The following is a 117,359-nucleotide window of genomic DNA, read 5'->3' as shown; positions in this document are numbered from 1 at the left end:
TGTATGATATTTTCATATCATCCACAGATTCAAGCTTGTATGGGATTTCACCCTCATAACCAATGCCAACTCTCTTGTTTCCAGACACAGCATATATCATAGAAGCTAGCTGACTTCTGCCAATACTTCTAGATAAGAATTTCCTGAAACTTAAATCATATTCTTTCAGAATATGATTCAGACTGGGAGTGGATTTTTCTGAATCAGAAGGAGATCCAACATTATTGGATAATTTTAAAACTTTTTCTTTTAATTCAGAATTTTCCAACTCAAGCTTCTTAGTTTCAAATTCAAATTGCTTTTTCAGCTTTTTGTATTTGATACTAAGATGAGCTTTTAATTCAAGAAGCTCTATTAGACTGGAAACTAACTCTTCTCTAGATAGTTCAGAAAATACCTCTTCAGAATCTGATTCTGATGTAGATTTTGATCCATCATCTTTTGTCGTCATCAGCGCAAAGTTTGCCTGCTCTCCTTCAGAGTCTGATCCTGATTCTGATTCAGAATCATCCCATGTTGCCATAAGACCTTTCTTCTTATGAAACTTCTTCTTGGGATTCTCCTTCTGAAGTTTCGGACACTCATTCTTGTAATGTCCAGGCTCATTGCACTCATAGCAGACAGCCTTCTTCTTGTCAGATCTTCTGTCACCAGAAGATTCTCCTCGTTCAAATTTCTTTGAACTTCTGAAGCCTCTGAACTTTCTTTGCTTGCTCTTCCAGAGTTGGTTTACCCTTCTGGAGATCATGGACAGTTCATCTTCTTCTTTAGATTCTGATTCTTCAGGATCTTCTTCTCTAGCCTGAAAAGCGTTAGTGCATTTTTTAACATTAGATTTTAAAGCAATAGACTTACCTTTCTTCTGAGGTTCATTAGCGTCAAGTTCAATCTCATGACTCCTCAGGGCACTGATCAGCTCTTCCAAAGAAACTTCATTCAGATTCTTCGCAATCTTGAATGCAGTCACTATTGGGCCCCATCTTCTGGGCAAACTTCTGATGATCTTCTTTACATGATCAGCCTTGGTGTAGCCTTTGTCGAGAACTCTCAATCCAGCAGTCAGAGTTTGAAATCTTGAAAACATCTTTTCAATGTCTTCATCATCCTCCATCTTGAAGGCTTCATACTTCTGGATTAGTGCAAGAGCTTTGGTCTCCTTGACTTGAGCATTTCCCTCATGAGTCATCTTCAAGGACTCATATATGTCATGGGTCGTTTCCCTGTTATATATCTTCTCATACTCAGCATGAGAGATAGCATTCAGCAAAACAGTCCTGCATTTATGATGATTCTTGAAATCTTTCTTTTGATCATCATTCATTTCGCTTCTCGTGAGCCTTACACTAGTAGCTTTAACAGGATGTTTGTAACCATCCAACAGAAGATCCCATAGATCAGCATCTAGACCAAGAAAGTAACTTTCCAGTTTATCTTTCCAGTATTCAAAGTTTTCACCATCAAATACTGGTGGTCTAGTATAACCATTGTATTGCTCAGCAGAGCCAGATGTAGATGCAGCTGGATTTGTTGGAACTTCACCAGCCATCTTTTACTGAAGCGTTTTTCTCTTCCTGAATCTTTTCTAAACACGGTTAAGTGCTTGCGCCTTAGAACCGGCGCTCTGATGCCAATTGAAGGATAGAAAAACACTTAGAAAGGGGGGGGGGTTTGAATAAGTGTAGTCTAAAAACTTGAACGATAAAAACAATATGCACAGTTATTTTTGTCCTGGTTCGTTGTTAACTAAACTACTCCAGTCCACCCCCACGGAGTGATTTACCTCACCTGAGGATTTAATCCACTAATCGCAACAGATTACAATGGTTTTCCACTTAGCCCACGACTAAGTCTTCTAGAGTATCCTGATCACAACCTGATCACTCTATGAACAAATGCTTAGACACAAGCTAAGACTTTCTTAGAGTATCCTGACCACCACGTGATCACTCTAATTACAACTGCTTAGACACAAGCTAAGACTTCCTAGAGTATCCTGATCAACACTTGATCACTCTAGTTACTTACAAATTAATGTAATCAAATAAGAGTTTTACAATGCTTCTTAAAAGCTATAATCACAACAGTGATATTTCTCTTAACGTTTAAGCTTAATCTCACTAATATATTACAACAGCAATGTAGTGAGCTTTGATGAAGATGAAGTTTCTGAGCTTTGAATTTGAACAGCGTTTCAGCAAGTCTTTCAGAATAATTTCGTTCAGAATTGGTAACCTTGCTTCTCATCAGAACTTCATATTTATAGGCGTTTGAGAAGATGACCGTTGGGCGCATTTAATGCTTTGCGTATTCAGTACAGCATTGCATTTAATGTTTCACGCTTTTGTCAACTACCTCGAGCCTTGTTCACGCTGTGTCTACTGACGTTGCCTTTAATAGCTTCCAACGTTCCTTTTATCAGTCAGCGTAGCCTGCCACTTGTACTTTCTTCTGATCTGATGTTTGTGAATAAAATATTTGAATATCATCAGAGTCAAACAGCTTGGTGCATAGCATCTTCTTGTCTTCTGACCTTGAAGTGCTTCTGAGCGTGATACCATGAGAACTTCAGTGCTTCTGCTTCTGATCTCAAGTTCTTCTGATGCTTTCATAGACCCATGTTCTGATTCTGCCTTGACCATCTTCTGATGTCTTGCCAGACCATGTTCTGATGTTGCATGCTGAACCTTCTGAGACAAAGCTTCTGAGCGCTGATTTGTGCATACTCTTTATATATTTCCTGAAATGGAAATTGCAATGTATTAGAGTACCACATTATCTCACACAAAATTCATATCCTTGTTATCATCAAAACTAAGAATATTGATCAGAACAAATCTTGTTCTAACATCATACCCCAAAATTTGCCCTCCTCTACTCATCTTCAATGGCTCTAGGTTCAAAGGACCATTCAAGTCACTTTCTCCTAATCGAGGGTCTCAAAGCTAGGGTTTGCACTTTATCAAAGGCTTTTGAATTTCTAAGGCCTCAAATGGATCTCAAGATGTCTCATATGTCTCAATGTATCTCCATGACAATTATTAAGCTTTAATCCCAAAGATTTCCCACTCAATGGCTCAGATGATTAATAATCGACTGTGTTGACCTAAAAGTCAACTATAGTCAAAATACAGTCAAACTTCAAGATTTTTTGGTCAACATCAAGTATGTGAGGTCATATCCATCATTTGATCAAAGGTTGATCATGATCCATTAATAAAAACTCAGAGATGAACAAATGCAAAGGTTCAAATTAGAGTTTTTCATAGGAAAAGTCAACTCAACTTTGACTGGCCATAACTTCTACATGGAGTATCAGAAATTCCTCACTCAAAGCCTATTCTGAAGGAAATTTGATTCTCTACAACTTTGTCTCTCACAAGCCAAGGCCAGAAAGGCTTTCTTTTGAGAGATATAGTCCAATACATTGTAGGTCCTCCACAAAAGTCAACAAAAACACCTTTTAGGTCAAAGCTCATAACTTGAGTATGGAAGCTTCAATTGAAGTAAAACCAAAAAGGTCATTTAGAGGACTCTCTAACCTTTCCAAAAAGGCCAAGAACACTTTCATATTTCAAAATGTAAGCAAGATACAAGTTGTACAAGTTAGGCGATTTTGAGGAAATGCATAAGATGCAAAGTGAGCAAGTTTAATTATTTTGACTAATGGGCCTAAATTTTGGATTTCTAACATGATTCTAATCTCATGCAAGGCCCATATGTCCATTCTTGTGATTTCCATTAGTTTTATTCTTTTATTTTGAAATTTATTTATTTAAATTCAATTTAAAATAAATAAATAATGGGAAAACATCTAAGGAATGCTTGCATATATTTTTGAAGGAAATCTTGAACATACAATCAGCATTATTTCTAAATATTTCAAGTGGCTCAAATTTGGTGAAGATTTAAGTTAAAAATAGAAAGATTGGAACTTGATTTTCAATAAAATATTTATCATTCCAATCATTAATCTTTTCTAAGGATTTTGACCTAAAAAAGATCCACTATATATACTAAATAAGCTGAAGGTACCAGGGGGACGGAATTTTGGGAGGAGGCAGCTAGGGTTTCAAGTGCAAAATATCAAAGAGAAGGTGTAATCTATAATCCTTGTTTCAGCCATCATCAATACAAACCAAACGTTTAAATCACTTCCTGAAGATCCATAAGGTAAGAACTGGAGGTTTGCCACGATCCCTTTCACGTAAAACATTCATATATGCTATCTTCAATTATGTTTATTTTCCATGAGTCATACTGTAATTTATATGCGTTGTTGAATGTTTCTAATCACCCGTGTCAGTTCGTATGATCATTTAGAACAGGTTAGGTCCCTAACATGAAGGCTGAGACGTAAGAATTTGAACCTGCCATTGCTAGGGCTTCATGTTTGTGAAGCTTCGAGTCCAAGGTTCCAGGCCGTTTTGGACAAAAAGGACTGTTCCGTTAAACTTGTAGAACTTGTTTTAGTTGACCTTGGTCGCTTTTGTTTCCATCCATGGCTGTTTTCGCAGGTTTTAAAAACTCAGGTTATTAGCTATGAATTATTTTTGCAGAACCGTAGCAGATTCAAAGCTACATTCGTAGCTATTATTTGCAGCGTTTTTTAGTGCAGGGGAAAGGAAGAAGACGACGTGCGTGGCGCCATACCATTCGCGGCTCAAAGGCTTTACATCCTCTCTCCATGCGTGGCGCAGATCTATTCGCTGGTCAAAGTTCTTGATCTTCTCTCTCTCGACGTCATTGGACAAAAGCATGGGCGTGGGACCGGCAGTTGACTGACCCTTCAATTGCTTTGTGTTATCTATATTTTCCTTTATATTCAGTCTTTTGTCAATTAATAAATTTGGCACGGATGGAGAAGCATAAGCGTTTGGAATCAAGAGGACCTGGGTTCGATCCTTGGGTCCATAATATTTATTTTTCTCAATTGTTCCTTCATGATCCAGCGCGTGCAATCTCCGTACGTTCACAATGCACCATCAATCCTCATCATACGATTTCGCCAGTGATTTGATCAAACGCTTGGAGACACGCAGCTGCATACCATACTCCCTCAAAGGCTACCACACACGATCTCAGCCCAGGTTTCCTTCATTTTTTTATATATTATTTATATTTTATTTACATAAGTGTTTAATTATCATAATACATTTTTTAGTATATATAATTTAATTATAATTAGGTTAGAATAAATAAAGATTAGGGTTATAATTATTATTTTTCCGACTATATTCCCGATTATTCGAGTTCTTCGATTAATTTGTTTAATTAGCTTTAACAATCATAAATCACAAAAAACCCTAGAAAAGTTTATCAAAGGGTTTGTCCAATCCCATTAGTTTTTTAGCCAAAATAATATGATTTAATTTATTATTCGCTTCGATTAAATCAATTGATCGCGGTGGGTAATAATCAAATAATTACTTAATTCTTAAATATAAATTAAAATAACATTTATTTTGCTAAATGGTTTTAACCAAATCTATTGGTTACGATGATTAGCATATTTCCCTTTATAAAATTCGTTATTATTTTTAATCAAAGCTATTGATTATGAGGAGTAATGATCAAATTAATTATTTAAAATACACACATTTGCTATTCGTGATAATCGAATCTATCGATTATAGTGGTTAGCAATCCTCCCTTCAATCTGTTAGCCATGGTAATCAAACCTATTGATTATTGCAACTAATGGTAACAAATTAAAATCAGGGTTGTGCGCCAAACATCTAAAACACACTAAACCACGAAACTACAGATCTTCATCTCTTCGATACTGCGATTTTCAAATCTACGATAAGGTAATTCAAAATACCTTCGAACTTCGCATTTCAAAGACTTCGACAAGGTAACTCAAAATACCTTCAAATCATATCAAATCAAATTCAAAGGCGTACAACCCTGTGCCCGAACCACGTAGACTCTGATCCTCCTTAAGGAGGTACGTATGCACTTGGATAACCAAGGCGAGTCCCCCTCCCTAAAATCTCAATTTTTCCCCTATTCAATTCCTTAGCCATTAAATCCTATTCTTTTAGCCATAAAACTTGACCGTTAGATTCAAAGCCAATAGGAAAGGGTTGAGGGTGCCTAACACCTTCCCTCGACCTGATTATAATAACTTACCCCGATCTCTTAACTGCGTAGGGTTTTCTATTCGCCCTTCAGAATTGGTAGCGACTCTAAAAGCTATATTTTTAGGGCAGGTTGCTACAACATGTAAATCACGTCGCAACTAAAAATGCTTTTTCTGACCCAAACGCTGCTACGCCTGCTCTGACTGAATGTGCATTAATCCCTGGTCCAAATTTTGCGACGTGATTTTTACTTCACTAACTAGTGAAGTGAAAATCACGTCACTAAAAGTTGCCACCTTGCCTCCTGCGACGTAAATGATCACGTCGCAAATATTGGTTTGTGATGTGTTTTTTTTGTTTGTGGCGTGATATTCACGTCACTACTGAGACTTTTTTTTGTAGTGGCGGTAATGACTTTGTTAATGTGAAATTCTGTCCAATTTTATGTAGCTTTGAGGACATATTTATCACACTAAAGAAAACATAAAGGATATGTTTGTTACACCAAAGAAAACATAAAGTACATGTGTGTTACATTATGGTAGACTTTAAAATGACAAGTGGAATACTGATGTAACTAAAACACGTTAACTGTAAAAACAATTTATCAGAAAATTGCATAGAATATCATAAGATTCATCGATTAAACATAGAAAGCCATAAATTAACCATAACATCTTTCATTAAATCAAACACCCAAAATATATAAAATAGCGTCAAAATGCATTAAGTAGTCATCCAAAATACATAATCCTAATTCAGCAAAATACATAAACACCATCCAAAATACATAATCCTAATTTAGCAACATAGCATCCTAAATACATAAACACCATACAAAATACATAATCTTAATTCAGCAAAATACACCAAATAACATCCTAATAGTATTTTATCCTTATGGGTAGCTTAGGTGTAGTTCTTCTTGGTCATTGAACTATTGTAGTGCTTCTTCTTGGTGATAGCCTTGTTTGGACTCTTGGGGTTGATTGTGTTTGGGCTTGAGCAATTTAGTTTTGAGTTCTTATTGATGATTTCCATGTTTTGACTCTTGGGATTTATTGTGTTTGGGCTTGTACAATTTGGTTTTGGTTTGTTTGTGATTGCCTTGAATGTACTCTTGGGTTGGTTGTATTTGTGGTCGTGTTGATTGGGTTGGTTGTGTTTGGGATTGTGTTGACGGGGTTGGTTGTGTTTGGCCTGTTCAAATTGTGTGTGAGGTTATCTTGGTGCAGTTAGGCATACATGAGCATCTGTTGTGGTCAAATTTGCCACAAACTGAGTATTTATTTGGCAGCGTTTTCCTACTTACAATTACTGTAACCCTTCTCTTTTCATCAACACCTTTGTTTCTTCTTCTTTTTTGCCTCTCTGGTGCTCTTCTTGAAGGAGGTGGCAATATGTCGGGGTACATGGTCTTTTCCCATAAGTTTTCACCAATGATTTGATAGATGAGTGGTCTATAGTAAGCTTGGTAAGTCTCCTTCATATAGAAGGAAGGACTGTAATATGATGAGTCTTCAACTCTACTTTGAATGCATGTAATTTTATGGTAGCATATAATTCAAATAAGTATCCAACTCCTACAAGAGCACTGCACCTGGTTGAGATTAATTGTGTATTTATCTCTAGTCACATTTATGTGCCTTACTTCATAAATCATCTCACCAGATAACCTTGATAGCAAATAAAATGCAATGAGTTAGTTTCTAATAATAAAATGCAATGGTTTAGTTGATAATAATAAATGAAATAAAGTAGAATTATGAGTTAATTAAATGGAACGGGTATTGAATTACCTAACCATAAAGAACATAGAGGTTTCTTGTTGTCTTTCAAGCACTTTTTAATTCTTGGAAGTACATAACAACTATAATCTCCAGTCTTGATTCTATTAGTTTCCCATCTATCCATGAGGTACCCTCTTATCTCCTCTAACATTGTTACAATTGGCTTTTGTCATGGTCCAAATATTACACTATTAAATGTTTCTAACATATTATTCACCAACACATCACATTTAGTATTATACTTGAACATAGACTTTCTTCAAAATCTAGGAGGAATCTTCAACAAGTATTTGTAGGTCACCTCACTTACTTCAACGTCCTTTAACAACTTTCCAGCAAACCTCTTTCTGAAGTTGTTGTACAAGTGTCTTACACATAATCTATGGTCAACTATAGGTAACACCTTTTTCATTGCAGGTAATAGCCCCTGGACATAGAAATAAAGTTAAATATAAAGTTCATGCCAGTGGCTCAAAAATTGATAAAGAGAAAAATACCTTTTCCTAATATGATATGAAAGTGAATTGTTTGAAACTCCTGGCCCTTAAATCTTGAACTAGAATATCAAGGAACCTATCCCGTGACTCTTTAGTCTCAATTTCAACCACAACCAATGCAATGGTCATCATTTGATCATTAGGTTCTCTACCTACTACTGCAAGAATCTGCCCTCCATAACGACCCTTGAGAAAACATTCATCAAATCCAATAATTGGTCTACTTACTTGAAAACTTCTCTTACAACTATCAAGGCACATATAAAGTTGCTGAAAACTTAACAATAATGGTCTAGTAACATAGTCTTCATGTTGTTGTTCATTTTCCCCAGGTTGTTGTTTAGTTGGTTGGACTTTTAACTTAATTGTGTTGTTTGGATTTGATCTCAGTAACTCATATGTGTTGTCATACAATCTAAGATATTGATGCTTGAATGACCCTTCAACAAAATTAAGTGATGCCTTCCGTGCCCTATAAGTTTTCATCCTACTCATGCCAGTATTGTATTCCTCGTGCACTTTCTCACATATTGCAGTAAGTTTTACAATTGGATTAACTCTAACCGTTGAGTAAAACCTCTTCCCAAGTCACTTAGTGTTAAACATCCTAAAATTAAACTACATATTGCATGTGTGATTGTCATTTAATTTTATTAGTTGCCATGTGTCCTCACTTAGCAATTTGGAACATAATGAAGCTCATCTACACCCTTCCTTTCAATACATTCTAACCTTTGTCTTATCATTCTTTACAAAGCGTAAATATCTACCATTATAAACAACATAATTTGTAATTGCTTCTTTGAACTCCTCTCTTATTGAGAACATAATATCCAATTCTAATTTATAGTCAAAAGACTTCTTAGGCATTATAAATGATAGGTATTTTACCTTTGTACCCTTATCAGAATAATCATCATTCATATCCTCACCAGTTTCTATATCTTCAAAATTATCTAAAACTGACAAACTGTATCTATCATTTTACCTTTATTCCTTTCCACAAATCCAAAATCAAGTGTATCTTCCTCACTTGATGGTTCTTTATCTACATAAATTCCTTCATCCATCCTTTCTTTTTTGGGTCTTCCTTTTTTCTTCTTGGAACTTCATTTTGCCTTCTTTTTCTTTGGTCTACCATACTTACTTTTTTTTGTCTTTATGTGTTTCATCCATTTCTAATTCATCCCTAGGTTAATCACTTTAGCCAACAACAAACCCTCATACTCCTACAAACACCCCGTCAATTCCATCATTTAATACCTCACCATTTGAGTCGTCAAATCGGCACCCTAATGCATTGTCATCACTTTGTTCATTATGGTCAGTTTGGGTTTTTGTTAATATTTGGGCATCTTGGACAGTTTTGGCATTTTGTTAGTATCTCAAGAAGGGACTCAATTTGTTGTTCAGTTGGTTGGATTTCAATTGGTTGGATTTCAACTACTTCTATTACATCAGGTTGGGAAATAGGGTGGACTATGTATAAATATACCTTCCATTAGTCTTGGGCTAATTTAAAATTTCTATTGCACCATTATTTTCTAGCGACTTTAATGTACCAGCAAAATTGTACCACATCTCAAGTACCCCCGAATACCTCATTTCTTTAACAACAACTAAAATTTCAAAATAACTCCATCAATCAACATCACACTTCCAATTTGAAACTTCCATCACATACAATCTGAACACTTGCCTTCAATTCCTAAAATGAGAACCATAAAATTAGGGAAAATAAAACATACCTCAATTGTTCGAGTCCTTCGCTGGTTTGTTATTCTTCGTTATTCAATCGTTTGAATCCTAGATATATATGTGAATCCTTCTTCTCCCTTATTTGTTCATACTTGCATACCGATCCTCCTTCGTTCCTAAGTTCCTTTCCTTCCTTATGCGGTTGTCCTTGTTTAGGATTTTATGTGTCCTTACTCACCACTTCTCAGTTTGGGATGTTATTTCTGCAAAAGGTCTACTATTACTAATTTAATATAAAATTCCATGTCATAAGAGTTACTTACACCTCCCTCACGTTAATGCCACATATTCATTTTTGAAACAAAATTTTTAAAAAAGGTTAATGACGCACATGTTTGGTAACTTAAAGGACCATGTTGTTACGAAAAAAATTTAAAGGACCAATCTATTACAATAAAATAACTTAAAGAATTCTTGGTGTAACTAAACCAAACAAATTTTATAGAAATATAACTTTACACTAACAAGTTCTTACTTGTTTATCAAGTAAGATACCAAAAACAATAAATTATATTTAAAGGATAATTGTATCTTTGAAAGGTTCACAAGTAACTCTGGTACTTTTCTACTGTTGACTGACCGATGGTCTAATTTTTTTCTGGATTATTCTTGATGCTCTTCCTAGTGACCTTTCTTTCCCTTCATGATAAGGTTCCTAGTTGGTGGAGAATTTATTTATTGTTTTGATTTTTGTGTTTGTTGGACTTGTTAGTGCATTTTGTTGTTCTTTGGGATTTCTCTTCTTGTTTTATTTTATGTTTTATTGTTCATAATATTTTTAATTATTTATCCTAAAAAGGAAAATAGACTAGATGAGAAGAGATATTAAATAAAGACTAAATTATTCTCGGGATCCTTTAAGTTATTTAATTGTAATAATTTGGACCTTCAAGTTTTGTTTGTAACAATTTGGTCCTTTTGGGTGATTTTTGCCCACTTTTTCTCTCATTTTAAACATTTAAAAATGTTGATTGTTGTATTTTTGGTTGCATTTCATCGTTTTTATACCACTCAATATAATTGCATCCACAATTAGCACATTTTCTCTGTTAAAAAAGGATAACAGTGTGCACATTTGATAACATAAAGGACCTAGTTATAGCGAAAATAACATGAAGGATCAAACTATTACAATTAAATAAGTTAAAGGACTCTGGAAGTAATTTAACCTTAAATAAATAAGTAGAAAAAACAAAGACAACAAAGGATAGAAATAGAAGGAAAATGAAGAGAGTAACTTTTATTGACGATAGTAATTAAGACAAATGTGATGATAATACAAACGTATTACACCCAAATAACACTTAGGAAAACAATCCACATTATTAATAAATGTGTATAGAAAGAGATGTACTTGGAAACATGACTTGATAAGCTAGGTGGAGCCAATGAGGGATTGTGTTTTGGAAGTCATACATGAAACTTCATCTCCATGACTAACTCCATAATCAACTCCAAGTATGTCACAATATCTTCCAAAAAATAGAATCCTACAATACTCACGTACAGTGATGTACCCAAGTCCACATTCGTCATAAATTTGCTGGGCATGAGTCACCACAAACGTAGTCATCCCATATCCTGGAAACCTCCCTAGCGAAAGATCAAGACTAGAAGGGGTCCATATAATGGCCATAACATCGTGGCTAGATGGTAAATATTGGCCATATAATGGCAGAGGAGGTGTCATCCAAAACCATATAGCGGTCTTGAATGATACAACAGGGTCAGTCGCTACAAGATCTGGGTTATTAAGCAAATCAACACCGATTTCTTTTCCACACTTTCCGTATACTTCATTCCCACGTATCTGGAAAGGACCTCTACCGTAGTAGTCCTTTCCGGAAGCACATGGGAATTCAGAGCTTGGTTCACAATAGTTCTTGGTTGGATTCTTTTGCCTCACAAAACAATATCCCCATTCGACTGGGTATGTCTCGTCTTCTAGATCAACATCAGCAATTGTTTCAAATGAAGTTTGACCAAAGAAAGCAGCAATCTCTCTTTTTTTACTATCTTCCCTATATCCTTCATTGCCGAACTTGGGGAAAGAGATGGCAGCTTCAATAAAAGCTCCATATGTGTAAAATCCTTTCCCTTCACATCTATTGTCGTCTCGATTCTTGAGCATCTCGTTGAAATCTTTTCTAGAGATGAGATACTCTTCTGGAAGAGGAGGACGAGGAGGAGGAGGTGGAGGAGACGGTGGTGGTGGAGGAGGAGATGGAGGTAGAGGTGGTGGAGAAGGGCTGGTTCCGGGACATTGACTCTGGCAACCATCGCCGCAGTAGATTGGGGTTGATCCGCAAAAGCCCCATGCACTGCAACATAATTGATTAGGACACAATGCACCACCAGCTTGTGATCCGCATTGCGCTTTATCCGCTAAGCACCATCTTGATGATCCTATCACAACTAGTATCACTACTACTAATGCTGACAATTGATTGATTGCCAATCTCTTCATATTTGTGAAACTGCATATACAAACTCCCCTCCTCTCAATCTTATAAATAGAGACTGGTGGAATAATATTATAATAATTAAACGTAAAACTAAATAATTGAGAGACAATATTATATTTATTATTAAAAAAATAAACATTAATTAATAAAGCAAGTTGAGGTCAGGTAAGAAAAGATTTTCAAAATCCCAACAGCAGCTAGTGCCCATGCAGAGATAAAGACATATGCATAGTTTATTATCATGCAGCATCGTGATTATATTAATAATACTATTATATAATTATACTCTTATTGATATTGTCCATTTGGTTCGACGAATTGCGTGATTTATCCTGTTTATTAAATATATTAATATTGCTGTTTCCTGTTAAAACAAAAATATTTTGTTTTATATATCTATGCGCCCCATAAAACATGTATGCATTTTGAATACTTGAACCTCCAGAATGACTTGCTCCTCGTGGTTCTCGTGTTTTTTGGTTATATATTTTTTTTAATCTGTTTAACATTTTCTTAATTTAATTTATTTGTTTCAGTTTTAAAATATTAACGTGACTCAGTTACATGGAATCCAAACTGAACTATTAGAGAGAAAAAAAATCAGAGCTGTATATCCGACTAATTTAATTTAAAAATACTAATATATCATGATAAAATGTTATAATTTTATTAGATTATAGTGTAAAATTAGTTTATTCCGATAGTGTATAATATTATTAAGAAATTACAAGTTTAACTACAGTAAAAATAATTAAAAAATTAACTTTTAACAGCTATTTTTAGACTTTTTAGTGCTGTGGTTATGGATTTTCTATGGCTACTGTCGGACTTTTTACATATGCTATTGCTACATTTTTGTTTTTGTATTGAATAGTGTTATAGAATTTTTTTATTGAAGAGAATAGTGTTATAGAATTTTTTTATTGAAGAGAATAGTGTTATAGATTTTTTAATATTCCTGCAAGTTTTTCAAAGTAATTAATAATATCGGGCAATACTTGCGGATATAAGAGAGGAAAGTTTGGCAAAAAATACTTCTCCACTTAGTTCAATTAATAATGAAGCTATCTTTTGTTAAATATGCAGGAATACCTGCGGATATAGAAGCAGATTTACTTGTAGATATTGTTGTCAATTATAGATTGGATTTTCTTACGAATATATCAATGAATACAATTTTTTGATGTAAGAAGACTGATTTTGCATATTAAAGAAGAACCCGCGCGTCAGAACGGTTCAGCAAAATTAACTAAAGTTTAGCGTCCAATGTTTGAATGACTCCTATTATAATTTTTCAAAAAGGGAATTGGTCCGCGAGTCCAACATCCATTTTTTGTGACCTATGGGTTTTTAAACCATTCAAGTTCGTTTCAGGCCCGAAAATAACATTTTACTATTTTGCACAATTTCAACAATTTCTGTTTTATTTGTTTTATTTATTTATTTTTTATTTTGGATTAAAGGTCCATAAGGCTCCTTAGAGTTTCTTTATTTTCTGTATTTAAAGACCTTTAGCGTAACCATAAGGATCATCTTTCTAGTAATCGGTTACAGGATGTTGCAACTCTCTAATTTCGTTAAAAACGACATTTCGGCTAATCACAGTCATACAACTTGTAACCACCAGTGAAGTGATGCCCTACATGTATCATCAATTCTCCTTTTTATCCAGTTTCTTTCTAAGTTGACCCGGAACATGTCGCAGTTTGAGTACATGCATAACATTTTGAGGTTTCCGCTCTAGGCTGCTCCTATCAATATTGTCTGTAGAGAGCTAGTTGACATTCTGGTAGATTTTGAGAGTCCTCTAGTACCGTTGGAGTATCGGAGTCATGAAGTCACATCTCAGTGGAGTTATGTTGAAAGTTACATGACTTAGTTCTATAACGTGTCACACCCTTACTTGACACAAGACGCTCCTGGACGTCCACCTAGGCCTGCTCATAAAGAGGTCCTAGAGAATAAGTAAGGCAGGGATGATCATGTCACTGATATTTTGTAAATTTGTCAGAACATTATACGGATTATACGTGAGGGCATAACGTCTAGGCTATTTGAGAGAGAAGTCGATGAAGCGGTTGTCCTAGCACGTTCCATTCTTACTGAGACACATAATGCTTTAGGTTATAGTAGGCAAAGGAAAAGTTGTGATGTTAGGATTAAGCATACTCAATAGACTATACTTTTGATTGTATTTTATTTATTTTTCATCGACATGGAGAACACTTGTTATATTTGGTTTCTATAATATTCAATTGTATTAAAGCATTACCCAATTCTATAATATTCATTTTTATTAACGGTTGAAACAAATAACGACAATTTTAATCGAATCAAAATTAATTTGGATTGAAAACACCACAATATTAATAAACTGGTTCTAAAAAAAACACACAATAATTCAAAGATGCATCTTCGAATTAACTCGACACATAGTTCGGAGATCTATCTGCGAATTTACTCTAGGGTGAATTCGGAGATCTATCTGCGAATTTACTTTAGAATAAATTCGGAGATGCATTTTCGAACTAAATTTAAGAAAAAAAATATAGTTCTGGTCTAGGCCGAGCAGGCCCAATAAGCACAATTCAGGGCCCAAGCCCAATTGAGCACATACTCTTCTTTAACCGTTGGAGCTTCATCCCCACGTGTTTCACGAAGAGCACATGATCACCCAAAAGTGGGAGATCCAATCAACCTCCTGTCCGAACCCTATGGGTGGTTCAACCAGGACGTGAGTCACTTGTTGACTCTACCCTACAACGTGGCATCCTGGCAGTTTCCTTCGTTTTGGGCCTCTAACGATCCAGTCCAGAATAGGGAAATCTTGACCCCGCGCTGAGGGTTATAAATACCCTTTTTCACTAGAGGGTCAGGTAACTCATTCATTCTAACCTAAATCTCTGTACTTGCTCTCCATACTCGAATTCTTACTTTGACATCGAAGTACCTTGCAAGTACAACCCGTATTCATTTGAAGCTCAATTGTTGCAGATCATTGACGATCCAGTATGATCAGGTACGATCAATAGTATTTGATGCGTTCAAAGTATTTTGAGATTTTTCAAAAGTGTCCAAGTTGTACAAAGAGTGCAATGAAAAGCTATCATATATTAACATAAGCAAGTCTATAAATCTTAATAATCTATTGAATCCCGTACATTAGATAGAAAAGCATATTATCTTCTAGCAACGCCTCATTGAATAGCTTTAGTAGTGACTCAAATGGCATATTGCTCCCTATAAAGTTGTTTTAGAAATTATGTATAATAACATATAGACGTGTGCTATTCCTAACGAAGTGATGATGACATAACTTTGTAACTTTAGTTTAAAAAATGAATGAAAAAATAATTAATTTAAATTATATTGATGTTAGATAATAAATTGATAACTAAAGTTATCAAAGTTACAATTTTCCAAAGTCACTGAAACCTTGTCCATCTACACCGTACATCATAACAAAACAAAGTGATGATGACTAAAAAAACAAAGTTAGATAAATTAATTAAAAAAAATAGTTAATATACTAGTTTTATATTTATACGATGCATATGTAAAAACTAGTGTAAACATAACTTTTTTCTAAAAAAATAACTTCGAGAAATTTTACTAAGCATCTTTTAAGAATCCATAAAATATGTTAGCATACTCTTCATAATCACTTGTTATATGATGATGATGATCACACATTTCTCTGAATACAGGTCATGAAGCATTGCATATGTTTGAGCATATCACTCGTTTCAAGATTGACATTAAAGTCATTCCCTTCCTCTCTAAAATCCCTATCATCATTAGACGAAAGTAGTTCCCTTCCTCTTTAAAATCTGTCTTACTTTCTTCCATAAAACTCCCTTTTCAATAATTTGGTTGAAATCCCCGCCGTAAATGTTGTATCACACACCTGCTTTGGTCTTGTTTTGACATTATTGCACTTATGAAAAGGGCATCTAATTATTACTTTAAGCCTGGGTCCAGAAAATGCAAATTGTCACCTCTAATGTTAAGATGTGACTCAGTATCTTTATTATTAGATTTGTTAATTTTATCCCTATAATCAAATAGTTTAGTTATAGATTTCTCTCGAACCATCTCATTCAACTATAACATATCTTGTATTTGTGTCAAAAAGTTGTGAATAAACTTTATAACAAAGTCCCTCATGTCAGAACTAAGAGGAACATAATAACGAGACCAAGAATAAAATTTGAAATTATTTCTCTTCCCTTTGTCATCCTTACTTACATTATTTCTTACATAGTGATTACAAATTATTTGACTTACAAACAGAATAATCAAGCATTTAAAAAAACAAAAAGCAAAATTTCTAATTCCTATTTATTTACACGTTCTATCGGTTAAAATTGAAAAAATAGCATCTTAAATTCCCTGCACCTTGAAAATATGGCAAACCGACTCCACTGCCTCCATCGAAGAAAGCCTCCAAATTATTTTGAAGAAAAGATATGAAATGTTTCACAAGCTGCAACAGAGAGTACTATGATTTATTTAGTATCTAGTCATATTTGTATAAATCGGAACAGATGGAGATCCCAACCATTCCTACTAACATAAGACATCAACTCAACCAGTAGTCCTACTGACATAAGAGATCAACTCACCGGAACTATCGAGAAGGAGTTTCATTATTTTAGAAGCGAGGGCAGGACGTGGAAAACATAGATAACAGAGCCCCAAGAGCAAACTGTGATTTCTCTATTAACATCCACAGTTAGGTTGGTTAGTTGTAGAAACTCATGATAAATCAAAGGATCCCTGGCCTTCACTGATTGCATAGAGTAGCTTTTTGTACATAATTTCCTGTTTTATATTGGACATCAAAGATTAGTACTAGAGGTCACAATAGCAGAGAAAATGCTTGCAAATGAATCATAATTCAATCAACAATGGTGAGCTGCAACTATGATATTTGGAGACTTTTTACACGTTCTTTTCCAAAACTTTATTTATGCCAAATAAAGAACAAGGAAATGTGTGAAGATATGTTTGTAAAAATCATTTCTTTTCAGGACAATTACAATACCTTGGTAGAATAAGGAGGAAGCTTCAGGTAATTAGCACATGTCATAACACTGGGCAAGTCATCATCTGCTGATTCTGAATGCACATTCCCATTAGATGTAGTATTTACTGCAGTTGACGACAGCTGCGCCCAGTGTAAAAAAATGTCATGAATAGAGGTGACAACAAATATTATCGTAGATAATGATATGCAAAAAGAAAAATATGTATAAGAGGAACAATGGCAAATTATATGCCATCTATATACTAATATAATAGAATAACATTCTATAAAAATGAAAATAGAATAACATTCTATTATATAGAATTAAAAAATGAATAAAAATGAAAATATTTTCATTCTTAGGAAATTGCTTGACTCAAATATGTATAAAAAGTAAAATATTTATCAAAAAAATAGATTTCATAAAATTAAGTCAAGAATAAGCTATAATATAGATATCAGAGTTGTCAAAAACATGTCTATATACCTTCCTCACAATTGTTAGTTTCGGATTTAGAACTGCCAGCCCACCAGGTGGCAGCCTGGGCGCACCAGTAACAAACTGACAGAAGGCCCTCTGTTGTTCTGGAGTGAACTCTCCCATAATTGTAAGTAACTGAAAATAGCATCCAATATGATATGTAAATCAAATACAACTGGCCAAAATTCCCACTAATATACAGCAGTCCTTACAATTAGGAAAATAATCATACATTAATAATGGCAGGGCTTTTAGCAGTGTATCCATGGTCAAACTTTATATGATCAGTAAGTGTCTCTACCTGCAGAAAATTTTCCACAGAAAACTTACAAGCTTGATGGGAAGTTCTAGGATTCTAATTATTGTTAAAAGCCATAATGAAACTTAGACAATACTCACCTCCCACAACTCTCGGCGGCCGCAAAGCAAATTATCCAGTTCTTGGGGATTAAAAATTTGCAAGGATGAAATGTCAAAAACCTGCATTGAACAGCACACATGTGCAAGTGAAAGACCTTTAGTAATAAACCAAATGTCTCATCCTGAGGAAACTCATTTCACAAATAATATCTTCAAGATGTCAATATTAGATATCCAATAACTGAAAACTGCAAATTCATTTTGTGGCAGAAAAATAGGGTTCGTATCTTGGTGGTAGGGAGCAAACATAGAAAACACCAAATCTATATTTAATAATCTCCCTATTCAAGTATGAGATGTTGGTCAAATAAGTACTCACCACTCTAAGATACCACCAAAAATGATCTCTAATGATACAAATTAGTAAAAACACACCTCTTAAAAATCATAATGACATTATATCAACGAATCCATGATCCAATAAAACTCAGAAGCTAAGCAGAAGGATGTGTGCTCCATGTTACCAAATTAAAATTGTTAGGCAAAAGGGCAATGGTAGCATAATAAACTATGGCGGTGCATATACGAGATATTTTCCACTAGAAAAGGGGAGGGAAGGAGAGCCTTATTTAAGAAAAACAACACACTACATGTGCACGGTGTTTAAGCTAAACTGATACTAGCATACAACCTGGTTAAACCCTGCTCTGAATGCTTCCATTTGTCGTGTGATTCCATTCTTGACAGTTGCGTCAACCACCAAGGATACATACTCCTCCAAATTGTTGATATCAACCTGAGAATTTTACAAGAAGTTAAAAGAGATTAAAATATCACAAACCAAAATTTATAGACTTTCTGAGGATTTAACTGCATACTATGTCATCTCCTGGTTTCAATATGTATTCTGGATAACCAGGAAGCGTAAAGTCCAAACAGAGATCTTCAATTTGGGTGCCACGAAAAACAAAGTCAGTGTTAGCATCATTAGAGTTATCACAAATGGATTTCATATGATGCTTGCGTCGAACAATTGCATTCAACTCTTGTAAAGTCTTCCCAAGCTCCGCATCAATGAAAACAATGTCATGCAAATCAAGATCCTAAAACAGAATGAAGGTTAGATATTTACATAGAATAAAAGTCCTTAAAGTTTACAATGCCTATGAAATTGGTCAAGACAAAATATTCAACAATAACATACTTGACCAAGAATAAGCTTATAAAATGCCACCGACAATGGAAGATCCAATAGGCGACCATCTTGAAGAGCTTTAGCCATCACACGGCCTAGCAGCCGAAAATATTCAACCACTTTTGTAAACTGGCTATCCACTGATGCATCAGCATTTGTAGGCCATGGCCGAGGAAACAACCCCATAGGAGCTTGCACTAGTTCCCCATCTCCAGGGACATTAGGCCCATAGCCTTCACAGCTTTTCATTTTCTTTTCATCTCCATCAACCTCCATTTGATGTTTCTCTGAAGAATAAGACCTCCACATTTGCAGTCTAACTTTTTGCAAGTCGTGACTTAGAATTGTATAAAACTCAAGGGTGGGGCCCAGACCAGTGCCGACTTCACCAAAATATTCCACTTCAAGCACAGCTTTTTGGCTAGAATACATCTCCATAACTTTTGCAGCAGAATCCAAAATCCGATTTCGAGATACACGGACCTTTTGGCGTTGCAATCTCCCTACCCTCGTCGCTCTTTCAGTTGTTGATCCTAGACCCTCAGCACCTTGTTGCTGCTGAAGTCGATTGAGTGCACGAGATAACCCAAACGCAGTTGAATAAAAGTACTGCCGTCGAGTCTCAAAAGGAAACAAGAAAGGGCAAGCTTTAGTCAACTGGTTACACCATGAGGGAAGACTGCCACTGCACAGTACAAGCGCATCCTGTATTTGCCTGGCCAATTTTGGAGTAATCTTGCTACTTACAAATTCCTCTGGGGACACCCTAGCACCGGCGGTAACACCTAGCTCGTCAAAATCAAAGATTTTTCCCTCAGCAAATTGATCATTAACCATTTGGGCCCTTAAACGAGGCGCAAGCTGGTTCAAACCTTCCAACACACGCAGTAGTGCCAGAATGTTGTAGGTAGGATTAGATTTCTCTAGATCACAGGGCAATTCTCCCTGCAATATACTGTCGAGAACTGACGTCTGATGCAACTTAGCTTCTGAACTGAAATTAGAGGAAGACCCAGATTTGGCAGCCTTCGAAGTATTTGAACTTGATCCTCCAGTAGGATCTCTGTTTGTCTGGTTTTCAGCCCTCTGATAAGTGATGGTGCAAGTTTCACCCCACGGTCCACTTCCATCACTAGATATCAAATCACTTCTAGCAAACCTATCATCGTCGTCTTCATCTAGCACAAGCTGTCTTTGAACTGCCTGATATACAGTCAGATTTCTATTGAGCTGCTTCCCACCAGCACTAAAAATCAATTTCGGAGGCTCATTTGAACTTCCAAACAGTCGTCCATGTCTATCTCTGCCACCCCTGAAACCTCTTGTATTAGCATATCCAAGTCCTGCCATGGCAGCGGCAAACGACATTGCACCCCTTGAGCTAGATGAATGGCCACTCTTAAAATCAGCAGAGTCAGACTCCCTGGCTGTACCAACTTTGCTGCTAGAAGCTAAAGCTACATTAGTCAAGCTATCATTTGTTGCCGCGGCCAGGGTACTCTCCGCTGGGTCTCCCAATTTCACATCATGTACTTTGTCAGGAGAGCAAACAGGAAGAGAATCATCCCTCAGAACCTGTAAAAAAAAATATTAAAGCTAAGGTTACTTTATGTGGTGGTTATTGAAATATAAAATAAGAACAATAGTGGCATTTGTGTTTGATGATTTCCGATTGCTAACAAAGATGCAGATTAGCTAAATCATAGTACCCAATTATTAACTATATGGTAATTATTTTATGTGAAAAAAATAACCAAATAATAGTAACAGCAATTGAATTTGATAAAATTAGAAAATGGGGATGAATGCACTGACCTTAATGAGATGTCTCAATATTGGTACAAGTATGACTATTAAAATCCACATTTATCTTCGACAAAGTTTATAAAAAACAAAATACTCCCTAAGTTCCCGAAATATTGATGATTCAATTTTTGTTTTTGTTGTTACTTTGTTAGAAGACATCAGAATTAAGAGTATCTTATATCATCTTATTAGAGTAATATAACTATTAGTGTATGACAGGCTATTGTAAGTCACTAAGGCTAGGTAACCTGCTACTGCAGGTTACAGGATTGCTACTAAAAATGCAATCCTCTTTGTAACTATCTTTCAATTAATGAAAACTGAATTCAGTTACAACCGAATCACGAGCAATGCTTAACTGAGTTTCTAACATGGTATCAGAGCCTATCAATCGGACCATGGGCCGCCCACCGTTAATATCCACGCACCAAGCCCAAAAGAGTGATGGGCGTGAGGGAGTGTATTAGGAAGATCCTAAAGTCCCACATTGGTTGGAGATAGAGCATTGAAAGAGTATATATAGAAAGACACTCCTCACCTTACCAACCGGTTTTGTAAGGATGAGTTATGTCAAACTCTAATATGGTATCAGAGTATGATGCCTTAATGAAGAATCAGACTTGGACTCTTGTTCCTCTTCCAGCCCACAGAAAGGCTATTGACAGCAAGTGGGTATTTCGCATCAAGGAAAATCATGATGGTACTGTTAACAAGTTTTAAGACTAGGTTGGTTGCTAAGGGTTTCCATCAAAGACATGGTCTTGATTTTCAGGAAACCTTCTCCCCTGTTGTGAAGCCTATCACCATCAGACTTATCCTCACTATTGCTCTAACTCATAAGTGGACTATTCAGCAGGTTGATGTAAACAATGTCTTCCTCAATGGATCCTTAACTGAGGAAGTGTACATGGAGCAACCCCAAGGCTTTATTACTTCCAGCCCCTCTCATGTTTGTAAACTGAACAAAGCTCTTTATGGGCTTAAGCAAGCTCCCAGGAAATGGTTTGAGAAGCTGCAAACTGGGAGCTCCAAGACCTTGGTTCTTGATATCCTAGTGTATGTTGATGATATCATCATCACTGGGAGCTCCAAGACCTTGGTTCTTGATATCATTCACAAACTAGATCAAGCCTTTTCTCTAAAACACTTGGGAGATCTAGATTACTTTCTTGAATGTTTAGCTGTTGCCACTCCTATGCAGTCCACTTACAAGCTCACAAAAACTGGCTACATTCCTCTGCCTGATCCTTTCCTCTACAGATTTGTTGTTGGGGCATTGCAGTATGCCACTATCACTAGGCCTGACATTGCCTATGCTGTTAACAAGGTGTGCCAGTACATATCCATGTCTCTTGAAGCTCATTGGGTAGCAGTTAGGAGAATACTCAGATACCTAAAAGGAACTCTTCATCATGGCCTGCATCTCTCTCCCTTATCTTCTCTCAGTCCTCGATCTCTGCAGGTATATTGTGATGCTGACTGGGCCTCTAATGTGCAGCCATCTTTTTTGGAGGAAACCTCGTCTCTTGGTGGTCTAAGAAGCAGACTGTGGTAGCCAGATCCAGCACTAAAACTAAATACAGAAGCTTGGCTCAGGCTACTGCAGACCTATTGTGGGTTCAGACTATTCTCAGGGAACTTTTTGTCTCCACCAAACCTCCTGTCACTCTTTGTGACAATCAATCAGCTATCCTTACTCATAATCCTATTATGCACTCTAAAACCAAGCACATGGAGATTGATCTGTTCTTTGTCAGTGAGAAAGTCCTCTCAGCAGCTGGAAGTTCTGCATATTCCTGGATATTATCTTAGAATATCTGAGATAATCCACATGATTAGTTTACAATCTTAAAATCAGAGAAAATTAATTTCCATATTATGCCGGTTACTAACTCTCAGAATGTGTGGGTTAGGCCTAACTCATCCGTACAAAATCGACTTGTAGGGTGAGGATTGCCCCCAATTATGAACACAACACAGGCCATATCTCTAAACAATGTGGGACTAAATCCACCCCTTCAAAGCTAACACAACGAAGGTGTTAGGGGCTACAATGAAGGCAAGCCAAAGAGCCGCAATTAAGGCGACTAGGGGCGGACTGCAATTAAGGCGGAAAGTCCAACACTAACTATTACTATCGAGATTTTATCCCCCGTTTCATTAGTAATTGGAGTTTTGAATTAGTATGCAATAGGTCTTTCTGTATCATAATCATCAACGATAATCATATTTTGAAGTCCGGTTGTCATCTTATCGGTGCGTCAGCCTCCCTCCTCTGTCATGTTCAAATTCTTTCCTTCCACATGTCATATCTTACATTTTCCTATTTAGCTACTGTATACTTCTGCAGAGTGTCCTGCATTTTCTGGTTCCGGCTGCAGACGGAAAAAGTTTCAAACAAGTTTTCTGCAATAACCCGTCATTTAAAATTCCTAACCCCAATCTACTACTTATTGAAAATTTCGGACAAGCCAATACCAAACACGCTCACATGTGGGTCGGAGTACCAATTTCCTGGCTCCTTCCTCAAGTGTCACCTCTTTCTCCTATACTTGAACATGCTCTCATTTGACTCCATTGTGACCCGAGATACGTCTTCCTCTTGTTACAGGCGCTGTTTGGTGCTCGTTTATCTCTGTTTTCACCACTCAACCACGGTAATTAAAATACTGATTTGAATCATAAAATCCCGCGATTTAACGATTATGCTTGCCCTCGGCAATTCTATCTGTATACACATAATTCTATTTTGATGTAATCAGGTGGAATCTCACCCAATTAATCGTTGAATCATAAATCTACTATCTTTGAAATGTTATGTGATTATACTTATGAATGGATTTAATTTATAAGTATTTGAAGTATGATATATACATATACATATGTACATATACATGTGTGTGTGTACGCACACACCATTCATATTGAAAAATATATTTATGGCAAACTTAAGGCCTAGTAACCTTTAGTTTTGAGGGGAGTGTAAGAAGATATGTCAGTATCTTAGAATGTCTTAGATTCTCTCATATAAGTAGTTTTCTACATTAGAGTTCCTTCAAATATTAGATTTACATATTCTAAAGTCTTCTGGTCTAACAATTGAATGAACTGTGTATGCAGTATTTAAGCCACAAATATTTAACCAAGAGGACTAAGGTCTTCATGCCTAAGGCTATTGGTTTAGTGCATTAATAATATGGGTAGCCCAATAATAAACCTAAGATAGGCTCCATCGGATTTAAAGTGGCTTTTGATATGTTAAAACCCTTTTTAATATGGCAAACTATGAATGTAAACAGATTTGGTGTATCAAAAGCCACAGTAAATCCGACAAAAGAAATAAACAAGTCGGAAAAGCATAGATGATATTTACATAAATCTAATAGTTTAAGTGAGATACTCTCAGAAAGAATTTGGGTTGGGCCTAACTCATCCCTACAAAACCGCCTTGTAGGATGGAGGATTGCCTCCACTTATAAACACAACACACGCCATATCTCTAAGCAATGTGGGACTAAATCTACCCCTTCAAAGCCAACACAATGAAGGTGTTAGGGGCTGCAATGAAGGCAAGCCAAAGTGCCGCAATTAAGCCGACTAGGGGCGTACCGCAATTAAGGCGGAAAGTCCAACACACCCCCTCGCGTTTGGGCCTCATTGAGCCCGAAGCGTGGACGATACGGGAAGCCCAACAATGGATCTAGGATAGGCTCCGATACCATCTCAAGAAATGAGGTTACGCCTAACTCATCCCTACAAAACCGGCTTGTAGGGATGAGTTAGGCCCAACCCAAATTCTGAGATTGTATCAGATACTAATATAATAAAAATATTGATAGTAGGCTAAGATCTTAGCAGATGAAGAAGAAGAAACTTACCTCTTCATGGTCATCCTCATCATCATCTGAAATATCATCTTCTGAAATATCATCATCTTCAATCTCAACGGGAGATATATTCAATTCTTCATCCTAGCTCACAAAAGCATCCAAAAATAATGTCAAGGATCCACAAAAGCATCCAAAAATAATGTCAAGGATAGAAAGGACTCAAACAGTCCAAGCCACTACTAATAATGAGATATAACAGGTACCTCATCAATTCAAAGCATCACTTTAATACATGCATGTAAAAGCTATCAACAATTAAACACATCTACTAAACTTGAGCACAAATTTTTCAACATAAATAGAATAAAGTAAATTATCAAAATGCAACTTAACAAAAATTCTCAAAATGTAGTGATTATATAATTTATAAGTAAATTATCAGCTAAGGGATGCATAAGTTAGGTAATTATAAGTCATATTGCATGATCAAACAACAATTTCAGGAAAGAACATAATATTTATGGAAACTCTACTGCAGAAATCCTACTTAATGTGGGCATGCAAGATGAAATATAGCATCTTTTATTTTGAAAGTTAAAACAAATAGTTTAGTAACTGTTCATTGAGGGTGCAAAATTTTCACTATAAATCCAATTTTATTTCAGCATGGTGCCAGGTCAAAATATTACTTCCTAAAATATATGCACAGATATATAAACATAATGAAATACAAGCAAACAGATGTGCAAAATTTATTTACGTCGATGCATAGTAAATATTCAAAAAAACAACTTGTTAATAGCTCCAAGATATTCCATTCAATATAAACAAAAACCAACTTGTTAATAGCTCCAAGATATTCCATTCAACATAAACAAAAACCAGCTCTCTGAAAAGCTGGGAAATGTTTTTTAAATATAATGTGCCATCTGACCCAAGAACACTTTGGGTTTAAAACATAGGTTTTGAACAGGTCTACTCAAACATGTATTGAAATTCACTTTCATAACAAAAAAGGGGGAAACAAGGATCAAACAGATGGCCAGTAGGCTATAGAAGCTCTAAATCCATATCAAGAACAAATCCCAGAAAAGCTTAAAATAATAGGTGAAGAAGACTCGTGAATGCTTTTTACATAGAACAAGAGGAGAAAAGGAGCATGAGCTGAGCATAAGCATAACATAATTCAACAAGAATTAAATAAACTTACTGCCACAAACCAATGCAGACTAGAACAATTTAATTATCATGAATCATTTCAAATATTAGCAGCACACCTCAGATGTTGAGTCAGCATTTGTTGGTTTCATGAAAGCATCTTTGCTGAGATCTGCTCTTCTCCATGCAGCATTCCTTGTTTGGGGTCCTCTTGCTTCTTCCTGTGCAGGCTTTAATACAGCTTTGCCCTTGACCTTAGATGAGTTTGTGCTTTTATTTTGAGATAGTTCCTTTCTAGGAGTATCTCCTATACTAACAGAAGTTCTAGATCTAGTAGAATGACGATGGACAATGGAGGGACTTCGAGTGGAAGGAGATGAAGCACCTGCTCTTGTAGGAGTCGTTCTAGATGCCAAATTCCCAGCAGGTGCGGTAGACTTTTGAGCAGGTTCACCACGCTGGACACGGGGCCACAGAAACTCCTCGATGGCTGCTAAACTTGCTAAGGGATCAATCAATACAATGCTTGATGAATAATCCTTAAGTGACTTTTCACCCTGGGCTCGACAGAGACGCAACTTGTAAGGCTGAGACGACAGAGATATGGGACTCAGAAGAACAGAAAAATGCTCCAAGGAAGACAAAGCATTTTGAAGCTTCTGAACCAAGATAGTCATAGGAGCAGCAACCCTATTGTCAGTGTTAGTAGGTAGTGCAACAGCAACAAATGACTTAAACCTCATAAGTGCTAGTTGCCGAAGCTTGAGCATATTGGTTTCTGAGATTCGATGTTTAGAAGAATACCCACAAGAAAAGTAATTAAGCAAAGCTTCAACAACACCACTTCCAATAAATTCAAAAGTAGACACACCATCTCCTTTGCCAAGCTCTTTTAGCATGTCAGAAATCACCCCAATCAAATAATCTTCCAAATTAGCAGACTTTTTGTCCTGACCAAATCCAGAAGCTTTAGCTTTTCCCTTTACCTTAGTTCTTTGGTCATCAACACCAGTATTCAACTTGATGCAAAGATTTTTCAGGTGCAAAAGATCGTCACTAACACCCACTTCAACAGTCCCCGGAACAGAAGGAAAGTACCTGTCTTTAAAATTTTTAGCAGCTGAGCTAACAGATGAGCGAATGCTGGAGTTAACTGTTGGAGGTTCCACAGAACATGGTGGCACACTCACTTTTACTGGAACTGGACTCTTCAAATCGTCCAGGAGATTTTCATCGGGATTTAAGTTACCACTGCGTAGGTGATAGCGCTTACGGTGAAATGATGCTCCAGGTATGGAATCACCATCCTTCTCCCTGGAAGATACTTGTGTAGTAGTGATATTGATTGACACCGACACCAATTCATATACATTTATTTATTTCTTATGATTCAATAAAATACGAACAGTATTTATTATTTAATATCTAAATTGAGAATCAAAATATATATGTGCATCTAAATAGAGCAATTTGTTTGATTTCAAACAGAGTCTAAAACAAGATATGATAGTCTTTCTCCTTCATCCATCTACTAACAAAAAGCTAACAATGATGTAATCAAATTTAATATTTTCAACCCCCTTATTGATCATCATTGCTTCGGACTCTTGTCCAACAAGAATCTAAGTTGCGTCGAAGCAAAGGGGGGAAATTGGACACTTGTCTGAGTTATCGGGCAAGTCGAATGTTTGTCGTATGGGTGTCGGACAGGGCGACACGTCAAATCTCAGAGGTCTCTGTGCTTCATAGATGTTTAGGTGTCTGTTGGGGTTTGACTACTACAAAATGCCATCAAACTGGACCTGAAATCAACTACTTGGTAAACAAAGTGTGCTAGTTTATGTAGAAACTCGAGTCAGATTAGACAGCTTTCAAATGAATCATGATTCCAGTGGCTATCATAAAATCGCCAATCATAATTATATTTTTGAAGTCTTAAATCCTTTCATTCCATCTTTTTATCTAAACCCCCTTAGTTTCACAAAAACCAAGTACAGTGAATTAGAATTAGAATTACACTATCCAGACTCATCTAGACTCTACTATGTTTAACTGTGAGTTAGACTGTTCTAACTAACATAACAGATTAGTTTATTGATTCTGGTATCCCTTAACTCGCCTCTCTATAGCCTATATAGAAGTTGTGGTTCCCTGTATTGATTAAATTGAATCAGTCATAATAAAATTCCATTATTCATATTCAGCTCAGCTATCTGTTACGGCCCCTGGTCTGGGAACGTGCTGACACAGTCCTAGACGCGGTAGAATCTTTCCTTCGACCTATGGTTAAGGCAAAAGCGGACTCGTCCTATTACAGAGTCTCTTCTTGAATTCACAAGTATTTATGATTTTTATTGCCAACAAGAAAAATCCTAATCAAATTAGGTTAGTAACTACTTTTCCCTAAATTTACTATCATTTAAACTTAAACGATAATAATTCTTTTTAATAGGAAAATTCTGTTCTAACCCCTAACTCTTATCCTAAAAGTACTGAAATTCAAAGTTAAAAATTATGTTATACTACTAACTTATTTAAAGTAAATTAAAAAATAAACCCTAATCATCATAATTAATCCTAATCAGCAGAATTAGAGGTCCAAATCATCACTTTCCCTCTCGGCATTGAGCTTCTCCTCAAGCTCAAATTCAGGATATGTCTCGCGAAACTGATCCCAAGGCTCCCATGTTTCATTTTCTGGAGTATATCCTTCCAACCGGAAACAATTCTCTAATTCCTCTATTTATTCTACTGCAAAGAGCTGCTTTGGGGATAGGTAAGGCCTTAGCATCGAACAGAACACTTGGGGTAAATTGGATTTCTAGTTGAAAATAGCAGAACCATTGCTGAAGTTTCTATTAATATTATATCCCCTTGCCATAAGCATTCCTTGTGAGCACTTCACTTTGCGTTTGAATGCTCGAGCCATATGCATAGCAACTCCGAGATTTTCTGGTTGTTGAAGTTCAATGTCTATTCTTAATTTATCGGTCAATCCAGCAATAAATAAGTCCACTTGTTGTCTAGGCTTAAGATCATGGGTTCTGGCAAGCAAGGATTGAGTTTACATTGATAATCTTCCACAGATCTAGTTTGCTTGAGGATGGCGAGTTCTCCCAATGGATTATTGCTCAAAGGAGGTCCGAATTGTATATGGCAACATTCCTTGAAGCGTTCCCACACCATTTTGGGTTCTTCTTTCATTTGATCGAATCATAGATGTACTTCTCCTATTAAATGAAACCCTGCAAATCCCACCATGTCTCCTTCAGAAATTCTTTGATTTAGAAAAAAACCAATCACTGCGCCTCAGCCACCTCAATGGATCCTCTTGAATTCACAAGTTCTTTTAATAATTTAAGAAATATATTTTATATTTTCTTCTATTTGATGAGAATTACATATGTTGTATTTATAGACTGCATAAGGCAGAATTTGAAAGAGAAATCTGACCTAAGAATCAAGGGAATTAATTTCCCATGAATGTTAATTCTAATTACAGAAAAGATCAGGAAATAATAACTAATTAATTACATTAATCCTAATCCTTAATGAGTTGTACAAACAGAATCATTTGATTTTGTATTGATTATTCCACACTCCCCCTCAATCTGAGTGGTAGATGTCTATCATACCCAGATTGGATCTGATATTCTCGTATATGTTCCTTGGAAGGGCTTTTGTTAGAATGTCTGCAGTTTGATGGCATGGTGGAATATGGTTAACACTTATAATTTCATGATCAACTTTCTCCTTGATGAAGTGTCGGTCTATCTCCACATGCTTTGTTCTATCATGCTGTACCGGGTTCTTAGCAATGCTAATAGCAGCCTTGTTATCACATAATATTTTCATGGGGTGATTGGTAGGAATTTTGATCTCATCTAGCATTCGCTTAAGCCAAATTCCTTCACAAATACCTTGTGACATAGCTCTGAATTCTGCTTCTGCACTACTCCTAGCCACAACAGATTGTTTCTTGCTTCTCCAAGTTACCATATTACCCCATACAAATGTGTAGTAGGCTGTAGTCGATTTCCTGTCAAATAAACATCCCGCCCAATTAGAATCGGTGTAGACTTCAATACCTCTGTTTGAGTTCTTTTGAAAATAAAGTCCTCGGCCTGGCGTACCTTTCAGGTATTGGAGAATTTTGTTCACATTTCTCATGTCATTTTCAGTTGGATTTGACATATAACGACTAGCCATGCTTACAGCAAAACCAATGTCTGGTCTGGTGTGAGTTAGATAGATTATGAAATTCTGGACTCAGACACGCGATGTCTTACAGGATGTCACGACATCATTATCTGAATGTTTTCAAACAAATGAACAAAGAGTAAACAGTAAACAACACAGGAAAATTGTTAACCCAGTTCGGTGCAAACACATCTACATCTGGGGGCTACCAAGCCAGGGAGGAAGTCCACTATAAGTAATATTAATTCAAGGTAATACAACTCAATATTACGCCTTTCACTTAATATCTACCCAATGCAACTTCAATCTAAACAGCTAGACCAGAGCTCCTACTCACTCCCCCTCAATCACAGCAGTGATGAAAAACTAACAGACAAAAAGCAAAAGAAGACACTCTTCAAAACACACCTTGATCTTGCTTAAAAGCTTTGATCAAGAACAATAGTACTCTTGCTTAAAAGCTTTGAGTACTTTTTACAACTCAAAACAAAAACGCCTAGACCAAGACAATCATCATGATGATTGTTTGGCTTACAAGAAAACACAACGAGAAAACTAAAACAAAAGGAACTCTAACAGTTTTTCAACCAAAAAAAACCTGACGGCAACAGCAGCTCCTACACGGATTAAATACCCTTCAGACAATACAGCAAATGGGCCTTTGGATCCACAAAATAGTTTTTGCCCTAATTAAAACAAATCTCCATTATACAAGGAACTGATAATAGTAATCATCCAAGACGTCCTTGAACCAGATCAGAATCCATTATTACCAAATATAGCGCATAAGGTCTTAACAGATCATACAATCATAAGTAGTAATATAAAATAGCAAACAGCTGCGAATGTCATGACATCGGCCTTGACATCAGGTAAAGGCCTGCATTAGGAAGCACATCACAACAACAGAAAGTATGTCATGACACTGTTTTTGACAAGATAGAGCCACAATCAGTTTTACCAAAAATTACAGCCAATCAACAACATCTACAGATTAGTTTTTCGACTAGACTTTGATATCTATCTTTATTAGCTAGTACATCCTCGTCTTCACTCCTTTTTACTTGTTCTATGGGAGTATTGGCAGCTTTGCATCGAAGCATACATGTTTCTTGAAGTAAATCCAAAGTGTACTTCCTTTGAGAAACTGAAATACCATTCTTCGTTCGTGCAATTTCCATCCCTAAAAAATACTTGAGTTGTCCCAAGTCTTTGACTTTAAATTCTTTTGCTAGAATTTTCTTTAACTAGTTGACTTGTGCATCATCATCTCCAGTAATTACGATATCATCAACATAGACAATAAACAAAGCTATCTTCGCATCCAAAGAGTGCTTGACAAACATAGTATGGTCTGTTTGACATTGAACAAAACCATCTTGCTTGACAACTTTTGTTAGCCTATCAAACCATGTCCTTGGTGATTGTTTGAGGCCATATAGAGATTTGCGAAGTCGACACACCATGTTTGAGGTTCCAGGTGATTCAAGTCCCGGAGGAATTTGCATAAATACCTCTTCTTCTAACTCTCCATTTAGAAATGCATTCTTTATGTCTAGTTGGTGTAGGGGCCAATCTAGATTTGCTGCCAGAGATAGTAGAACCCGAACAAAATTGAGCTTCGCAACAGGTGCAAAAGTCTCCTCATAATCCACCCCATATGATTGTGTGAATCCCTTAGCAACCAACCGAGCTTTGTACCTGTTTATACTCCCATCAACATTGTGTTTAATTGAAAATATCCACTTGCATCCTACTGCTTTCTTCCCTTCTGGTATAGCAGTGATCTCCCACCATGTGCCATTTCTTACAAGTGCTTGAACTTCTTCAGTTACAGCTGCTGCCCATTCAGGAGTCTGCAATGCTTCTTGAATATTATTTGGAATTTCTATGTTGTCAACAGCTGCTACAAAGGACCTGTAACTTTGTGATAGTTTTCCATAGGAGATATTTTTCAATAGGGTGTTTAGTGCAAGTTCTAACCCCTTTTCTCATAGCAATAGGAATATCAATATCTGTTGTATCAACATGTTCAGAGTTAGGAAGAATATTACCTGTGGGAAATTCATTTTCTAGAGTCTGGTTTGACTCATGGCCTTGCATTGAAGATATGCTTGACTCTACCTCCTTGCTCCTTCTTTTATAACAAAAACCCTTCCAATTACCTGTTTTTGGATCACAATCCTGTTGAGATGTGGTTGAGATTATAATTGGTCCTGTTTCCGTCATAGCTTCATTTGTCCTTTCACTCGGCTGAATGTTAGAGGTTTGTTCTGGTAATTTTCCAGCTGGTTTAGGCATAGGTTCGGCTGATTGAGTGTTGTCGGTTTGGTCTGGTAAGATTTTGTCATGTTCGGTTAGTTCAAGAGGCAAAAGTTGGTATTCTGAATTTACGATATGCTCCCCCTGAATACCATTTTTGGTGTAATAGGGTTGATTTTCAAAGAAGGTTACATCCATAGTATGGTAAAAAAAATTGGTATGGGGAGAGTAACACCTATATCCCTTTTAGTGAGGGGAGTAACTAAGAAAAATGCATTTGATGGATTTTGGGTCTAATTTGCTTCGGTGAGGGTTGAGGTTATGGACAAAAGTTGAGCATCCAAATATTTTTAATGGAATAGAGGAAAATATTTTGCTGGTTGGAAATAGGTTTTGAAGTGTGGAGAGTGAGGTCTTAAAGTTAAGGATACGGGAGGGCGTTCGATTTATAAGGTGAGTTGCGGAAAGGACAGCTTCTCCCCAAAAGTGTTGTGGGACATTTGTGGCTAACATGATTGATCCAGTCACTTCCAAAAGGTGTCTATTCTTCCTTTCCGCTAATCCATTTTGTTGGGGAGTGTCCACACACGAGCTTTGGTGAACAATTCCAACCTTTTGAAGATAGAAATTTAGAGCAAGGTTGCAATACTCACGACCATTGTCAGTTCTAAGTATCTGAATATTGCTTTGGAATTGTGTTTGTACCATCTTATGATAAATTTCAAATATTCTCCCTACTTCAGATTTTTCCTTCATTAGAAACACCCAGGTAACACGTGTGTGATAATCAATAAAGGTGACAAACCATCTCGAGCCTGTAATGTTGCGGACTCGTGATGGTCCCCATACATCACTATGAATTAATGAAAAAGGTTTGGAGGGTTTATAGGATTGGGGTGGGTAATGGTTTCGGGTATGTTTAGACAATTGGCAAACTTCACACTAAAAATATTCCTTGTTTTTATTGAATAAAGAGGGAAACATTTTTTCCAAGTATATGAAATTTGGGTGGCCTAATCTATAGTGCCACATCATTACAAGATTATCATCACTTGAAACTACAGCTGCAACATGATAATTATTCTTGAGTTTTGCTTCTGATGTTTCCACTTGAAGGAGGTAGAGTCCAGCACACTCTTCAGCATTGCCAATCGTCTTCCCCGACTCCAAATTCTGAAATTCACACAAGTTAGGGACGAATTTAATAACACATTTCAAATCTCTTGTAATCTTGCAAATAGACAGCAAGTTACAATCTAGGTTAGGCACATACAAAACAGAGTCAAGTGTAATATTTGGTGAAATGACAATTGACCCTTTACCCATGACCTTAGAATGTGTACCATCAGTTATTCGAACATTATAGTTATAGGGACATGGAGAATAACTACTAAACAAATTAAAATCACCAGTCATGTGATCTGAAGCCCCTGAGTCAACAATCCATGATTTTGTTTTTTCCTTACTAGTGCTTAGAGCATGTAAGTAATTACCTCTTTGAGCCACTACAGCAGTACCACCTTTTTCTGCAGTTAACATGGTTTGCTGAAGGAGTTTTTGAAGAGCCTGCATTTGTTCTTTGCTAAAAGGAGATGAGTTAGAGTATACCTCAGCTTCTTGATTGTTAAATGTTGTGTTACCTCTGCCCTCCTTGCCTTTGAACAATTTGGTCTCCGAAGGCTTTCCAAGTATGATCCAACATGTTTCCTTTGTGTGGCCTGGTCTCTTGCAGTGATCACACCAGGAGCGGGTTTTCTTTTGTGGTGGCCGAGGTTGATTCCCTCTTGCTGCCATTGCAGATCTCTCGCTGTACGAAACTGAGTGGGTGTTCCCAACATGATTTTCTTCCTGCTTTCTTCCCTTCTCACTTCAGAAAAGGCTTCTCGAATTTTGAGAAGTGGTTTGGTTCCAAGGATCCTTCCACGAACTTCATCTAGGTCCTTGTTAAGCCTTAATAGGAATTTGTAAATCCTATCTTTTTCCACCAGCTCCTTATACTTCTTTTGATCTTCTGTACAACACCATTCATATACGTCGAGTTGCTGCCAGTGTTTGTTAAGTATATTAAAATACTCAGTAACAGAAGATTCTCCCTGTCGAAGGTCATGAAGAATGCTTTTAATCTCAAATATGACAGATGTATTGTCAACATTTGAGTATGTTTCTTTCACTGCATTCCATATCTCTTTTGCAGTGTCATAGAACATGAAATTTTCACCAATTTCATTTGTCATGGTATTGAGCAGCCATGACATTACTTGGCTGTTCTCAAGTTTCCATTTCTGAAAGTTTTTGTCTCCTTTTTCGGGACATTTAGAATCTCCTGTAGTGTAGCCTTCCCTTCCTTTTCTTTCGAGGAAGATCTTGGCTGACCTTACCCATTGGGTATAGTTTTGACCATTTAATTTATGGCCTGTGATGAGGTGAGTGAGTCCTTCGTGTGAACTGGTCGGAAATGATCCAGTCTCCACTTTGAGTGATTCATCAGATTTGGGATCCTCCATCGTTTGGAGGCACTAGGTTAGGGATGGTTCAGATCATGCTCTGATACCATAAAGAACAGAGTTGTCATTCCCGACCGCTATGGCCGCTATAGCGGCGCCCCGGAGCGGTGCGGCCCCCACCCGCGCGAGACACAGGGTGCGGTGGCGGAGATGGTGTAGCGGCCGCTACAGCCGAGATCCCGGGTCGCGGATCGCGGGTCGTTCCCGGGCGGAGCGGCTCCGGCTCCTTGTTTTTTAATTTGACTCATTTTTTTGTTTTCGAGTTTTTTTTGGTGCATTTTAAGTGTTAAACTGAGCTGTGGAGAGAAAAGATGGAGAATAGAAAGAGAAGAGATGAAGAATAGAGATACAAAAGAAGAAAGAAGAAGAATAGAGAGATAGAAAAGAAGAAAGAAGAACAGAGAGAGAAGATGAAACGGTGGAGAAAGAGAGATATATTATATATATCATATTATATTTAATCAATAGGCTAGCTGTAACACAGCTGTATAATAGCTGATCAAGTCAAAAGACTTTTCAAAACCCAATGTATAATAACAGCTGTATATCATATAATATGATTTTTTCTAAAAAAATAAATAATAAAATAATATAAATAATAATTTTTTATATGTATAATTTCTAATATTTTTATATATAAATACTAGTATTACTTATTCATATATATATTTTTATATATATAATTTTTTATATAATTAGCCCGCTATCCTCTATCCCGCTATTCTCGTTATTCCCATTCCCGGAGGTCGGCCGCTCCGCTCCGCTATCCGGGATTAATAACTCTGATAAAGAAATATATTTTATATTTTCTTCTATTTGATGAGAATTACATATGCTGTATTTATAGACTGCATAAGGCAGAATTTGAAAGAGAAATCTAACCTTAGAATCAAGGGAATTAATTTCTCATGAATGCTAATTCTAATTACAGAAAAGAACAGGAAATAATAACTAATTAATTACATTAATCCTAATCCTTAATGAGCTGTACAAACAGAATCAAATATATTGATTATTCCACAATAATAATTATTGATAATCTTAATGCCTTTAAATAGGCATACAATAGAAGAAAAGTCCTAATTAAATTAGGTTAGTAACTACTTTTCCCTAAATTTACTATCATTTAAATTTAAATGATAATAATCCTTTTTAATAGGAAAACTCTGTTCTAACTCCTAAATCTTATGCTAAAAGTATTGAAATTCAAAGTTAAAAATTTTGTTATGCTAACTTATTAAAAGTAAATTAAATAATAAATCCTAATCATCATAATTAATCCTATCTAGCAAAATTAGAAGTCCATATCACTATCCCCCTTTCTGTTATAGATTTTTCCTCTACCATGTCATCTTAACATGAACACAGGATTAGATGATTGACAACATCATTTAAATCAATCACGTTTCACAAACTAAATTTCCTTAGAAACGAAGAAGTATCAAGGATATTTAGTGTCCATTTATGACAAGTATGATAACAAAATTGACCTTACCTTGGCATCATGATACTGAAGGAGGTTTGTCAAAAGAGGAACAGCTTCCATCACAAAATCAGCCGCATCAGAAGGAAGCTTCTTGCACATATTAGCAGCAGTCGACAATGCCACCCTCTGAAGCATATAATTATGTCAGTGTAGATTTAATGAATAAGGTTAGTAAGTGCAAAATGGATTGTTGCAGCTGAAAATAATAACCATCCTCTAGATATAGGGATTTCATTGATGAGCTACCTGAACTCCCGTAGAGAAGAAGTCCAAGTAAGAAAGTACAGCCATCAGAGCACCAGCTCGAAGACAAGCAGTTGGGTGCTCCTGAGAAATCTTCTTTAATGCTTGAAGAGACTGTAAATATCAATAATCACATTGATTAGAGTACAAGACCAAGCAAGTAGAGAAACCATAAGGTCTGCCAAGTAATTAACTTTCAAGGAAGACTAATCATTATCAAACTTATTTACTAGCAAAACAAATGCTCACTCGTTGACAACATAAACCAACACAATAAAATAAAAAACAATTTAAGAACAAAAGTTGATTGATCGGGGAAACAAACAACCTGCTCGGCCAAGTCCATATACTCTATAGTAAGCAATCTGGCACAGAAGATTGGCACCGCACCATAATGGAGAACAGCAGTACAAGACGAGGGAAGCACGTCGCAGAGATGAGTTAATGCCCTGGCAGCAAGAAGCATGACATCAGGATTGCTCTCGTGGTTAAGCAACCCAACGAGCACAGGAACAAAGGAATCAACAGAGAATGAACTGAGGGAATCTTCAGAAGCAATAGAAAGCATTTCACATAGCTGCGTCAATGCCTCAACCTGAGGTCCTTCTTCCCCATCAGCACGCAAACTAGTCAAAATCTTCTTAAACCTTCCATCCTGATACGCCGAAGATCCAGAACCACTCATCGGAATCAGATCATCAAATCCAATACCGAGTTTCCTAAGAAGTCCCTGAAGAGCACTACTAGCAGAGTTCAAATTCTCATGCATGATTCCATCCTCACCATCACTCTCAACATCATCATCGTCACCGCCACCTCCACCTCCGTTAACAATATTTAAACCTACCAATCTCCGGTCCCGATCCCTAACCCTAACATCATGTTCTTTCTCTTTACCTTTATCAGAACTATCCCTATCCCTATCGGAATTATTCCTACCGCGGCGATCACGGCGCGAACCGGAGGAGGATTCGTTAACAGGATGAGGCTCCATGGAAGAATCAGAATTATTGATGGATGAACGAGAGCGACAGCGAGTGTTAACGGAAACAGAAGTAGCGGCGTGAGAGATCGAAGAGAGACGAGTGCGTTTGGTGGAAGCGGAGCGAGTGGTGCGAGCAGTCGTTGTGGATGATGATGAAGGGGCAGTTGAGGAACCCTCCGCCCTCTTCCGGCTACGAGTTTCCATACAAAAACCCAACACCGCCTCAATTTCTATCACCGCTCTCTAGCTTTTTCATTTTCTGTTCTTTCATTCAGTTTTATTTTTTATTTTTATTAACTTAGATAAAGTATATTATTCCTTCGTGAATTGGAATCTCGATGAGAAAGAATTGGATGAACCCTAATGTTTGAGAATCAAATGCACGTCACAGAAATGATAAGCGTACTGTTACTATTACTGCAACGTGACACCATTTCATTTTGTTTTATTTTATTTAACCAGTGAAATACTGTTTGTGCGGCGGGTACATTTATTTTGATATCATATAAATTGTATTTAGATATATATTAAAATTTAAAATTAAGTTTTATTTTTATAATTAAATAATAATTAAAGAGTTAAAAGGTAGTGCACTGACAGTGTAAAACTATTTTACACTGTCATCCAATAGGGAGTCATGAATGTGCTATGTCATTAAAGTTTTTTTTAAATAAAAAATGTTTTAATTGGATGCATGGTGGTGATTGGTTGACAGTGTAAAAATATTTTACACTGTCAATGCATGACATCTTTTCTCATAAATGAAATATAAATTTAATTGTATTAAATAATCAAAAAAATTATAATTTAAAATAATATGTATTGTATTGATAGTGCCTCATATAAAATAAAAAATTTAAATAAAAAGTTTATTTGATATAATTTAAAATTTAATTATATACAAATGTTAATGAAATTAATTGGAATACGGTATCACTGTAAAACAACTTTACACTGTCATCTAATTAAAATGAATCATTTAGACACATAAGTATGAAATTAAAAATAAAAATAAATAAATTATAATTAAATCATTTTAATAACTACTTTTTTTCATAATTCTCTCTTCTCATGTGTGAAAATGGTTCATTTTAATTGGATGACGGTGTAAAGTTATTTTATACTGATAGTGTATTTTAATTAATCTCAATGTTAATTTAAACAGAATTATTTAATGAGATTAATTGAAATACACTGTCAGTGTAAAATAACTTTACACAGTCATTCAATCAGAATGGGAGATTTTGACACATAAGAATGAAATTAAGAATAAAAATAAATAAATTATAATTAAATTATTTTAATAACTACTTCTTCCATAATTATCTCATCTTAGGTGTCAAAATCACTAGTTCTAATTGTATGATGGTGTAAACCGACAATGTATTCCAATTAAACTCTTATTTAATTATAAAATAAAAATGATTATCATGCAAAAAGGACTTAGCGCCCTCTCAATAATAATACTAATAATAATAATAATAATAATAATAATAATAATAATAATAATGCAAAAAAAATGACTTGTGAGATAAAGAAATATAAAAAAGGAAATTTTAATATTTTGAAATAAATATTTTGTCTTTTAAATCAAGGCAAATTATTGATTAAAATAAAATAGGAATAATGATCTGTGTAAAAAAATTATTCGATGCTATATAAAATATATTTATAACAAATGTAAAATTTAAAATAATTTACTTAATTATAATTGAGATGTCCGAAATATTCATGCTTCCGGATCTGTAGCGTTGACCGCACCAAAGTCATTGATTGAATCTGCACTAGATCGAAACTAATCTTTCAACCTGAAACAAATGAACACCGCACAAAAACGGAAAAACAAAATACCCGCACAAAGACGAGAAATCAAAACACACCACAGAAAAATGGAAAATCAAAACAAACGATGACCCACGAAATCACAAAAAAGACAAAAAGAAAAGGTGTGAAAATCACTTATTTAAGTAATAGATAAACAAAAACGATTTGGAGGGGTGATTTTGGATCAAAATTGATCCTAAATCACCCCTCTTTGAGAGAGAGGAAGGAAAAAGAAGAAAAAAGTTCAGCCCTTATTTTAAAATTTGAAAAACTTGTAAACAATTACAAAGCGGTTTCTAGCTTCCACATTCAAGATGAAAAATCTTGAAATAATAGCCACTCTTTTCGATCAAAGTAAAGCGAAAGAGTGGGGGTTTATAACATAGTCAAAAACACTATATTGAGAAAACTTACACATTCAAGATGAAAGATCTTGGACTAGTTGACACTCTTTTGGAGATCAAAGTAATGCAAAAATAGTGGGAGTTATGAACTTAGTCAAATACACTTTGTTGAGAAAGTTCTTGATAAGTTCAAACTGTCACGTTTCAAAAAAGTGAATATTCAATTTGATCTTAGTGTCAAAATGATGATGGAAGAGTTGTGGCTATATTAGAATACGCAAGTGCAATTGATTTTTTAATGTAATGTACTAGACCTGACATATCATTTGCACTTAGTAAATTAGTAGATTTACTAGAATCTAAATAGTGAGTATTGGAAGGCCATCACATGGATTTTCAATCATCTTTTAAAAATCAAAATCTTGACCTCCATCATGGTATGTTTCCTACCATATTAGAAGGATATACCAATATGAGTTGGATATCGAGTGTTGGAGATCATAAATTTATAACTGAGTGGATATTTACACTAGTTGGAGGTGAGATTTCTTGGAAGAGCAAGAAACAAACATGCATCACTCTCTTGACCATGGAGCCATGGTGTGTGGATCTCGCTTCCACTGGTCAAAGAAGTTAAATGGTTGAGGGACCTTCTGTCGGAAGTTCCATTGGCTAAATACAGTGTTTCAAAGGTGTTAACACAATGTGTTAGTCAAGCCAATTTAGCAAGAGAATTCAGATAAGTGTAAAATGGAAATTCTGGGCACTGAGGCCTTAAACATTCGTGAGAAAATTAATTAAAGATGTAATCATTTACTCGCATATATACGATAGATCTCTAATTTGGGAAATTCATTTACTAAGCCACTGACTAGAGACTTAGTAAAAACAACCTCGAGAGGTATGAGGTTGAAACTCCTTAGGTAAGAGTTCCGACTGCAGCGGCAACCCAATCTTACGTTAACAGAACATTAACCTCAAGATTTTCAATGGGTAACAACAAGTCGTTGATTTGGATATTTGTCAAACATTTCGTGATAATGTTGACCTTAAAAATGAGGGTTGGTTTTTCTTTTAAAATCTTAATGAAGTTCAATACAAAGGGCACGTGTCTCATGGAAAAGGACACGATATGAACTTCACCTATGTGAATTTCGAGATGGTGCCGTCTCAAAGTGAGTGTTGGAGTTTCTCTCATGAAAAATTCATGAAACAGGATAGCATATGGCCATAAATAAGTGCTAGGCGAGAAATGTAGGTGAAGAACCCTTAAAGAATGTGTGTAACGTAACGCCGATATAATCATATGGATTAATAGTTTAAAAGCATTGCTACCTAATATTCCGACTAGACTTTGCGTTATCCTTACTAAGATTAAGTTTAAAATCGATAGATACTTAATTGTATTAACATTCTTTGTTTCCTTTTTTTGAAATTGATCTTGTCATTATTAGAACAAGTGGGGGATTGTTGGAAATTATTTAATCACCATGGGTGTGTTCTAAAATGACAAGAAAATATCTATGTGAAGTTTGTATTTTAAATATGAAAATAGACAAGACTTTGTGAAGTGTTGCAGTAGGCAGTTTGAAATTTGAATCAGAATTAGGCAACACTTCATGAAGTGTGGCGGAATGAAAGCATGCAACTCTTGGTAAATGTTGCAGTAGGCCAAACATTGTAACTTTTGGAAAAAGGAATTGTTTCACCAAGGGTCGCTACCTTATGAAACAATACTAAAGTGTGCTATAAAACTTCATTCTGGATTCAGAAATTCACAACAACAAAAATGTACATCTGATAAGCCTATCATCTTCACTAAAATTCCAGACACTCTTCGCTACATCCGAGTTTTTGTCGGTATTACGCAAACTCGATAAAAGGCTGAATTATCCTGGGTATTCCTGCGTTCCAACTCTAAGACATATTAAGAGTGCTTGAAACACTTAAAAGGAAAGTGATTTCGTTCACGATTTAGCCTCGAACCATTTGATTGAAATTGATTTTTCTAACAGTTTGTTCCATATCTCCATGTCAATGATATTCATTCCACCATAGGCTTTGGGACTATACACCTTCTTCCAAGCAATATGAGATTTCCTTGATATATCTTTTCCTCCGGTCCACAAGAAACTCCTACATACAACATTGATATTTTGCAGAACAACTTTAGGGAGGGGTAAACATTGCATCAAGAAGTTAGCAATTACAAATGCTACACTTTGGATAAGTTGAATCCTTCCAGCATATGTAAGGAGTTTAGAGCTTCAATGAGTAACTCCCTGAACTATTTTTTCTATCAACACAAGGTAGTGTTTAGTAGCCAGCTTCTTACTAGTCAAAGGGATTCCCAGATACCTAAAAGATAAGACTCCTTCCCTGAATCCAGTATGACTTCTTATATCTTCTTTGGTGATAGTGTCAACTCCCTCAAAGTATATGAAACACTTATTAGGGTTCATTCTTAAACCAGTAGAGCTGGATAAAGAGTTCACTTGATCCATAAGGAGTTATATTGACTTGATATCACCTCTAGAAAACAACAAAAGGTCATCTGCAAAAATGAGGCGCGTGATCTTTATCTTTTCACACTTAGTGTGGTAATTAAAGTCATGTATTCTATCCCGCTGCAACAACATTCTAGTGAGGTACTTCATCATAAGCATTATTTAAACAACTTTTATATATAAAATAAGATTAATAAAGATATTAAAAGATTATGTTAATTAATTAATTAATAGAAAGTGGGGTGAGTTATTTTATTTAATTAACAAATAAGAGAAAAGTATAAATAAATGACTATAAAATAGAATAAAATTATAAAATTGGTTTCAATAAATATTTGAAACGTAGAGAAAGCATTATTTAAACATGGAGAGATATTTAAGAGACGTGTATTTAATTTAATTAACTAATTGAAAAAAATGATTTTTTAAAGCTTAGTGGTTATTATAATTTAATTAATTAATTAAATAATAAATTAAGACAAAATGATAGTATAAATTATATTTACACCGTCAAATAATAACGGGCTTCCAACAAACCCATTAAAAATAAATTTATAAAAGAATTTTTGTTAATTTATGAGGAAAAATATTGAGCTAAAATATGATTGCATTAGTGTTTCAGGTGAAAAAGAAAAGTTAAAAATGATGAATATATGTTTTCAAAATGTTGTGATTACAAAAATTGTTGTTAGATGAAGAGAAAGTTTGATAAATATGAGAGATAATATTCAGTTCCTTTCTACTTTTACGTAGATATCTTCACGATATTAATATATATGGATGTTAATTTGATGAATATTTTAAATATCATTTAACTAAATTTATATTTACTTTACTTATGTAGTTCTTATCCATTACATTCTTTTTAAAAATTTAAAAATATAATATTGAAATAAGGATGTGACTGACCCATCAGACCAAATGACCTATTAGAAATTGAGTCGGACTCATTTTTGATAGTTGATTGACCCACTTTAATTCATTTATATGTTTTGACTCTTCGGACCGAAATGGACTGGATCGGACCGGTCCATTTGACATTATAGTACCTTCTAAATATTTAATATAATAACTGAAACAAAATAAATTTGTACACTCTAATTCAATCCCATGCCTTTTTGGAGAATTTATCTTGTCACCCCCATTTTATACATGCCACCCCTTAAGTAGGATGTTTTTACCAAATTATCTTTATAAAATACAGGATTTTTTGAAATTTTCGGTACCACACCGGAAATTTCATATAAATACCAAAACTTTTGTTGGATTTACCAATTTACCGTGTTTGATGCTACATACAGGAAATTTAAAATTTTCGGTACCAGATATTTCAAATTTCCGATATGTAGCAGTAGTTAAAATTAAGGGTTAAGTATGTTTTTGGTCCCTATAAATATCTCAGATTTCATTTTTAGTCCCTGTAAAAAATAACATATTTTAGTCTCTATAAAATTTTTATTCATGCACTTTTAGTCCCTGCTATTTTTTAAAATTTAAATTTTTAAATAATTTTTTTCATATGTGTTTAGAATATTATAAATTTTTTTTTACTAAATTATATAATTTTTTAGAATGAGAAGAATTAAATATGTTTTTTTAATTTTCAAAAAAATAATGATAAAAGTAATGCAAATCTCGATTTAGGAAAAAAAATTTTAAATAACCATGTTTAAAAAAAAATTACAAAAAAAACCATGTTTTCAGATTATTTACCAAAATGTCTAGGTTTGGGACACCGAAAAGGTGTATGCGCCAAATGAAATGGCGCATAAGTGTGTTTTTGGGGTGTATGCGCCAAATCAATTGGCTAGCCCTAACTTTCTAAATTTTTGCGCCAAATGGAATGGCTCATTAGGGTTATTTTTTCCCTTTAAGCCAAACCATTTGGCGCCTATGACCAAGGTTTTTTTTAGTTTTTATAATTATCATTTAGAAACACCTATTAGGGAACAACGGGTCTATATAAAAAAATGGAAATAACAGATTTCAATAATTTTAGGGAAACGATACATCGACAACAGCTGATTAAAGAAAACATAACAAAATGCCTAATGGTGCCCATCGCCAAGATAACCATCTGTTCCGCACGAATGTCTTGTTATCGGACGTCTAGCGCGGTCGTTGACGCTGCCGCGAAGCCTAGCACCACCCCTACCCTTTCGTGCTTCTTGCTGTGTCTGTGTAGTTGGGCCTGGAAGTGGGTTGTTCTGCTGGTCGCTGTCTATGAATTCGCCAACGCCACCATAATTTCCCGGAAACCGACTGTCGTAAAGTCGGTTACCCAAGCCCTCAAAAGTGTTAAATGGTGGTGGGGGAGTGGGTTGGGATACGACTTCCGGTACGTAGCACCCAGCAGCACTAGAACTACCTTGATAAAATCCAAATTGGTTCGACGGTGTTGCATAGCCAAAAGGGGTGCCACGATGAGATGATTCCGCATGTGGACCATCGTCGGGACTTAGATGGAGGCTTGACGAATCGGTCTCAATGTTTTGGCCGAACAACCTTGTGGACCCTGTGTACGTTGCAAATCCAAGTGGTTGTGATTGGGTCTGATATTGGCTAGCGGAATGGTGTTGGTTTTCAATTTCCTGGAAAGGTTGAGATTGTGTTTGGAAGAGATTTTGTTGGCGGTAGTTGCGGTTGGAACGGGAAGGAGTCTGGAACAGATTTTGTTGTTGGTGGGTGTATTGATTTTGTTCTTGTTCTCGTTGTTGTAGTTGTTGTCATTGTTGTTGTTGTTGTCATTGTTGTGGTTGTTGTTGTCGTTGTTATTGTCGTTGTTATTGTCGTTGTTATTGTTGTTGTTGTTGTTGTTCCTCTTCAAGTTGTTGTTGTGGTAGGATATAGTTGTGAACACGGGGGTCTATCAAGTAGAACGGATCTGCAATAAATAAATTAGGGGTGGTAACGGTACGGTACCAACTCATGTATTATGCGGACGGTTTCATCTCACGATCACTCACGGGAAAGTCGAGGACATATTGGCGACGATCTTTCCACATCTGGTGCCATTCGGGTGCGAAATCCTTCCAGTTTTGATGATTACACTAATGGTTTACTCGTTTGAGGCGCCACACTCCCAAGTCAACTGGAGGATAAGGTATACCTTGATGCATTCCAAATTGGAGTTTGACCCGGTCATTATGATGCATTTCGATGATGTTGTACCGGATCAGGCAAGTTCTTGCAGTCCAAATAGCTGCATCTGCACCTCTTGGCTCATGGTCGCATTCAAGATACAATCTCCAGATAAACTGCATGCATAAGAGTTATACATTAGTTCGGTCAAATATTTATAAAAAATACACTTATAAAAGAGGAAAAGATTAGAGATAATACATCCTCGGGTCGTAAGTGATCAAACAGCTGGCGGTACATCGTGATATTTGACCGCAGATTTTTCGTGAAGTCTATCTTTTTCACACAAAATCTAAAACGCAAATTAAATGGGTCAGTTAGAGTAAATCATAATCAATTTATTTTGCATGAAAAATATGAATTAAAAAGTTACCTCATTGCATATGGGAAGGTCCAGCTGGTTCTGTTAATCGGGGCCATTATAAGCATTCTCCACCACCCCCAAACTTGCACCAACAGAGCGTATCCATAAAATGTACAAGAATCGTTTTTTGCGTTCTTGCAAAGGGATTGGTACAACGTAGCCAGAACAACAGACCCCCAACTATATAGACTCGCTCTAGTAAAATCCATTAACAAACGTAAATACATAAAATTTACGGTGTTACCGGTACTATCTAGAAACAAAACGTTTCCAAAGAGCAAGATCAGGTAACACCTGGTTTTCTGAAGTATAGTTTCTTGGGAAGAATCATCATCCAAACGAAATGTTGAATAATATTCCTTTAACCTCTTAAGGTTAACACCCTGTCCCCTAGCACCTGCTTGTCCCTCTATCAAATCTATACCCAATGCCTGTTGGCAAAGGGAATTTGCTTGCATTACACAACCATTAATTGCCTTACCGTCTACTGGAAGGCCTAGCAACATGTGTACATCCTCCAGGGTTATGGTGCACTCCCCTGTTGGAAGATGGAATGTGTGGGTCTCGGCCTCCAGCGTTCTAACAAGGCCAGAACAAATTTGTGATATATTGAAGCCTCAGCGATGCTGCTAATGGGCCTGAAACCAACAACTTCTAAGTATGGTTTTATGCGTTCGTCAGGAGCGACGATCGAGTGACTACGAATTCGGAATCGGGAAGCATCCTGAAAATAATTATGTATGTATTAATATGCAGTTATAACATAATAGAGACATGCAGTTATTAACATAATAGTAAAATACTTACATATGCTGCAATGTTTTCCACGGTTCCTCGGTGCGTATCACCCATGGTTAAGAGAGACATGGTTGAAGACTAGAAATCTTGAATTGGAAAACAAAAAGATTTTGGTGAGAGTAAATGAGTGATGGTGATGAGAAATCTGCAGAGGCCAAGGTAGTATATATAGTGAGAAGGATGAAACGGTAACATGCTGCATGTTGGAGATGTAAACACATTCAATGTTGTTAGGTGTTGCTTGTGCAGAAGTGGTTGGCATGCATGCAACATAGCTTTTGGTGACAGGACATGGTGACATGCATGCAGAGCAGAAATATGTGACAGATAGGGTTGCATCCATGAATGGAGTTTTCAAAGGCATTCGTAACCTTCCTATCACTGCACTAATGGAGGCGACCTACTTTAGGATGGCTTCGCTTTTCTCAACAAGAGGAAAGAAGTGGGGTGATGTTAGACAATCGAGTCAATTGTTTAGTGATAGTTGCATGAAATTTATGCAAGAGCAATCGGCAAAAGCAAACACTCATCAAGTAACTGCTTTCGATCGATTCAACCGTACCTTCAGTGTTCACGAAACAATTGACCACAATGAGGGTTTGCCAAAACAACAATATCGGGTTCTGCTAGACGACCATTGGTGCGATTGTGGAAAGTTTCAAGCTTTCCGTATGCCTTGCTCACATGTCATAGCATCATGTGCATTTGCGCACCGCGACGGAATATCACTGCTGTCTCCAATTTACAAGGCTCAGACATTGCTTCAAGTTTACAATGCTGCGTTTCCAGTGGTGGCCAAGGAGGATTGCTGGCCTGAGTATGATGGGGAGGTAGTTTGGCATAATGACACAATGCGGCGAAAGAAAAAGGGTTGCCCCAATAGTACGCGGATTAGAACCGAAATGGATGTCCATGACAAAATGAAAAGAAAATGCAGCATTTGTCGTCAGGTGGGGCACAATAAAAAAGATGTCCTAGTCGTGGCTCGACCTCGTCGCAAGTTTAATCTACTTTGTATTTTTTTTACAACAATGTATCAATTTCTTTACCACCTCTTGTAATATTTCCTTAGTCTTTCATCAATAAAGTGTGCTTTAGTAAAAAACCGAAATCGACAATGCAAACATTGTTTAGGGTTAATAAGAATTTTACGAACTCGATTTATCAGACGTTTTTACGAAAATAAAAGATCAGAATAAAAAACTTTGCACGAAAATACCCGAAAGGGATTATTTTTTTCTAAAAAAATACCCCAACACATAGGAGCCAAATGAAATGGCGCCTATGTGTTGGATCATGAACTCATGCGCCAACTCAATTGGCAAGAAATTTTTTGCCCTAAAATTTTAGTGTTTGCGCCAAACCATTTGGCTTGCAACACATTAATGCGCCATTTCATTTGGCGCATACTCCTTTCCGGTGTCCCAAACCTAGACATTTTGGTAAATAATCTGAAAATATGGTTTTTTTTTTGTAATTTTTTTAAACATGGTTATTTAATTTTTTTTCTCGATTTAGAAATCAAACTTTGAGTTCATTTTTTTCGAGAAACTTTTTATAACGTTCTAAACATGTCTGTAAAATAATCTTTCTAAAATACACATCGGTTTAATAGTAGGGACTAAAACTACGTGCGTAATAATTTTGTGGGCACCAAAATATGTCATTTTTTTAATAGGGGCTAAAAATGAAATTTGAGATATTTATAGGACCAAAAACATACTTAACCCTAAAATTAATACTGGAAATTTGAAATATTCGGTATATGAAAAATACCCAAATATTTTAAATTTCCGGTGTGACTTCAATTCATAAAATTACCGGAAATTTAAAATTTTAACTTCATCTGTCATAACGAAAATTTCAGGTTTTAAAGAAATTTTCGGTACACACTGGAAATTTGGAATTTTCGGTATTGGTTTTCTATCGGAAGTTCGTGAAATTTTCGGGACGGGGTAATGAATTTTGTAAAATTACCGGAAATTTTAAAATCTCCGGTAAATTGCACCAGAAATTTTGAAATTTCAGGTAAATGAATACCAGAATTTTGTAAAAAAACAAAGAATATTTGATATCGGCCAGAAAGAGATACCAAAAATTTACTTGGCAGTACAAAAAATTTATTTTATAATTTTACCAACAGTAATTTACTTTTGTGTCGCCTCACTTCGGAAATGCATTTTCGAAACGTTTTTTTTTCAAAATTTGTCTTATTTCGGAAATGCACTTCCGAAAACACGAAAAAAAGGTGTTTTCGGAGATGCATTTCCGAAAACACTCCCTTTTTTGGGTTTTCGGAGATGCATTTCCGAAAACACTTTTTTTTTGGGAGGGGTGTCTTCGGAGATTCATATCCGAAATATTTCAATAATTTATAAAAAATTAAAATCAAGGTGAATCAATACAATTAATAGGTATAAAATAAAGGTGAATCAATAAAATCAAGGTGAATCAAAATTTTCTAAACAATTTTAAAGTTAAAAATTATTTTACTAATTTATATAAATCAAAAACATTTTAATTCCATAAGTAAATTTTGAATTATATAGAATTAAATATAAAATTTGTTCATTAAATAAAATTAAGACAAAATATTTTTTAATTTTTTTAAACTAAATAAAAAATTATAACTAATTTTTAATTATGAATCAAAATAGAAATATATAAATATATAATAATAATTATTAATTTTGTAAGTGAAATATATAATTATATAATATATAAATATATAATAATTAATATATAAATATATAAATATATAATGATTATTATAAATTAAAACACTCATTTTTTTAATTTTTATAATTATTATATAAATATGTAAATATATTTATAATTAATATATAATAATTATTATATAAATATATAAATATATAATAATTTTTATAAATATATAATAATTATTATAATTATTATATAAATATATAAATTAAAACACTCATTTTTTTAATTTTTTCTGTAAATACATAATAATTATTTTAAATATATAAATATATAAATAAAAAATTATAACTCATTTTGTAAGTAAAATTATTTTAGTTTTTTTAATTAAAATTATTTTAAATTTTAAAATATGAATTAGAATAGAAATATATAATAATTATTATTCATAACTCATAAATTATATCAAAATATATAATTATTATTATTTATTACTCATAAATTATATCAAATTTATGATATATGAATTAATTAATATCCTAAAATTAATTTTTGGGATTTTTAGATTTTTTTTTGTTTTTTCGGAGATGCATCTCCGAATTAATCAAAATCCTAATTTTTGGGATTTTTTCGGAAATGCACTTCCGATGTCTGGAAAAATTTAGAAAAAAAAATATTTCGGAAATGCATTTCCGAAGCAGGGTAAAGTGGGGTTTTCGCTGGGGGTGACCCCATAGGGAGGTGGGTAAAGAAAAAATCTAATAATTTTCTATCTTAAACTTTAATGTTTTAATTTTATGTTAAATAATAATTTAAGTATTTGTTGATGAACATTTATCTCATCATGCTAATTTTTTTTATAAGAAAGCTTTACTAATTTATAATGAATTGTTAAATTTTTACAAATTATTTATTTATTTTACTTAAAATTCAATGTGTATTTTTTATGAAATGAAGTCTGTGAAAATTAATATAGATTTAAATAATTCTTAGTAAATTTTCCCTATTCTTTTTTCGAAAACCTCTTTATATTAATATATATTCACACATACTTTTAAGGTGTACTACCTATTTAGTATTATTTTAAAAGGAAACACCATCTCTAAAATAGTTGTCTATTAATATTAATAACTTCATTTAATATCTTGCAATTTTTAATAAGATGTATTTATAAAAAAAGATACAAATCTAGGATAACTTATTATTTTTAAAAATTGTAGTTAAAACTCTTCAAAACTAGGTTGAACAAGTATTTGATAAAAATTGACGTTGTATACATTAATCACCAATTGAATTGGATGCTCATACATTAATCACCAATTGAATTGGATGAATGAGCAGGTTCTTCTCTATGGAGCAGCTTTGTCAGCAGCAAGTGACCGCTATGGGGTGGAGAATAATTTTCACCACGAACATGGATGCCTTCCAGAAATATTATGCTTATAAAAAAGAGGATATTTAAGCCTGCTAAGTTAAAAATTCAAAAAAATGACTTAGACAAAAAGCATTTCGGTGGATTAAAAATTTGAAAGAGCAGTCCAGTCAAAAGTTAGAGATACTAAAAGAAACAACCCACTCTGTTGAAAACTGAAAAAAAGCTTAGGCAAAAAAAGCTATTTCTCGGGTGGATTGAAAACTCGAACTTAGCAGACAAAAGTTAAGGACTTTCTACAAGTCAAATTACTGCAACACGAAAGCTTATCCACAATAGAAAACGAAGATGAGAAAAATCAATTTAGTCGTCCTTTTCAGAAGTAAAGTATTGAAAATTTGAGGTCATAGGGAATATATCATATGTCGTATTTCGATGGAAATCCATATAGTTCTCATTGTCATTTTACATTTTCATATTCTTTGTACTTTCCTCTTATAAAAATTTACATTAAGTGGTTTTAGTCACCTCCCGATCGCAATTGCGACCAAGTTCAGTACCAATCACCACTGAACTTTTTTTTCTCCATATTTATTCATAAAATGTTGATTATTTCGGACAAATAATGCATTTAAACATTGGAATAATAAAAAGCGACGAAAAAGGCATAAATAGTTTGATTTTGAAATGACTAAGGGAAATAAAAATTTTTCAAATAATGCATCGAACCCATAAGGTCTAACATAATCAAAGTCCATCATGACTTAGTCTTCATAATGCAAAAAATCACCATTCTTCAAGAAGGATCATCACAGAGCTTTCCTTAACAACAATGCGTTTTTCACCAACAATCGTGACAACTTCTGCTACTCACCAAATACAGCCGAATCCATACCATCTCCATCTTAATTTCACTTCAGGATCTCAAAATTGTTGTTTATTTACATTCTGTTGTGTTACGGTTTCGAGAGTTTCGAACTCTGTTGCACTCTCGAACAAGTTTTAAACGCATACATTGTTAATCATGTGGCTTGATTTGTAAGATTGTATGGATTGCGTGTTAACAATAAAATATTATATGTGTGGTTGTGCTAATTTACATTTGTTTTTTATATGTCGAAATCGGATTGGTTATGATGAATATGTGTTTGGTTTGTGTTGCTTGCTGGATTTGTTATAAAGTTTTCGTATTAATAATGTATAATATTGTCCAATTTGTATTGCCTTGCGGGTTATACGCACTTTTCGATTCCCTTCGCGTTAGCAACATGCTTGATTTTTGGTTAGCGTGCGACCTTTCAACTTGTTGCTACTACGGTAATTGAGTTTGGTTTACGATATAGTCGCTTCTACTTGTCGACATGTAACATTACTTTCTTGTTACGATGCGACACATTACTACTTTATGTGTGTTCATATTTCAAGTTGATATTACTTATTGAAAAAAAATTATATTTTAAGTTGATTGCGATGATCGTGCTTAGCGCTAGCAACTCGTTTCTTTTATTATTATTGTAGGAATTTAAGTCAATTGCCTTTCGATTTGTTCTCTTTATCCCTCATGTCGCAAATTTATTTCGCTTTGATTCTCGCTTTAGCTTAGTTTAGTTTAGTTTGAATAATCGAATAATGCGACAACTAAAATAAACCACTTTTCCAAAAATAAAAACGATTGATCCAATATCAAGTTTTCCCAATTAATTCAAATATTTTCATAATCAATTGAACACTTGATCCAACGTCAAGTTTTTTTTAAGTAAGAAAACATTTTCCCAATAAATATTGAAAGATAAAGGACCGAGAGATGCACATCTCTTTAAAAGTCTTGGGTAAACGAACGCTTTCCTTGCTCCAATGGTTACCCTACTCCATATAAAATAAATCACGCATAATAATTAAAAAAACTTAAAAAACGCTTTCTTTCTTTTCTCGCATAATAAGTAGAAGATTGCAAACTAACATTCACACTAATACACATTCGTGAAACTAACTAAATGGATTTCGTAGTACGACGGATGTGAGGCATGATATTACCTTCCCTTGTATAGCTGACTCTTAAACCCGCTCTTGGTTGCACGACCATTTTTTTTTCTTTCATGAGTTTTATTGATATTTTACTTTTTTTTTTGGAATAAATAAATTTCAATGATAAGTTGTTGTATTTCGAGATTCCTTACCCTCAGGTATTTTTCGTGCCGCAACGTATACTAATAATGTTACTACTAAAAATAACCATATTCTTTTATATGTGTAAACAATTTATATAATTGGTCTTGTTATTAAACACTTTCTTCAACCATTTAAATTTTATATGTGTAAACAATTTATATAATTTCACATGCATTGACAATTTATATCAATTCTACCTTTGCAATTAATGAAAATTAATAATAAATTTGACCGGTTTACCTATTTTAATTTCACATTTTTATTCCCCTGAACAAAAATCAACTAATATCCTAAAATTATTTTCAATTCAGGTTGATCACATTATCAATTAAACCATACATAGATTGAGTGTCAACATTTCTAAGAATCGTTTTTTATCCACTTGAACTCTCTTGAATGACAGATCCAATATATAATTGAGTTTTCTCTTCATAAAATTTCATAACAAAAAAGTTACCTAAACTTATCGACAATAATTATGAGAAAATGTTGAGTATGATATGGAATAGAACATTTGGCTTGTCCATCTATTGAATGAATACAAGATAGTTTAGCTGTTCAATTTATATGACAGACGTTGCATTTTTATAAACGATAGTTGTTCCATTTTATATGTAACGTAGCTAATTGAATTTGTTAACCAAATACATCAAAATGAAGTGTTCAGCTGCATTTTAACCTCACTCACACATTAAACTTGTCAAACTAAGGTACACATTTATTTGGTACATGTTCATCTATTATATATATATATATATATATATATATATGGTAAATTTTTATCTATCCAACTCAAAAAATAATTTTATATTCCTTGCACTCAATGGCTTGACACCCTATTGCTCTAGCCGTAGATCTTCCCGGTTATATCATTCAATTGTATGTTTGATATTTTTCTCTTAAAAAATATATTTATAGAAAACTTAAGGCCTAGTAACCTTTAGTTTTGAGGGAAGTGTAAGAAGATATGTCGTAGATTCTCTCGTATAAGTAGTTTTCTACATCAGAGTTCCTTCAAATATTAGTTTTACATATTCTAAAGTTTTTGGGTCTAACAAAAACCTCACAAAGCTAGCATAGCATGTAAGGTGAGGATTGAGTGAACTGTATCCGCAGTATTTAAGCCCTATAATAAACTTACAATAGGCTCCATCAGATTTAACCTGACAAAAGAAATAGACGAGTCAGAAAAGCATAGATGATGTAAACATAAACCTTATAGTTTAAATGAGATACTAATATTAATATAAGACCAAGTGCAATGGGGAGTTGAATTGAAGTCAACATGGGAAAATGATGTGTAATGGTGTGTGTAAAGTGGTGTTGAGTGTGTGTTGGAGGAGAGAGATGTTGAATAAACTCAACACCAATTAATTTGTCCCAGAGGCTGACGTGGCAGCGCCTCACTGGTCCAAAGCTGGCGCGTGTGAGCCACTCTCTGGCAGTGAGAGTGGGCTTTATCCCACGCGGAGAGAGAAAGAGAAAAGAGATAATTAATGCCACTTGGCTGTTTCTAATTGGCTGGCCAGATTTTTATCCATTTAATACTTTGAACTCAATTATTTCGTTGCAAATTAATTTTTTTTTATACCAAAATTCATGATTTTTTTTCTCTATAAATAGAGACTTGGTTCATTTGATTTGGACACAGAAAAAAAAACCAAGTTTTTCACTATCTTTCTCTATTATTATCTTTCTATTAGTGTTTTTTTTTTAAGTTAAGTGTCTTTTTTTAGTGAAATGGATCCCAATAATCATTTTAACACTCAAAATTCTGCTAATTTTCCATTTAACCAAAATCCCAACAATTATCAAAATCCCAACTATTATCAAAATCCAAATCAATTTTCCAACCAACATCCTCAAAACATACCTAATTTTGGTTTTCCACCAAATTTCAACCAGTCATTCTCTGTTCCAAACTTTCAACCATATTATGGATCTATGCCGAGAAATCCATCTCAAACACCCCCGTTTAATGGTTATGTGACAATGGCGAATGCAAATTTTCCAAGTGGTGGTGTACCTGAATTTCCCGAGTTTTCAACACAACTAACTATTGGTGGCATGATAGTTTCTAATGAAGTCGCTCCAAATTCAGAGGATTCAACTCCTAAGAGCAGGAAAACTCAGCAACCAGCATGGAACACTGAACAAAATTTGGTGCTAATTAGTGGGTGGATTAAATTTGGAACAAGCAGTGTTGTCGGGAGAAACCAGAAAGGTGAAACATATTGGGGTAAAATTGCTGAGTATTGTAATGAGCATTGCTCATTCGATCCTCCGCGTGATGGACCTGCATGCCGAAACCGTTTTAATTATATGAACAAAGTGTTGGGTAAATGGATTGGCGCTTATGATGGCGCTAAGCGTATGCAAGGAAGTGGTTGGTCGGAGAATGATGTTTTGGCAAAAGCGCAGGAATTATATGCATGTGGGAAGAATGTTAGATTCACTTTAATGGAAGAATGGCACGCTCTCCGTGATCAACCATGTTATGTTAGTCAAGTAGGAGGAAATATTGGCTCAGGAAGTAGTGGATCTAAGAGATCTCGCGAGAGTGATGCATGTGGCTCAAACACTGTAGAATCCAGTGCTCGTCCTATAGGAAGGGAAGCAGCTAAAAAAAGGGTAAAAAGAAAAGCAAGGAATATGCCTCGGAGGTGGTGGACAAAGAATGGGCTGAATACAAAGAATTCAAGACGAAAGAGCTTGAACGATTGGACAACATAGCCTTGATGCAACAGCAGGCTAACAATATAGCCTTGGAAAAGACTAAAACCAAGAAAATGAAGATGTATCTAAAGCTAACTTCCGAAGAGCATCTAGATGACCGGAAGAACCAGCTGTTGAAAAAGTTGGAGGCAGAACTGTTTGATAATTAATTTCAATGAAGTATTTGTCAGTGTAGTGTTTGCTTTAATTATTGTTGTTTCAATATGTCAGTGTAGTGTTTGCTTTAATTATTGTTGTTTCAATATGTCAGTGTAGTGTTTGCTTTAATTATTGTCGAATCTATATGTCAGTGTAGTGTTTGCTTTAATTATTGTTGTTTCAATATGCCAGTGTAGTGTTTGCTTTAATTATTGTCGAATCTATTCGAATATATTCCTTATATGATAATTAACTCTATACAATAAATTATTTCGAATCCGTCAGTGGTCCACCACCCAATTCGAATCTATTCCTTATCTGATAATTAACTCTATACAATAAATTATTTCGAATCCGTCAGTGGTCCACCACCCAATTCGAATATATTCCTTATCTGATAATTAACTCTATACAATAAATTATTTCGAATCCGTCAGTGGTCCACCACCCAATTCGAATCTATTCCTTATCTGATAATTAACTCTATTCCTTATCTGATAATTCGAATCTATTCCTTCGAATCGTTGGGGACCTTTCAAGTAGTGATAACTACTTCACCCAGCGAGTTGATGCAGCCAATAAAGAAGGTATATCACCCTTAGCAAAATGTACCACAACAATGCGAATGTTAGCATATGGTGTTGCAGCAGATGCGGTCGATGAGTACATCAAAATAGGAGGTACTACAGCATTGGAGTGCTTACGTAGATTCTGTAAAGGAATCATACGCTTGTACGAGCAAGTGTATCTGAGAGCACCAACCCAAGATGACCTGCAAAGAATACTACATGTTAGTGAAATGCGGGGGTTCCCAGGGATGATTGGGAGTATTGACTGCATGCACTGGGAGTGGAAAAATTGTCCTAAAGCATGGGAAGGACAATTCTCAACGTTGGACCGATTTTGAGCAATCTGGGGAAAGTGGATCTAGTGCACCACAACCATACTCGACCGAGGTGTTACCCGCTTTTGCAAATCATGTGCGTGCTAGATCAGAGTTCCGTGATCCAAATGTTCATCAAGAATTGCAAGCCGATCTAGTGAAGCACATATGGACAAAGTTTGGAATGTTCCGTGATTGAATTATTTGTGTGTTGTATTGCATTTTAAATTATTTGTATCGTACTAATTACGTTACTTGTGTGTTGTATTGCATTTTAAATTATTTGTAACGTACTAATTACGTTAATTGTGTGTTGTATTTTAAATTAATTTAAGATGATTTGTATCGTATCCAATTATTCAAATAAATTTTGTTTTTATTACAAAAAATTAAAAAATAAATTATTAAGTATTTATTATTTTAATTTAATTTTAATCGATAATTGTAATTTTATGTAATCATAAAAATAAAAATAAAATTTAAATAAGAATATGAAAATAAAAAGTGGTGGGGTAGGGTGTTGAGTGAAAAACCATTGGAGAGGGTAAAAGTTGAATGGGTGTTGAGTTATTAGGTGGAAGAAAGAGAAAATGATGTGGAGTGTTGGGAGTTGAAAAAGTGGGTGTTGAGTTTTTCAACCATTGTAAATGGTCTAACAAAGACACTGACAGGAGGCTAAGATCATAGCAGATGAAGAAGAAGAAACTTACATCTTCATGGTCATCCTCATCATCATCTCAAATATCAATCAATAGGAGATATAATATTCAATTGATTCTAACATATTTCCATGATTATGTTTAAGAATAATTTTATTTAAATATTAAACAATAAATGGTACTTTATAATATATCATTAAACAAAGTCTATTATGTTTATTTTTTCTTTCTACGCAATTAAAATTATTTTCAACATTTTATTTACAATTTTTTATATATTAAATAACTAATTATCAGCAGGAATGAAATGAAATGAATGAATAAATGAATGAAAATATGAAATTGAATTAATGAATAAATGAACGACTTTATGGTTCCTTGAACATGTTAAATCCCCAATAATTATGCAGAAAGAGTTGTGACTTCTTTAATATCTTTAATGTCAAGTGTAAATGCCTCAACTTGAGTTAAACATTTTACTGTTCTTTTACTAATCAATGTATGTTCTTGAAATCTACTTGTCCGCCTTATGTAATAGAAACTAAGTAAAAATGAAAGATAAAAGAGATGAAGATTCATCTCAAAAGTAAAATAAATATGACATCTATAGAGAAAAAATCCTTAAAATCCACATTGATAGATTAAAGTTGAAAGTAAAATTCACATGTATTTTATAGTGTAATAATTTTTATTTTATCGTTGATCTATCAACGTGGATTTTAAGAATTTTTTTCTCTCTATAGCGGTCATATGTATTTTACTTTTGAGATGAATCTTCATCTCTTTTATCTTTCGATTTTTACTTAGTTTATATTACATAAGGCGGACAAGTAGATTTCAAGGAGATACATTGATTAGCAAGAGAACAGTAACATGTTTAACTCAAATAGAGGTATTTACACTTGACATTAAAGATATAAAAGAAATTACAACTCTTTTTGCAAAATTATTGGGGACCCCACATTTTCAAGGAACCACTAGGTCGTCCATTAATTCATTAATTCAATTTCATTAACATTCATTTATGCATTCATTCAATTTCATTTATGCTGATAGTTAGTTCTTTGATATATTGAAATTCATAAATATAATGTTGACAATAATTTGGTAAAAATAATTAGGTAGAAATAAAAAATAAACCCAATAGACTTTGTCTAATGAGATATTAAAAGTACTATTTACTTTTTAATATTTACAAAAATTTCACTTCAATGTATCTTCACCCTTTTATGATCTTTCATGAATCACGAACAATGTTGTTTCATTATGTCTATGACTCTGTGCCATATTTTCAAATAAAATCGTTCATAAGCATAATCAATTGCTTACATTATATAATATAAATAGTTTGAGATTTGTTAGAATCAGCTGAATATTAAGACACGCCTGTTACGTTTGTTGTGATCATGCTTGTTTTTTAGAAAGTTAAGGACGTAATCAAAATTAATTAAAGCAATTCATTTAAAACTATTTTAAACAATATTCAATTAGTTTTAACAAAACTCAAATTATCTTTAATATAATACAACACGTAAGATCCAAAGCCATAATTTTTTATCAAAAAGTGGTGGAAAAAACTAAAAAGGATGATCTTCACATGCAGACACACATACTTACACATATTACAAAGATGTGATTTTTATACATAATAATATCCATTATCAAAATCATGTCGCTCAAATAATGATTTGATGGTGATGTTATCTTAGGCTTAAATCATTTTATTGGAGACCCGTTGCTGAAAATATAATACATGATTCCTGAAGAGACATGAAGGAGAAACGCATAATAGCAGCTCGAAATGCCTTAATGGAGATCAGTTGCTCAACATAGAATAGAGTTTGCTCATTATCTTATTGGGAGATGGGTTGGAGATTAGGAGTGAATTCCTCATGTTTTGTTTTATGTAGTTTGGTTGATTTGGAAATTTCATGATCACATTATTTTTAATTATGTAGTTTGATTTATTTATTCCATAAATCCAAATATGTATTTAGTGTTCTTTAAGTAAAGTCACTAGCTTGTTGTATTCTAATGTTTTTTACTGTATACTTCTCCAACGACGCGTGTTCTGCAGATGCAATAACCCGTTGTTTAAAATTCCTAACCTCAATACTTATTGAAAATTTCAGGAAAAGCCAATACCAACCTTTACACTCAATGGATTACGGCGCCCTCGTTGCTCTAGCCGTAGATCTTTTCGGTCCTGCCATTCAATTGAATGTATGATATTTTTTTCTTGAAAAATGTATTTATAGCAAACTTAAGGCCTAGTAACCTTTAGTTTTGAGGGGAGTGTAAGAAGATATTTAGATTCTCTCATATAAGTAGTTTTATACATTAGACTTGTTCCTGTAAAAACTGACTACTGCAATTATAATATTTTGGACACTTTTTCATTATACTTCTACTGGTGGAGATCTTACTTTAAAACTGCACTTTTTACTTTCTTCTTGAAAATGAGAATACAATCAAGTCTTTATATAGACCCAAGAGACTTCTGCTATACTAGGAATTTAAAGCAAACTGATACTATTAACAGACCACTATCTCTTGGTCTTTCAACTACAACAGACTCTTTATTTTTCCACTAACTTATTAATAAAAATCCACTTAACGTAACATTAAAGTTTATTCAACAAAACTCCCCTGTAAACTTAAATGTTTCTTCTATCCATCACGCCTATCAATTTCTTGTCTCTGTCAAAAATTTCTTTTGTATATTTCTCATGTGAAATGAAAATTCCTGTTTCTTCTTGTCGAACCTCCAGACCAAGAAAGAATCTCATCAGACTTAAATCTGTCATCTCGAATTCACGTGTCATTGTGCCCTTGAATTTTTCTATCATCTGACCGTTATTACTCAAGAAAATTAGATCATTGACATAGAGAGCAACGAGTAACAAATCACCTCCATTCTTCTTTACATACAAAGCATGTTTGTAGGGACATTGCTTGAAACTATTTTCTTTGAAGTATGTGTTGATGCGTGTATTCCATGCTCGCGGTGCTTGCTTCAACCCATAAAGCGCCTTCTTCAACTTTAGCATTTTTTCTTCTTTTCTGACTTTCATGTACCCGGGTGGTTGTTCAACGTAAACTTCTTCTTCGAGCACACCATTTAGAAACGCTGTCTTGACATCCATTTGAAATATCGGCCATTTAAATGGAGCAGCTTGTGAGATGAGTAATCAAATTGTCTCCATTCTTGCAATAGGAGCAAATACTTCGTCATAATCGATTCCTGCTTTCTGCTTGTATCCCTTCGCAACAAGCCGCACTTTATACCATTCTATTTCGCCTTGAGCATTCATCTTTTTCTTGAATACCCATTTCACACCAATGTGTTGACTTCCTTTTGGTAATTCTGCTAGTTCCCATGCGTTGTTACGTTCAATGGCCTTAATTTCTTCATTCATGACAATTTTCCATTTTTTGTCTTGCAGCCTCTCTTCAAGGCTAATGTTTTTAGTATCTGCCAAAAGACATACAAGATGCACTTCTTCTGTTGTATCATAAAATTTTTACAAACTTCACATTCTAGGTTGTAGAGGTTCATCTTCATTGTTAGAATCTTCAAGTTCAGCTGAAATGCTTGTCGGTACAGCGACTGATGTTTCTCCAACTCGACGATAGCTTCTGTCGAATTGTTCCAGTCCCACTTGCTCGTTTCGTTTATTCGAACGTTTTTACTCACTATCACCTTATTGCTTATGGAATCAAATAGCCTGTACCCTTTTGTCTTCTCATCGTACCCAATGAATTTGTACTTTTGACTTTTGTCTTCAAGCTTTGTTCTTCGTTGATCCGGTACGTGTGCATAAGCCACACTACCAAATACTTTGAGATGAGAAACTGTTGGCTTCTGTCCGCTCCATGCTTCTTATGGTGTTTGATCTTCTAACTTCGAATGTGGACATCGACTCTGGATATAAATGACACATTGTACAACTTTTTCCTATAATTCCTTCGACATGTTCTTGCTCTTAAGCATTGATCAAACCATGTCGAGAACTGTTCGATTCTTCCTTTCAGCTACACTATTTTGTTGAGGTGAATATGGTGTAGTTAGAAATCTCCTTATGCCATGCTCTTCACAATAGTTCATAAAGGCTGTTGAAGTATACTCACCACCTCTGTTAGATCGAACGAATTTGATATGTCTGTCAGTTGCCTTCTCCACCATTACTTTGAACTTCTTGAACACATCGAATGCTTCCGATTTTTATTTCAAGAAGTAAACCCAAGTCTTTCGTGAGAAATCATCGATAAAGGAAATGAAATACCCTTTGCCACTGAAAGATTCCAGAGTTATTGGTCCACATATGTCAGTATGAATCAGCTCGAGAATATGTTTAGCTTGATATTCTGCCTTCTTTTGAAATGAGGTTCTTGTTTGTTTGCTAAGCATACATTCTTCACAAAACTTTCCTTCATAGTCCATGTCTGGTAGCCCGTGCACCATGTTCCTCTTCGCTAACCTTCTCAAACCAGCATGATATAGATGACCAAAACGTAGATGACAGACGTTGTATCATAAAATTTTTACAAACTTCACATTCTAGGTTGTAGAGGTTCATCTTCATTGTTAGAATCTTCAAGTTCAGCTGAAATGCTTGTCGGTACAACGACTGATGTTTCTCCAACTCGACGATAGCTTCTGTCGAATTGTTCCAGTCCCACTTGCTCGTTTCGTTTATTCGAACGTTTTTACTCACTATCACCTTCTTGCTTATGGAATCAAATAGCCTGTACCCTTTTGTCTTCTCATCGTACCCAATGAATTTGTACTTTTGACTTTTGTCTTCAAGCTTTGTTCTTCGTTGATCCGGTACGTGTGCATAAGCCACACTACCAAATACTTTGAGATGAGAAACTGTTGGCTTCTGTCCGCTCCATGCTTCTTATGGTGTTTGATCTTCTAACTTCGAATGTGGACATCGACTCTGAATATAAATGACACATTGTACAACTTTTTCCTATAATTCCTTCGACATGTTCTTGCTCTTAAGCATTGATCAAACCATGTCGAGAACTGTTCGATTCTTCCTTTCAGCTACACTATTTTGTTGAGGTGAATATGGTGTAGTTAGAAATCTCCTTATGCCATGCTCTTCATAATAGTTCATAAAGGCTGTTGAAGTATACTCACCACCTCTGTTAGATCGAACGAATTTGATATGTCTGTCAGTTGCCTTCTCCACCATTACTTTGAACTTCTTGAACACATCGAATGCTTCCAATTTTTCTTTCAAGAAGTAAACCCAAGTCTTTCGTGAGAAATCATCGATAAAGGAAATGAAATACCCTTTGCCACTGAAAGATTCCAGAGTTATTGGTCCACATATGTCAATATGAATCAGCTCGAGAATATGTTTAGCTTGATATTCTGCCTTCTTTTGAAATGAGGTTCTTGTTTGTTTGCTAAGCACACATTCTTCACAAAACTTTCCTTCATAGTCCATGTCTGGTAGCCCGTGCACCATGTTCCTCTTCGCTAACCTTCTCAAACCAGCATGATGTAGATGACCAAAACGTATATGCCACAATGACGCTTTGTCTTCGACATTAACTTGCAAACATTTTCCTCGAACGCTTCTCAAGTTCAGTTTGTACATTCGATTTCTTCCCTTTTAGACTCGAGCAATCAAATGCCCTAGGTTATCCTTCAAGTGTAATATCAGATATTTCATGAATATCGAATAACCTTTTCTGTGAGTTGCCCCAAACTCAAAATATTGGTCTTGAGATCTGGTACATAATAACATCTTGGATTGACCCATTCAAGTCATCCTTCTGCAAGTAACAAATCGTACCTTTGCCTTCGACCTTCACTTTCGATGCATCTCCGAAAGACACATGAACATCTTCAATTTTTTGCATTTCTTTAAACAGGTGTTTGTGACCACACATATGATTGCTTGCCCCTGAGTCAAGGTACCACATATTATCACTATTCGCGTCTACTTCTTTTTGAGTCATCAGCAAAAAGCCTTCATTCGCTTCGGCTTTCAAAGCTAGATTGGTTGTTTCTTCTACCTTTTTTATGACTCGACAATCTTTTGCAAGATTTCCTATTTTATATAGTTATAACATTGGTAGGAGTTGCAATCCTTCGCGTAATGACCACACTTCCCATACTTGTAGCATTCGAAGTTGGTGTAGTTCGACTGACCACCTCTTTGACTTCGTCCTCTGCCACGCCAATTTTACTGGCTCGACTATCCTCTCTCGAAGTTGCTGCCTCGACCACTTCGACCACTGTCACGAACTCCACTGCCACGTCCTCTTCCTCGAAAGTTTTGAGAAAATAGTACCTTTTTTCTTTACTAGACTCCTTGGTATGAACTGCTTCGTCGTTTGTCTCCTCCTTCTTTTTGATCTTACGTTGTTCGTGTGCCTCGAGAGAACCAGTTAACTCTTCAAATGTGAGCGTTGCAAGGTCCTTCGACTCTTCTATCGTGCATACAACATTCTCAAAGTTATTAGTTAAAGATCTCAGAATCTTTTCGACAATACGAGCATCAGTCATCGTTTCTCCATTTCGATTGAGTTTATTCACCACTGTTTGCAAACACGTGATGTATTCTGAAACCGTTTCCGACTCCTTCATCTTCATTCTCTCCAATTCTCCTCGAAGAGTTTGAAGACGAACTTGCTTGACTCGGTCAGCTCCTTTGTATACTTTTTCTAACGTGTCCCATGCTTGTTTCGAAGTCGTTGCACCTGCAATCTTTTCAAAACCTGATTCATCAACAACTCATAATAAGATGTACAGCGCCGTCTTATTTGGTTCTGTGAAACCAATTTCGACTCTCTCCCACGAATCTAGAGATCCAAGAAGAGCTTTCATTTGGATACTCCAGTTTTCGTAATTCGCCTTGTTAATCGTGGTAGCGGCGTTATAATATTTTGGACATTTTTTCACTATACTTTTACTGGTGGAGATCTTACTTTAAAACTGCAATTTTTACTTTTTTCTTGAAAATGAGAATACAATCAAGTCTTTATATAAACCCAAGAGATTTCTGCTATACTAGGAATTTAAAGCAAACTTATACTATTAATCTTGGTCTTTCAACTAAAAAAAAAACTCTTTATTTTTTCACTAACTTATTAATAAAAACCCACTTAACATAACATTAAAGTTTATTCAACAGTTCCTTCAAATATTAGTACATATTCTAAAGTTTTTGGGTCTAACAAATGCTATTGGACAATTCGGAAAAGCATAGATAAAGTTAACATAAATATCTAATATAACAAAAACATTGACAGTAGTAGGCTAAGATCATAGCAGATGAAGAAGAGGAAGAAACTTACATCTTCATGGTCATCCTCATCATCATCTCAAATATCATCAACAGTAGATATATCCAATTCTTCATCCAAAAGCTTCAGTTTAATACATGCATGTAAAAAAGCTATATCAACAATTAAAAGCATCAACTAAACTTTAGTAAATTATATTAAAATCCAATACCGAGTTTCCTAAGAAGCCCCTTGAAGAGTTCAAATTCTCATGCATGATTCCATCCTCATCATCACTCTCATTAATTCATAGTCATCACCGGCACCGGCACCACCTCCACCTCCACTAACGATGATTAAACGGACCAATCTCCAGTCTCAATCCCTAACCCTAACATCACATTCTTTCTCTTTAACTTTGTCAGAACTATCCCTATCCCTATCGGAATTATTCCTACCGCGGCGATCACGGCGCGAACAGGAGGAGAATTCGTTGACAGGATGAAGTTTCAGGGAAGAATCAGAATAATTGATAGATGAACGAGAACTAGTGTTAACGGCAACAGAAGTGGCGGCGTTAGAGATCGAAGAGAGACGAGTGCGTTTGGTTGTTGATGATGATAAAGGGAGAGTTGAGGACATGCTAAGAGTTAGGTGTTTTTGAATTAGTCTTTCTAGCTGCTAATAAAGTTCCTAAATGTTAGGATTAAAGTTTTGTTTAGTTTGAATTAGTCTTTGAATTATATTAGAATTGCGTTTGGAAATTTTTAATATGAGCTTGCACTTGTTAGTCACTTTATAAAGAAGAAGGTTGGAAAAAATGGCTCACAATATAAAACATCCAATTATTTTAAAGATCGCCATACATTTTATGGTTGGAATAAATTTAAACTCAAAGGGTGCTAGGTATAGTTTTCAACTTTTTGAATTATAGAAATACTATGCGCACATATTTTTAATAATTTTTCTAGCTAAAAATATACTTTAAATTTCTAGTTAATATATATTGCATCATTGAACAAAAGAAGGTGATAGATACATCAAAGTTAGTTTTATGGATGCTCATAATCACGAGGTCCATCGTTTGAGAAACATACACATGCATCAACAATTTAATAAGCTTTTAAAATTTGTTACATGTTTTTTTCAACTTCGAGGTGAAGCGAATTCGGTTGCCCACTCCCTAGCGAAGGCGGCCAATTCTTGAACTAGATGTAGTGTCATAAACTCGATTCCTCCTTGTATTCAACTTGAATGAAATGCATTGAGTTTGCTTTTGTAAAAAAAAAAAAAAATTGTTAAGTAATCAGAAGAAGCATATTTGCAATAAATATTCAACAACTCTCTTAAGTTCAAATAAATATTATATAGAATTTCTTTATTAGCAAAAGTGATATAATTATGGATTTGCTTAGTCACCAATACTAAGAAAGACTTATATATATATTAATGGATGTTTTTGGTTTAATAGCGATGGAATTGTTTTGTTTTATTCGAGCAAAAAAAAATGTAAAAAATTGATTGCATTACACGTTTTGTTTTAATAGGGGAATGGTGATCCGAGGAGAGCTCAAACACATTGGAAGTTACACTTTGGTAAAATTATTTTGCTTTTCTTCTTCCTACATTGAAGGATAGTGAAAAAGAGATCAGAATCATATTTGATCATTGTTAATTGAGATGGGTTTCTTTAGTACTATATTCGGATTTTTTGGATTTGGAATTGGGATTGTCATTGGTCTTGTTATTGGTTATTTTCTCTTCATCTACGTTCAACCCATTGATGTTAAGGTATGTCTTATATATAATTTTCAACACATTGAATTGTTGTGTTTCCTTCTATTGATCATTATTCACAATGTTTTTTAATTGAATTACATATAATAGAACCCTGAAATCAAGCCATTGGCTGAGGAAGAGACCGAAGCTTTGCAACGAATAATTCATGAGATTCCACTTTGGATAAAAAATCCAGATTCTGATCGAGTAAGTATTCGTTTCACACTCTATATTAGATAAAAATGTTGGTCACTATTGGGTTTAGCGACCAAATTAGAGATTGGTTTTTCCGGTTGATAAAATGCTAGTCGCTATCTGATGGAGGCGAGAATAATTTCGTGTAACATGAATTTTCATTTATTTGTTTGTTCTTTTCTAAAGGTTGATTGGTTAAACAAACTCATTGAGTATATGTGGCCTTACCTTGACAAGGTATTTCTTTTTATATTTAATCTTTTTAAATATATTTATAAATGGTTAATTCTCCTTATTTGTTTCTTTGAGTAAATATTTTTTTCCTTTTATATTTAGGCAATATGCAATACTGCAAAAAACATTGCAAAACCCATAATTGCTGAGCAGATTCCAAAATATAAAATTGATTCTGTTGAGTTTGAAGTGCTCACATTGGGGTCTCTTCCACCAACTTTTCAAGGTTAATTTCTCTAAACAATTACATGATGCATTCTTGGATAACAAACTTTAACAATAATATTTTTTATTTATTGATAGGAATGAAAGTTTACATGACTGATGAGAAAGAGCTAATTATGGAGCCTTCCATAAAATGGGCTGGAAATCCTAACATTCTTATTGCCGCTAAAGCATTTGGGTTAAAGGCAACTATTCAGGTATTTTATTTAATAACTTTAAGCGTCTGTGCGCGCGTACGTGTATACGAGTGAGCATACAAATAATACATACGAGTGAGTGAGCAAACAAACAATATATACGAGATTATAATGTTTTTTTCAATGTTGAGAGTTTAAAACATTCTACAGGTGGTGGATTTGCAAGTATTTATTGCTCCTCGAATTACTTTGAAGCCTTTGGTTCCATGTTTTCCTTGCTTTGGCAATATTTATGTCTCGATCATGGAAAAGGTTTGTGATTGTTACTAGGGCTGTTCATAATGCAGTTCCTGAGAAATTTGAACTGAACCAAATCAAATTATAGTAAAAATTCACTCGAATTAACCCGAACCATTTCAATTTACTAAAAACCGAACCAAAATTATTGGTTTGATACCGTTTCAGTTTGTGTATTATGGTTTGGTTCACTAACCAAACATAACGGTTCAGTTAATTTAACTTTAACTCAGTTCATTTCAACGGTTCGATTCAATTCTTGAATTTTTTGAACAGCCCTAATTGTTACAATGTCGATTATTTATTCTTCATTCAATTTTTTGTCTTGACATTTGTTATAGTGCAGCCACATGTTGACTTTGGACTAAAGCTTATAGGAGCTGATCTCATGTCTATTCCTGGATTGTACAGATTTGTTCAGGTATATGAAAATGTTTGATTTCATTTTTCTTTATTATATTTTGGTGATTGTATATTCATTCATCTTGCAGTGTAAAAAAAAATATGTATTGTTTTTCAAATACTTAAAAATGTGGTATTTTTTCAGGAGTTTATCAAAGACCAGGTTGCAAATATGTACTTATGGCCCAAAACATTGGAAGTTCCAATTTTAGATCCAACAAAGTATGCATGTTCCTTTTTCTTTTTTTTTTTTTCATAAATGGATTTTGTTACATACTTTTAATTCTTTATTTTAACTTTTTTTCTTTGTACACACTCTATGGGAATTTAGAGCCTTCAAAAGACCTGTTGGAATTTTGAATATAAAGGTTATCAAAGCAATGAAGTTAAAGAAAAAAGATCTTCTTGGCGCATCCGATCCCTACGTGAAGCTAAAGCTAACCGGAGATAACCTACCATCGAAGAAGACCACCGTGAAGCACAAAAACTTGAACCCGGAATGGAATGAAGAGTTTAGTTTGACGGTTAAAGACCCTGAATCTCAAGTTTTAGATATTCATGTTTACGACTGGGAACAAGTACGTCTCTCTTTTTTTTAACATCAAATTGTTATTATTATATTAACGCTATTCGGAGAACTTAAATCCTGAACCTCCAACTCCTTTAACTATAAACTCGACTAGTTCAAGTCAGTCGAACTACTCTCTCACTCTATAAGTTTTGCATTAGGTTGGAAAGCATGACAAGATGGGTATGAATGTAATCCAATTGAAAGAACTCGTTGTGGAAGAGCCTAGAGTTTTCACTCTTGAGCTTTTGAAAAATATGGATCTTAGTGATGCTCAAAATGAAAAGTCGCGTGGACAAATTGTTGTTGAAGTAACATATAAACCTTTCAAGGAGGAAGACTTAGATAAAAGTTTTAATAGAATAGAATCACTTCAAAAAGCACCTGAAGGAACTCCTATAGGTGGAGGTCTCCTTGTAGTTATAGTCCATGAAGGTGAAGATATTGAAGGAAAATACCATACAAATCCACATGTAAGACTTATTTTTAAAGGAGAGGAGAGAAAGACTAAGGTACTTAATCCCAAAAAAGTTATCCCTTTTCATATTTCTATATAATTTTTATTTATAAAATATCTTTTTTATAATTTTTTTTTACTATTATAGAGCATGAAAAAAAGTAGAGATCCAAGATGGGAAGATGAGTTTCAATTTACGGTAGAGGAACCTCCCACTAATGACAAATTACATGTGGAAGTTGTTAGCACTTCATCACGGAATTTGTTGCGTCCAAAGGTACATAACTTACATAGTAACTTCTTAATCTCTAAAACAATAGTGAGTTTTTTTATAAGTCAGAAAATATCACATTTGCACATTTATAGTACTATTAACCGTTGGATCAAAATTGGAGGTTATGTCCTATAGTTTTAAAATTTTGAATTTACTTTAGTCATTAAATTCACGCATTCAGATCATTATTGACGGTTTGATCAAAATCAACTCTTTAAATATTGACTTTACTAAACCACCAAATCTTGATTGATGCAGAATGCGTGAATTTAAAGACTAGGTTATGTCAAATTTTACCTTTCATGATATTTTAACATGACTAAATTTTATCTTGTTATTCTCTTGACATTAGGAATCATTGGGTTACATTGACATCTCTCTTGCCGACGTTGTTTCTAACAAGAGAATAAATGAAAAGTTTCATCTGATAGACTCTAAGAATGGTCGCATTCAAATAGAGATACTATGGAGAGCCTCACAAGCTAGTTGATAAAATTTTCCATAGTTTTTTTTTTTTTTATCTATTTCATATTTTGAAATTGAATCTTTATGAATATGTGAATAATTCTGCTTTAAACAGGATAAAATATTTGGGTGAACTATTGAATAGGAAAGTTGTTAGTAAGTGAGAAATGGTAGCCCTATAAATGTTTGGGTGAACTATTGAATCAAAGCTAATTTAAAGTTCTAGCTGAAAACCCATTGAATTTGAATATGTCTTGGATTATGAACCTGAGTACTAATAAATGAAAATCTAAACTGATAGAGATCACCTTTAACCTCTTTGACGGTAAAGCATTCAACATATCCTATTGATAATATAGATGAGATGAACTCTCTCATGTGGATGGAATAAAGTATGATAATACATTGTAAAAATTTGTTATCACTATACTATATCCACATTTTGTTAGAATTAAACCATAGAAAGTCAATCGAATATACATGTTCAATAAAATGCAGAAGTCAGATAGTTATATAAGCATGTATAATATTAAAAAACCTATAAATTAATTTTAGAAATATCTGGATCCATTGAGAAAGTTTCTGTTAGCGACTGTAATTCTAAAGTTAAGAGATGAACAAAGAATATTTGATGACTTGTATGGTTCTTTCTCAACCGGTACTCCTAATATCTTAAGTATTTTTCAGATAGGAAGAAGAGATTTTTTTTACAAGCAAAGGGACGTATATTAAAAGAGTACAAGGGGTATTAACCCAAAAGCATACAAAGAAAAGAGAGATAGAAATAAAAAACTACCACCCCACCAACCAACAAAACCTAGACAACCACAATACAAGAGGCGGGATTAACACACCAATCCGACAAAACAAGACTGTCACCCGCCTTAAAGAAAGTGATAAACCATTCCATACTTAACAATTTAATCATCCCCGAAGTATCGATATTGACCAAAACCCCTCCATTAAAGGGGATTCAAATCCTACAACATCATATACTCCAACAAAAAGCCAAATCGAAAAATCATCTAGTGTTCACAACAAAAAGTAGCCTCGAGATGCTAACAAACACAAATGACAAACAAAATTATTCGGGCCGAATAAAATACCCTGAGATGCCAAAGTCATCCTAGTGGGAATCTTATTCAAAAGTATACTACATCCGAAAATAAACACCTTACTCAGAATCTTAGTCTTCCATAAACAAGATAGCTCCTTAGAAACGTTTTCATCCAAGCCATGACCCCAAGACTCACCTTCCATAATCATCTCATAAGTTGCCTTAACCGAAAAACCCGTAGGATTCTTCCACCAAACAAACAAATCTGAAACTCCTATCACGGGCTGCACCGAGTTGATAAGTCTCAACAAATCCACAAGAGGCTCCCTATCATCATCATTAGAAAAGCCTTCGTGAAATTTAATAAACCAAACCTAAGAACCATTGTTCCAATAACCGTTGTCACAAACCTTTGTAGAAGAAAATTCAGCGTACAAAAATAGAGATGGAAAACGGTTGCAAAGCGGGTACCCTCCCACCCATTGATCTGTCCAAAAATCAATAATCTCACAATTTCCAAGTTTACAAGAAACAGATGAAGGAAACTAATTTTCCAACGGATCCTTTCCCATCGATTCCACTGAACAAACATATTTCCACAAAAAAAAAACATATTTCTTTTATGTATCACCAAATCTGAAAGCAATGCCATCCTAATATCACCGTACCTACAAGAAAGAAGGTTAGTCCATAAAGAATTCTCCTCATTAAGCATCCTCCATCTCCACTTACTAAGCAACACCAAATTAAACTTTCTGCAATGTTTAACTCTTAATTCCCCCTCCTTTGTCGGCAAACACACTTTATCTTAAAAACTGTTGAAGCTTAATGATCTCCTTAATGATGACTTTTGGCATTGGAGACCATATCCTAATTATAGAGTGATGACCAATTAGGGTTCTTGTTACTCTGAAATGGGACATCCTGACTTCCACTTGTATTTGAGTTCATATCTAATTATTTACTTAATTAATTAAATAATTTTTAAATAAAATCTAATCAATCTTTTAACTTTATTTAATCACTTAATTATTTAAGGCACTTAATTGATAAAATAGCTAATAATATATATATATATATATATATATATATATATATATATAAATATTAGAATATTAAAATATTATGTATAAAAATATTCCAAGTGTCTCTCACTTGGGTGGAATATCTTAATAATTATATCATAGTTCTTTAGGCGCACATCTGAATGCTATTTATCATTATTTTTCGATTTTATAATTTGGTCCACCTTATACATTAATAATGGGACCATCGTGGTTGTCGTCATTGACGTGTAACGTGATCGAATCCCGACAACCACCACGTCAATGTACTTGATGACATATATCGATATGGATGAGTGACATAGAAATTTCATGCAATGTGATCTCTAAATCATGCATATTTTCAGATGGTCCTATTAAAGTCTTTAGTGAGATCAAACTGAAGTACCTTAGGTGCAATTCAAAATTACAATATTTGCACATAACATTTTTTTTTAATATTGTTATAACAATAGTGCTTCATAAGTTTTTATTTCTGCAGAAGATTAAACATAACATAGTTTAATTTGCTTTTACAATAAGCATATTACACAAAATGAAGATAAAAAATTACACTTAATTGATTTTAAATATAAAGCTATAAGTGTTTTTCTTTTTTTATTGTTCTTGAAATTCTTCTTTCTCTAAATTTATTTCAGACTATTCTTCTCGATTCTTTTCTTTCTATCAAATTCATCAATTTCTCCAATCATTCAAGATCTCTTTATATAGATGTCAAGGAATAGATCTGTTAAAAAGTGAAGTTGAAATTTCTTCTCTTTAATGACTACCATAATAGTGGAGCAAAAGATGTGGAGAGGATTATGAATAATACAATACTTTTTTATTTTATTTTTAGTGAAGTTGAGGAAAAGGTTGGTTTTGTACTATATGTACTCTTTCCTTTATTCATAAGATATCTTCTTGAATCTGAGGCTTCATATAAGGAATGATGAAGCTTGATCATATATTAGAGCTTGTCTTCAGAACTTGGTGAGAATGAGACTTCAAAGTCTAAAGATCATAGTTCTAAGAGTTTAGATGCTTTCTTGGGCATACCTCAGAATCTTGAGGTATCAGAGTCTTGAAGTAATAGAGTCTATCTCAGAGTCCTTTTGAATATATTCTTGTAGATGCTTTGACTTGATAACCTAGATGCTCGAATTACATTTAAGCACGCCTTTTCATCTTTCTTGATCTAGAGTGCGTCTTCAATTCAGAGTTTGTCTGCTTCAGATTTTACAAATCATCATATTCTGTCAATCTCAGATTTCAGATGCACTTTGTTCAAAGCATGGTTCGTCCATGCTTGACTTCTTTAGAGCCAAAATTCGATTTCTATTGATCTGCGCATTTAACAACCTAGCTAGAGTACAAAACTATTCTCTATACATATCAAACTTTGTTATAATCAAAAGTCTAGGATAGTTGCAGAATCGAACTTGTTCCAATAATTCTTGGGGGAAAGGAGTAGGTCAAGTGGTTTGGCCAAACCTCTATAAATCTATGGTGAAATTCTCTTAACCCTGATCACTTTACCTTTTTTGCTATTTATTTATTTATGTTGTGTTTTCTTCTGCTTTTTACTTTAATTTCTTTCTCCTTTAGTAATTTGCTACTTATTCTTTGTTTACTTTAAAAATCTGTTTTAAACCTTTTTATTTATCAAAGAATTTTTAATTGGACTTCATTTTTCAAACTTCCACAATTCACCTCTCCCTCCCCTTTGTGTTTGGAGTCATTTGTTCAACAAGGGGTATCAGAGCCTAACTCATATTTAAATACTAATCGTCTTAAGAGGAAGATCATAACTTCAACAAATTCTTTTAATATGAAGACTTTCCTAGATACACCTCCACCTTTAAATGGTGAAAGGTTTGATATAAGGAAAACTAAAATGGAAATATTCATGGAAGCAATTAATTCATATTGGGGGATATTATAATTAATGATTTGTTTACTCCTATTTATCGTATTGATAATAAAGTAGTAGGTAAACCTGTTTTTTTTTTAACCAAAGAAGACAAGAGAAAAGTTATGCTCAGTTTTAACGCTAGTTTTTTTTATAAGTTGCTTAAGCACTAAAAATTTCTTTTATGTGTTTAATTGTAATTCCGTCATGGAAGTGTAAGACACTCTTGAGATGATTCATGGAATTTTTCTCAAGATCAAACAAGTGAGAATGTGTTGTTAAATGTGCTACGAAGACCTGCAAAACAAAAATCAATGAAATAGTTTGAGACGTGCTGACTGCACTGTTCTCAAGAATTTTTCGCGTATTATGCTAATCCTCTAGGATTTAATAAACTCTTCCCAAAAAATCGAGGATACAGAACTCGCAAAAAAATATCTTTAATTTAATATTTGTCATCCAAAATTATTTTTGTCGTATTCTTCAACTCAATATCTTATCATAATAATATATATATATATATATATATATATATATATATATATATATATATATATATATATATATATATATATAAGGGCATATCATATGAGAATGATATATTTATATGAGAATGTGAGAATGCATCTGAACCATTGAATTTAAAAATAAACGGTGGAGATTATGGGTGAATCTTTTTTTTCTCTCTCCTACATCATTTATTTCAAAATGTAGGAGAGAGAAAAAAAAAGATTCACCCATAATCTCCACCATTTATTTTAAAATCCAATGGTTCAGATTCATTCTCAGATTCTAATATAAATATGACATTCTCATATGATATGCCCTATATATATATATATATATATATATATATATATATATATATATATATATATATATATATATATATATATATATAATATATATATATATATATATATATATATATTATATAATATATATATATATATATATTATATTATATATATATATATATATATATATATATATATATATATATATATATATAATCAATAGTACGTTAGATATAATTTAATTGAAATAAAATCAATACGTTAAAAATATATCCATCAGTTACAGGTCAATAATTTAATTGGTATACAATAAAAACGTTAGAATATATTTTCTACTTCAATGACTTTAATACGGTATCACAGAATTGGAATGAATCAAATTACATTAAAAGCTAATAAAAACTAATTTAGTTCACTTGATTGCCCTTAAAATTATTCAATAAAAATTATCCTGTTATAAAATTAACGAAAACAATATAGAGATGAAGCAGAGAAAATAAGAGAGAATGTGGTATTCTATTATCTTCTTCAAGAATTTCTATTTACATTACAAGGTGGACCTTATTTATAGGACATTAGGAAGGTGAAAAATCATAACTTTACTATATCACTTAATAGGAAATATGAAGATAAAATATAAGAATATATATGGACATCCACAGTAATATTTATTCATAACACAAAATTATTCAATATCAAGACAAATTTGAAACTTTTGTATGGTTAAAAGATTTTAATTAACCTCTCATTTAACATTATCATCATTAATTTAAAATATCATCTAAATGACAATAAAAGGTAACAATTAAATAATTTTTATTTAGATTGAAGACCCATTTTGGTCCCTCACAAATATTACAGAGTTAAATTAGTCCCTCAAAAAAAATTGACCCAACTTAATCCCTTATAAAATTTAACCGGATCATATTAGTCCTTCTGCTAATATTTTTCTCGAATCGGTTTTTTCTACTTCTAAACTGGTTCTTTTACTTCTAAACCGTGACTGGACTGACATGTTAGATTTTTTTTAAAATACTAAATTAATTTTTATTTTTAATTTCATTTTTAAACAGTTATCAATGAATAATATCAAAAAAGCCAAAATTATTTCTTATAAAGTAATTTTTAAACAAGTAATTTCCATGATTTCTACTAATATTAACAAATTCTATACATAAATTTTTACCTATGAGGTCTCAAATCCAAGTCCCTTCAAGTTAAATGATTTTCAATTTACAACTAGACAAATCAATTTCTATCGTTAATAAAGTGACTATCATTTACAACTAGAAAAATCAATTTCTATTGTTAGTAAAACAACTATTATTTACAACAAGACAAATCAATTTCTATTGTTAGTAAAGTGATTATCATTTACAACTAGATAAATCAATTTCTATTGTTAATAAAGTGATTATCATTTACAACTAGACAAATCAATTTCTACGGTTAGTAAAGTGACTATCATTTACAACTAGACAAATCAATTTCTACGGTTAGTAAAGTGACTATCAATAACAACTAGACATATCAATTTCTATTGTTAGTAAAGTGACTGTCATTTAATCTGAAGAGACTTAGGTTCGATACCATATTGATACAAATTTTGTATTTTTATTTTAAATTTAGAATTGTTTAAGATTAACCATGTGGGTCTGAGTTCAACTCCTTATAAAAAACAATTTTGACTTTTTTATATTATTAATTTATAATTGTTTAAAAATGAAATTAAAAATAAAAATTAATTTAGTATTTAAAAAATGAAAAATAAATAAAATCCATCGTGGCAGTCCAGTCACGGTTTAAAACTAGAAAAAAAAAACGATTTGAGAAAAATATTAGCAGAAGGACTAATATGATCCGGTTAAATTTTGTAAGCGATTAAGTTGGATCAATTTTTTTGTGAGGGACTAATTTGACTCGCGTAGTATTTGTGAGGGACCAAAATGGGTCTTCACTCTTTTATTTAATTATTAACTTGGTATGATATTTGAAATATTCATTAATAAAAATATTTTAACTATTATTTGTAAAAGAAGTTTAATTAAAAAATAAAATTCTAATTGATTTAATATAATATTTTAAAATTTAATTACTTCTTTTTATTTTATTTTAATAATTACAACAATAACTTCTAAGACCAAGAAATCTATATGGAACACTATGTTTGCTATAACCAATAAACAAAAGTCTTAGAACCTATTTTCCTTTTTTTTGTTGAGAAATGAAACATCAAATGATTATGAAGGTCATCTTCATAGATGGTGTTTAAACATTGAAATTATTGGAAGTTGTGTTAGAGGTTTGATATGTAATAAATATCTAAGATTTAGGAATTGGCTTCAAAAGTATGTTCTAATCCTTAATTCAAAGGATAAAAGTATCTATGTTGAGTTTCGGGAAAAATTTAGAAATGATGAATTCATTATGAAGCTCGACAAATTAACCCAGCATTTAAAAGATGAAGGAATGAACTCAAAAACGTTAGAAAAGTCTTCATCTTCATCAAGAGATTCACTTGAATATGAAATAAAAGAATCAACCCAGTAGTTTCACTTGAAAGAACAACCACTATAGATAAAGGATCATCCGAGTTTTTGTTTTTTAATAAACAAATTAAAATAAGAAAATATTTTCTTTTAAATATATTTTTTTGTTTACAATTTTTCCCACTTGGTTATTAAAAAGTTTATAAAAAAATATCCATATTTTAATAAATAAATAATATACAAGAATATTTTATTTTAAAAGTATATAATTTATTTAAAAGAAAGAATAAATTCTTGTTTAAGAAAAGTAAAATGTTGATTCATTTTTACATCTATTATGTCTATATTTGGAGATTTAAATGTGTTGTTAGTATATTTAGAAAAAGAAAAAAATTCACGGATGAAAATGTGTTATAACGTAAACTAGACGTTTGTCCGTGCAATACACGGAAATATGTTGATTTATTGATAGTTTAGAAAATAGATTCAAACATATATATATATATATATATATATATATATATATATATATATATATATATATATATATATATATATATATATATAAATGTATTTTATAAACAAATTACGAATAAATATTTCAATACAATACAAATAATTTAATTTTTTATGAAAACTTAAAATTGTATACATATTATAGTTTAAGTTTTTCTAAGTCTGCTAAAACTTCCTAAGTTAATAGTTTTAAGAATAAAAAACTATATACAATTTTTAATTTTTTTTTATCAATTCTAATATGAATTATAAGTTTTCAAATATCTTTTTTATTATTGTACGATATTGAAAATTTAATCAAATACTTTTGTCATGTTTTGACACATAATTGATCGTTGAAGTGTTATAACATGTATTAAAAAAATCTTTAAAATAGATTGATTTAATATAAAAATATAAAAACATATTGATTAAAAAATTTATTTTAAATATTATACTTTTATACTTAATTAATTAATTAATTACAATGTATAGAAAAGATTTAAATAAAAAGGCTAACTAAATAAAAAATATTTACATAATGAATGAATAATTGGAAGAAAAACTATAAAATAATTAAAACAATTTTTTTTGTTTATTAGTTATTAAGTAATTAATAAATAATTGAAAGAAAAAATGTAAAATAATTAAATAAAAGAAATAGTAAATAAATTTGAGATTACAAAATATCCTTAGTTTTGACTCTAAATTTTTTAAGAAATTTAACAACTTTAATATATAAGATGTCACAGCAGCTTTGCTTATGCTTGAAGTTGAAACTTTCCCAGAAGGGTATTGATATATACTGATGGAGTAGATGCCATCACCAATACGACCACCTTGAATTGAATATGATCATTAGCTAAACCATGCCACTGCCATGCGCTCTACTTTTTTTGACCAATGCTCAATGCTCGATCAAATCGATCATTCCACTATGAGATTAGAGATTCCAATAACCACTCTAGACTAGTCTATAGATAACTCCAAAAAGGGAGTCACAGAAACCTACACAAACAATTTTTTAAAAAGATTGGTTATATATATATATATATATATATATATATATATATATATATATATATATATATATATATATATATATATATGAGACGTATCCTGAATATGAGCTGAGTTAAAATCTGACAGGATAGGATAAAAAAATCATTGTTAGAGGACACAATATATTATGGGGAGATCATAAATACACACCTGCATGAGTTCTTAACCTTACAAGTACAAAACTAGAATCAATTGTGAATTCTAGAATAAAAAGTCTCACGAACCAATACAAAAACCATGTTCTTACACTGGGATGTTAGAAACAAAATGCTTCATTTTGATATTTATGAACAAAGGCTCGGACCAAATGCTACATTTCAGTTTTTCGAGGCAGCACATGAATCAGATCCTTTAGCAACTTTGTTTGTGAATGACTTCAATGTTGTATAAACTTGCAATGATGTAAATTCTAGTGTTGATGCATATATCTTAAAGATAAGAGAACTTAGTCAACATGGTGTGTATTTGGATGATATTAGATTGGAGGGTCATTTCACGATACCAAATCCTCCGCTTATCAAAGATATCTTAGAGAAATTTGCAACACTGGTGTCGCTACCGCGAAAATCAACAGAGTCGCCACTAACATATTTATCCTGAAAAGGAAGGGAATGCCAGCAAACCACAAAACAAAACAACGGTCTCACGACCAGAGAAGAGGGTAAGGGAGTCAGTTACGCGAGGAGAAGGTGTTAGAACCCCTCGCGCCCATCGTACTCGATGGTATCCACGCTTGTGTCTAAAACTATGGGTGTGTAACAAATCTACGCTAATCTAGACTAAAATGAATGTAGAATGTAGGGAAAAGAAAGAGTTATACTCGCACGGGCCCTACCCCGCTGCCTACGTATCCTTTTTGAGGAATCAGAGGTACCGTAGCTCGGCTAACTAATTTCTGTTTGTTTTGTGTTTTTTAGATGAACAAGTTACATTCACACTCCGCTACTCGACCTTTGGAGGCTTAGGCTTGGGAATGGAGCGAAAATAACAAGCTCTTAAGAAAAGAAAATCAAAGAGTGTGGTTTGTGTTTTAAAGAATGCATGAGGAAAACCTAAGCTAAGGGGGAAAGCTTGCTACCTATGTTATCATACAAAGGGTACAAGTCTAAACTAAACTAGCAACCTACGAGGAAAAGGGAAGGCAAACAAGAATATCACACAAACGAGCTCCGCTCGTAAAGCAAACAAACCAACGGCACTGGCCGAATAGTAGAAAAGCGGTCCCGCCATAGCCAAGGGGAGTGAATCACCCGAGTCAACCAAGCATTAGACCTCGCGAAAATGATCGAGCCATAGACAAGAGGAGCGAGTCCCTCTCAGCAACCAAGCCGTCACGGATCTGAAAGGAAAATGGTGCGTGCGTACACCGAGCATCAACGTCGAGCGACGCGAGCTATAGGAAGTGTGGGGGTCCGGCTGCATGAACCCTTTTCCTGACATACTCGATAGCAAGATCTTGTGCAGGTTCAGAAGCGAGCCACGCGTAGCGTGCGCATACTGAACAAACTCGATGAGACTAGGCGGGGGTTGATTACTAACCCTTTCCGCGTGCCTTCCATGAGGACTTAACGGAGTGCCATATAGGACTTATTACACCGTGACTCCCTGCCGCAAAGCACAAATGTAAGCACACCAACAAAAACAGAGCCTCTTTCAAGGACTTGGCCAGATGATTGACTAGGTCCTACTTCTCATGTTATAGGATGATGCGGAAAGCGGTAAAAGGGACCAGGAGACAAAAACGAACGGATAGCAAATCCGCAATGAGCTAGCAAGCGTAAGCAGAGAAGTCCGAAATACTTCGCGTAAGCCATCATCAAGCAAAGCGAGTCAGAAAGCGTCGTCGTGAAAATAAATCACGAGCGACATGTGGTACACGTCGAGCATAACCACACGAGCAACCTGCAAGAGGAAGTATCCAGACAATACAAGAGTATACATCTCAATGAATGAGAGATCAGGTGACTGGCATCGGAAATAGGTTCGTGTCCCACAAATAAAGTGGAACACGACACAAATCAAGTCTTAAGACAAATCGCACTGGAAGCGAATCCGTGTCCCACAAATAAAGTGGAACACGAAGCAAGTCGAATCACAATTGAAGGCTCCCTCGAAGTATCTCGCACATCTCAGCAAACAAATCAGTAATAACAAGGAAGCACTCTATAGAAAATACTAGCAACTAAATTCTAATTAAATCCTAAACAAAAACCTAACAAAATTAAATTGTTTTTTTATGGCATTTTCATCTAAAAGAATTAGAACTAAACTATGTAACAAAACAAATAAATTCTAACAAGAGAACATATTACATGTTTTTTATTATTCTTTTTTATCAAGCAAAAATCTAATCAAACATAATATTTTTCAAACATTTTTGTTATACTAAAATAATAGGCAACAAACTAGTTAAAAAAAAACTAAATCTAATATGAATTACCAATGGATCCAGTGGGTTTATTGCTGAAACAGTGGTGCAAAGAGGTAAGGGCGCAGGCCCAAGAAATTTGGCCCAGTGAGAGTTTTTGTACAAGTTTCTTGTGTCCAAAAATAGGGATGAATGGGCCATTAGGGGGAGTGGCAATGAATTTCGTGAAAGTCTAGGTCTTATGGCTTGTTCCAGATCCATGGTTTCTTAATCAGATTTTATGATCCAATTAAATTTCTATTAATCCTATTAACAACAATTAATCATAGTAAATCAGATTAGAATTCATGTTAACCAAAATAAACCAAATATAAAGGGGATTAGGTTTTACGTGTGACTGAAGAGCAAAAAGCAAAGCCTACTCTCCTCTTCTCGCAAACGACGACGGTCGCGACTCTCAGCATCTCCGACCACCGCGATGTTCCCATCGTCCGACCACCACAAAACGAGACCTCCATCGTTCGCTCTCTCTTCTCTCTGAGTGCTCCCTTGTTTTTCGGTTTAATAAAATAATGCCACAGAGGAAATTATCGGCTGAGTCGCGGATCGGTACGCTTTCTTTAAGACGTTTCACGGTACTGCCAGATTTATGCAAGGCAGCTCGTAAATACCCACGACGCCTCCAGGATAAAACAGCTCGTTTCAATACGATTCACACTTGCACGTGTGATGAATCGTTCTAAATGATACACCTTTCTGATGGTTAAAAACCAGCCTCAGTATCTGGATTTATTCCAGTCGAAAAATAGAAAAGAACAATTTGAGATGAAGCAGAATAAGAGAGAGAGGGAGAGAGAATTCGGAATTGAATTCTGGAGTGCAGAATAAGTGACTGAGGGAAATGTATTTATAGGCAAAAGGATCCACCCGAATGGACCAAATCGTGGGCGAAAATATAGTGGGAGAGTTGAACCGGCCCAGTCAAAGTAACCGTTATTCACTTGGTCAGACTTGGAGGACAAGTAAACCTAGTCAAAATCTAGGTTAAGACTTGGTCTAAGGACACGTCACCAATTCGCATTAATTAATATTAAATATTAATTAATTTCTTATTTAATAGTATTTAATTTTTACCGAATTAATTAATTATTCAATGATAATTAATTTCCATTAATTCGGGTTCCAAAAAATTAATTCATGTAGACCGAACCGAACCGAGCCGAGCCGAGCCGAGCCGGCCGGCCGGACGGACGGCGGCGGCGGCGCGCGCGCGTGTGTGTCTTCTTGGCACATTGGTGTGTCCTCACTCCTTTATAAAATTGTAGGTGCCCTTGGGCCCAACAACAATTGTTCAAGTTGGAATATATATACACTACTAATATTTGTGTTCCCTCCAATGTGGGACTTAAATGAACCTTTTTCAAATTCATCTCCATATTAGCTCTTACTTGTGTTCATTTATTGCTCATTTAATGTCAATAAATCTTTCCAACTCTTCCTCCAAGTTATCATCATTCCAAGTTCCAACAATCCCCCACTTGAATTTAAAAGGTGATTTTAGAAGTACGTTAAACGTTTCTAAGATTATGCATAAGCAAAGGTGTCTACGACTTGAACCTTTGCGTAGCAAGTAAGATTCCGATTCAACAAGAGTGACACTATTGTCTTGAACTCTATCTCAGACATCAGACCCGCACATAACCTTTTCTTAAGGTGTATTCTTAATAGCCCGTGCTTTTAATGGCCCTGCACGTGTATCCCGGTTTAGTGAAGGCTCTAGGAATTCTGCCTCGAAATTCCATAGGAACCGGCCTCAGTTCCACAATCACATAGGTGAATCTATCAAGAGTACTCCTGTAGCCTAGGTACCCCCTCATATAGAGTATAGATTTCATTAAGAGTTTCTATTATCTCATCCTCTTATCACTTCAGGATTCATGCTTCTTTTATTTAGTTTAGCATGATCGTCTCATATCACTCACAACTTGTTATTACCCATTGAACCTATTTCTTGGGATCTCCAGTCAATTAGGTCGGGTTACCATCATGAGCGACTCACGTTCCTATAGGCATTAGTCCCATCTTATATGATGTATTATAGACTTTCTCTCTAGCTAATCCTTTCGTCAAAGGATCTGCTAAATTTTCATCAGTGCGTACATGATCCACTCTCACAGCTCCTTTAGAGATACAGTCTCTAATAGTGCTATGCTTTCTTCTAATTTGACGTCTTTTACCATTATAATAACGGTTCTCTATTTTTGCAATAGCCGCGGTACTATCGCAGTGGATCAACACAGCTGGCATAGGTTTTTCCCACAAAGGAATCTCAGCTAGCAAGCATCTTAACCAACTTGCTTCTTCACTAGCATTTGCTAATGCTATCATTTCAGACTCCATCGTGGACTAAGCCAGGATAGTCTGTTTCTTTGATTTCCAAGATACAGCTCCTCCGGCTATGTTGAATACATAGCCACTAGTAGCTTTGGAATCATCTGATAAAGTATTCCAATCTGCATCACTGTATCCTTCAAGTACTGCAGGAAATCTCTGATAATGTAGACCGAGGTTCATTGTCTTTTTAAGGTACCGCATGACTCGCTCAATAGCTCGCCAATGCTCATTACTCGGTCTACTTGTAAACCTACACAACAATCCTACAACATATGCAATGTCTGGTCTAGTACAATCAGTGGCATACCTAAGACTGCCAATGATGCTTGCATATTCTGCCTGTTTGACACTTTCACCAGTGTTCTTAAACAGTTTCATACTTGGATCATATGGTGTACTTGATGGTTTACATTCAAAATAGTTATATTTCTTTAAGATCTTTTCCACGTAGTGTGATTGATCCAAAGAAATTCCTCGTTCAGATTTTGTGATCTTGATGCCAAGAATCACACTCGCTTCTCCGAGGTCTTTCATATCAAAGTTGTTGCACAACAATGATTTCATAGTGTTAACGGCATGAATGTTTGATCCAAATATGAGTAGGTCGTCTACGTATAGACAGATGATAGTGCAAATGCGATTCTCACGCATTTGTCACTTTCATTCACTTTGTACCCATTCGATATCATTAAGTTATCAAACTTTTCATGCCATTGCTTAGGAGCTTGTTTTAATCCATACAAGGATTTATCTAACTTACAGACCTTGTTCTCTTGTCCATGGATCACAAAACCTTCAGGTTGTTCCATATAGATTTCTTCTTCTAAGTCACCGTTTAGAAAAGCTGTTTTTACATCCATTTGGTGTACTATCAAATTATAGATAGCAGCGATTGATATAAGTACCCTAATGGATGTAATTCTAGTGACTGGAGAGTAAGTATCAAAGAAATCTACATTTTCTCTTTGTCTAAAACCCTTGGCTACAAGACTAGCCTTGTATTTATCAATAGTTCCATCAGGTTTTAGTTTCTTTTTCAAAACCCATTTACAACCAATTGGTTTGCATCCAGGAGGCAAGTCTACTAAGTGCCAGGTCTTGTTAGACTCAAGAGAATCTATCTCATCATTAATGGCTTCCTGCCATAAGTCTGCATCTAGCGATGACAAAGCTTCTTGAAGATTTATTGGATCTTCTTCTACATTATAAGCCGCATAGTCAGGCCCATAATCTTTAGAGACTCTTACTCGTTTACTTCGTCGAAGTTCTGTTTCTACCTTGTCGTTGCTTTCTGTGCTTCTTATCACAGGAATGTGACTCGATTGAGTGCCCCCACTATTTCTTGATTTGAAGGGAAATTTGTCTTCATAGAAATCAACATCATTCGATTCTATGATCACTTTTGCATTTAGGTCATAAAACCTATATGCCTTACTGTTTGCTGCATAACCAATGAATACACATTCGTATGCTCTACTAGCGAGTTTAAATCGTTTCGGATCCGGAATTCTGACATAAGCCAGACAGCCCCAAGTTCTCAAATAAGACAAGTTTGGTTGTCTTTTCTTTAATATCTCATAAGGTGAGATCTTAATTTTTGACTTGGGTATTCTATTCAGGACATAGCAAACAGTCAATAAAATTTCCCCCCACCAGTGAGGTGCAGCACCAAAATTCATCATAATTGCAACAACAAGTTCAGTAAAAGTTCTATTCTTTCTCTCTGCTTTACCATTCATTTCAGGAGAGTATGGAGCAGTAGTTTCATGTACAATTCCATGCTTAATATAAAATTCATTAAATAACCCAGAATCGTATTCAGTTCCCCTATCACTACGAAGTCTCTTAATCTTCTTACTAAATTGATTCTCAATTTCAGTCACATACATCTTAAACATGTCAAGCGCTTCACTTTTATTTTTCATTAAGTATACATAAGTATAATCAGAACAATCGTCAATAAAAGTGATAAAATAACGTTTACTATTTCTAGTTAAGGTTCCATCTAATTCACATATATCAGAATGTATAAGATCTAGGGGATTAGATTCTTTAATTATTGATTTATGTGAGGTCTTAGTTATTTTAGCTTGACTACAATATTCACATTTATTAGTATCATTCACATTTAATTTAGGAATTAAGCCTAAGTCGCTTGCATGAGAAATAACTCGCTTATTAACGTGACAAAGTCTAGCATGCCAAATATTAAAATCACACAAAGAGTAAACGGAAGGAGAAACTTTATTAAAATCAACATTCAACTTAAACATGCCATCAGCGGCGTACCCTTTCCCAACAAAAATACCATTCTTAGTGATGGTGTACAAATCTGCCCTTATAGTTTGACTAAACCCTGCCTTATTTAAAAGAAAACCAGAAACAAGATTCTTCCTCATTTCAGGAACGTGCATGACGTCCTTCAAGATCAAAGTCTTTCCTGAGGTGAATTTCAGCTCAACATCTCCAATTCCAGCAACATTAGTGGTGTGAGCATCTCCCAACAGCACTTTCTTATCTTCAGCAATAATGTATGTCTTGAACATAGCACGGTCATAGCAGACATGGCGAGAGGCAGCAGTGTCTATCCACCAGCCATCACTTCCACCAACCATGTTGATTTCAGTGATCATAGCAACAAATGGCTCATCAGTCATGTTAATTTGAGCATTTGATCCAGCAACAGGTTTAGGCCTGCTCTTACATTTCCTTGCCATATGACCCGGTTTTCCACAATTGTAGCAAGTGAAAACCGGAGTGTCATTTCTCTGTGGTGGTGGTTGCTGCCTAGCAAATGGAGCAGATGGGGCCCTGGAGGGATTCCCATTCTTAATTCGGTTCACAGCATTGCGGTTCTGATTCTTTAATGGTTTGCCAGTAGGCTTCAGAACCGCACCGAATTTCTTTTTGTTGTTCGAAACAACTAAGACTTCATCTTTCTGATATTGTCTCCGAGCTTCCTCTTCAATTCGGAGGCGAGTAATCAGACTCTCGATTGAAAATTCTTTTGTTTTGTGTCGAAGGACATTTTTGAAATCTTTCCAACCGGGGGGCAGTTTGTCAATTATTACAGCAATTTGAAATTGTTCATCGAGGGGCATACCTTCAGTAATGATTTCATGAGCAATTTTCTGAAGCTCGTGGCTTTGAGCTTCCACAGACTTTTCATCCACCATCTTGTAATTCAAGTAGCAGCTCACAGCATATTTCTTTGCACCAGCTTCTTCGGTGTCATACTTCTTTTGGAGAGCTTCCAAAACCTGTTTAGCAGTCTTGTGATTACTATAGTAATCATATAGGTCATCAGCAAGACTGTTCAGAATGTGATGTTTGCATAGGTAATCATTTTCTTGCCATAGGGCAATTTCTTTTCGGAGCTGTAAGTCATCTGCTGCGGCTTTTTCTTTAGCAGCAGAGTCTCCATTAGACGTTTTGGAAGCTCCGTCCTTTTTGGAGGTTCCGTCAGATTCAGCAGTTGACTTACCATTAGTTATCTCGATTGATCCAGAAGGAACAATTGGGATGTCCTCAGTCAGAACGTGAGCAACCTTTTTCAGAGTTAGGAAAAACTTCATCTTAGATTGCCAACGTTTGAAATTGGATCCCTCAAACTTGAATGGTTTGTCATTCACAGAAGCGGCCGCAGTATTACCGATAGTTTCCTCAGTCGACATGGCAGTTACAGAAATCGTCTTAAAATTGTTGTTTTTCGGTTTAATAAAATAATGCCACAGAGGAAATTATCGGCTGAGTCGCGGATCAGTACGCTTTCTTTAAGACGTTTCGCGGTACTGCCAGATTTATGCAAGGCAGCTCGTAAATACCCACGACGCCTCCAGGATAAAACAGCTCGTTTCAATACGATTCACACTTGCACGTGTGATGAATCGTTCTAAATGATACACCTTTCTGATGGTTAAAAACCAGTCTCAGTATCTGGATTTATTCCAGTCGAAAAATAGAAAAGAACAATTTGAGATGAAGCAGAATAAGAGAGAGAGGGAGAGAGAATTCGGAATTGAATTCTGGAGTGCAGAATAAGTGACTGAGGGAAATGTATTTATAGGCAAAAGGATCCACCCGAATGGACCAAATCGTGGGAGAAAATATAGTGGGAGAGTTGAACCGGCCCAGTCAAAGTAACCGTTATTCACTTGGTCAGACTTGGAGGACAAGTAAACCTAGTCAAAATCTAGGTTAAGACTTGGTCTAAGGACACGTCACCAATTCGCATTAATTAATATTAAATATTAATTAATTTCTTATTTAATAGTATTTAATTTTTACCGAATTAATTAATTATTCAATGATAATTAATTTCCATTAATTCGGGTTCCAAAAAATTAATTCATGTAGACCGAACCGAACCGAACCGAACCGAGCCGAGCCGAGCCGAGCCGAGCCGGCCGGCCGGACGGACGGCGGCGGCGGCGCGCGCGCGTGTGTGTCTTCTTGGCACATTGGTGTGTCCTCACTCCTTTATAAAATTGTAGGTGCCCTTGGGCCCAACAACAATTGTTCAAGTTGGAATATATATACACTACTAATATTTGTGTTCCCTCCAATGTGGGACTTAAATGAACCTTTTTCAAATTCATCTCCATATTAGCTCTTACTTGTGTTCATTTATTGCTCATTTAATGTCAATAAATCTTTCCAACTCTTCCTCCAAGTTATCATCATTCCAAGTTCCAACAGTCTCATTCCCCGTTCTCTCTCGATCTCTCCGATCTCCATCCTTCTCTCGTCTCCGTCGAAGACGGAAAACATGAATCGGCCTCATCTCTCATATTTATCGTCTCTCCGCTCTTAGCTCTCTTCGATTCAAAGTCCTCACATATCGTCTCCGTTCATACTCTCACAAGAACCGCGGCGCACACCTCCCTCAGTTCTCATCTGATGTGATTTTTTGCATATTTCAATTCTACGTTCCTGATGATTGGAGCGTGATGTTGTTGTTGAATGTTGATGAAGGTGATGATGGAAACGTTGCGGAATTGGAGAAGATTTTGGATTGCCGTGAATGCTAATGAACCAGAATCGTCGCTGAGTTGCTGTTGATGTTGTTTCAGATACGGTTTTGTGGCGTTGATGTATAGATGAAGGAGGTTGACGCTCTTTGCTGCAGAATTGAGATCGAAAATTTGAAGAAGATGAGATTGACACGTGAAGATGAAGGAGATTGAAGGCGTGAACGTGATGAAAGCCAAAAAAATGTTGAAGAATTGGTTCTCTTTCCGTGAGTATTGCAATCGGTGATTGAAGGGAGATGAAGATTCAAGCCATGGTGAAGGATTCTGAAGGTTCCTAATGAAGAGTTGATTGAAGGCGTTAAGAAGATGAAGATTAGAGAGGATTTTTTTGTGAAGAGTGATGAAGGTAAGAATTGGTTATGCGAATAGTTTGTTACAGTTTCGGTAAGAGGTTTGTTACTCTCTTTTTCTTTGTTCTGAATTCCTCTTTTTTCTGACATGCCATGAATGATTGGTGAAGGGATGATATGCGGATTTTGCGATTGTGAATTTCTGGTTCTATATGTTGGTGAGTCGAAGATGGAGAAGATTGAGGAAGGTTGAGATGTGGTTATCGGATTGAAGAAGTGTGGAGGATCGGTGATGAAGTTTTGTTGATGAAGAGAGAAAGATCAAAATTCCATGGGAATTGAGAAAGTGAAGGTCCTGAGAGAAAGTTGGTTACGGTTCTGTTACAGGTTGTTTCTCTTCTCAATTTTTCTTTTCTGTTAGCCTTTTCTTCCCTTTTTGAAACAAGTGCGGTGCCGTTTTGATGCAGGTTGGAAGCCGGACATTTGGGAGCACGGTTGGAAAAAGTTATGAACAAGATTCCAAGAATGATCAAGAAGTATGAAGATTTTGGATGAGTTTCTGATTTTTTGTTGTTGTATTTTTTTTAAAATGGGCTTGGACCTTATATGAACTTGATGTAATGGACTTTGAACAAAGTGTAGTGATAAGAAATGGCTTGGAATAGTGTAATACATTTGGATTTTTTTTTGTAATGAATATGGGTAGAAACTTGAATAAAACCAATGCGTAAGCTCTTTATCTCAATTTAATTACTTTTTGAACATTCCACTTCAAAGTTTAATGAATGAATCCCGACCAACTTACACCTCCAATGAACCTCTAAACCAATCCAATTTTCGATCCTAACCAAAATTGTGTGATAAGCCGTCGATAAATTGAATGTATAATGGTGCCTTGATTTATCAACTCATTAGCAATGCCTTGAACAATCTTTGAAGACAAATTTGATTTGAAGCATAAAAGCAACCTCATCACACAATCTAATTAACCTCGGTTGGATCTTAACAAACTCAAATACTCAAATGAGAAACTCTTTAATTTTTCTTGATTTGTGGGCGACGAAATAAACGTCCCTCCATAACTTATAGCATAGGAAAGAGGGCAAATTTTGGGGTGCAACAGCTGCCCCTATTCAAACTTCTTGAACCTGACGAGTGACAAACAAACGTTTCGAACCGTTAAGGTGGAAGGAGATTGAATACCAGAATGAACTCGAAAATTTGCGCTCTTGATCAATAGAAGATTCCATCTTGCAATAAGAAGGAATGTACCGCCCTGCAAGCAGGGAGAAAAAACTTCGATTGACCTGGATAATTAAGTAGCTCCAACTTGCGATAAGAAGGAACATGCAACCCCACAGGCAGGGGGAAAAAGCTTCAATTGATCTGGGCATCAAGAGAAGGAACATCTTCGACTAATCAGGGTATTAGACGTAGTAGATGTCTTCCGAACAGGAATCGGGGATAGATGTCTTAGTCGATCTGGGAATCGAAAGGAGATATTCCGATTGATCTGGGCATCAACGGGTAGTAAGTATCTCTGATCTAGGTATCAAGGCGACATCTCCATCTGATGCAATTAAATCATCAGGCAGATATTCCAACTGATCTGGGTATCAGCGGCTTGCTCCTTCGTAAGATCGACGAGATCCGGAGGCGGTTCCCTCAACTGAAAGTCTGGTTTATCAGGACAGGAACAATATCTCTTCCGAACTGTGTACGCCGGAAAAGGAAGTCTTTAAACTGATCTGGACGCGATGCCAGAAAATAAGTAGAACAATCTTCTTCTGAATGACAAAGTCAATCAGGCAGATATCTCCATCTGATCTGGGCATCAGTGGCTTGCTCCTTCGTAAGATCGACGAGATCCGGAGGCGGTTCCCTCAACTGAAAGTCTGATTTATCATGAATAGGAACGGATATCTCTTTCGAACTGTGTAAGCCGGGAAAAGAAAACATCTTCAACTGATAGTAGGCACCAGGACTGGGCAGATGAGTTCTTCTTCTGAACGAAAATAAATCGTCAAGATGTAAATATTTCCAACTAATAGTATTTGTTATTCATAAATACTAAAATAAACCATTTTCAAAAGATATGTATAAAAATATTTTTAATTAAATTATAAGGGACACACATTTCTTATAAACACATTTCTTAAATCTTTATTTTAATTTTAAACATTTCAATGGCGATGAGATAACAAATACTAGACACTGTTAAAATTACATTATTAAAATGTATAAGATATAGGGTGGTAAGATGGGTCCAACTCATCTAACGAACCGATATTTTAGATACATGCACACCCTCTATTATGCACGCTCTATCCCATCGGTTTTTTTTTTGGAGTTGAAATTAACATAAATTTTTATAATTTTTATAATTTTTAAATTTTAAAAGTGTTGTGGGGACTCCTCCGCTCTAATCTCATTTTTTTGCAAAGTAGACCAATGTTTTAAGCCTGCACCGTACACATACCTGTTATATCCTATTTTTTACAGGCTTTTGTGAGCGAACTTAAACGGGACGTGCATTCCCGTTTAACACCGATAGTTATATTGAAATTTTTTTATAAGAAAAATGGTCAATAGATCTAATAGATGTATTTTATTTACTAGTGTTTTAAAAATATCAATAATATATTTATATATGTAACTTTGATATTATAATTTAGTCAAATAAAATGGAAAAGTTTATTAATTTAGTCCATAAACTATATAAAAAAATTATTAAATTAAAAAAAATTATTAATTTGGTCCATACTATTAAAATGTTAGAGAATAAATTAACAAATTTTGATATACTTTAAAGATTAATTAATTTTTAAAATGTATTAATAACTAATTATATTTATATAATTGAATGACTAAATTAAAATAAAATAAAAAATTTATTTTTTAAATAAAATATCCCCATCCCTCGATCTATTCCTCGGTTTTACTTGTCACAAGTCACAAACAAACAAAATGTGGTCATATGCAAATTATGGTATTATTAACTTATTATCAACTAGAAGCAGACATATGCGTGCGCATAGGTTCTGGTGTGGTGTGCGCATTTGTGATTAAATATTTATCAACTATATGTTAGATAAAATATTTAAATAAAATTAAAGTTTAATATATATAATAAAGAATAACAAAAACTATTAAAATTCCGTGATCCTTTTATTGATAAATACTAAAATAAACCATTTTCAAAAGATATGTATAAAATTATTTTTAATTAATTTATAAGGGACACACATTTCTTAAATCTTTATTTTAATTGTAACACTCCACACATATTTGTCTAGAATAATATGCATAAAGTATTATAAATGGATCATAAGACAACAAGTACATAATGTTTGCAGCGGAAAATAGAAGTACACGATTACAAAAGCCGGATGTATCATGGCCAAAATACAAGTACATCATGTAAGTACATATCCAAAATACATAAACTAGCAAGCACGATAAGAACTAGCAGAATATCCAAGCATCGCCAAGAGATCTAATCCATCTTTCCCTTACCGCGATCTTGCCTCGAACCACCTGAAAAATAAATAATTGGAATGGAATGAGATTACTAAATCTCAGTGAGTCCGCCTATCCTATTAGTCCACTCGGATCTAAGGGAACATACAAAAATACACGAATCCACCATGAATTCGGGGTTACTCTCACTTCCGGTACAAGCACGGAGTAAACAAGCGACTCGTCCACCATTGGACTTGTCTCAAGCAAATACACATTGTATAGCAACCAAGTATGCAAAAACCCGCATCCATAACGGGGAATCCAGAAGTACGTTAATACCACTAGACTAAGTTACTAACACACCCTCGGTGGGTTCACCCACGCCTATATGTCAAGAGACTTACACAAGCACCCTGCAAGAATGGTTAAACGGGTTCGCACAAGCCTACATGGCTGCAAGGTGACCTTGCCTAAGAGGTGACACCGTCCCATTAACCATCTGTACGCACGTGGTGTTAACAGCAAGTGTAACACGCCGTCTCGACGCATGAGCCCATCCGGGTAGGAACCTAATGATGTAGCCTACATGGCATCATTAGAGATGGTTTACCTGTTATGCGTAGGCTTACTTAGCCGCATAACGCCATCATACCGAGCACGCGAGTGTGTATACAGCAAGTGAGTAAAACGCCTCCAGGCCCTCACAAGCACACTGCAACGGTAGTTCAGGTATGTGCCTCTGGGATCCAAGATCAGGGCAGTCCCACAGACAACTCAAGGACCCGTGGTCCGAATCGTAACTTAGTACCTGGTCTACTTCGATTCAGCATACGTACATAAACAAGCACTAAAGCACGCAAGCACACAAACCCGATTATTTAACCGAAACAATGGGCATTAATAGAATGATCATAATTTATCATAATATAGCATTTTTATTTCAGCATAACATGGCAGTTAGAAATAATGAACTAAATCAGTCTAATTATACGCAAGTTACATAGCATTAGTGTCGCACTTTAACTGAAGGTATGTCAGATACACCGGAAAATAATATTCAAACACCGGTACTAATTTTCCTAGATAGTACACTCAATTAGCTTTCTAACGGTATATGGCACGCGTCAATCGGACGTACGAAGCGGGAGATATGAATTTCCCAAGTTACTGAATTTTTCCTTCTGCGCCCAGTGTAACCGGTTACACCAGGAACCGTAACCGGTTACGGTCACGCAAAATGCCCAGATTCTCAGTTTTTCAACAGCGTAACCGGTTACACTCAAACCCGTAACCGGTTACACTGAACCAGAATCATTTTTCTGCATATTAAAGGGGTTCTATATCAGTCCCAAGCTTTAAAATGAATCCCTACATTTCCAACTCAGTTCTAACGAAATCAGAGTTTACAAACACAATCAGAGACAATAGCAGGCAAGGATTACTTCAGATTAATAATGATTAGCAGCATTAATTCATATATTACTCACATTCCCAAATCCCCAATTGAAAACCCTCACATGCAAACCCCAAGTTCACTAACTATGGACTCACCTTAGAAGTGAAGAAGATGATGATAACAGAGCTGAAACAAGATGGAGATGATGATGATGCTGAAGCAAGATGAAGATGATGGAAAGAGCAAGATTTGGGGCAGAATTGGTTGCATGCAAGGTTGAACAATGGGACCAAGTTTGAGACTTCCTCTTCTCTTCCTCTCTTCCCACGTTCTCCTCCCTTTCTCTCTTTCACTACATTCTGGTTTTTGGAAAAGGAAAGAAGGATCAACCAAACATGTCTCTATTCTACTTAAGGGTAAAATTACTAATATGCCCCTCTTATTACTACTAATAGGTTAAGCTAGTCCCATAAACCAATTAGTAGAAATATATATACCATATTTATCCACCTTATTTCATACTAATCATATTAGCAAATTTAAAGATTGAATAAATATAATATCGGGTATTACATTAATTTTAAACATTTCAATGGCGATGAGATAACAGAGATTAGACTAGACACCGTTAAAATTACATTATAAAAATGTATAAGATATAGGGTGGCAAGATGAATCCAACTCATCTAACGAACCAATATTTTAGATACGTACACATCCTCTATTATGCACGCTCTATCCCCATCGGTTTTTTTTGTGGGGCTGAAATTAACATAAATTTCTATAATTTTAAAATTTTAAAAATGTTGTGGGACCTCCTCCGCTCCAACCTCATTTTTTTCCCGAAGTAGACCAATGTTTTAAGCCTACCCCATACACATACATGTTATATTCTATTTTTTTAGGCTTTTATGAGCAGACTTAAACGGGGCTTGCAATCCCGTTTAACACTGATAGTTATTTTAAAAAAAATTATAAGAGAAATGGTCAATAGATCTAATAGATATATTTTATTTACTGGTCTTTTAAAAATATCAATAATATATTTATATATGTAACTTTGATATTATAATTTAGTCAAATAAAATGGAAAAGTTTATTAATTTAGTCCATAAACTATGACATTTTAATTTAGTCCATAAACTATATAAAAAAATTATTAAATTAAAAAAAATTATTAATTTGGTCCATACTATTAAAATGTTAGAGAATAAATTAACAAATTTTGATATACTTTAAAGATTAATTAATTTTTAAAATGTATTAATAACTAATTATATTTATATAATTGAATGACTAAATTAAAATAAATTAATAGTTTTTTTTAAATAAAATATCCCCATCACTTCCTCGTGTTTACTTTTCTTAAGTCACAAGCAAATAAAGATCTAGAATTTTTTATAATATATATATATATATATATATATATATATATATATATATATATATATATATATATATATATATATATATATATATATATATATATATATATATATATATATATATATATATATATATATATATATATATATATATATATATATATATATATATATATATATATATATATATCACCTCCTCAATCCCATTAAACTCCATATCCAACCTACAATTTTTTTTTGTCTTAAACCACAAATATATGCTAATGTTATGATAAGCATTAAACAGTAGTACTATCTTTCACACTTCAACACAGTTTTTCCACCAACTCTAAAAATGTTGCAACTTATTTCACTTTTCTTCCTTCTGCTACCGTTATGGGTTTCTTCAATCTATGGTTCTTAAAATCATATTCACTCTTCTTCTATTTTAAGGTGCACATTATAAATTCATTTATTGATTACTAGGTGTTATTTTGCAGATGGACCCCTATATGCCTCAACTGCTTATACTCAGGTAACTAAAATCTCACTCACACTATATTTTTTTTACCTACTACATGTTTTTGTTCCTATCACAATGTCAATGTGTTTGGTTGGCAGTGCAAAGGGTATCCTGAGAAGCCACTTTATGGAGGGGGTATTTTCAAGCATAATATTGCACAAATTAAAACCAACAATAACATGTCTTCTTCACTTGTCGTATACAATCTTAAACAAGACACTATCTACTCTTTTTCCGGTAAGCTTTTATCTTCTCTTCTTTACTGTTTCATCAAATAAAAAATAAAAAAAAATATTTCCGTTGCTCGGATCTCTCGTGTGGGAGCCAAGTATCCTAACCAACTAGACTGCAACGGGTTGTCGAAAAATTTGAAATTCAATTATATTCAACATACAAATACAATTGTTTGTGATGACGTGGCAGCATGGGTGAGGGTTAAAGGTTCAGATTCGGTTATGATAAGGGCAAGGTTGGAAGCAGAACATGATACATACAACTGTATTGGGACAGTTTCTGCCAAGAGTGGATGTTGGTCTTTTCTTAAGGGTGGATTTGTTCTTAATTCACATTCGAATTCATCTACCATTATCTTTAAGGTTCCTTTCTTGAATTCTTCTATATTTTATTTTATTCACTAGTAAAAATTTTCACACATTTCTAATTTGTCTCAAGATATTTGGTTTTTATAATGCAGAATGCAAATGGCAAAGATGTTGGTATGGATATAACAAGTCTGTCACTACAGCCGTTTACTAAGCAGGAATGGAGATTCAACCAAGAATATATAATCAACACTGTGAGTGAGTCCAAGCTAAAACAAAGAAACTAATTGCATTTGCATTTTTAGTTAGAGCACCAAAACTTCATATTACAAGAATGTCGTGTATATGTGTCAATCCGTATAGTATGTGGTGTTAGTGTAGTGTCCAATGCCTCATATGTGTTTAGGTCGGGCCCGGTCGGGCCCGTGCAGAGTAGCAGGCTCTATAACATAGGTCTCAAATTTTCGAGGGTCTCCAAATCTTGAAAAGTCCAATTTTTTTATTTTAATAATAATAAATATAAAAAAGTATTATAAAAAAATCAAATAAATATAAATAATGTTATGGTAAAAACTCCAATACATTAAACAATTGAGATTGATCATAGTCAATAATTATAATTAATTTTTTTTATTAATATATAATTATATTTTTGTTGTGTTATTTTTAATTATTATAATTGTATTTTTTTTTTAAAATTTGAGTCCATTTTTAAATTAGAACGAAGCCTTTAGTTTTGTTTGGGTCGGCACACATATGCTGGTGTTATATGGCCATCAACACTGACATATGTAGGTACATTGTTACTAATTTTGTGTTGGTGTATTGTGTTTAGCATTTAGTTATAGTTTGGTTTTCTTTACTGCATTTAACAGAAAAGAAAGCGTGCGGTCACAATTCATGTATCAGATACAAATGGAAAGAAATTACCAGGAGCTTTTGTGCGTATAGAGCAAATATCAAAAGACTTTCCTATAGGTTCTGCAATAGCAAAGACAATTCTTGGAAACACACCATATCAAAACTGGTTTGTAAAACGTTTCAACGCCGCAGTCTTTGAAAACGAGCTTAAATGGTACGCCACAGAACCTCATCAAGGCAGAGTCAATTATACAATTTCAGATCAAATGATGGAATTTGTTAGATCCAAAAAAATCATCGCTAGAGGACACAATATATTTTGGGAAGATCCAAAATACACACCTGCATGGGTTCTTAACCTTACAAGTACAGAACTAGAATCAGCTGTGAATTCTAGACTAAAAAGTCTCATGAAACAATACAAAACTGAGTTCATACACTGGGATGTTAGCAACGAAAATCTTCATTTTGATTTCTACGAAAAAAGGCTTGGACAAAATGCTACATTTCAGTTCTTCCAGGCAGCACATGAATCAGATCCTTTAGCAACTTTGTTTATGAATGACTTCAATGTTGTAGAAACATGCAGTGTAAAATCTAGTGTCGATGCATATATTTTAAAGATAAGAGAACTAAGACAACATGGTATTTTTATGGATGGTATTGGATTAGAGGGTCATTTCACAATACCGAATCCTCCGCTTATCAGAGCTATCTTAGACAAATTGGCAACACTGGATCTTCCCATTTGGTTTACTGAGATTGATATAAGCAAGACACTTGATCACGAAACTCAGGCAATTTATTTGGAACAAGTGCTGAGAGAAGGATTCTCGCACCCTTCAGTGAATGGGATAATGCTATGGACAGCACTTCATCCATATGGATGCTACCAAATGTGTCTTACAGATAATGATTTGAAGAACTTACCATCAGGTGATATAGTGGACAAGCTTCTTAAAGAGTGGCAAACTGGTCGTGTAGAGGGAGTCACAAAAAAGCATGGTTCACATAGCTTTTATGGATTCTTGGGTGAATATAAAGTCAGTGTTGAGTATGAAAACAGGACCATAGATTCAACATTTTTTCTAGGTAGTGGTGATGAAACTAAACATGTCACTGTCACATTGTGACTTGAGTTTTATTTATGAAGCTCCTTAGCTTCACTTGAAATTTTATAAGTTTCAAATTTAAATAATGTATCTATCATAGATGGTTAGATACTCGTCATAATGTCAAGTATGAAAGCATCATTTAAAAATAGTAATGTTTAACTTAAGATATTATTGTTTTCACAATTTTTATGTCTCATCTATTTGTTTAATATCTATTTATGTTGTTGGAGTTTGTCAAAAACACGACAAATAATTTAATGAAGATCAAAACAAATTCTTTTTTTAATAAGCAATTGATTGATTATAAAACTCGCACTAGCAGTGCAACCCTTACAAGAAAACACTAAAAAGTGTTTGAACAACTTAAAGGAAGTTTAAACCATTCATAACAAATAGATCTAAACTTAATGTATCCATAAGACAACCATCTCCAAGAGAGGAAGATGATATTAGTACAAACCACATCAAAGCAAAAAACACCCCCCTTAAAGATTATGGCATTACTCATGAGCCAAATACACCTAATAATGGCTATCCAAACAATGTTGATCTTCACCCTATGGTTAACATTCTTCACATTTTCTTGAATTAAACCAAAGTCCATGAATTACTCTCCATTAAGCTCCACCATAATACCCAACCAACCCCATACATGTTTTTCCAAATCTCCTTCACCACATGACAATTTAAAAAGAGATGAGAAAATTCTCCGAATGGTTGCCACAGAAAACGCACTCCAAATTGTCGAAGCTAGTAACTCCCCTTTTCATCAAGAGATCTTTAGAAGGAATTCTTTCGATGTAAAATATCCAAGCAAAAACTTTCAACTTAGGTGGAATTCTAAGATCCCATAGCCTTCAACAAGTTAATTAAATATGGCGCCCAAGTAAAAGATTTTGAAACATTAACAATATTTGATATGCTGGCTACCGTAAACTCATTTTCTGTATTTGTGCGCCACAAGAAGCTATCGTTCTCCAATTCACTCGGGCTCACAGTTTCCACCTCGGCACAAAACCGGTCGCAGCAAGGCCGCTCTGAAACAGCAACAGCCGTTGAAACAGTGGCTACTCCGCAACTAAACAAGCTCTCCAACTTCCAATTGTGGTTACCATTGATCCATACCAACATGTAACTCGGTGGGAGAACTGACTTGGCGTTTTGATAATTCACAAAACAATATCGCGGTAAGCAAGAGTCGTCACTGACCATTATTTTCGAAAGGCAACCAAAGAGGGGAATACGTACCCTGGAGGTGTAAGTGTGTGAGTGTGTTAAATTCGAGTATTTAATCTTGTATTAGGTTAGCTATCGTTTGACTTTGTTATCTTACCATACACACCCTAATTAAACATACATCTAACACAATTCATAATATACAGAAAGTAAAAGCAGAAAATAAATTTTAACTATTACAAGGCTTCGGGGTGGGGGTTACAATAAAAAACGGGGAGTGCGAGAATATAAAACCTAATTAAAGCTATTACAAAGTACAGGCCCCTATACAATGGAGAGAGGGGATGCTTTTTAGTGGTGACATGGATGATTGAAGACCAAAATTACTTGAGATGAAATCTCATCTGCTGCTCCATGCTTGCTATTTGGTTTTTTGGGATCCTTGCAAGCAACTCTAAACAATTTCCTTTTTAACTTTCTTATATTTTGCCTTTGCGTAAGCAAATGAAACAAAAGGCGTCACGTTTCTATTAAAATGATTGCCAAATATTGTGGGAATATCATTTTACGCTGTTGGACTACACACTCATGTTTGAAATTAGTTTTTATTTTAGTTTAAGATTTATATTCATTTAATAACATTTTTAACATCAATTTTTTTGCATTAAAATTTTGCAGGCAAACTAATTTAAATAATAACCTATTATATCACTCTATAATGCCCACACTCTCAGCCTGTTCCTCGGGTTTACTTCTCACAAGCAAACAAAGTATGGCCATATGCAAACAATTGAATTATTAACTTATTATTAATACAGTCACACTCACACAGTCACGTGATTTTGCACATTATATGAGAGCTTTTATAGTTTAGGGATTTTATACTCTCATGTTTGATTCTGTTTTTTTTCTATCTAGAAAATATTTATAATTTTTTGATAAAAACCAAAGCAAAGCGTGTAGTGATTTATAAAGTGGGACCCTAGAAATTTTGATGATATATATAGTAGCATAGCATGTGAAGGAGGAGCACGGGCAGTGGAATGGCATCCAGCTCTATCACCTCCCCCAACGTACAACTATATAGATATGCTATGCTAAGCATTAAACACTAGTTACTACCTTTCACACTTGATTCAACACAGTCTCTAAACATGCTGCAACATATTTCAATTTTCTTCCTTCTCCTAGCATCAGGAGTTTCTTCTCTCTATGGTTCTTAACTATTCCTTTTCACTATTGTTCCTATTTTAAGGTCAACATTAAAATTTCATTCATTAATTCATTAGTATTTGTGTTTTGCAGATGGACCCTTATATGACTCAACTGCTTACACTCAGGTAACAAAACAAATATCTCACTCACTCTCTATTTGTTTTCTACCTACTTTCTATCACAATGTCAATGTGTTGTGTTGACACTGACAGTGCAAAGGGTATCCTGAGAAGCCACTTTATGGAGGAGGAGTTTTCAAACATAACAATATCGCACAAATGAACACAAACAAGTCTTCTTCACTTGTCATATACAATCTTAATCACGACACTATCTATTCTTTTTCTGGTACGTTTTTATGTTCTGTTCTTTACTATTTCATCCATTGCAGCACTTTTTTGGTTACAAATAAAAAATAATAAAAATAAATTTCCGTTGCCGGGACTTGAACCCGGGTCTCTCGGGTGAGAGCCGAGTATCCTAACCAACTAGACTACAACGGATTGTTGTTGTACATAAAAATAAAACAAAATAAATATGTAAAATTAATTGTTTATGATGACGTGGCAGCATGGGTGAAGATTGAAGGTTCAGATTCAGTTATGATAAGGGCAAGGTTGGAAGCAGAAAAGGATACATACAACTGTATTGGAACAGTTTCTGCAAAGAGTGGATGTTGGTCTTTTCTGAAGGGTGGATTTGTTCTTAATTCACCTTCGAATTCATCTACCATAATTTTTCAGGTCCCTTGCTTCAATTCTTCTATATTTAATCACTAGTGAAACTTTTCACACCTTTGTAATTTGTTTTAAGATATTTGGTTTTGGTAATGCAGAATGCAGATGGCAAAGATGTTGATATGGATATTGCAAGTCTATCACTACAGCCATTTACTAAACAGGAATGGAGATTCAATCAAGAACATATAATCAACACTGTGAGTCCAAGCTAGTGTAATTTAATATTACATAAATGTCGGGTGTCTGATATGCGTCTATCAGTATAGTGTCCGGTGTCTGTGTACTGTCTGATATTTGATATGTGCTAGTGTATCTGGCCATCAGCACGGACATATACATTACTACGAGTCTAGTGTTGGTGTCTTGTGTCTAAGCATTTAATTATACTTTTTTTTTATCTTATGCATTTAACAGAAAAGAAAGCGCGCAGTCACCATTCATGTATCAGATACTAATGGAATAAAACTGCAAGGAGCTTCTGTGCGTGTAGAGCAAATATCAAAAGACTTCCCTATAGGTTCTGCAATAGCAAAGACCATTCTAGGCAACAGCCCATATCAGAACTGGTTTGTGAAACGCTTCAATGCTGCAGTCTTCGAAAACGAGCTCAAATGGTACGCCACAGAACCTCATCAAGGCAGAATCAACTATACAATTTCAGATCAAATGATGCAATTTGTTAGATCCAACAAAATCATAACAAGAGGACACAATATATTCTGGGAAGATCCAAAGTACACACCTGCATGGGTTCTTAACCTTACAGGCACAGAACTAGAATCAGCAGTGAATGCTAGAATAAAAAGTCTCATGAACCAATACAAAACCGAGTTCATACACTGGGACGTTAGCAACGAAATGCTTCATTTTGATTTCTACGAACAAAGACTTGGGCCAAATGCTACATTCCAATTCTTCGAGGCAGCACATGAATCAGATCCTTTAGCAACTTTGTTTATGAATGACTTCAATGTTGTAGAAACATGCAATGATGTAAAGTCTAGTGTTGATGCATATATCTTAAAGATAAGAGAACTAAGACAGCATGGTGTTTTTATGGATGGTATTGGATTGGAGGGTCATTTCACAACACCGAATCCTCCGCTTATCAGAGCTATCTTAGATAAATTCGCAACGCTAGATCTTCCTATTTGGCTTACTGAGATTGATATAAGCAAGACACTTGATCAAGAAACTCAGGCAATATATTTGGAACAAGTGTTGAGGGAAGGATTCTCACATCCTTCGGTGAATGGGATAATGCTATGGACTGCACTTCATCCATATGGATGCTACCAAATGTGTCTCACAGATAATGATTTGAAGAACTTGCCATCAGGTGATATGGTTGACAAGCTTCTTCAAGAGTGGCAAACTGGTCGTGTAGATGGAGTCACAGAAGAGCATGGTTCATATAGCTTTTATGGATTCTTGGGAGAATATAAAGTTAATGTTGAGTATGGAAATAGGACAACAAGTTCAACTTTCTCCTTAACTAGTGGTGATGAAACTAGACATGTTACTGTCACACTGTGATTTAAGTTTTATTTATGAAACTTAAAAGTTTCAAATTTAAATAATATAAGTTATAACTGTCATAGATGGTTAGATACACGTCATAATCTCAAATATGAAAAATATCCTTTCAAAATTGTAGAGTTCTTAACTCAAGGTATTGTCTTCACAGCTTTTATGCCTTATTTAGTCATTTCCTTCCATTAGAATGTAGAAAGCAAATAGTAGAAAACAAATACAACTTTGGTCATTTGATAAAATACATAGTTGTTTGAAAGCAAAATGGATACAAAATCAAAACTTGTGTCAGTTCATTAACTCTGCAAGTAGAAAGAAAAATGGTTCTGTAGTAGAAATACAAGTTCAATGAATTGATAAAATACAAAGTTTCATTGAGGGCACTATAGTATAATTATTTACCATTAACATAGAGGGTTGTCAACTTTCATTGCGGGTTGTAAAGTTGGATTCAAAACTGATAAATGCAGGAATTACACAACAATTACATAATTGGTTTGTTATAATATTGAAAACTCTTTTAACAGTTAGAAAAATTAGGAAAATATATGATAATGCAAAGTACAATATGTCATGTATCATTTTACAAAACTTGGCATAGAAGTCTACATGTTTTAATGGAACCTACATGATTGCACATAAAATTGAAGTCAGTTTTATCAATATATGCTGGTAAAATTGATTTTAAATAGGAAGAAGAAACTGAATACTGAATTTTTAATGCCATTATTTAGAAAAATAACTAAGATAAGTTGTAGAAGGATAATCACTTCCAAATTGCAACATCATGTTGGCTTAATATTTTACCATAGAGTGAATTCATTACCTCGAGGTCGTCTAATTCCCAATCAAATTCATAAAAGACCTGAAACAAACAATACATACATACATGAACATGAGTTGCATATATAAGACAGGGTTATTAAAATATTTAGAAAAATCATTTACATTTACATAGCCATATAAGAAAAAACATATATCCCAAAAAACCCAAAGACTGTCAAACCTATAGGCTATAGGATAATTTTTAAATCATAAATATCGGTTTTGGCTCTACTGGATAAATTATTGGAACCTCAGTGCTCTGTTCAGATTCACCTATGTCCATATAGGAGACTCTACTATCAGCCATCATTTTTTTGTTCTTTCATTCAGCGTTTACAGTTCTTGCAACTCCATAGAAAGAGTAAAGTTTCGTTAATAATTTAAAAAACAATTCCGTTGCCGGGACTTGAACCCGGGTCTCTCGGGTGAGAGCCGAGTATCCTAACCAACTAGACTACAACGGATTGCTGGCCACTTTTGAAATTGTTTGTGTTTACTACATGTCACTGGTGAAAACATTTGCTTTTATTGCTTATATGATGATCTGGAAGCATGGTGAGGATTAAAGGTTCAGATCCAACTTCAAATTCATCTGCCATATTTTTGTCAGGATACAACTTTTCACACATTTGTAATTTGTTGGTTTTTGTAATTTACACATCAAGAATGTTGATGGCAAAGATTTTGAAATGGATATACAAATTATTGTTATATCTCAAAATAATTTTTTTTATCTAAGATATGATCTGTTTGTTTCAGCTTTAAAAAAATAGATTTTTTATTTGTAAGAAATTAGCCGATATCAGAAATTGGATAACGTTCCACTTTTCACCATGGTTGAAATTTCTAACCATGATGAAAAGTGGTTTGGTCGTGAGTTCGATTCCCACTAAAATCATTTAGGCATTTTTTCGCGTGGACGCTTCCCCACAGTTGTCAAAGCTAAATGAGTGGATAAGTGAGTTGGTGTTAGTTGGATATTTCAACGTATCTCAAATGTTCAACAAGTCCGGAAAAGTTTAAAACAATTTAAGTAATTCAGCTAAACATGTTGATATTATTTCGATGAGATGTTAAATCGATAGTTCGACAAGTTTGTTCAAGGAGACATGTCGAAAATCCCATATGCAAAGTAATCTTGGGGACTTAGTGATTTTGTGATTGACTTGGAGGATATTTCGATTAAAGGAAAATGAAATACGCAACAAGGCTAAGTAACCAGCTTTTGGCCTTATCAGAACTTAAAGAACACATGGAAGTATGTTAAGGGCAAAACGCATGCAAGCAAAGACATGTCAGCATTTGGAAAAAGAGACGTTCGCGACAATTATGTAGATTTCATTATAAATAAGAAATTCTAGCGTTAGGTTTCGTGTGTTGCAATTACTACAGAAACTTATTATACTCAAAATATCCGAGCGAAAGTGAGAAAAGAGTTCAACGAAGTGCAATGTATGTGTTCAAACACCGCATTTTATTCATACAAAGTCTTTTACACTAAGTTATTTTCCTGCACTTTTACTTTCTGTCGAAGTCTTTACCTTCTCTACATTTACATTCTTTTTCGTCTTTTCACATTTATTTTAAAGGTTTTGCCTACGTCGAAATCTACGTCCTTAACACAGAAAACCACGCAGTTCTGAAGACTCTAAAGACTTGAAGCTCTAAAGATTAATGTTTCTAAAGACAAAGGGTATTGAAGACCAAGTGCTGAAGACTCTCAAGACATGGTTCTGAAGACTCTGAAGACTTGAAGTTCTGAAGACCCAAAATCTTATTTTCTTTCTTCCAACTCATGTTGTCAGCCTCTGAATTTCAAGAAGAATATAAGATAATGTTATGTAGTACGAGGTATAAGATACAGACGAATGTTTTGTTCCACTACTATGAAAGGACGGATGTTGCGTACTATCTTGTCTCCTACTACATTCAAGCCGCCAAACTTATGGAAATTCCTGAATTGCCCTCCAACAGATATATTATTATATTGGCTATATAAATGCTTGAAGACTCAAAGAGGAAGCTGCCAATTCACGATCATATCCATTCTTGAAAGATTGTTCATAGCTTCATTCTCTTAAGTCTAGAATCTGAGATATCGTTTACATTTAGCTTGTGTAGAAGCATTTATCTGTAAACAAACACTTATTCAAACTATTGTTTGGTTATTCCTCAAGAGACTTGTTGGTCAGTATTCTTGGGAAGTTTAGGACTAGTGTGTCTTAAAGAGTGTTAGTCACATGCGGATAACTTGTGCATTGTATTGTTAGTTACTCGCAGGTAGCTTATGTATTGTATTGTTAGTCACTTGTGGGTAGCTTGTGCATCATTAGTCATCGGTAGTTGGTCCATGCAATTGTAATCAGTTTGGTTATAGTGGACTAAGACCTCGATTGAGAGAGGCGAAATCACCTTGGCAGGTGGACTAGACTAGCTTGAGGGTTTCTCAAGTGAACTAGTATAAACATATATTGTTCTTTCCTTCTTGCATTTTATAGTTATTATCAAGAGTAAAGAGTTTGTTGTTTAAAGATAGAAGTTGTTTTTTTTATCAAAGTTTTGTTTGTTAAAAACCCTATTCAAACCCCCCCTTTCTAGTGTTTTTCACACCTTCAAGCCATACCATCGACGGTGCAAATTGGTCAATATTATCCCCTGACAACAAAATAGAGTCATCCTATGAATCCCAGACCAACAATGACAAGTGATTATAGGCCCTATAGGCCTAGTTTCATGATGCCCTTAAATGGTCGCGAACAACCTTACAGTATGCCAACGTCATTTATGGCAGGTTTTCATATGAACACGTCGATATTCTCTGAAAATGTGATGACTACCCGTTCTCCATTACAAGGGTCGAGATCAGCTGTAATCAATTTTGCGTAGAGGTTCTATTTGAAAATCAGATTATGAGATAATTTTGCGTTGAGGTTCTATTTGAAAATCAAATTTTGATACATTAGAATTTGAATTGCTTCTTCTTTATAATCTATTTAACTGCGCCAGAACCAAGTTAAATATGAGCTTAATGATCCTGCAGACTTAAGCAAATGTTAGTTTACTCTATTTTTCTTTAAGTACTTTGTTATCATTAAAATCCAAGGAATATGAACAGATTTTGTTCCAACAAATAATACTAGACAGTACAGAATATTATAAGACAACTTTTGTGTTGTATTGTGTTTAATGATCAAAGCACTGGACAAATGTTTTCTCTATTTTTTTTGATATATTTATGTACCTGACAAAATAATATAAAATTTACTATAATATTATTTATTGATATTTAAAATATTAATATTTATGAATCAAAATATTAAATAATAAGAAGGATGAAAAAAGAAGAAAATATTTTTTTTACTCTGTTTGATATGTTTATGCCTCATATAAAATAATAAAAATTTTATTATAATATTTTTTATTGATATATAAAATATTAATATTTATGAATCAAAATATTAAATAATGAGAAGGAGGATAAAAAAAGATGAAGAGATACTTTTTTTTACTCTACTTTGTTGGATATGTCGATGCACTCGATAAAAGTAATATAACTTTTATTATAATATTATTTATCAATATATAAAATATTGATATTATATTTATAAATTATAATATTAAATAATATTAATAAATCAATATATTAAATAGAGAGAGATCAAAAATTATATTTTGACATTTTCTGACAATTTGTGCTTGGGACAAAAAGTTGTCTCTTGGTTAAGTGAGGAACAAGAATTCACATTTTTGTCCAGTCCCTTACCATATATTTTGTCCAATCCCATAATTAGTTTTTACATCAAACAGGGTACAACAAGATTTGTTATATCCAGTCCCTCATTTTTTAGCAAATCAAATGCACCCCAGGTTAATCAAGTCATGACCACGTGTCTGAATCGTGAAACTACAATGTACTTTGAAGAGATGGAAGAAAAGAGAAAAAGAAAGTTTTCCCTTTTGATATTCACTACAGTACTGGAAAACTTTAATATATGTCCAACTCACATGTTGCAATTATGAAAGGAAAACCATGAGGTGATTCAAAACTTATATTTCAAGATCGTTGAAGAGAAACTAAATACCCAAGATCTAGAAGACACATTCATAAAAAGGAATGACGCATTCTCCATACTCGGTGCAAATTCCCTTGTCCTCATTAGATGTCAGGACACCCCAATCTGTAGAAGGACCTACGTTCAAGAAGGCTCCGTCCAGACCACCCTCTCGAAAATTCAGTCAACAGGTCGACGCACTGATGCTACAGGTTGACCTATTTGGTGGACTTAAGAAAAATTCTGTGTTGGAGCAGAATGCGTCGACGCATTGCTAATTCAGGTCGACGCATGGAACTTTTAGGGAATCTCAGGAATGTGCACGCCGACCCTACAGGTCGACGCATGGAACTTTGGGGAAACCTCGGGTATGCGCACGCCGACCCTACAGGTCGACGTATGTGTCACGTTTAATCCAAAAACAAGTGCAGGACTGCAATAGGTCGACCTACACAGATGGACAGGTCGACCTATCGCTAAAATTACTGGTTTTTCTGCTGAGTTTAAGTGGCTAAGGCAAAGGGTGTGGTATATATTGTCTTTGATCATTCTCAAGCAAAATCAACAAGAAACGTGAAAGATATACTCAAGCTGCTTCTCATCTTCAACCTTTCGCTTATTGATCGAAAATCACACATAATAATCTTTTTCGATCGAAGTAAGGAACGTGCGTTGATAAGGTTCGACGGTAGACTATTGTCTTGTTCGAGTGAAGATTGTTGAGGGTGTTTCTTGTATAAAACCTTAGGGTTTTTCCTTCTACATCAAGGGTTTGATTTGAAGGTTTTTGACGATCGCTTCGCTTTGGGTTCAATTCAGCCGAGCATAAGGAATTGAGGGATTGTAGATTCGCTCATCACATTTGCTACAACCGGAGGATTGAAAAGGAAGGATCGGGGTCTTGATCGGTGAAGATCATTGACATTGACTTGGTTCTATTTGAATCAAGGGGAGGAAAAAATCGTATTCAATTTTACTGCATGTGTGTAGTTGGTGATTGGTAAACTCTTTCCTTGTTAAACATTTTGCAATCAAATAAAACTTTCCTAATTTCATTTGAAATTAGGGGCAGACGTACTCCTGCGAGGACGATAGAGGAACTGCCTAAACAAATATTGTGTTCTTTATCATCTTTAGTTTTATCTTTTCTATATTTGTTTTCGGTTAAAACTCATAGTTGAGCAAAAATTGAAGCTTGGTGAAATTCGCTCACCAAGTGTTTGATAAAATTACACATTCAATTTTTTAGTCAATTTGAGTAAAACAGTTAACTGCGAGTAAGACTCTTTTAAATGTGTATGCTAGCCAATTGATAATTATGTTAAAGCGAGTAATTAAAATTCACTATTTCCATCCGTTTCGGTTATTGCACATATCCGGTCCCCGATAACTTGATCGTTCAAGACGATAAGTTTGATTCCGGGAAATCACGTTTCAAAAACTAATAACATAGCTCAGTTGGTTAGGAAGTAAGACTTGCAAACAAAAGGTCAAAAGTAATGGTTCTCCTTAACCAAAGTTTTCTAACATCACAAAATAATAACAATATGAATCTGTAAATACAATAAAAGGTTTCGAATTCGAAAAAAGTGAATGAATCACACTACCACCATTAATCATATAAATTAAAATCAATGATTATTATGATGGTGCTATGATTTTCTTCTGCAGGAACATAGACAGTTCGAATCGAAAGAAGAAGCCACACAAAAAATCAGCTTCATCATCATCATCTCCGAAGCTCCCTCCGATCCACTCCCAGCATGCTCCATCTCGCCTTTGTTTTTTTTCTTTCTTTTCCATCAATGTTTCTTTGTTGTTGTTATGTTCTGCAGGCAAAAAAGAAGAACAAGTAAAAAAGGAGATGGAAATTGCCGCAAACATCACCGATCCAACAACTTCACTCCATCAACAGCCACGCACCACCGCGAGTTGCACCGTTCAATCACCGTTCGAATCCGGCCAGATCGACGACAGCAGGACAACAACACAAATCCCGTATCACCGCGCGCCTCCATTCACGGTCCGCCCCCAGCCGCTGATACGTCGAGCTCAACTCCTCGAACCGCATCCGACACCCGCCGCAAACTCCACAACATTCGGCCATTCCCCAATCGGTAACCTTTCGAACTCCTCCTGCATATTATTTTAGAACTGTAATTTGTGATTTGACTGCCATAGATTGTTGTTGCTGAATCTTTTGTTTCAAGTGTGGATTTCTCATCCGGATCGACTAAATTTCATAGAACTTAGGAATCATATTGTTGTTGATTTCGTAAACGGATCCATGAAGGTAATTGATTTTCGAGGGAGGCTTAGTTGCACGTGGAAAAAAGAGGAGGGAAGTTTCAGAACAAGGTCATGTTGTTGGTGAAGAGAACCAAGTAGAAAAACAGAGAATGGGGGATTTGTTTCAGCCTAGTGTTCCCTATTGTGATAATTTGTATTGGGCTCGGGTATCATTGCTGGCCCAACATTTTTCTTCATTCACACCTCCTTGCCAGCGCCACACTCCCCTTTGGTGGCTGATTATTTTTCTTTTGGGTTTGGGCTTCTCTTAGATGGCCCAGCATTCAACTTTCTCTTATATAACACCTCCCCTCTCTTTTTTTTAGTCCATTCCTTTTTTTTTATTCTTAATACAATAAAATACTAAAACATTAGAGTTAGGGTTTAAAATTAGATTCTTATTATAAAAAATAAAATAAGAAGAATATGTTTGTTTAATTTTTATTTTAGAATTTTAATATGCTTATTTTGTAGATAATCTTAATTAGTATTGTTAATATATTTTTTCTCATTTTTTCGTGCATCTTTTTATATATCCGTGACTAACACTTTTTTTGTTGATTGCGAGGTACCACTTGATACTAAGACTCTCGTATTTCATGGACATTTATAATTTGTAATTTTAATTAATTTTGTACATATTATTTATTTATTTTCATTTGGGTTTGTAATAGTTAATTAGGACATTTACTTTTTGCACCCTCGATTTCCCCATGTCGGTTATGTACTCCCCCTCCTCAAGGCCATGTAATAGCGTAGGACATTTACTTTCCGCATTTTATTTTCCTGCAAATATTAAACTGCTAGATGTATGTTTAGGATTGTATGGCAAGATAACTTAATCAATTGTAGCTAACCTTAACTCAAGATAAATAAATAACTGAATCTAACACACTTTGCATACACTCACCCCTAGAGTACGCCCCTCTTGGTTACCTTACGAACAAAGGTCGTGTCCCTCGAATATAGAGGTATATAAAGCGAACGTCCCTTGATAAACAAAAAAAATCATCAAAGATCATAGTCCCTCGAATTGACCTACAAAAATATGATCTTGTCCCTCGAGTGGTTGCCTAACGAAAGATGATTTGTCCATTCGATATCGCTAAAGATACCTCTATCATGTTTCCTTCAAACGACCTACGATGACCCTTCGATGTCCCGAACACGTCCAATAGATAGGACTACCTACCCACAAATGGTATGGTTAGCCCTATCCCTCCGAAAAGCATAAAAGTATAGGAGAGACTAAGTGTAGGGTAAATAGCCTTAGTTTGCTTGCTCAACATAAAAATGCTTTTCACACCCTGTTTTTTAACATTGTCTTTTTAGACATTTTCAAAAGTAAATTGTTTTTCCTAAACACACACTGCACAAATCAAACATTTCAAAACAAATCAAAGTGAGCTAAGCAATTAAGAGCCCGTAGATAACTACGGATGAAAATTATGCTAACACCTTCCCTTTTCATAACCTACCCCCGAACTCAAAATCTTTTCAAAAGGTCTTTCTAAAAATTATTATCATTTAAAACTGTTTTTCTGATAAAAATTGAGATATGTCATTCTAAAAAATTATGTAATTTTATAATTCTAAAATCTTTAATAATAAATATTTGAATTACTAAATATCAAAACTACGCTATTAATTTATAACAAACAAGTTTAAATATATTTTTTTTACTATTTTTAAAACTAAAATCACTTTTTTAATCTATAACAAACAAATTAAATATCTAAAGAAAACAAACTTTGAGTTGTGGCTCTCTACAATAGGGATAGTACTAGTCGCCTTTAAGGGTGATTCATCAGAAGATATCTTATCACTCGATGAAGTAAGCTTCGAAGTCCCAGATCCCTTTTCTTTGGTTAAAGGGGTGGCAGTTTTCTGTCTTTTCTTCGTTGCTTGTCTAGTACGAGGAGGAGATTTATCTTCGTCATCTGAAGCAGCTGTCTGAGGAATTTTTCGCTTCGAAGGTGCTGGAGGCTTCGAGCTCTGAAGATGCATATTAAAACAAGTGAGTAATATTCAGAAAAATTGCACAAATTCGAAAATAAGGTGTATATGTATCGTGGGTTTCTTGCCAGTGGTGACAGAATCACTCCCACTTGTCTTGGTGCTCCTCGAAGCTCCAGAATCCTTCTGTGCAGGGGTCTCCTTGATACTTTTCTTTCGAGTAACGACTGTGAACAAAATAGGAATCAGTATTTCAGTGAAGAAGGAAAATTTAGTCGAAGGATTGTCTAAACCCCAACCTTCAGGTATTGGAGTCAAGACGCGAACGTGCTCAAGACCTATATGAAGATGCCCTTCGAAAGTATCCAGGGTATGCTTAGTCGGGACCACTCGTTCAGCGCGTTTTTTAGATTGTTCTTGAAGGATTTTAATGGCATTCCCACACACAAACCAGTCTGGAAAAGGGGGGATTAAAGCCACACCAAAATCAGCACTAGGTAGTGGAGGAAATTTTGGAGGATTAAGTTCAAAAGCCACTTCATAACGTAGTTCAGGTCGAACAGACGTGGGTAATTTCAACTTATCCAGTTTAGCAGAAAAGTTTTCACGTAAAATGACCGCAGCCTCACGAACGGTCCGACTAAGATCATCAGGCTTGTAGATAGTTTCAAAGAATTTTTGAAATGCTTGGATTTCTTTAATGTGAGTCGAAGTACCTTTATGGAAGTTCGCCTGCACATCAGCAAAAGCTTCAGTTAGTTCTTGAGTAAGGCTCTCAGCATCGAAGATTTGCGTACTATAGTAATCTGTCCACCATTGATGAAAATCTATGGTAGAATAAAAAACAGGTTCGAAAGAGACGGGAGACAGAGTGGTGATGCCAACATATTTGGAGATTTTTGAATCGTATTCATCTTCAGCTAAATGCAGAGTGTGTAGGCACATGTGATTCCTTTTGTCATACAAGCATTTTGGTTTGAGTTGAACCAACCCAAATTGTCTCGAAACCAGATTTGGTTGATAACAAAGAAGACAGCAGTGACGTTTTGAAGATCGAAGTCGGTGGTATAACAGCTTAGGAGTAAGGAAAGCCTCCCAAATGACTATGGATTCGGCTTGTTGGTCGGAAGAAGTTGCTGGAAATTCTCGAGTAAACCATTCAGGACCTACCTTCCTTTTTACAAAAGGAGCCATGGACGGGCTAAACTGGTAACGTTTAGCAAACATCATCACATACGCTAAGAAGGTTTCATGAAGTTTTCCCGTTTCTTCTTTTGGAGTTAGGTAAGCTAATCTGGTTCCTTCCACTGTTCGATTCTTTATAGCTGTATCTTCTTCATCCACAACACTTTTGTATGGGAGGTGAGCCTCAAAAGTGGCATTAAGCCATAATTGCAACAACCAGAAAGGACCAGCAAAAAGAAGGGATCTTGTCTTATAGTTTTTGACGAGATCTGTTGCTTCACCAAGGTTCTCGTAGAGAAATCCTAAAATTAACTGGCTTAAGTTTAGCTTTTTCCTGGCATTTATCTGGTTAGCCATACAGAGATATCTCTTTGCTACTTGGATAGACCTGGAACAAAAGACACATCTCGAAAGCCAGAGTGCTAGAAATGCAATGTGTTCTTCATCAGTAACTTCCGTAGTCGTTTGAACACGGTACCTTTGAATGAAAGCAGTGTAGGTGACTGTTGCCTCATTGAATTGGATGGTATCAGTATCCATGAAGTTGGGGTCGAAGAGTTCCCCAGTTGGTCGAAGCCCGGTAATGACAGCTATATCGAAAAGAGTAGGAGTGATCATTCCGCAAGGAAGGTGGAAAGTATTGTGAGAAGCATCCCAGAAATGTACTGATGCTACTAGCATGGTTTGGTTATACTCTAAACCTGTTTTAGATAACTGAATTAGGTCATAAATCCCTAATTCTTTCCAAAATGAAGCCTTTTGCTTTTCCACTTTAGCTAGCCAAGCGTAATACAATTCAGGATCTTTTGCTAAAGGGATTGACCTAAAGACTTTCACGAAATTGGTTACATAGTTTAACCTAATTTTCTCTAAGACCGAAGAAGTTTCAGTCGAGGTTTCTTCCGCGTTGTCAGGATCAGCTAAGATTGGATGACCATCTTCATCTATCTTATTCTTGCTAACTAAAGGTCTAGTTTTATAATAAGTAGGAAAAAATTTACTCAAAGAGGGGTTATTTCCTCCTGGTAAAGGACCCATGAAAGCGTGTGTTTTTCCAGAAAGTTCAAAAGGGATGATTACCTGAGAAGCGTAGATAGCGCGCGCCTCTGCAGCATTTGGGTCTGGAATGTGTTCTTGATTCCCTATCTGTGTAGGATTTTGAAGTGTTTGAATAGGTTGAAGAGCATTTGAAGAAGACACCATGAGTAAATTTGATTTAAGAAATGGGTTAAACGAGACCAAAGAGGATTTTCTTTTCTGTGATGAACGCAAGAGAATAGAAGTGAAAGTTATGTGAGGGTAGAAGTTCAAGTATTTAGAGGTTTAACGGAAACCCTTTTAAATCTTTTGGGTAAAAGTCAAAAGACACGCGGCAGGCGTTGATTTAATCCAACGGCGGTCGAACAGTTGTTAGCCTTACTCCTAATATATAAGAGTAATGATCATGAAGTAATGACAGAACGTGGGAATGTAAGTTCTGAGAAGACATCTTTGAAAATGACAAGACGTTTTGAAAGTGGAGTCATAAATGATTATGACGTTAGTCAGTTGTCTTGGAACTCTAAAAAGTGAGTAAAACGAAATCTCGTCATAACAAGAAACGCCTATTTCTCTTGTTTTTGAAACAGGCATTTATTGGGGGCAATTTGTTGGCTGGAGATTTCTTTTAGAGGAAATATTCTTTGAAGGATTAGAATTCGAAGAAAGATGGTTACTGATGACCATTTTTGAGATTAAAAATGGCTACTGATGGCCATGTTTCGAGGATGTTGTTTGAGTTGGAGTGAAGATGGTTAGAATCGGAGATAATTCGAAGTGAATTATCTTTAAGACTTAAACGTTTTGCGAAATACGAAGGGTACTGAAGCTTAAAGTGTTTTCGTGACATTCTCGGTTCTGATCACGTTGTCACACGTCGAAAGAGGATTTAGGCGGGAGGATTTGAATTTCGAAGTAGTCTGTGTAACCGAACAAGGACAGATGGCATCCCAGGGATTCTTGTGAGCAACGTGGCATCAGATTAGTGTAGGACCGTTAGGGTCGAAATTAGTATAAATAAGGGTCTTAATATTAGGATTCCGTGTGTTCATTTTGTACAAATCACTCACAAATTACTCAAGTATCAAGTGTTTAGAGAACTAGTTCGCTGAGAAATGTACGTATGACACCAACACCATTTTAAATACATTTGTATCTTTCTTTATTCAAGTATCTTTTCAATTCCTTTATTTTCTTCGTTTAACTTTCATTTCGAAGTAACTTTACGTTTCTACATTTAACATTCTAGCACGTTATATTCTTGCACTTTACATTTATGCAATCTACACGCTTTTATTTATGTTTTCTTTGTCGAAAGTCATATTAACATGTATAACAAGTGTTGTTTCAAGTGAATAGTCATACGATCATATCACAAACAAGTTTTCTTGAAGTCAGAACAAACAAATATGAACCAAATCATATCGAAAGACAATTGTTTGACTATGTCCTAGGATCAATCTAGTCGATCCTGCGAGTAACCAAAGTATATTTTATAGTTTGGAGGACTAGCGGTTGTTTACCGGAAATCACCGTAAACAACTACATAAATAAAAAATTTGAAAATTTCATAGTGTGTACTTGAATTAGATGGACAATTTTGTTGTAAATTTTAAAGCTTTACTCCAAAATCTTCCTCCTCTACATGAATCAATTAGTACATGAACCACAAAAAATAAAAACAAAAATTAGAATATAAAATAAATCTTGAAATAAAATAAATACATAAATGAATCATTTAATAAAATTACCAGAAAATTTATTATGTTGGAGTTGAGAAAATGTGATGATTTTGGTTGTTGTTGAGAGGAAAAAGAGAAAAAAATGGTAAGAGATGGAGTGAAAACGGTGTGTTTTGAAAATGGAAGAGGAATGAAATTATATTAACATGTTTGATGGTGGAAGCGATGGGTTTGGTGGCGTGTCGTTAATCATGTGGACAAGGGGCGACAAGCCTCCCCTCGGAAACGTAATAGTAACAACAGGCGTAGGGCAGCCCCTAGCAAACTGCATGCTTTGGAAAATGGAGACTGCAGGCACACTCTGGAAACTCCCACCGATAGGACTAATGTTGTTTCCTAGGCATGGGTGTACCCCTTGCAATTTAAGCTTTGTCATTTTGCTGAGGGTTACCCCTGACAAATTTCTACTTTATTTGACCATTGAAATGACATTTTAGCACCATTTTCATTTGTTAGGGGGGTACCCCGCGGCCCTCGTAATGCATTTTTTTAAAAATAAAAAATTTCTCTCTTTTCTATTTACCGTAACCACACTCTATATAAAAAAATTAAAAATCGGTGCGTTGCGAAGGGCTTTACCCCCAAGCAACGTTATATTTTTTGTTTGGGGTTTTATCCCTGACTATTGAAAGGTTTTCTTGTAGTGATGATTCTATGGCCATAAAGATAGTTTTTTTACAAATACCACTTATAAACTATTCTACAAGTTGTCACAGACATCTGGTTCAACATCTGTCCCCTGAGGAACAAAATTTCAAAGATCATATTTCTTTGTCGGCCTGAACTCAATCAAACTTAAACGGTCGAAACTCGGAAGTCCTAGGCCTAGATCTGTAGATATTTGGGGGCATCCTTCCACGATGGCTCGACATCAATATCAGCGATTGACTATAGTCAAATCGGAATTCGATGAATTGCAACTCCGTGGATATGAGGTATTGACTTTGTGGAACCTCGATTTCTTTACTAGAGATGCTATCAAATTCTGGATCTAAAAATTGAATATGACCTTGTGAAAATTGTAGGAATCAGAAGTCGATTTCTATAGATGATGCCACTATTCCGTAGCGGAACCATAAATGTAGAGGATTGCAAAAACTACGGTGGAGTGAAGCTTCCTGTGCAATTTAGTGATGCACCACCTCGGATCAGAGGTTGCAATCACAATGTTTTTTAAATCAGAGGAGTTGATCTTGAATCAATGTTGTTGATCGATGTCGATCTTAAATTGGCGTTGTTAGTCTTCAATAAGACTTATCAAAATGGGGTACTTGCATGGTTAGCACTTAAGCACCCAAGTTTGTTTATGGTTCAAGATAATCGTAGTGAAAGTGGAGACTAGAGATTGTGTACATGAAAACCCTTTATGAAGGTAATTATATTTCGGGCTTAA

General features: G+C 34.6%; 6 protein-coding genes and 2 non-coding genes across 13 annotated transcripts; 4 read left to right on the top strand and 4 right to left on the bottom strand.

The window, feature by feature from the left end:
• Nucleotides 1–11,344: 11,344 nt before the first annotated feature.
• On the bottom strand, nt 11,345–12,620 carry LOC131655018 (endochitinase A2-like). The gene has a single exon (XM_058924928.1). The coding sequence runs from the start codon at nt 12,593–12,595 to the stop codon at nt 11,504–11,506; it is 1,092 nt and encodes a 363-aa protein (XP_058780911.1). The 5' UTR covers nt 12,596–12,620; the 3' UTR covers nt 11,345–11,503.
• A 4,177-nt stretch (nt 12,621–16,797) lies between these two features.
• LOC131660469 (E3 ubiquitin-protein ligase UPL3-like) lies at nt 16,798–38,533 on the bottom strand. Of its 4 annotated transcripts, XM_058929713.1 has the most exons (13): nt 37,476–38,533; nt 37,151–37,261; nt 36,914–37,030; nt 25,343–25,435; nt 19,668–21,233; nt 19,342–19,566; nt 19,155–19,259; nt 18,503–18,583; nt 18,336–18,404; nt 18,110–18,238; nt 17,641–17,763; nt 17,219–17,417; nt 16,798–17,079 (listed from the first exon to the last, which is right to left on the bottom strand). In XM_058929713.1, the coding sequence occupies exons 1-12, from the start codon at nt 38,334–38,336 to the stop codon at nt 17,352–17,354; spliced, it is 3,546 nt and encodes a 1,181-aa protein (XP_058785696.1). In that variant the 5' UTR covers nt 38,337–38,533; the 3' UTR covers nt 16,798–17,079; nt 17,219–17,351. The 4 variants fall into 4 exon arrangements, with proteins under 4 accessions (XP_058785696.1, XP_058785695.1, XP_058785694.1 ...); XM_058929712.1 differs by lacking the exons at nt 37,151–37,261; nt 37,476–38,533 and adding an exon at nt 26,572–27,766 and having other exon boundaries at nt 16,798–17,094; XM_058929711.1 differs by lacking the exons at nt 37,151–37,261; nt 37,476–38,533 and adding an exon at nt 26,572–27,766.
• A 16,519-nt stretch (nt 38,534–55,052) lies between these two features.
• On the top strand, nt 55,053–56,197 carry LOC131657643 (uncharacterized). Its single transcript, XM_058927016.1, has 3 exons — nt 55,053–55,794; nt 55,828–55,943; nt 56,063–56,197. The coding sequence occupies exons 1-3, from the start codon at nt 55,053–55,055 to the stop codon at nt 56,195–56,197; spliced, it is 993 nt and encodes a 330-aa protein (XP_058782999.1).
• Nucleotides 56,198–66,659: 10,462 nt separating this feature from the next.
• On the top strand, nt 66,660–70,124 carry LOC131655017 (synaptotagmin-2-like). 3 transcript variants are annotated; one of them, XM_058924925.1, is made up of 12 exons: nt 66,660–66,770; nt 66,867–66,965; nt 67,140–67,190; nt 67,338–67,413; nt 67,491–67,609; nt 67,760–67,861; nt 68,193–68,267; nt 68,394–68,470; nt 68,580–68,826; nt 68,978–69,328; nt 69,422–69,550; nt 69,900–70,124. In XM_058924925.1, exons 1-12 carry the CDS (start codon nt 66,660–66,662, stop codon nt 70,035–70,037), a joined length of 1,575 nt encoding a protein of 524 aa, XP_058780908.1. In that variant the 3' UTR covers nt 70,038–70,124. The 3 variants fall into 3 exon arrangements, with proteins under 3 accessions (XP_058780908.1, XP_058780907.1, XP_058780909.1); XM_058924924.1 differs by having other exon boundaries at nt 67,290–67,413; XM_058924926.1 differs by having other exon boundaries at nt 67,290–67,413; nt 68,394–68,478; nt 68,627–68,826.
• A 25,306-nt stretch (nt 70,125–95,430) lies between these two features.
• On the top strand, nt 95,431–98,344 carry LOC131655015 (endo-1,4-beta-xylanase 5-like). Its single transcript, XM_058924923.1, has 6 exons — nt 95,431–95,590; nt 95,675–95,709; nt 95,796–95,934; nt 96,121–96,293; nt 96,392–96,493; nt 97,115–98,344. Exons 1-6 carry the CDS (start codon nt 95,530–95,532, stop codon nt 98,231–98,233), a joined length of 1,629 nt encoding a protein of 542 aa, XP_058780906.1. The 5' UTR covers nt 95,431–95,529; the 3' UTR covers nt 98,234–98,344.
• A 2,091-nt stretch (nt 98,345–100,435) lies between these two features.
• On the top strand, nt 100,436–103,037 carry LOC131655014 (endo-1,4-beta-xylanase 5-like). Its single transcript, XM_058924922.1, has 6 exons — nt 100,436–100,606; nt 100,697–100,731; nt 100,819–100,954; nt 101,177–101,349; nt 101,442–101,543; nt 101,761–103,037. Exons 1-6 carry the CDS (start codon nt 100,546–100,548, stop codon nt 102,880–102,882), a joined length of 1,629 nt encoding a protein of 542 aa, XP_058780905.1. The 5' UTR covers nt 100,436–100,545; the 3' UTR covers nt 102,883–103,037.
• On the bottom strand, nt 101,037–101,109 carry TRNAE-CUC (transfer RNA glutamic acid (anticodon CUC)). The gene has a single exon. It is a non-coding gene; the product is annotated as a tRNA-Glu (tRNA).
• Nucleotides 103,038–104,095: 1,058 nt separating the features above from the next.
• On the bottom strand, nt 104,096–104,168 carry TRNAE-CUC (transfer RNA glutamic acid (anticodon CUC)). Its single transcript has one exon. It is a non-coding gene; the product is annotated as a tRNA-Glu (tRNA).
• Between the last annotated feature and the right edge of the window lie 13,191 nt (nt 104,169–117,359).

Source organism: Vicia villosa, linkage group LG3 (genome assembly GCF_029867415.1).
Source record: "Vicia villosa cultivar HV-30 ecotype Madison, WI linkage group LG3, Vvil1.0, whole genome shotgun sequence".
NCBI lineage: Eukaryota > Viridiplantae > Streptophyta > Magnoliopsida > Fabales > Fabaceae > Vicia > Vicia villosa.
This window is presented reverse-complemented; position numbering and strand designations above follow the sequence as displayed.

What these genes read in the sequence shown, in the direction of transcription:
- LOC131660469 (XM_058929712.1), bottom strand. An exon ending in TGAAACCAGGAGATGACATA is followed by an intron (nt 19,260 to 19,341) that starts GTATGCAGTTAA and finishes TAAAATTCTCAG; the next exon opens with GTTGATATCAACAATTTGGA. An exon ending in TCAGAGCAGGGTTTAACCAG is followed by an intron (nt 18,584 to 19,154) that starts GTTGTATGCTAG and finishes TGTTCAATGCAG; the next exon opens with GTTTTTGACATTTCATCCTT.
- LOC131655014 (XM_058924922.1), top strand. Translation starts at nt 100,546, where the DNA reads ATGCTGCAACATATTTCAATTTTCTTCCTTCTCCTAGCATCAGGAGTT. An exon ending in CACTATCTATTCTTTTTCTG is followed by an intron (nt 100,955 to 101,176) that starts GTACGTTTTTAT and finishes ATGACGTGGCAG; the next exon opens with CATGGGTGAAGATTGAAGGT. An exon ending in AAGAACATATAATCAACACT is followed by an intron (nt 101,544 to 101,760) that starts GTGAGTCCAAGC and finishes TGCATTTAACAG; the next exon opens with AAAAGAAAGCGCGCAGTCAC.
- LOC131657643 (XM_058927016.1), top strand. Translation starts at nt 55,053, where the DNA reads ATGGATCCCAATAATCATTTTAACACTCAAAATTCTGCTAATTTTCCA. An exon ending in GGAAGAATGGCACGCTCTCC is followed by an intron (nt 55,795 to 55,827) that starts GTGATCAACCAT and finishes GTCAAGTAGGAG; the next exon opens with GAAATATTGGCTCAGGAAGT. An exon ending in GGGAAGCAGCTAAAAAAAGG is followed by an intron (nt 55,944 to 56,062) that starts GTAAAAAGAAAA and finishes ATGCAACAGCAG; the next exon opens with GCTAACAATATAGCCTTGGA.
- LOC131655017 (XM_058924924.1), top strand. Translation starts at nt 66,660, where the DNA reads ATGGGTTTCTTTAGTACTATATTCGGATTTTTTGGATTTGGAATTGGG. An exon ending in TGTGGCCTTACCTTGACAAG is followed by an intron (nt 67,191 to 67,289) that starts GTATTTCTTTTT and finishes TTTTATATTTAG; the next exon opens with GCAATATGCAATACTGCAAA. An exon ending in GATTGTACAGATTTGTTCAG is followed by an intron (nt 68,268 to 68,393) that starts GTATATGAAAAT and finishes GTATTTTTTCAG; the next exon opens with GAGTTTATCAAAGACCAGGT.
- LOC131655018 (XM_058924928.1), bottom strand. Translation starts at nt 12,595, where the DNA reads ATGAAGAGATTGGCAATCAATCAATTGTCAGCATTAGTAGTAGTGATA.
- LOC131655015 (XM_058924923.1), top strand. Translation starts at nt 95,530, where the DNA reads ATGTTGCAACTTATTTCACTTTTCTTCCTTCTGCTACCGTTATGGGTT. An exon ending in CCTCAACTGCTTATACTCAG is followed by an intron (nt 95,710 to 95,795) that starts GTAACTAAAATC and finishes TTTGGTTGGCAG; the next exon opens with TGCAAAGGGTATCCTGAGAA. An exon ending in CATCTACCATTATCTTTAAG is followed by an intron (nt 96,294 to 96,391) that starts GTTCCTTTCTTG and finishes TTTATAATGCAG; the next exon opens with AATGCAAATGGCAAAGATGT.